Source organism: Triticum urartu, chromosome 1 (assembly GCF_003073215.2).
Source record: "Triticum urartu cultivar G1812 chromosome 1, Tu2.1, whole genome shotgun sequence".
In the NCBI taxonomy this organism is placed as follows: Eukaryota; Viridiplantae; Streptophyta; class Magnoliopsida; order Poales; family Poaceae; genus Triticum; species Triticum urartu.
In genome coordinates this window covers 361,456,117-361,600,295 of record NC_053022.1, presented here as the reverse complement: position 1 = coordinate 361,600,295, position 144,179 = coordinate 361,456,117, and the positions used below count along the sequence as shown (strand labels likewise).

At 43.4% G+C, this 144,179-nt stretch overlaps 1 protein-coding gene across 3 annotated transcripts; it reads right to left on the bottom strand.

The window, feature by feature from the left end:
* Positions 1–103,824: 103,824 nt before the first annotated feature.
* Positions 103,825–107,835, bottom strand: LOC125512416 (E3 ubiquitin-protein ligase KEG-like). Of its 3 annotated transcripts, XR_007285387.1 has the most exons (4): positions 107,097–107,831; positions 106,922–107,013; positions 106,498–106,639; positions 103,825–105,405 (listed from the first exon to the last, which is right to left on the bottom strand). XR_007285387.1 is itself a non-coding variant. In XM_048677513.1 (3 exons), the coding sequence occupies exons 1-3, from the start codon at positions 107,220–107,222 to the stop codon at positions 106,498–106,500; spliced, it is 360 nt and encodes a 119-aa protein (XP_048533470.1). In that variant the 5' UTR covers positions 107,223–107,827; the 3' UTR covers positions 106,431–106,497. The 3 variants fall into 3 exon arrangements, 2 of the variants coding, with proteins under 2 accessions (XP_048533470.1, XP_048533475.1); XM_048677513.1 differs by lacking the exon at positions 103,825–105,405 and having other exon boundaries at positions 106,431–106,639; positions 107,097–107,827; XM_048677518.1 differs by lacking the exons at positions 103,825–105,405; positions 106,498–106,639 and adding an exon at positions 106,659–106,866 and having other exon boundaries at positions 107,097–107,835.
* Positions 107,836–144,179: the final 36,344 nt, after the last annotated feature.

Genomic DNA, 144,179 nt, shown 5'->3' with positions numbered 1-144,179 from the left:
CATATTATTGTAATAAGTTCTCTTTTGAGACATTCGATGTAATAAGTGTGTGATTGCTACTCTGTTATAAATCCTTCGAGTACTGTGTGTGTCAGCATTACCGATCCAGGGATGACACTGAACATAGAGACTTGACCATCTGAGGTTGGGCTGCTACAAGATGGTATCAGAGCACACGCTGAATGTAGGACACGATCACTAAGATGAGCCATAGGTCACTCCTCTCTACTCATTTCTGACTCCTCTCCATTTTCTACTCTTTAGGATGGCGGACTCAAGGAACAAGTTTACACAGCCAGATGAAGACACACCTTTTGGATGACACTTGAACGAAGTCACTAGGTACCTGAACATTGGAATACCAAGCTTCACAGGGACCTACACCGCCACACTACCAGAAGAGGAACGCCGGATGATTCGAGTTCATGTTCCAGGAAGGACATTCACACCAGTCACTGAGCCCATAGAATTTTCCTTTGATGCACCAACCCAGAGTCTAGGAAAGAGCATGGCAGCCCACATCGCCATGGGACGCATCGGCGAAGTTTATCACAAGGAGCTTAAATACACTATCTACCAGATATGTGGGCGACGAGATGAGCAATGGGAGATGATCAGCACCAGGAAGGACATGTCCATTGTAGCCTTCATCGAGGAGTTAAATCATCACATTTGTCGCTAGGAGAACCAGATCTGCGCAAGCATGATAGATTTGAAGAGGGTGATGACCAGGATCACAGAGCTAGAAGAGGAACTCAAGTCTACACGCGATGGATATGAGGAGGAAATGATGGTACTAGTGGAGATGAATGACGACCTGACGAGGAAGCTAGGAGTTTTTATGGGAGACCCCGCGCTAGGAGGAGAAGACGACGAACCCAAGGAGATTCGTTTTGAAGACTACATTATCATCGACGACACCAACTCCGACCCCGATGGTAGTGATCATGACTGAAGACGAAGCTAGAGCGGATATCATGTTGCAGACTTTTCAGACGAGGAGTAAGGTGCGCTAGGTCGTTTTTCGTGCACTCGGCTACGTCGTTGGAGTTGATGGACTCACTTTATCTTCCAAGCCTTCTGCTGTTATCATATTTAGATGGCCTTAAGCCATATTATTGTAATAGGTTCTCTTTTGAGACATTCGATGTAATAAGTGTGTGATTGCTACTCTGTTATAAATCCTTCGAGTACTGTGTGTGTCAGCATTACTGATCCAGGGATGACACTAAACACAGAGACTTGACCATCTGAGGTCGGGTCGCTACATTCGTACCCTACAATAATCTCTTCATTTGTTCTCCGCTATTAGTGACTTTGGAGTGACTCTTTGTTGCATGTAGAGTGATTTTTATATGATCCAATTATGTTATTATTGTTGAGAGAACTTGCACTAGTGAAAGTATGAACCCTAGGCCTTGTTTCGAAGCATTGCAATACCGTTTGTGCTCACTTTTATCATTAGTTACCTTGCTGTTTTTATATTTTCAGATTACAAACACCTATATCTACCATCCATATTGCACTTGTATCACCATCTCTTTGCTGAACTAGTGCACCTATAAAATTTACCATTGTATTGGGTGTGTTGGGGACACAAGAGACTCTTTGCTATTTGGTTGCAGGGTTGTTTGAGAGAGACCATCTTCATCCTACGCCTCCCACGGATTGATAAACCTTAGGTCATCCACTTGAGGGAATTTGCTACTGTCCTACAAACCTCTGCACTTGGAGGCCCAACAATGTCTACATGAAGAAGGTTACATAGTAGATATCAAGCTATTCTCTGGCGCCATTGCCGAGGAGGTTAGTGCTTGAAGGTATATCTTTAGATCTTGCAATCGAATCTTTTAGTTTCTTGTTTTATCACTAGTTTAGTCTATAAAAGAAAACTAAACAATGGAATTAAGGTTGCCTCATATGCTTTATCTTTTTAATGTCTTTCGGGAAAATAAGGATTCTGATAATTGTGCCAAAGTGTTAGAAGAAGAATGTATTAAAATGTTTGGCACTAAATCTTTGGATGATGAGCATGATTGCAATGTTGTTAGTATGAATTCTTTACCCATCATGCTAATGATATGCAAAGCCCCAAGCTTGGGGATGCTATGTTTGATGAAGATGATATTTTTTGCCCCCCAAGTTTTGATAAGCAAATTTATTATGATGAAAGCATCCCTCCTATCTATGATGATTATTGTGATGACACATATGCTATAAAGAATAATGATATCCATGAAACTTGCCATCGTGATTTTAACTTTCAATCGGATTATGCCTCACATGACAGTTATTTTGTTGAGTTTGCTCCGACTATTATGAATGGAAGAATTTTGCTTATGTGGAGAGTAGTAAATTTTCTATGCTTGTGTATCATGAAAAGAATGCTTTGTGTGATGGTTATGTTGTTTAATTCATTCATTATGCCATTGAAAATTATTATTAGAGAGGAAAATATGCTTTTACATATTGCAATAATATCAAGTTTCCTCTCTATGTGTTGAAAATCTTGAAGTATCCTCATTTTACCTTCCTATGCAAGTTGATTCTTGTTCCCACAAGTTGTTTGCTCACAAAATCCCTATGCATAGGAAGTGGGTTAGACTTAAATGTGCTTGTCATATTCTTCATGATGCTCTCTTTATTTTTCAATTCTTATCTTTTATGTGAGCATCATTGAAATCATCATGCCTAGCTAAAGGCATTAAAGAAAAGCGCTTGTTGGGAGACAACCCAATATTTATCCATACTGTTTTTGTGTGTCCACATGATTAAGCTACTATAGTAATCATGTTTTATAGCTTTTGTTTCAATAAAGTGCCAAGTAAGACCTTTGGGATGATCTATGGTGATAGTTGACTTGATCTTGCTGAAAAACAGAAACTTTTGCGCTCAGGAAAACAATTCTCATTTTTAACAGAAGCGTGATAAAATACTGATTCGTTTTGCAGAAGATTAATGAACAAATTGCTCAGGTTGTCCTAATTTTTCAGAATTTTTGGAGTTACATAAGTATTCGAGAGTTACAGATTACTACAAACTATTCTGTTTTTGATAAATTCTGTTTTTGATGCATAGTTTGCTTGTTTTCTAGTTTCTATTGCTTATGTTGCTTAATATAAATTGTAGAAATGGTATGGTACAGTAGGCATCATATGAGAAAAATTATGAATCTTGTCTTGATAGTACCTAAGTGGTGATTTGCTTTCTTATACTAACGGAGCTTACGAGTTTTCTGTTAAGTTTTGTGTTGTGAAGTTTTTAAGTTTTGGGTAAAGTGTTGATGGACTATGGAATAAGGAGTGGCAAGAGCCTAAGATTGGGGATGCCCAAGTCACCCCCAAGGTAATATTCAAGGACAACCAAGAGCTTAAGCTTGGGGATGACCCGGATGACATCCCCTCTTTCGTCTTCGTCTATGGGTAACTTTACTTGAGGCTATATTTTTATTCACCACATGATATGTGTTTTGCTTGCAGCGTCATTTTATTTTATTAGTTTTTGCTTGATTCTATTTAGAGTAATGTTTTGCATCTTTTAGTTCAATAAAAAGGTCAAGTATAGCCTTTACCATGCTTATTTTTCAAGTCCATATGTTGCTGTTTTAAAAAAACAGAAAGTTTGCTGTTATGTGTTTGAATATTTTAGAATAGTCAGAACATGATAAAATCTTGAATTTTTACACAATGAGTAGCAACAAATTATCTACAGTGTGGTAATTTTTCATAATTTTTGGAGTTAAATAAGTATGGTTCTTCTTGCATTCTTTACAGACTATTCTGTTTAGATAGATTGTTGTTATGTTTGCATTGTTTGCATATGTTTGCTTGTTCAATGATTCTATTTGAGGATAGGAGTATTAAATATGCAGAGGCATTTAGTAGGCAATATCAAATAATAATTTTAGTGATTTTCTATAGTAGATAATGATAAGGTTTAGCATGGATTTATACTAACTTATCTCACGAGTTCTTGTTAAGTTTTGTGTGGATGAAGTTTTTAAGATTTAGGAAAACCGCGATATGAAAGGAATTAAGGAGACACAAAAGCTCAAGCTTGGTTATGCCCAAGGCAACCCTAATAATATTTCAAGAAGTCTCAAGCATCTAAGCTTGGGGATGCCCCGGTTGGCATCCCACCTTTCTTCCTCAACAATTATCAGTTAGTTTTGGTTGAGCCTAAGTTTTTGCTTCTTTACATGATATGTGCTATCCTTGCAATGTCATTTTATTTTGTTTTGCTTGTTGTTTGAATAAAGTAATTAAGATCTGAAATTTTATTTATGAGAAGGAGTCTTCAAATAGTTACATAATTATTCAACTACTCATTGTGCTTCGCTTATATCTTTTGGAGTAGTTTGTCGTTTGCTCTAGTGCTTCACTTATATCTTTTTAGAGAATGGCGGTAGTTTTATTTTGAAGAAATTGTTGAACTCTCATGCTTCACTTATATCATTTTGAGATTCTCTAAACAGCATGGTAGTTTGCTTTCGTTATGAATTTAGTCCTAATATGACGGGCATCCAAGAGGGATATAATAAAAACTTTCATATAAAGTGCATTGAATACTATGAGAAGTTTGATTCCTTATGATTGTTTTGAGATATGAAGATGGTGATATTAGAGTCATGCTAGTGAGTAGTTGTGAATTTGATAAATACTTGTGTTAAGGTTTGTGAGTCCCGTAGCAAGCACGTATGGTGAACCATTATGTAACGAAGTTGGAGCATGAGATATTTTTGATTGTCTTCCTTATGAGTGGCAGTCGGGGATGAGCGATGGTCTTTTCCTACCAATCTATCCCCCTAGGAGCATGCGCGTAGTACTTTGTTTCAATGACTAATAGATTTTTGCAATAAGTATGTGAGTTCTTTCTGACTAATATTGAGTCCATGGATTATACGCACTCTCACCCTTCCACCATTGCTAGCCTCTCTTGTGCCGCGCAACTTTCGGCGGTACCATACACCCACCATTACCTTCCTCAAAATAGCCACCATACCTACCTATTATGGCATTTCCATAGCCATTCCGAGACACTACAAACAAAAAACACTTCCGTGATGATATGTGTTTGTCACAGTAGGTCACGTTTTCTATCATGCATGTACATCCATGATGATTTTATGACAGAATCAAGATAGTCATACATGTGCTGTCGTAGAAGTGTTCCATGACATTACTAAAATTATCATCATGGAAGTGTCCACTTCCATGATGATAAATCGCGCGTCACAGAAGTGCTTTCGTCAAGGGTGACCGACACGTGGCATCCACCATAACAGAACGCCGTTAAGCTATCGGGTCCGGTTTTGGATTCGATAACCCGTTGACAGCCCCGACCAATGGGGATTTTCCATGTGTAAAATGATCATTGGCTGGAGGAAACACGTGTCGGCTCATCGTTGGGACAGATGTCATCCACTCATTGGACCCAAAGCGCCTATGATACGTCGACACGTGGCACGACCCAACAAAGGCCCATTCCTGTGAAAAGGCCGGCCTGTTTGACTTGGTCAAAAGGTGGCGGGCCGGCCCACGGCAAGCCTTTTAACAGCCTATTCTCATATAGCCCATTTACAGCCCGCTAACCCAGGGCCCGTTTACGGCCTATCCGAATTAGGCCCAGTAGCGCCATCTGGGCCGTCCAATATAATTCCAGCCCGTTTTAACTTTCGGCCCATGTATGGCTCATGACGTCTTTCGGCCCATATGAGGCCCTTATTACTATCGGCCCATTAATGGCCTGTGGTAAAACTGGCCCGTAATGAACAGTGTATCACTTTATACCCATTAACGACACGTGGTGAAATTGGCCCGTAATGAACATTGTATCACTTTATACCCATTAACGGTCCATTATTCCGTTGGGCCGTTTCCAGCCCATGTTATCTTTCGGCCTTCTTAGGGCCCATTTATTCTTGGGCTCATTTCCAGCATTCGTTTACTTATGGCCCATTACTGTAATTTTCTGCTTGTGGGCCAAATTCAGCCCGTGGTTACAGTCGGCCCGTTTGTGGCCCGTTAGTACATTGGGCCGTTTTCATAGCGTCATCAAATATAGCCGATTAACGATGGCCCGTTATGGTCAGCCCATGAACGGACGATTTCAACTCTAGCCCATTTACAGCCATAATGTGGTCCGTTATTGGCCCATGTTTGGCCAACCGATCATACGGCCTGTAGAAGGCCCATTGATGATACGGCCCGTAGAAGGCCCATTGATGATACGGCCCGTAGAAGGCCCATTGTGTCTACGGCCCATATAAGGCCCATTGTTTCTACCCCACGTAGAAGGCCCATTGTTTCTACGGCCCTTTGAAGGCCCATTGTTTCTACGGCCCGTAGGAGGCCCATGTTAACTACAACCGGTGGGCATCAAAGTTCGCCACCAGTGAAAATATAGGGAACACCCTACACTATACAAAAATGTCTTGTTGTTTTCTTTAGCCGGTGGCTGCACATTAAGAACAAATTTTGTATCGCACCAAAACAAATTACACCTATAAAACAAAAGGAAGGTTGGCATAAAAGTTAATAGTCTAGCAAATAAATGCACCACCAGAAGTTCAGAAGCTCAGTTCATTTGACCTGACTGTTATGTTTTCATGCTGTATTGTCCGATGGAGCACCATAACCTTCGCCTTCAGTTCTCCTAGGCTCCTGAACAACATAGCAAATGTCTGATGTTCTGGTTTCAAAACCATGCATATCTTGACAACATCGAACAATGTCTCTCCTTGTTTCACAAAGGGTCTCTATTAGGGAATGGACTTGTGTCTGGAGCGCAGACACAACATTGTTTTGAGCTTGCATATCTTGATCATGAGGCAGTTTGGACGAGTTTGCCTTAACAACCAACCCAGTATTATGCAGGAACGTGCTTTTGGCACTGTTAGTGGACAGGTACTGACCCACTGCAACAAGAGATGACATTGCGGTTGTAGTTGCCTCGCCACCTTCAGAAGGTGGCGGTTCCACCATTTTTTCCATAGCTCGCTGAAAAGTTAAGGTTTTAGATTAGTAGTACCAGAACATAAGATATTAAGGAGGCAGCAAAAACAAACAAAATAGCTTTGGTCTATATACAAAACTTATTCTGGTGAACCCATGTAAAATATTAGTTGTATTTTATTGCAAAGTACATAATAAAACCAGGTTCCAAACATATGACCATGTACCATCGCTAATGTATTTTCTATTTCTTCACATTGTATTGAGGGCTAAGGATAAAGAGATGAAGTTTATAATACGGTAAGCATAGTATGACATCATTCATATCACAAAACAACAGAGAACAGACAAACAGGCAATTGTAACATTATGTGGGCAAGTCCAGCACGGAACTAGATTACACGTCAAGATCAAAGGAACATCACTCCTCTCTTTTAAACCTTGTAAGGTGCAATGATACGCTAAGACAATTGTGTATAAAATTGAAAAGATAATAGACATTGGCTGCAAACCATGCAGTTCAAGGCACAAGTCAGAGTAAGTAGTAGTTAAAAGGCATGAGGATTAAGGACTTACAACTGCGGCTTTGACTGGTGTAGTCATGCCCTTCTTCTTGCTAGTGTGACAGTCCTTGAAGATTTCCATAGCATTTGGTTCAGGTACTTTTTGGTCCTTGCGGGCTTTCCTCTGCATTTGGAACAAGTCAATATAGATCTGATAATATGGTACAGCGAAAAGAGTGAAACAACAACTAATTACAAGAGCCTCGCAGTGTGCAATATAGCTACGAGATCCTGTCATCTGTTGGAATTTCATTTTCGTATGGTTGGCCTTGTTCTTTGAACAATTCACCAACAAGAAGATAGATTTGTGTGGCACATGCGTAAATAGGACTTCCACATGTGATCTGATCACATATATATAATGTACCTGATACTTCGGATTAGACCAATGTTTAACGAGGCCCCACCAGTCTTCATCCGATATATTTTCCACTAGAGATGTTTGGGAAAGTTCACTGTTAGCCTTGCCTTCAAAGTGAGTTTTCCTCAAGTTATACCGATACTGTCGCAGAGCAGACTTCAAAACATGGGTGCAAGCTTGTCTGGTTGCATCATCTTGGCTATCCAACTTGAACCTCATCTGTTGAAAATTATGGGAGTCTCATTATCAGCAACCTAGAAAGTATGGGACAGAGCAAGACGATATTACTAGTTTCCATACATGACCATACTTATAGATAAATGGTCAAGGAAGGTGTTGAACTGGGTTTCGTCTTTGTCATTCCTGTACTGAATCCATGTTGGGAGGATACGTACATGACACCTAACGGCAACCGCTACCTCTGATACTAACTTGACTGACTCTGTAGCATCATGTGGCCTTTTTAAACCTGCCTCAAAACGGATCTCCATTCTTCCTCCTCTAGATTTAGTTAACCTATCGAGCATTATCCCTGATGTTTGTTTCCTCTTGCGCCTAGGTGCTAGTCCAACAACGAACATGGGAAGTGTTAGTGTACATCAAACTGTGAGACTACATATAAAGAAGGATGCAACTGTAACTTGACTCCGGCAACTACCTTCTTACTGTTGAAGCTCACAAGGTTCATCTGATCTTGCCAACTCGTCTTGTGTCAAGAGTGCTTGGGAAGTAGTGTCAGGTGGAAAGGGAGCTTGGGAACGTGGTGCTAGCTCAGTTGACGCACGAGTAACTCGTGCAGTTGGTAGTACTTTGGAAGGTGTTGCAAGAACTAGGGCTGTCTTTGCTTGTTTGGTGGTAGCTATTTGTTTCTGTTTGGATTTTTCTGTAGCTCGTGTAGCATGGGATACCCTGTTTGTACAATTTTCCGTTGGACTTTGACCTTCTATTGCACCATCAGTACCGGTAGAATCTGTAAGATTCTTCCGGTTCCCGTTCCCTGCCATTCTGTGTTTCTTCCTCTTTCTCTGTGCCATGTTAAGTCAAGCCGACAATAAAAATGAATAACAATTTAGTTCTTCAAAATAAATTGATGCATGATACAGATGAACTAAACTTTGATGTTAGACAACCACATGATAGGAGGATGTAATATGTACGAAAAATAGGATGGAAGAGATAACCAGAACTATGATGTGTAAACTAAGCAGAAGGCATTTCATTAAATTAGAAGCAATGCAATGGAAGGTAGACACCATATGAAAGATGCTACAAATATCGCTCTGCCAAGTTAACAGTGTCTCATCATAAATGGCATTTAAACAAATGTGAAGGAGTAAAATAAATCATATGCAAGATGCAAACAACATCACACTACCAAGTTAGAGGTCTCTCGTCATTAGTGCCATTGCATATTCACAACTTATGATGTGTAAACTAAGGAGAAGGCATTTCAACAAATTAGAAGTAATGAAAGCTAGACACCATATGAAAGATGCAACGAATATCACTCTACCAAGTTAAAACTGTCTTGTCATAAGTGCCATTTCAACAAATTAGTAGTACAAGCTAGAAAAGAATGCGAGATGTAACCTGTATCACACTCTAAAGTCAAACGTGCCTTATGATAAGTGATTGTTGCAGGTTACACAACAGTAGTAATTTGATGTAAGAACATGATGTGATAAACATATATTGTATGTTCAAGAAACAGGAACACGTGTCATATTCAAGTATAATGTGTAAAGTAAGCAGATGTTGTTCAACAAAATTAGAAGCAATACAAGCTAGATATCACACATAACATGCAACCACATATAACAGTGCCAAGTTAGAGGGAGCACCGGTGATGGTGCACTAGGGGAGACATGCTCATCATAAAAACAGCTACGTTGAGTGTCTATGCATGTGTTGTCTTGGAAATCATCTTGGGGGGATGGCGGAGTAGAAACTGTAGAGGCCCTCCGTTTGGAAGGAGCACCTTTATCCGCTGCCTTGCTAACTTCCATCCGCCTTATTGATTTTGAATTTTCAAGTAAAACCAACAAGAAAAAGCAATAAAATTCTCTCTTCAGAACTCATTCATGCATGATACTAACAATCACTCTTTGATGTAAGGCAAACACATGATACCAGGATGGAATATGTACGAAAAATAGGATGGCATGGCATGTTCACAATTGTTTGTGTAAACTAAGCAGAAACCATTCCAACAAATAAGAAGCAATGCAAGCTAGACACCACATGAAAGATGCAACCAATATGACTCTGCCAAGTTAAAAGTGTCCCATAATAAATGGGATTTCAACAAATTAGAAGCAGGGCATGCTATAAATCATATGAAAGATGCAACTAATATCGCACTGCATATACTAAAGGTGTCTCGTCATATTGATTGATGCGGGATACAAAAAAACAATAGTTTTATGTAAGGACATGCTTAATAGACAGATGTACTATGTACTAAATACAGGAAGGCATGTCACATTAACAGGTATAATGTATAAGCTAAGAAGAATAGAACATGCAGTTTAACCAGATTGGAAGAATTACAATCTAGATACCATATGCAACATGCAACCACATATCACGCTGCCAAGTTAGAGCAAGCACCTGCGATGCTAGTTAGGGGAAATGCGGTAATCAACTACAGATCTACATTCACTATCTTCATCTAGCCTTGCTGTTTCTTGAGAATCATGTCAGGAGGCTGATGCTGCATTCTTTAAATGAGTAGTCCACTTGCCTGACTACCTCATCATAAGTGATTGATGAGGGATACACAATAACATTAGTTTGATGTAAGAACATGGTTAATACAAAGATGTACTAGTATGTACCAAAAACAGAAAGGCATGTCATATTCAAAGGTATAATGTGTAAGCTAAGCAGATGCAATTTAACCAAATTGGAAGCAATACAAGCTAGACATCCGGCTGGAGTGGTGAGCATGATCATCTAGGACCTGAGAGCCTGGTGGGAGGCGGGCTGCTTCGCCACCATCGCGGCTTTTTAGTTGGCTTCCAGGTGATGCCTGTCTTTGCTGGGCTTGTCACTGGCTCGGCCAGTGCCCTGACTAGCTGTTTGTCTTCTGGTGCTCACGGGATGGTGATTCATGTAATAAAGACCGACTACGGCCTTTCGAATACAAGCTAGACACCATATGGAACATGCAACCACATATGACAACACGAAGTTAAAGCAAGCACCTGGGATGGTGGTTCATTGTGAGCAAGGTCATCAACTCCAGAGCTACGTTTACCATCTCCATCTGCTGACACTGCACCCTTTATAGCACTGTAATGTGCCGTGCTTACCCGCGTAGAAAGCTGGAGCAACTTCTCTCTTTTCTTTTCTGCTTCTCTCGAGGCAGACTCTGAAATACCCTTGCATAAAAACACAATAGTGAGAGTATGGGTGAAGTGTGTGCAGAACTAGTGCACTGTAAAAGTAGCAGATAGCAGGTGGCTGAAAAATAAATGACAGGAGACATATGATAGCTCTACAACATTGCATGGCAAACAAAATTAGATTCTACTCCGTATGATTTTGTAATATATGAGCACACGAAATGCAGGTACTCCTCCAGCACACCACCACATGTGGTCATATCAAGATAACAGTCGACTGAAAATAAATAGGTTAGTCGATTTTTTTAATGAACCGTCCAATCTATAAGGAACAGGCAGATGGCCTTCGTCTACCTCCCGCCAGCCACGGTTGACGATCTTTCTCGAACCGCCAGCGACCACCAGCCCAAACCCCTGCCACCGCCGCCCCGCCCTCCCCTCGACATCACACCACCGTTGTGCTTGGAAGCGCCCCCAGGCCATCCCTTTAATCCCGACCGACCTCCAGATCGGGCGCAAGTAGATCTATGCCCCACACGCCCCTAAGATAAACACCGAGGCGTTGCTTCCCCGGCGTAATAGGCGGACTAGCGCCTGTTACACTGGGGAATGCTTCCGTTAATTGGGAATCAACTGACCAGGAATTGAAATTCAGGGAGGTGACGGACCTCTAGCTAAGGTGAAATAGTATATGAGGAGAAACCTTGTGCATCGCGAGTTACTAGGAACATCTAGTATCAAGAAGAAGCAGTCAACTAGTGTCTTCTGTGGGATGAATACCGTGCAAGCAGACACGTAAGATTTGCACGAATAAGGGAAGAGGAGTACCCTTATCGGTTGCCAGTGTGGTCTCCTCCATATGTCGCGGCGATCTTCCTTTTTCTCCTGGGGGAACCGATGTTTTGGAGAATCGCCGATCCTTGGACAAAACCCATGGCCAAATTGTTGACTGTGTTGCCATGGCCGTATATCAACGGAGGGGAAGCAGATCCGAGGCAGCGAAGGACGGCGTAGCAGGAACAACTCCGGTGCGGTGGAGGGTTGCGAAGTTGGAGCGGCAGCGGTGAGGCACAAGACGGCGTGGTTGAACTGGCTTGGGTACAGACGGCTCGGCCTCGGCTTCAACTACTAGCCGTGCAGAGCGTTGCGGTTGAGGTTGCGGTGGAAGACGACGTCGGGGTATCGGCTCCGGCGTGATGGAGGAGGGCGGCGGTTGATGGGTGGGATGGGGTGGCGGACGGAGGACGCCAGGGTTTCGCGGCTGGTGGAGAGGTAGTTTTTGCGCCCACGGAGTACGAATGGGGAATCGGACAGGTGGGCGGGGGGGGAGGGGGGAGAACCATGTTTCGGTCTGGGACGCGCTTGTTTTTGGCTTTTTTGAACAGAAGATGGGCCGCGCTTGTTTGAAATTTGGGGAAAGTACAAACTTTGACCCCCTCTTAAATTTTGGACCAACTGCGGGTCGGGGCAGGATGGTAATCCCAGGTGTCCCAAATAGTGGGCTGGAGCGATTTCGGCCGCGCGCATGTGTGCTTAGGCGGCCATTGTGTATGAATGTTTTTTGGAGGCGATTGCGTGGCGTCTAGATGAAGCTACAAACCTACCCCGGTTTAGACCTTTGGACGTCGGGCCGGTAGGTTTCACGGGTCGGAGTTATTAGAAAAGTAATTTCCTTGTACTACCAAACATTGGTCTCACGCGGTTTCGGGCGAGTAGAGGCTCTTTTGGCGGTTCGTTCGAAATTTTGAAACATAAGCATTCACGTTTAGAGTAGTCTTGAACTTTGAGGATTGACCTAAATAGACAACGTTAAACTTGACCTTGTATGTTTGAAAACCTCATTACATTATCCACTTCTTTTTGAAATTTTGACACTTGAAAATCCTATAACTACAATTATTTTGGAATGGAGGAGCTAAATTTGAATCTACTTTATACACAACTACATATGCTATTATGTACAAAATCAGAGCAAAGATTGGTGCCCCCATAATTTAGGTATGATTTACAAATGACATGATATCAAATTCAAATAATTGAATGGACTTCATGTTGAATTCAATTTTTTAAACCACCTTAAGTTGAATTCAAATGTATGCTAGTTCATAGGTAGCTATTTATAATGTTCATTGTGTACCTTTCGTATGTATAATGTGCTTTACACACACAACATGAACTATACTCACGTTTATATTCGATTGCTAAAGCGATGCATCAACTACAGGAGAATACGCCGTGACATCATATTTGTCTCTCTCTCTAGACCATTATCATTTCTCGTGCTATCTCGCCCACGCCCCCCGCCGGCCCCTCTATACATGCCTCTCTCGAATACGTAATACACACACATACCTCTCTAGGCCCTGCCAAATGCATCAACTACACATTCACACATGTTACATCACGTACCCCATTGATCTAAAAAGCCCTCTCTTCACGTTTACTTCGCATACAACATTCCTTTTGAATAAAGTGTGGCCAAAAAATTATTTTAGAATTTCTACATATATACAACATTACGAAGTTATATGGAGGAGTATGAACGCTAATTTGCATTGCATGGTGCCCACAATGATATTTATTCCGTACTATGAATTTGTATATTTTTATACTATATATAAAGTTAGTCATAATAAAGAGAAACGAAGAGCATCTCTCTCTCCATCGCATACCCCCCCCTCTACGCCCCTTTCACGTATGCACACAAACTATATCCAGATCCTCTAAAAGTAAGCCCCCGGCCCATTCACGCATGTTTCATCTTTCTCTCACGATATATACAGTGACAATCATTGTATTTGAAGCGAAAGCATGATACGTACATTGGACTTCAGAATCCACTCATTACGGTCACCATTTACGTTTTGTGGTTATTATACGGTCACGGGCTCATCGTACAACTCTGTATTTGCTCTAGACACGACTAGTTGACTAGTTAAATGCTCCATGTGGAACCTCTAGTGTTGCATCACATTATCTCCCTACCATCGGGCCCACCTGTCGGCTTGTATCTACTCTACATCTACACTCTTATAAAATACACTCTTATAAAAAACAGAGTTGGTGATGATGGTGTGCCTGCCATCCTGCAATATAGGCGGCCCGATTTATATCTGACGGATAGGAAAGAAACTATGGCAATTTTGCAAAAAGGTACCCACACACCTCTCCACATTTGCAAATAAGGCCTTCCCTCGTTCATCCCTTTCTCTCACAAGATAAACTAGTCATACAAATGCATCCTGATATTACGTGCAATGCACGGGCATCTTGCTAGTAAGAATGAAAACAAACGACAAAAAAATATTGGACAGTGGTTCGAAGTCATGACCGCGGGCACAACAAACAAGGTGGCCTTGTATTGGTATGCTGAGCCGTCTATTTTAACACACAGGAGCTGGTGTGGTGATTATACACACACGCACGCATGCACACGAACTGCATGCACGCAACACTCACACGAACACATGCACCCACCCACGCACGCAAAACTCACACGTACACACGCAGCCACGCACGCACGCAACACTCACATGCACACACGCACGCATGCATGCACACACCAGTACACCACACGACCAACACACACTCTCACGCTCAAGTGCTCAACCTAGACGTGCATGCGCACACATCAGGCCCTGACAGACACATACACAACCTGGTGATTCCCGCGCACGGGTTGGAGTCTTGTCGCGCCTGCATAAATTTGTGTTTATCTGACCTTTTCCCTATGTAAACTTACAGGTGGGACCCACAAGGAACGTGGTCAATTTAACTAGTCAACATGGTGCCACGCAGATTATATGGCCGGTCAACAGAGTGCAATCCGATGCTGAGCCGTGAGCAAGTGACCGTATAATCACCGCAAAATGTATATAGTGACCGTAATCAGCTTATTCTGAAGTTTGGTGAACGTATTACGTTTTTCTCCCTGTAGGCCCTCCAAAACTACATCTCTACACGTTCTCGCATGTTACATCTAACAACTATGCAATACAGTACTACTACTACACTCTAACACAATAAATCATATGTGTTTTTAGTTTTAATAGATATCATATTGTTACTTAATTATTCAGTTTGCATACATTAAAATTGCCTTTGAAATGTATGGCCAGTATCATATACCGCGTTGGAAAAATCCCGCCCTTTCCTATTTAATCGGGTTTGTATCGATGGATCGTGTGAAACGGCAAAACTATAGTACTATACAGTACAAGTGACAGTTCATTGGGCTGTCGTGTCGTGTACTCCTCCGTCATAGGAGTGGAGCACTCGCTTTCATAAATCTTCTAGTCCCTTTCGCCGACATGTGGGACATCACGCTACCGGGTCTACGTGCCATACCGGAATACAGTGCAGAGCAGCTGGGGTGAAGCACCCAGTCATGGCGCCGGCGTAGTAATGAGCAATGAGGCGTCAAATCACAAAGTTGCACCTTTCCCGCAGTTAAGTTGGAGGGACGAAGTAATAATTCTAAAAAAATAAGTTGGAGGGAAGAAGCAACCATCATTACACTCGTTGCTTAATCCGCTTCTCCCTCATCTTCTTCAAATTAACCGCGTGTTGCTTCTACCATTGTTCTGCCTCATGTGGGACGCGGATCGGCTTGGTAAAGCACTGACACATGGGACCGCATGTTAGAAAACCGCCAGGACAACGTCCTCTAAAAATAAGAAACCTCCACCGCCATCCGCGCGGCAAAATCACCTCCTTTTTACTAATCTTGATTCTATAATTTTTTAGATCAATATAATTGAGATCTGTATAGATAACACACAGGAGCAAAACCAAGTGGTACCGTTAAGGGCATCCACAATGTGTAGCCAAATGTGAAAATAGCTTTTGGCATTGTGGGAACCATTATGGACAGTGTTGCCAAAGCCAAAAGGATGGAACCAAAGCACCCTGATTGATTGATTGAAGGAATAGAAAAATGCAATGTCTCTCCTCTTTCTCCCACGCTTGGATGCATGTACATTATAGAGCACAGAGTCTACTCCCCTATCCCTTCTATCGCAAATCACAAAGCAGTGAGGCGTCATATCACAAAGCATGAACGAAGCAAGCATCATTTCACTCTTCGCTGACTCCGCTTCTCCATCGTCTTCTTCGAGAAACCATCTCACCGCACTAAGCTGGACGGACGACGCTATTGTGTACTAGTAGTACTAGTACATTTACGCGTCCTTTGGTTCAAAGGACTTCCTGGATGCAAATAAGGTGGTTGTCTCGGCTTGCAGGCGGCACTTGCGAACGACTTACCGTGGTCTCCCTCAATGGTGTTCTCCGTCGAATGCACTTCGCCAAACCACAACGTTCAAGATATCGTCGACGTCACCGCAATGGGGAAGGAAGTCAAATATAATAGTTACAACCTCCATTTTTGTACACAAGGCCAGTATATGAAAATTACAATTTGCAAAAGGCCACTAACACTAATCGAGACAAAATTGATGGTTTTTTTACCCTTGCTTTATAGCTGTGCATGCAGCCCGGGAGTGATGACAGACCAAATGCATGCATGCAGAATGCATATAAGAGGCAGGGGAAGCACGCTTGCGGAGAATCCGAGAAGACTCAAGCAGGAATCAAGGAAAAGGAGCCAATGACTCCATGCGTATTAAGAGCCATACATTTCTCTAGGTCCTTGCATGCAGGGGTAAAATTGTCCAAAATAATGCACGGGGTGGTCTGCTTGGTATGCGTGCGCCGAGTTATACGCAAACTAAAAAAGAATGGAGGGAGTATACTAGCAACCAAGGACATTAATATCCCCTGCATGCATGCGGAAGTGAGAAGGTTGGTTTGCATGGCGCTGCATTAATCAAGCGATGAGGAGTGAGATGGTTAGCTCTTTGGGCTTTGCATAAAAAAATACGCATTAATTGACACATGAAACGAGGATTTGTATCGATTAATCCCGCGAAGGAAAACCCCGCCTTTCTTTTTTAACACTAGTACTCCTAGTACGTACTTATCCTGTTTGGGTCTAGGCCTTGCATTGCCATACTTCGCCACACATTTTTGCCAAGCTTGCCAAAAGTTTTCAAAATGAAAAGGAGGTACACTTGCGCATGGTTGTCGCGGTCGCACCGCACCCTCACATGGTCGCTCCTGCACGCCGCGGTCGCACTGCACCCTCACACAGTCGCTCCTACATGCCGAAAACCCAACCAAGGGAACGCACCCTCACTGACATGTGTTGTCGCATGTGAACACCAAACTCAGCCATCCTACCGCTAACACATAATTTTCGTTCATAGAGTATGTTTATCCAACCGCATGTTGGGGAGTATCCGTACGGCCCATGCGGTGGTCTGTTGGGGAAGAAGAAGAGGTGAGGAAGAAGGGTTAGGAGACGTAGGATATTCATCCAACCGCCTGAAATGGTAGACTAACCCAAATGATGAAAGTCAGGTGACTTGCATAACAATATATGTTTTTACACAACAAAATATGTCTAAAAACAACAACATAAAGAAAAACTATCACTGCTCGCGGAACGAGACGGCCTCATCATTTTTGGCTGCCGGTGCGAACCGGCCGTAGCTGCCGACGTGTCTCTGCACCGTCGTTATCCTCAGCCTCCAGCTACTCGTTCACACGGAGCATGCGGGCGCTCTGCATGGACGAGAGCACTGCCCGGTTCAAGTCAAGGACGTCTAGTTCCGCCTGCAGGAGGGCCTCGATGGCAGCGGCATCCGCGCGCTTTGCATCGAGTTGAGCCTCCACCGCCCGGTTCTAGTCCAGGACGTCTGGTTCCGCCTGCAGGAGGGCCTCGATGGCAGCGGCATCCGCGCGCTCCGTGTTGAGTTGAGCCTCCACCGCCCGGTTCAAGTCCAGGACGTCCGGTTTCGCCTGCAGGAGGGCCTCGATGGTAGCGGCATCCGTGCGCTCCGCGTCGAGTTGAGCCTCCGCTGTCCGGTTCACATCCACGACATCCGGTTCCGCTTGCAGGAGAGCCTCGATGGCGGTGGTTCAAGTCGAGGACGTCCGGTTCCGCCTGCAGGAGGGCCTCGATGGCAGCGGCATCTGCGCGCTCCGCGTCGAGTCGAGCCTTCGCCTCCCGGTTCAAGCCCAGGACGTCCAGTTCCGCCTGCAGGAGGGCCTCGATGAGAGCGGCATCCGCGCGCTCCGCGTTGAGTTGAGCCTCTGCCGCCTGGTTCAAGTCCAGGACGTCCGGTTCTGCCTGCAGGAGGGCCTCGATGGCAGCGGCATCCGTGCGCTCCGCCTCAATTTGAGCCTCCGCCGCCAGGTTCACATCCATGACATCTAGTTCCGCCTGCAGGAGAGCCTCGATGGCAGCGACTTGCGTGCGCTCCGTGTCGAGTTGAGCCTCTGCCTTCCGGTCCTCCTTTAGTATCGCCAGGTTGAACCGCTGGTCCGCCTGCACCATGGGGGACTCGGACGCCGGCACGAAGTCGACGTCCATCGTCTCATACCCATCGGGGGCCTTCCACGCCGCGACCTCCGCCATGGACATTGGATCGGCTTCCTCCTCCTCGTAGCTTGGCTCCATAGAACTCGGGGATTGGCCCGCCGCAAAGCGAGCTTGGGAACGGAGATCTATGGCGCGGACCGCCGCCGCGATTTCTGCGGGCGCTCCGGCGTCAACAACTTGTAGTACGTGATCTTGCGGCGCACCATGGCTTTCCGGTGAACTAGGGGACGCTTGATGCGGGCTAGGGGATCGAAAGGTGGGGGAAGGGGCTGGAGATTTAGGGCAGTGTCCGGCGTAGGCCGAGTAGCGAAGGTTCTGGTGTGAATAGTGGTTCCGGTGATGATCGGTCAATCGGTTTTGACGGTACATCGCTCTTGTCGCGTTCGCGTTGCAGCCCGGCAAGATGGACCCTCCACGTCGCTCACCGAATGGAACGCGCTTCGTCTTGCGTTTTCGCTCGCTTGTGGGATCGTAGTTGAGAGCAAACCGACGTCCCTCCCCCTCCCCGCCCGCGTCATTTTACTACCACTCCCTCTGTTTTATGCAGAGTAAATAAAAATAGAGGGAGTATACTATGGATGAGGATACCCTGACATGGCCGAACCCATTGAGTAACTGACATGCGGGGCCTAGCAAGCATGGGGTCCTCCTGTAAGTGATCGAAAGGGAGGGTAAGGCAGGGATACCTACATCAGAGGATCCACTTCCACTACTACTCCCTCCTTCCATTTACTATACAGGGCCTAATGCGTTTTTCGAGGCTAACTTTGACCAAATGTTAGAGTAATAATATATGACATGCAACTTACACAAAGCATACTCCCCTTACTTTTTCACATCTCTCTCCTCCACATAGGCCCTATATAAATGGAAGGAGGGAGTACTACTATGAGAACTGCATACTCTAGTATAGATGTTGTCAGTACTCCACTAGTACTCTTGGACAGGGAGCTTAAAAAAAGTTACTATTGGACTGGCTATACGTGGCGAAATCCTAGTAGGAAGAGCATGCGCGAGAACAAGCACATTCACGTGGTTGAAAACAAATTGGAAACCATTTCAAGTACAAATCTAGGAGTACTTACGAATCTAACGATATTGATTGGGCATTGTTGAATGTTGATACTTTTTTGATCAAAGTAGAGATACTTTGACTACACATAAAACTTATATGTAAACTAGAAAGGATAGGGGGGAGTATATTGTACATTCAAAAACGAAATGAACATTGAATACCCTTCATATATGATTTGCGGATGCTATGACCACCGGTTCAAAAGTTTGAATCCGCCTTAGGTATCACACATGCCCCCACTCGTTCTCTCTCGATTTCATCTCGGGGTCCGGAGATCGATTGAAAGATGACTAGGGTGGGTAAAGTACGTTCATTTCGCTTATGAACATACAATATACTCCCTCTGATCCCCAGAGACCCCCCCCCGTGGGTCATTTCTATCCTAGAAATAGACCAAACCTTTATCTCCTTGCATGACACGCAATTGATCTCTGAACATCAATCGATCTCATCAACACGTGTCGTGGCATGAACCGAATGGGATGTCAAAACTAAGACGCGAAGCGTCACGTGGTGGAGGCAAGGTGAAGCTTTAAACGAACCATTTGTTTGTATGCATGTCGAACAAATTACAAAACATTGGAAATACAAGCATGGTCTAGGCCCACATGCGAATGATACTCGGCAGAATGTTCAAATGAGGCATCCGGGAGGATGGACTCGACCGGAGGGCAACATGATCGATGGAGAAGAGGGTTGGAGAGGAATGAGAAATAAGCAAACGCCACATGATTATACTTGAACGGCTCAAATAAACAATAAGTTGTCTCGCTTGGCCTACATAGTGAAAGGCCTAATACGCAACGCGGAGCACTGACGCTCGAATATGGACGGGAAAACAGGGAAACCGACATGTGGGGCACACCTGTTGGGACGACGTAGCATAGACTAGTCCAATGGAGGAGCTGGCCCACTGCCTCCTCGCCACCGGCAACCATTCATGTGGGTCGTGGGGGCCAACAACGTGGCGCAGCTCCAGCACCGCCTCTGGACACGGGCGACCGCGGTGAGCGACACACTCATCGTTGCTAGACACGGTCGGTTTCAGTGTGCCGAGGGTGGTGTTAGTGCGGTGCCACGACCAACAATATGTTTGGTTTGTGCCCAAGGTTGCCCCATCAAAGCATTAGGTAGCCAAAATTTTGGTTGAGGTTTTGGTTGCCCATGATTTGGCTGACATTGGCAAGAAAAATGAACTAGAGTTGGCTAGAGTTCATTGGCATGGCAAAAAATGGCAACCATCCAAACAAAGACCAATCTTTGGGTCATGACCAAAATTTTGGTAAAGTGCACTTTGGCCATAATCCAAACACACCCCAACACCCGGCTCGTCGAGGATGCACGGGGTGCCGGGACGCGTCCGCGAGTGGTGTAGCATGGCCAACTGTATCCTCAGGACCTGAGACCATGCCGGGTCATCTTGCTTTTTTAATGACATGCGGGGATAGCATGTGAGCAAAGGGCATCTCCAACGTTGCCACGACCACAGCTGACTACCCTCGCACACCAAAAACCCTCCTCCCTCACGCTGTCGCGCGGTGCGTTCCCAGCCGACGCCAGTTGCCCGCATTCATGTCGTCCGTCCGTATGCCGTCGTTAAGAGGCTTGGTGCCCGAGGAACCAACTCCGGTGACTTAATGACGCACCATGACGCTTGGCCTCACCGGAATGCGCTACTTAAAGCGGCAACGCCCAGCTAACCTCCACACCATAGCGCATCGTCCTCCTACCTGGCACCACATCCGCCATGACCGCAAGCGTGAACGCTCTGCAGGAGAGCTTGTCTTCAGGGATGAAGCTCGAGGTCACCGCCCTCGCCCAAGTCACCTCTCACAACGCAATAGCGGTGTAGCCGGACGCAGACGCGACCGCACAAGCGGTGGCCATGCTGGCAGCCGACGACGGGAGCACCGTCAGCCACGCGTCCTACTTGCCGCTGTCCAACGTCCGGCACCGCCGAGGTCGGGGACTCCTCCGAGGATGATTAGGGCATGGGAGGCGGCATGGCATGCATGGTGTGCCAACTGGCCGGTCCGTATCCCGTGTTCTACTCTTCCTCGCCGGAGACCGCACCTTCACTTCACGGGTCTTGAACCCCACCCCGTACATACAGATCACAGATGGAGGACGTCGGTCGCCACTGTAGAATAGGTTTAGGGTTGGGTTTCTTTTATTTTTCTATCCTATAAAAGTTCGGAATGTAATGAAAATCTATCGTGTTTGCATTAATATCGGCCAGTGTATATGAACTTTCACAATAATATAGTATATTGTAGGAGTACTAGCAAGATGCCCATGCGTTGCACGGAAGATCAAGATCTTGTGGGAGAAAAGGATGAACGAGGGAAGGCCTTATCTGCAAATGTGGAGAGGAGTGCGGGTAAATTGTCATAGTTTCCTTGCTATCCATTAGATACAGATCGAACGGCCTATATTGCAGGATGACAGGCACACCATCATTACCAACTCTGCTTTTTATTGAACTCAGACAAAGCTAACATGTGAAGTAAAATAAGCATATAGGGTCTATACATGCACAATTTATCTTAGGCACTCCAATAGTACGTCCACTACACATTCACACATTTCACATCTTTCTACATCTACGGGAACCTACGGAAGGGTTAATGTAAATTGCCCCTCTCTCTCCTCCCCTGATTTTCATGGTGGTGGGCCCCTCCCTCCCCCCAATCTACAATCAACAGCTCACACGTTTCACATTACGTTAATTACGTAACTGGGATTACATAGGTGTAGCATTACTCGTCCTAAAAAACACAACTAAGCCAACCTCCCAGCATATCGCGCGGGAAAAGACCCGGCCGCGCCGTTTTAGTCGGGATTATCAGACTAATAGTGGTAGTATCGATGGATCGCGCGAAGCAACAAGTTTTTTTAGGGGGCGAAGCACCTAGTTTAAAAGGAAAAAAGCGGTACACTCACAGCACCCCTCTCGTGGTCGCATTGCACCCCACACACGTTCGGTCCTGCACACGGCTCACGCAAACGGAACGCGCTTCGGCTTGCCTCTTCACTGACACGTGGGACTGCACTTGGAGAAACCGACCATGCGCCAAACTCCCCCTGCCCACCGCGCAAAAATCCTCCCCCCACCCAAAAATTCCCCCCAAATCCTAGATCCAACCGCCCTTCAGCCAACTAGCCAATAATATTCCCCAACCCCCCCCCCGCCCCCCCCCCCCCCATTCGCTCCCCCAAAGCCCCCCCCCCCCCCGCGCCCATACATCGGCGTCGCGGTTCGTCGAGGGGATGCACCGCGATCCTCTCGCTCCAACAGTACGCTCTCGTAGACTGCCGTCCTCTAGCCGCGCCGCCACCGCTAGCGACGTTCTTGTGGAGGCGCACGGCGGTCAGTGCCGCCACCGCTGGCGACGTTCGTGTGGAGACGCAGGGCGGTCAGCTTCTCCCACGGTATGCGCATTCTAGACTGAGGCCCCGTGCATGTCGGTGTAGCACTGAATGTTAGCTGATAGATGCTGTTAATCTCACTGTTTGTCGAAGTAGTTTACAGTCAATATGCTACCGCTAGCGACGTTCTTGTGGAGGCGCACGGCGGTCAGTGCCGCCACCGCTGGCAACGTTCTTGTGGAGGCGCACGGCGGTCAGTGCCGCCACCGCTGGCGACATTCGTGTGGAGACGCACAGCGGTCAGCTTCTCCCACGGTATGCGCATTCTAGACCGAGGCCCCATGCATGTCGGTGTAGCACTGAATGTTAGCTGATAGATGCTGTTAATCTCACTGTTTGTCGAAGTAGTTTACAGTCAATATGCTCTGCTTAAGAAGCTTCCTTGCCCTGTTCTGCACTCAATCTGCTTAGCTGAGATGGCATGCCAAGGCCGATTAGTTGCTAAAATATCCTGCCATATAGTTATTGTGACGTAGATTGCCATGGTCTAGTACCCAATCTGTTAGGTGAAATAGCTCTACACCGTTTTATACTCGATCTTTGTTGCTGCGATGGCCTTCGATAGTTCGATGGATGTGTGCTCGGCCTCTTTGACTGCTGAAACAGTCTGCCATAATTTAGCACTCAAATCTGTTTGCTGAATTAGTTTTACATATATTTCGTTACTTAGATCTGTTCGTCCAAATATCTTGCCATAGCTTTAGACATCGACCTAGGTATTTTTTTCTGGACTTCATAAAAAGCATATATGTTTTGCCTGTAATATCTAGTAGAAGAACTAATTTGTATGTCTAATAGATGGACATGACTTGGATAACTTCTGCTCGAGGAATACTCCGCTGCATATGTCGAGGGGGTTGAAAACTTCATGAACTTTATCAGAGCAGAGTATGGTGGTCCAAAATCAGATGTGCTCTGCCCGTGTAGCAGTTGTATGAATTCAGTTACAAGACCCCGTTCAACTGTGCAAAATCATCTACACTTGTATGGGATGTCGGTCACATATACTAGGTGGGTTCATCATGGTGAAGCTATGAACGTCAATGTTATTGACTACGCGGAAGCAGCAGATCACCATCTTGATCTGCCTGATACTCAGGTGGAAGAGGAGGAGGAGGAGGAGGTGGCGGCGGAGCCAGTGAGTTTGACCAACATTGAAACAATGCTACGAAATGCTCGCGCATTCTGTGAACTTTCACCTGCAGAAGAAAAATGGTGGGCCCGCATGTTGGAACAATGCAACATGGCTGTCACCCCAGGAAATAAGCTATCAGTATTCTCAGCTATGGTCACCTTTCTTCAGGTGAAGACATCTGAGCGGGTGACCAACAAATAATTCGATGAGATGTTGGCTGCTTTCCGCAAAGCTTTCACAGATGCGTCTGAGCTGCCACACACCTACAGTAAAATGAAGAATTTCCTTCGTGCAGTTGGAATTGGATATGATATGATCCATGTTTGTAAGAATAATTTTGTTCTATTCTGGGAGGATTATGCCAACTTAAGTGAATGCCCGAAATGCAAATCATCAAGATGGAAAGATGGCGATGCTGTGAAGAGGATTCCTCATAATGTTCTGAGACATTTTCCAATTACACCAAGATTGCAGAGGTTGTTTCATGATGCTAAAACAAGAGAGGATGTACTGTGGCTTTATAGGAACGAGGAGTACAGAGATTAGAATGTAATGAGCCATCCATCACATGGTAGTGAGTGGAAAAGTTTCAATTAGAAACACGAAAAGTTTGCTGCTGACCCAAGAAACATTAGACTTGGCTTAGCTTCAGATGGATTTAACCCATTTGGCCACCAGAGCGCCACATATAGCATGTGGCTGGTGCTTGTTATCCCTTACAACATGCCTCCAAATGTCTGCACCAAAGAATCAAACTACATGATGGCCTTGCTCATCCCAGGTCCAAAAAGTCCTGGAAAGGATTTTGATTTGGTCATGGAGCCTCTTGTGGAGGAACTTCAACAGCTATGGAGGGGTGTTCTCACTCGAGACCTATATAGCAGCCCACCAGCTAATTTCTTTCTGAGTGCTATTACAATTTGGTCCATCCATGATTATCCGGCATTGGGCACTATGTCAGGGCGAACGACACATGGTTACAATGCATGTGTTCGCTATGACAGGAATCCGCTGTCATACGCAATACTTAGCAAGATCTGTTACATTGGACACTGTTGTTTCCTTGCCAAGGACAAGACGCATCCTAGAAAATACCGAAGACATGTGTTCAATGAAAATCGTGAAAACCGTGATGCGCCAAAGAGGCTCACCGCCGATGAGTTGCAAGTGGAATTAGAGAAGGTCAGGCATATTACACCAGGAAACCATCCTAGTAATGGTAGTGGGAAAAGAAAGCATGGCAGGGCAGAAGAGAGATTATTGTTTACCCGCAGGTCCACTTTGTGGGACTTGGAGTATTAGAAAGATTTGGATCTGTGGCATAATCTTGATGTGATGCACATCGAGAAAAATATATGTGATAGCATTATCGGCACACTTCTTAATATTGAAGGCAAGACGAAAGATACCTTAAAATCTATGATTGATTTGACACACCTGGGTATCAGACAGGATTTATAGGTGCAAGATGAAGGTAAACCACGGGATATGGCACCAGCTATGTATGTCTTGGACAAGGTAAAAAGAAAAGAATTTTGCGAGGTCCTGTCACGTGTGAGATTCCCACATGGATTTGCTTCCAACCCTGAAAGGAGAGTCAGTGCAGATGGAAACAAGGTACAATGGTTGAAAACTCATGACTACCATGTCCTACTTTAAAGGGTTTTACCTGTTATCCTTAGAGGATTGGGCCGCCCTGACTTATACAGAGCAGTTGCAGAGTTGGGACAATTCTTCAGGGAACTCTGAAGTAGAAATATCAGGATAGATGCTTTGGAGTGTCTTAGAGACAAGATACCAACTATCCTATGCGACCTTGAGAAGATATATCCTCCAGCCTTCTTTGATGTGATGGTGCATTTGGCTGTTCATCTACCTGATGAGGCAGTACTTAGAGGTCCAGTACAGTATGGCTAGATGTACCCTATTGAAAGGCGGCTAGGCACTTTCAAGGGCTATGTTAGGAACAGAGCTAGACCCGAGGGTTCCATTGCAGAGGCCTACATTGCTATAGAAGCATTGGCATTCTGCTCAAAAAACATTGAAACAGCTGATCAACTTAGCAAAGAGGTGGGTGAAGACAATCCCAGGCTCAATGTTTTTGATTATTCTGTTCGAGTTACAGGGAAGAGTCGATAAGAGGACAAACCTAAAGATTTGGACAAAATTGTTTGGTATTTGTTGAATAACTGTCCTAAGATACTACCTTATATCAAGTAAGTGCTAAGTACTGCAGCTTATACATCGTAATCTACTAAACTTGCAGCACATTCTTATATATTTAGATGTTTGACACGATCACTATGTTGTGCAGCATCTACAAAAAGGAGTTACTGCCGCAAAATCCAAGAAACATTGACAAACTGGTTATGGCAGGATTTGCGAAATGGTTCAAGAGCCATGTAAGCTTTGGAATTGCACTGTCATTTTTTTAATATATTGAGTACATAAGATGATCTGCTTGTCCATTTTCTAACCATAGGTTAAGAAGATGCGGGAGGATGGGCAGGCAGTTGACGATGCCCTTTACTCACTAGCAATGGGTCCTGATACTCGGGTAAGACATTATGAATCTTGCGTTGTTCGAGATGTGCGCTACAACACCCTTGCACGAGACGAAGGCAGCAAGACACAAAACAGTGCCATCATGAGCATGGATACGTATGACAAAGAGATAACTGAAATGAATGCTAACATAACATACATTTTCCAGTTGCAGTATATCTCCAGTTTCGAGGATCATCGGTGTGTGGTTCTGTTGTGATGTCGTTGGTATAACCTGTTTTCCAGGATCACAAAACCCAGAGCTGATGATTATTTCAAATTCATCAATGTCAAGGCGGCGTACCAGACTAAAGAGCCTTTTATTTTGGAAAATCAAGCAACATAGATATTTTTCTTGGAAGACACATTTGCACGTAGCGATGACTGGAGAGTATTGCAAAGGTTTGAGCCGAGGAATTCATTTAACAAAGTTGCACAACAAGATGATGCTTACATTGCTCCTGATGTACAAGATAACATAGATGTTCCTAATATCTTTGAGAACCATCACGTCCATGCCGTCGGCGAAAAGATTGCCTGTCGTGCTGTGGACATACAAGAGTTGATCAAGAAGAAGCCAACGTTCGAGGACATTGAGGACGAAGAAGAAGATAACACCGCGGGGAATTATGATTCAGACTGATACACATGGCGAAGATGTTGACGCTGCTCCTGCGGATGATGATTACATTGCTTTTGTCGTATTTTCCTGTCAGAAGACGTTTTTTATCTACTATGTGAAATTGTGTTTGCTATGACAACTGAAACCTGATGAACATGTTGTTTAGTATTTTCCTGTGAGAACATCACTTGTTATGTATGCTGATTTGTGTTTGGTGATTGTATGACGACTAAAACATGATACATTGTTGTTTAGTTGTACTCATATTCAAGATTTTTGAGTCGCCGACTAATCGTCGAGTCGTCGCGGCATGGCTGGCTCGCGCAGGCGACTTGACTCAGGGAGTGAATCACGCGACTCACTAGCTCGTCGGCAACTTGGCACGATTAGTCGGCGGCTAGTAGCCACCGGTCGCGCGGCTTGCTCCACGCGTGGGCTACCTGCCAGAATTTTTGTGGGGGGATAAATGGAGAGAGAGGACCGCACGGGTTACAAAGAGACAAAGAGAGAGGGAAAGGGAGGGAACCGTGCGGGCCACTCCAGATCGGCGACCGCCGGCCACACGCCCCTCCAGATCCGCTGGTGACGCGCGTCCCCACCAGCCTCCTCCGTCGGTGACGCGCGCCCCCACCAGCCTCCTCCGCCTCGGCCTCCATCTTCTCCTGTTCCAGCAAACCCTAGCAGGTATGGCCGTATGGCTCGTTGCCCCCTCTGCCTCTCTTTGCTCTGCTGTCGTGTGCTCTGCTGCTGCTGCTGTGGGGACTGGGGAAGGAGAAGGACCGAAGGAAAGAGAGGCAGAGAGCACGGGGTGGGCTCTATATGTGGTCTGTTGTTAGATGTATATCAGTATAGGCTGTTGTTGTGTGCTCTGGTGCTCTATATTAGTATATGTCGACTTGGGGTGACTATTCAAGCCGAGTCACTGAGTCAAGCCAGCAAGCCACTAGTCGCAACCTCGGTGACTTGACTTGACTTGGTGACTCAAAAACCTTGCTCATATTTGGCTGTGAAACTTGAATTTGATGACATAGTTTACTGTTGGACTGCAATTTGCTCGACGTCTTCGAATGAGAACAAAGCTGACCCGACAGGGCCTTTGCTAATTTATTTATTTATTACCAAAAGGGCCTCTGCTATTTATTTATTTATGAGCAAAAGGGGATACCCCCTGATTTCCATTAATAGACATCATTAGATGTTCACAACACTATGCCCAGCCTGCTACACAGGTTTCATTCATTACTAGTTTCAGCAAAGTGCTCATGTCATAGCCACTGAATACATCACGAGTGCTACATACACTGCAAATAAAGAGACAATCATCCTACAGAGCACATCAATTTTCCCCATTATCTTCACAAGCTCTTTGATCTCCTCATTGATGTCAAGGCCGTCCAGCAGTTGTTGCTTAGCCATGATCAGAGGAACTGCATCTTTAACCTTCTGCTCTGCACCTTCCTCTTTTGCCGTTCCTTTAGTTACTTGTCCAACACCCCAACTTGCTGGTATTGGGATTCCTCAGCTAACCAAATAATCAGTGTAGTTGCACTCCCCCACATCAGCAACTTCCCAAAAATACAAATCACACGAATCTTCCCTTTTTTGCACGAATCAAATTGGAAGATCATCAACCAAACTATTAAAAAATCAGCAACTGAAAGCAGCAGAACAACACTTAAACATATTATTACCCAATGATTCAGGCATTTGTAGAAGACTCGGCCAGGGTTGAGAATTGTGGTTGAGAAGTGACGGATGACTCTGCGTGATTTGCAGCAGTGGCACCACACCAACGACAGTGGGTTGCGATGAGCAACCGGCTGCGGTGCGCGTGTCGGCGAGGGTGTGATGGGACCCACAGGCGATGGTACGGGTGGCGACTTGGTGCATATCTGGTTGTTGCCTGCTGAAGAGCAGGTGGACGAGCAGCCAGCGGGCATGGTTGCTGCGGCCAGAGCTTCTAATGCTAGGAAGAGTAAGTAGAGAAGAGGAGAAGCGAATGTTGGATATGTCAGTTTCATTACTTGCAGAGTAGCATAGCACCATATATAGTCATAGTCTAGGTTTGGATTCGAACCAGCTACAGGAGCACGTCTCTCTTTTTTCTAAAACTCAGCAACGTCTCTTTACTGGTACACTAGCTTGTTCGGTACGCCTTCTCAAGTCTTTGATTCCTCCAGCTGACATCTGGGACCCACCGAAAGGGCCTCTGTATTTCACGAAAAACATGTGCCACCCGCTAACAGGTCTAACCCACCAGCTATCTTCGCACGCAAGGAAGTGCCTCCTTATTACGCACAAAAAAATGAATACCCCCTTGCCAGCTGGAACCCAGCATAGTGGGAGGCTGACTTGTGGTCCTACCAAGTTGACGGGGACGGAGGGCTTTGTCAACTTAGTCAATATGAACGATTCTAGCTCCAGTTACCGTACGATATTCATCCAACGGCCGTAGTGCTTCTTCAACCTCTAGTCTTCTTGCCCCAGCCGCCCAAACCAGCGCCGGTCGTGCCTCGTGCTCCTGCCTCCCGTGGCCAGCTGTGATACCGCGGAGGCCTCCCCGCCCCCTACTACTCCCACTGTTGGCCAGTCCATCCCTCTACTCATCCACACCTCCTGTTATTTTGCGGCGATGGCAGCCTCACACCGTAGCTGAACCAGTGAACCCTCGTACTCCTCTCCGTGTGGGCATCCACTGCCGCGTCTTCCCTGGCTCCGCGTCATCCCCTTCCTAGGCCTCGTCGTCGTCCATCGCCTTGGTGCTCTCGGCGCGGCGTGGTCAATGTGGTCAACGAACGACTTCCATTGGAAGAGTACTGTACGTGGAGAGGCTAACAGCTGGGTCCACGGCCACAACTCAGTTTTTTTGTGATTTTCCAAGTAAGTCGTTTTGTTAGGCCTGTTGGGCTGCAAATATTTCAAGACAAGGAGAGCTTCATTCGGCTGGCCGAGAAAATGGCCTATCAGTAATGAGAAATGGGTTGTACATTTTTAAAACACATCAAACCGACAATTAGTTTCAATTTTCTTTTTTTTTCATTTCGAGATTTTAAATTGCATTGATTTTTATGCGTGGACAATTTGTTGGATTTTATATTGATATAAATTTATTTTTTAAATCAGTTTGAATGTGACTCAAAATTTCGGGATTAAAAACTGTTCGGACCGCACCGAAATATGCAAAATTTCGTATAATTTTTTAACCGTGGCCACAACATGGGCTGTAATGCTAACAAAAAGAATATGGGCTAAAAAACCTTAAGAATTAGCAAATGGGCTGTAAATTATTAGAAATAATGGCAGATGGGTTGTATGTTGTTTTCCACAGATTTGAGGCTTTCCAAAAAAAGGTTGACGCTCAAGCAGTGACTATTGGATGTCCATCCAACGGCCGTCGTGCTTCTTCAATCTCTGCTCTTCCTGCTCCAGCCGCTCAAACAAGCGCCGGTGGGACTGCCTGCTCCCTCCTCCCCGCGACCGGCTGTGCAGCCTGTGCTGCCGCGCAGGCCTCACCGCCCCACCATACTCCCATCACTGGCCTAGCCATCCCTCTACTCACCCACACCTGCTGTTATTCTCTGGCAACGGCAGGCAAACCAGTAAACCCTCGTATAGTCGTACTCCCCTCCCTGTGGGAAACAACTGCCGAGTCTTCTCTGGCTCCATGTCGTTCCCTTCCTAGGCCTCGCCGTCGTCCACTGCCCTGGTGCTCTCGACGCGGCCTGGTCAATGTGGTCAACGACTGACATGCATCTGAAGTGGACTATACGTGGAGAGGCTGACAGCTAGGTCCACGGCCGCACGCAAGGAAATGCCTCCTAATTACGCGCAAAATAATGATTCCTCCACCTGACATCTGGGACCCACCGAAAGGGCCTCTGTATTTCACGAAAAAAATGTTACCGCCGCTGACAGCTCGGACCCACCAGCTATACCTTCGCACGCAAGGAAGTGCCTCCTTATTACGCACAAAAAATGAATACTCCCCCTGCTAGCTGGGGCCTAGTATAGTGGGAGGCTGACTTGTCAGCCTACTAAGTTGACAGGGACGGAGGGCTTTGTCAACTTAGTCAAGATGCACGATTCTAGCTCCAGTGACCGTACGATGTCCATCCAACGGCCCTAGTGCTTCTTCAACCTATGGTCTTCTTGCTCCAGCCGCCCAAACCAGCACCGGTCGTGCCTCGTGCTCCTGCCTCCTGTGGCTGGCTGCGATGCCGCGTAGGCCTCACCGCCCCCTATTACTCCCACCGCTGGCCAGACCATCCCTCTACTCACCCACACCCCTTGTTATTCTGTGGCGACGGCAGCCTCACACCACAGTGAACCCTCATACTCCTCTACGCGTGGGCATCCACTTTCGCGTCTTCCCCGGCTCCGCGTCATCCCCTTCCTAGGCCCCGCCGTCGTCCACCGCCCTGGTACTCTCGGTGCAGCATGGTCAACGTGGTCAAGGAACGACTTCCATCGGAAGAGTACTGTACGTGGAGAGGCTGACAGCTGGGTCCACAGCGGCCGCAAGGAAGTTTTTCCTTATTACACGTAAAATAATTATTCCTCCACCTGACTGCTGGGACCCACCAGCTACATCTTCGCACGCAAGGAAGTGCCTCCTTATTATGCACAAAAAAATGAATACTCCCCCTGCTAGCTGGGACCCAGTATAGTGGCAGACTGACTTGTGGGCCTACTAAGTTGACAGGGATAGAGGGCTTTGTCAACTTAGTCAATATGCACGATTCTAGCTCTAGTGACCGTACGATGTCCATCCAACGGCCATAGTGCTTCTTCAACCTATGGTCTTCTTGCTCCAGACGCCCAAACCAGCGTCGGTCGTGCCTCGTGCTCCTGCCTCCCGTGGTCGGCTGCGATGCGGCGGAGGCCTCATCACCCCCTACTACTCCCACCGTTGGCCAGGCCATCCCTCTACTCATCCACACCCCCTGTTATTCTACGGCGACGGCAGCCTCACACCGCAGCGAACCAGTGAACCCTCATACTCCTCTACGCGTGGGCATCCACTGCCGCGTCTTCCCCAGCTCTGCGTCGTCCCCTTCCTAGGCCTCGTCGTCGTCCACCGCCCTGGTGCTCTCGGCACGGCGTGGTCAACATGGTCAAGGAATGGCTTTCATCGGACGTGGACTGTACATGGAGAGGCTGACAACTGGGTCCATGGCCGCAGCAAGGAAGTGCCTCCTTATTACGCGGAAAATAACGATTCCTCCACCTAACAGCAGGGACCCACCGGACGGGCAACCGTATTTCTGGAAAAAATCGTTTCCTCCTGACTGCTGGGACCTACCAGCGACATCTTCGCACGCAAGGAAGTGTGTCCGGGCAAAAAAACCGATTCGCCCCCCTGACTGTTGGGACCCACCAGCTACATCTTTGCATGCTAGGAAGTGCCTGATAGTCGGGACCCACCTGGTCGAAGCGTATGTAGCGTTGTTATTCTAGTCGCGAACGTCTACGTACATACTGGTCCATGTAGAGGCGCACACGTACCATGTACACGTACGTACAGTGGCCAGTGTGCAAGAAAGAAAATATGACCACATATGTACATACAGGCAGGGTCTCGAACGACTACTCGCGCATATGTACGGCCAGGGATCGTGTACATGGCTGGGTCGGAAGGGCAAAACAACATCGTCTTCGTGTTCATGGGGAGCCAACCGGCTGGGTCGGAACGGAATGCGTCGCCGTGTTCATCGGGAGGGCTTGGATGGAACAGCCGATGGAAACGAGGCCTGGCTTACCGCAGAACGAAGGAAATGGCCTTGTGTTCGACCGGCCACGGTCGAAACGGGATCCTGTTCATCGGGAGGGGTCTGGCGTACCGCAAAACGGAGGAAACGGACCTCCTACAGTCGAAATGGGGGTCCTGTTCATCGAGAGGGGTGTGGCATACCGCAAAACGGAGGAAACGGACTTGTGCTGGAGCACTACGGTCAAAACGGGGGTCCTGTTCATCGGGAGGGGTGTGGCGTACCGCAAAACGGGACTCCACGAGATACTGTTCATCTCCACCATCGACCCCCTTCAGCCTCCACTGGCTACTGTTCATCCACCGTCGACCTCCTCCGGCCTCCACATGCGACTGTTCATCCACGGGCTCCTGTTCATCCAGCCTCCATCACGCGCTACTCCACCGGCTACTATTCAACCAGCCCTCTCCACAGGCTCATGTTCAACCACCCCTCCATGGGCTACTGTTCATCCAGCCCTCCACGGGCTACTATTCATCCAGCCCTCCACCGTCTACTGTTCATCCAGCCCTCCACGGGGTGGTCATGTTCATCTAGCCCTCCACGGAGTCCTGTTCATCCAGCCCCAATTGGCTCGATCGATCGGGGTCCTGTTCATCTAGAGGCAACACCACGGGGTCATGTTCATCCACCCCCACCGGGAACTATTCATCCAAACCCCCCAGCAACGCTCACTGTTCATCCAGAGGCAACATTGATCGACTTCAGCTAGCAGCAGTAGCGAAGGAATCACTCGGGTTCAGTAACGTAGCTAGTGCAATCGCTCGGGTTCAGTTAGAGCCCAATGCCTCGCTCGGGTTCAGTTAGAGCCCAACGCCTCGCACACACGCGCGTACGTGTACGAGAGAAACGCGCATCGCTCGGCCCCCGACCACCCACCGTAACCGGGAACTCCCCAAAATTTTCCTCGCCCTCGCTTCTACCACGGTTTTTTCCGTCATGGACGGCCCAAAGAATGTCATGCAGCTGCGTCTCCGGCCCGCCCAGGAAGAAAATCCCATTTTCTGTCATGATTTTTTGTCATAGAAGTAGGAGCCCACCACATCTATGATGATACCAGGTTTTGTCACAATTATCTTCATAGAAGTGTCATAAGCATGACAGATTTTTTTTCATTCGACCCAAAATGTCACGGATGTGTCTCTTTTTGTAGTGAGATATATTGCCATGCAACTTTCCATCATTCCGTTTATTATGACACGCTCCATCATTGTCATATTGCTTTGCATGATCATGTAGTTGACATCGTATTTGTGGAAAAGCCACCATTCATAATTCTTTCATACATGTCACTCTTGATTCATTGCACATCCCGATACACCACCGGAGGTGTTCACATAGAGTCATATTTTGTTCTATGTATCGAGTTGTAATTCTTGGGTTGTAAGTTGATAACCCACAAGTATAGGGATCGCAACAGTTTTCGAGGGTAGAGTATTCAACCCAAATTTATTGATTCGACACAAGGGGAGCCAAAGAATATTCTCAAGTATTAGCAGCTGAGTTGCCAATTCAACCACACCTGGAAACTTAATATCTGCAACAAGGTATTTAGTAGCAAAGTAATATGATAATAGTGGTAACGGTAGCAAAAGTAATAATTTTGGGTTTTATAGTGATTGCAAGAGTAGCAACGGAAAAGTAAATAAGCGAAGAACAATATATGAAAAGCTCGTAGGCATTGGAACGGTGATGGAGAATTATGTCGGATGCGATCAATCATGCAACAGTTATAACATAGGGTGACAAAGAACTAGCTCCATTTCATCAATGTAATGTAGGCATGTATTCCGAATATAGTCATACGTGCTTATGGAAAATAACTTGCATGACATCTTTTGTCCTACCCTCCCGTGGCAGCGGGGTCCTATTGGAAACTAAGGGATATTAAGGCCTCCTTTCAATAGAGTACCGGACCAAAGCATTAACACATAGTGAATACATGAACTCCTCAAACTACGGTCGTCACCGGTAAGTATCCTGATTATTGTCACTTCGGGGTTAATGGATCATAACACATAATAGGTGACTATAGACTTGCAAGATAGGATCAAGAACTCACATATATTCATGAAAACATAATAGGTTCAGATCTGAAATCATGGCACTCGGGTCCTAGTGACAAGCATTAAGCATAGCAAAGTCATGGCAACATCAATCTCAGAACATAGTGGATACTAGGGATCAAACCCTAATGAAACTAACTCGATTACATGATAAATCTCATCCAACCCATCACCGTCCAGCAAGCCTACGATGGAATTACTCACGCACGGCGGTGAGCATCATGAAATTGGTGATGGAGGAAGGTTCATGATGACGATGGCGACAGATTCCCCTCTCCGGAGCCCCGAACGGACTCTAGATCAGCCCTCCCGAGAGAGTTTAGGGCTTGGCGGCGGCTCCATATCGTAAAACGTAATGAATCCTTCTCTCTTATTTTTTTCTCCTCGAAAGTGAATATATGGAATTGGAGTCGAGGTCGGTGGAGCGTCAGGGGGCCCACGAGGCAGGGGGGCGCCCAGGGGGTAGGCGCCCCACCCTCGTGGACAGGGTGTGGGCCCCCTGACGTGGATTCTTCTTCCAGTATTTTTAATATATTCCAAAAATAATCTCCGTTGATTTTCAGGTCATTCCGAGAACTTTTATTTCTGCACAAAAATAACACCATGGCAATTCTGCTGAAAACAGTGTCAGTCCGGGTTAGTTCCATTCAAATCATGCAAGTTAGATTCCAAAACAAGGGAAAAAGTGTTTGGAAAAGTAGATATGACGGAGACATATCAACTCCCCCAAGCTTAAACCTTTGCTTGTCCTCAAGCAATTCAGTGGATAAACTGAAAGTGATAAAGAAAAACTTTTACAAACTCTGTTTGCTCTTGTTCTTGCAAATATGTAAAGCCAGCATTCAAGTTTTCAGCAAATATTATGAACTAAACATATTCACAATAATATTTAGGTCTCATGTTTACTCATATCAATGGAATAATCAACTAGCGAGCAGTAATAATAAATCTTGGATGACAACACTTTCTCAAAACAATCATAATATGATATAACAAGATGGTATCTCGCTAGCCCTTTCTGAGACCGCAAAACATAAATGCAGAGCACCTTTAAAGATCAAGGACTGACTAGGCATTGTGGTTCATGGTAAAAGAGATCCAGTCAAGTCATACTCAATGTAAACTAACAATAATACATCCTAATGACAGCAGTGCTCTCCAACTGGTGCTTTTTAATAAGAGGATGATGACTCAACATAAAAGTAAATAGATAGGCCCTTCATAGATGGAAGCAGGGATTTGTAGAGGTGCCAGAGCTCAATTTTGAAACAGAGATGAATAATATTTTGAGCGGTATACTCTCATTGTCAACATAGCAACCGAGAGATCTCGATATCTTCCATGCTACACACATTATAGGCGGTTCCCAAGCAGAATGGTAAATTTTATACTCCCCCACCACCAACAAGCATCAATCCATGGCTTGCCCGAAACAACGTGTGCCTCCAACTAACAACAATCCTGGGGGAGTTTTGTTTGCAATTATTTTTATTTGATTTGAGCATGGGACTGGGCATCCCGGCGACCAGCCATTTTCTCGTGAGTGAGGAGCGGAGTCCACTCCTCTTGAGAATAATCCGCCTAGCATGGAAGATACAAACAGCCCTAGTTGATACATGAGCTATTCGAGCATACAAAACAGAATGTTTATTTGAAGGTTTAGAGTTTGGCACATACAAATTTACTTGGAACGGTAGGTAGATACCGTATATAGGAAGGTATGGTGGACTCATATGGAATAACTTTGGGGTTTATGGAATTGGATGCACAAGCAGTATTCCCGCTTAGTACAAGTGAAGGTTAGAAAGAGACTGGGAAGCGACCAGCTAGAGAGCGACAACAGTCATGAACATGCATTAAAATTAATCAACACTGAATGCAAGCATGAGTAGGATATAATTCACCATGAACATAAATATTGTAGAGGCTATGTCGATTTTGTTTCAACTACATGCGTGAACATGTGCCAAGTCAAGCCACTCGAATCGTTCAAAGGAGGATACCACCCTATCATACCACATCACAACCATTTTAATAGCATGTTGGCACACAAGGTAAACCATTATAAACTCCTAGCAAATTAAGTATGGCATAAGCAACTATAATCTCTTTGTCATTGCAAACATGTTTCATTCATAATAGGCTGAATAAGGAACGGTGAACTAATCATATTTACAAAAACAAGAGAGGTCGAATTCATACCAGCTTTTCTCATCTCAATCAGTTCACCATATATTGTCATTATTGCCTTTCACTTGCACGACCGAACGGTGTGGATAATAATAAGGGTGCACGTGCATTGGACTAAGCTGGAATCTGCAAGCATTCAATATATGGGAGAAGACAAGGTAATATGGCTCTTTGTTACATCAACAATAATGCATAAGAGAGCCACTCAACATTTTCATTATGGTCTTCTCCTCTCGACCCCCAAAGAAAAGAAGTAAAACTATTTACACGGGAAAGCTCCCAACAAGAAAAACAAGAACGAGAAATCTTTTTGGGTTTTCTTTTTAATTACAACTACTACAGGCATGGAAAGTAAATTAGCTAAAAGCTGCAACTATTTTTTTTTCTTAAGGTTTTTCAAACACACAAGAAGAAAGCTTAAAAAGAAAATAAACTAGCATGGATGATACAATGAAAAAGTATGAGCACCGACAACTGGCATGAGTGTGTGAACATGAATGTAATGTCGGTGAGAGATATGTTCTCCCCCAAGCATAGGCTTTTGGCCTAAGTTGGTCTATACCCAAGGATCAAAGCTGCTCTCTCCGGTGTACTGAGGAGGATCCTCAGGCTAACACTGGTTGGTGATCTCCTCCGGATTCCATTAATAAACAAACTGACAGTGAGGATCAGATGGTGGCTCTGGCTCTGTAGCTGACATCTAGCTCCGGTAGGCATGAATGTCCTCCGATAGAACAAGGTACATGCCTGAAAATATGTTGAACAAAGAGGGCGCTGGAAAGGTAATAAACTCACAATAATTTTTATTAAATATCAATTTATATTTGAGTGTCTTCTTCTTATCCCTAACAATAAACTCATGTGCTACCATACTCTTATAACCTACAACAATAGGAGGCAGCAACTTTTCCTCTTTCTCATAATGTCTGATAGGTATATTAAAGTATGCAGCAAGGCGCGAGGCAAAGATGCCTCCGAGGATGGGGCCCTTAGTACTATTCAGATTTAACCGTTTAGCAACAGTAGCGCCTAAACTGAAAGTAGTATCCTGAAACAAGGCATGGTGCAAAATAACAATATCAGGGGCACTAAGGTTTCCACAGTTCCCGCGACCAATTAAGCATCTACTAGCAATTATTGCGAAGTAACGTAGAACAGGAAAATGTATGCTAGTGATTCTCGCATCGGAAACTTTCCTCATTTCCCCTACAACAATCATATCAATAAATCCCTCCACATCATTACGATGTGGTTTCTCTATGCTGCCCTCAAAGGTCAGCCTGTGCAAAACCGAACCGAAAACCAAAAACCGAACCAAAAAAAGCAAACCGAACCAAATTTCAGTTTTTTCAGGTTTCGGTTTCAGTTTCAGTTTTCAATTTCGAAAACCATATAACCTTTGGTTTTTTCGGTAAGAAACCGACGGTTTTCGATTAAACCGAATTAAACCAAAACTCTTCGTTGTGTGTTAATTAAACAACCAAAGCCTTGAGTTGATCCCTCCCGTCGCCCCTCCTTTTATAGCCATCCACCCATCTCAATCCTGGTCGCTCCGCGAGGTGGTACTGAATTGCGTGGCGCGGCTGGCACCCGAGTTGGTGGCTAGCGCCTGGCGCTTGGGCCTGGCCGCCTGGGCCCTTGGCTGACCAACGCACGCGTTGGGCTGGCGTTGCGCTTGGACCAGGAGCCTGGAGGCTACAGGCTAGCGCTATGGTATTTCATGGCATTTTTTCACGTACAAAAACCTGGAGGCTAGCGTAGCGCACGCGGTGCTCTTTCCCTATCTTATCCTCAAATTTTCCTAGTACATGCATACATCTCTGTCAACGGCTCAACGCCTCATCATTCATATGCCTCAATCTGGTGCACGTCGTACATACATGATACATATATGCCCCACCAAATCATGTATGACATCTAATGATTTAATTTATGTACATAGTTCTCAAAAGAAAAAAACTAACCTACATACACAAATTGAATCATGTGATAAAAAAATTATGCATTGTTCAAAAACTCATGTCAAGTTTTGTTATTTTGGTTATTACCAAAACCGAACCGAAATTAAATGGTCATTACCGAAACCGAACCGTATCTATGTATAAAACCGTATAAATGGAAGTATAAAAACTGTATAAACCAAAAACCGTATAAACCGAATCAAACCGAAAAAACTGAACGCACACCCTGACTCAAAGGGTATCAAACAGACCCGGCAAAAATCATAAAGTGACATCTCCTTATGCTCATCATATAAATAAAATTCCACCAAAGGTGGTGATCTCCTAACGTGGAATTGAAAATTTTGCACAAAGATATTGGTGAGTAAGAGACACTGTTCACGCTGGTCGTGGAGGAAGGCGGTGAGGCCTGCATTCTCAGCTAAATGATAAAAATCTTCATGAATCCCAGCTTCTCTCAAGAACTCATCACGAGGCCATTCACATGGGCGAACCTCCGCAATACAAGGGAGATTATACTTGCGCTTCTTGTTCTCTTCACTTTGCTTATCCTTCGAGCTTCGGCTCGATGAGCCCCTCAAAAAATCTTTTCATCTTTTTCTGAAAATTTCTGGGATTTTTAGTAACTTAAAATAAAAGTGAACCAAACTCAACAAGATTGATAGCAACTACTCCTACAAGTGCCTAGAGGCTATATCATGCATTAAAACTACTTTTGACCACATAAAGTTGACATGCAAGCTCAAGAACAGGGTCACCTAAGCAGCAAAAATTTGCAACAAATAAAGCACTAGAACAAAAACTAATTGGACCATTGGAGGAGTCACATACCAAAGAACAATACCCCAAAGCAGTTTTGTGAGAGGAGCTTTGAGCAAGGAGATCGAAAATGGGAGCAAGATGAGCTAGAACTCGGGTTTGAGTTGGCTAGTGATTTTTTCTGTAGCAAGACGAAGTGTGTGGGTGCAAGGATAAGTGGAGGGGACCCACATGGGGTCCACGAGGCAGGGGGCGTGCCCTCCACCCTCGTGGGCACGTGGCTGCTCCCCCTGTTGTGTTCTCAGTGCCAGATATTCTCAAATATTCTAGAAAAAATCATATTTCATTTTCAGGGCATTTGGAGAACTTTTATTTTTGGGGTATTTTTTATTGCATGGATAATTCAGAAAATAGACCGAAAATACTATTTTTACTTTATTTAATATAAATAACACAAAGTAAAAAGAGGGTATAGAAGGTTGTGTTTTCTAACTTCATCCATCTCATGCTCATCAAAAGGAATCTACTAACAAGGTTGATCAAGTCTTGTTAACAAACTCATTCCGAATCGCATGAAATTGGAGAAATTTTGAATAACACTAGGTTACCGCAACCGGGATATGCACACATCCCCAACAATAAGAATATCATATTTCTTCTTAACAATAGGAAGAGGAAATTCAAAACCTCCAATAGTAATTGTTGAAATTTTTCCAATAGAATTGATACTGTGGACTTGAGGTTGTTTCCTCGGAAAGTGTATCGTATGCTCATTACCATTAACATGAAAAGTGACATTGCCTTTGTTGCAATCAATAACAGCCCTTGCAGTATTCAAAAAGGGTCTACCAAGGATAATCGACATACTATGTTCCTCGGGAACATCAAGAACAACAAAGTCCGTTAAAATAGTAACGTTTGCAACCACAACAGGCACATCCTCACAAATACCGACAGGTATAGCAGTTCATTTATCAGCCATTTGCAAAGATATTTCAGTAGGTGTCAACTTATTCAAATCAAGTCTATGATATAAAGAGAGAGGCATAACACTAACACCGGCTCCAAGATCACATAAAGCAGTTTTAACATAGTTTCTTTTAATGGAGCATGGTATAGCCGGTACTCCTGGATCTCCTAGTTTCTTTGGTATTCCACCCTTAAAAGTGTAATTAGCAAGCATGGTGGAAATTTCAGCTTCCGGTATCTTTCTTTTATTAGTAACAATATCTTTCATATACTTAGCATAAGGATTCATTTTAAGCATATCAGTCAAACGCATACGCAAAAAGATAGGTCTAATCATTTCAGCAAAGCGCTCAAAATCCTCATCATCCTTTTTCTTGGATGGTTTAGGAGGAAAAGGCATGGGTTTCTGAACCCATGGTTCTCTTTCTTTACTGTGTTTCCTAGCAACGAAGTCTCTCTTATCATAACGTTGATTCTTTGATTGTGGGTTATCAAGATCAACATCAGGTTCAATTTCTACATCATTATTATTGCTAGGCTAAGCATCAACATGAACATCATCATTAACATTATCAGTAGGTTCATGTTCATTACCAGATTGTGTTTAAGCATCAGGAATAGAAATATCATTGTGATTCTCAGGTGTGTCAACAACAGGTTCACTAGAAGCATGCAAAGTCCTATCATTTTTCTTTTTCTTCCTCTTAGAAGGACTAGGTGTATCAACATTAGTTCTCTGAGAATCTTGCTCAATTCTCTTAGGGTGGCCCTCAGGATACAAGGGTTCCTGAGTCATTTTACCTCCTCTAGTCATAACTCTAACAGCATTATCATTTTTCTTATTATTTAATTCATTGAGCAAATCATTCTGAGCTTTAAGTACTTGTTCTACTTGAGTGGTAACCATAGAAGCATGTTTACTAATAAGTTTAAGTTCACCTTTAACTCTAGACATATAATCACTCAAGTGTTCAAGCATATCAGCATTGTGTTTCAATTGTCTACCAACATAAGCATTGAAGTTTTCTTGTTTAACCATAAAGTCATCAAACTCATCCAAGCATTGGCTAGCAAACTTAGTATATGGGATTTCACATTTATCAAATCTATAGAGAGAATTTACCTTTACTACATGTGTCGGGTTATCAAGACCATGTATTTCTTCAATAGGTGGTAAATTCTTAACATCTTCAGCTTTAATACATTTTTCTTTCATATATTTCTTTGCCTCTTGCATATCTTCAGGACTGAGTAATAGAATACCCCTTTTCTTTGGAGCTGGCTTAGGAGTTGGTTCAAGAAGTGTCCAATTATTTTCATTAGTCAACATATTATTCAATAGCAATTCATCTTGATCAACAGTTATTTCCCTGAAAACACAACCAACACAACTATCCAGGTAGTTGATGTCTACTACACAACCTTCTTCTTGTAGACGTTGTTGGGCCTCCAAGTGCAGAGGTTTGTAGGACAGTAGCAAATTTCCCTCAAGTGGATGACCTAAGGTTTATCAATCCGTAGGAGGCATAGGATGAAGATGGTCTCTCTCAAGAAACCCTGCAACCAAATAACAAAGAGTCTCTTGTGTCCCAAACACACCCAATACAATGGTAAATTGTATAGGTGCACTAGTTCGGCGAAGAGATGGTGATACAAGTGGTATATGGATGGTAGATAATAGTTCTTGTAATCTGAAAATATAAAACAGCAAGGTAACTAATGATAAAAGTGAGCACAAACGGTATTGCAATGCGTTGAAACAATGCCTAGGGTTCATACTTTCGCTAGTGCAAGTTCCCTCAACAATAATAACATAATTGGATCACATAACTATCCCGCAACATGCAACAAAGAGTCACTCCAAAGTCACTAATAGTGGAGAACAAACGAAGATATTATGGTAGGGTACGAAACCACCTCAAAGTTATTCTTTCCAATCAATCCGTTGGGCTATTCCTATAAGTGTCACAAACAGCCCTAGAGTTCGTACTAGAATAACACCTTAAGACACAAATCAACCAAAACCCTAATGTCACCTAGATACTCCAATGTCACCTCAAGTATTTGTGGGCATGATTATACGATATGCATCACACAATCTCAGATTCATCTATTCAACCAACACATAGAACCTCAAAGAGTGCCCCAAAGTTTCTACCGGAGAATCACGACGAAAACATGTGCCAACCCCTATGCATAGGTTCATGGGAGGAACCCGCAAGTTGATCACCAAAACATACATCAAGTGAATCACGCGGTATCCCATTTTCACCATAGATACGCACGGCAAGACATACATCAAGTGTTCTCGAATCTTTAAAGACTCAATCCGATAAGATAACTTCAAATGGGAAACTCAATCCATTACAAGAGAGTAGAGGGGGGAAGAAACATCATAGGATCCAAATATAATAGCAAAGCTCGCGATACATCAAGATCGTACCACCTCAAGAACATGAAAGAGAGAGAGAGAGAGAGAGAGAGAGAGATCAAACACATAGCTACTGGTACATACCCTCAGCCCCGAGGGAGAACTACTCCCTCCTCGTCATGGAGAGCACCGGGATGATGAAGATGGCCACCGGAGAGGGATTGCCCCCTCCGGCAGGGTGCCGGGACGGGTCTAGATTGGTTTTTGGTGGCTACGGAGGCTTCTCGCGGTGGAACTCCCGATCTATTACGCTCCCCGATGTTTTTAGGGTATATGGAGATATATAGGCGGAAGAAGTACGTCAGGGGAGCCACGAGGGGCCCACGAGGGTGGAGGGCGCGCCGAGGGGGTGGGCGCGCCCCCTACCTCGTGGCCTCCTCTAAGCTTCCCTTACGTCGACTCCAAGTCTTCTGGGCTTCTTCTGATCCAAAAATAAGTTCTGTGAAGTTTCAGGTCAATTGGACTCTGTTTGATTTTCCTTTTCTGCGATATTCTAAAACAAGGAAAAAACAGAAACTAGCACTGGGCTCTGGGTTAATAGGTTAGTCCCAAAAATCATGTAAAATAGCATATAAATGCATATAAAACATCCAAGGTTGATAATATAATAGCATGGAACAATCAAAAATTATAGATACGTTGAAGACGTATCAGCATCCCCAAGCTTAATTCCTGCTCGTCCTCGAGTAGGTAAATGATAAAACAGAATTTTTGATGTGGAATGCTACCTAACATATTTCTCTAAGTAATTCTTATTTATTGTGGCAAGAATATTTCAGATCCATAAGATTCAAGACAAAAGTTTAATATTGACATAAAATAATAATACTTCAAGCATACTAACAAAGAAATCATGTCTTCACAAAATAACATGGCCAAAGAAAGCTATCCCTACAAAATCATATAGTCTGGCTATGCTCCATCTTCACCACACAAAATATTTAAATCATGCACAACCCCGATGACAAGCCAAGCAATTGTTTCATACTTTTGATGTTCTCAAACTTTTTCAATCTTCACGCAATACATGAGCATGGGCCATGGATATAGCACTATAGGTGGAATAGAATGGTGGTTGTGGAGAAGACAAAAAGGAGAAGATAGTCTCACATCAACTAGGTGTATCGACGGGCTATGGAGATGCCCATCAATAGATATCAATGTGAGTGAGTAGGGATTGCCATGCAACGGATGCACTAGAGCTATAAATGTATGAAAGCTCAACAAAAGAAACTAGTGGGTGTGCATCCAACTCGCTTGCTCACGAAGACCTAGGGCATTTTGAGGAAGCCCATCATTGGAATATACAAGCCAAGTTCTATAATGAAAGATTCCCACTAGTATATGAAAGTGACAACATAGGAGACTCTCTATCATCAAGATCATGGTGCTACTTTGAAGCACAAGTGTGGTAAAAGGATAGTAGCATTGCCCCTTCTCTCTTTTTCTCTTTTTTTATTTTTTTTATTTGGGCCTTCTCTTTTTTATGGCCTCTTTTCTCTTTTTTTATTTGGGCTTCTTTGGCCTCTCTTTTTTTATTATTTATTTTCATCTGGAGTCTCATCCCGACTTGTGGGGGAATCATAGTCTCCATCATCCTTTCCTCACTGGGACAATGCTCTAATAATGACGATCATCACACTTTTATTTACTTACAACTCAAGAATTACAACTCGATACTTAGAACAATATATGACTCTATATGAATGCCTCCGGCAGTACACCGGGATGTGCAATGACTCATGAGTGATATGTATGAAAGAATTATGAATGGTGGCTTTGCCACAAATACAATGTCAACTGCATGATCATGCAAAGCAATATGACAATGATGAAGCGTGTCATAATAACGGAACGGTGGAAAGTTGCATGACAATATATCTCGGAATGGCTATGGAAATGCCATAATAGGTAGGTATGGTGGCTGTTTTGAGGAAGGTATATGGTGGGTTTATGATACCGACGAAAGTTGCGCGGTATTAGAGAGGCTAGCAATGGTGGAAAGGTGAGAGTGCATATAATCCATGGACTCAACATTAGTCATAAAGAACTCACATACTTATTGCAAAAATCTATTAGTTATCGAAGCAAAGTACTGCGTGCATACTCCTAGGGGGATAGATTGGTAGGAAAAGACCATCGCTCGTCCCCGACGGCCACTCATAAGGAGGGCAATCAATAAATAAATCATGCTCCGACTTCATCAAATAACGGTTCACCATACGTGCATGCTACGGGAATCACAAACTTTAGCACAAGTATCTCTCAAATTCACAAGTAATCACTAGCATGACTCTAATATCACCATCCTCATATCTCAAAACAATCATCAAGTATCAAACTTCTCATAGTACTCAATGCACTCTATAGGAAAGTTTTTATTATATCCCTCTTGGATGCCCATCATATTAGGACTAAATTCATAACCAAAGCAAATTACCATGCTGTTTAGGACTCTCAAAATAATATAAGTGAAGCATGAGAGTTCATCTATCTCTATAAAATAAAACCACTACCGAGCTCTAAAAAGATATAAGTGGAGCACTAGAGCAACGACAAACTACTCCGAAAGATATAAGTGAAGCTCAATGAGTAGTCGAATAATTATGCAACTATATGAAGACTCTCTAACATTTAATAATTTCAGTTCTTGGTACTTTATTCAAACAACAAGCAAAACAAAATAAAATAAAATTACACTCCAAGCAAAACACATATCATGTGGTAAATAAAAATATAGCTCCAAGTAAAGTTACCGATGAACGAAGACGAAAGAGGGGGTGCCTTCCGGGGCATCCCCAAGCTTAGACCTTTGGTTGTCCTTGAATATTACCTTGGGGTGCCTTGGGCATCCCCAAGCTTAGGCTCTTGCCACTCCTTATTCCATAGTCCATCGAATCTTTACCCAAAACTTGAAAACTTCACAACACAAATCTTAACAGAAAACTCGTAAGCTCCGTTAGCGAAAGAAAATAAAACACCACTTCAAGGTACTGTGATGAACTCATTATTTATTTATATTTGTGTTAAACCTAATGTATTCCAACTTATCTATGGTTTATAAACTCTTTTACTAGCCATATATTCATCAAAATAAGCAAACACACGAAAAACAGAATCTATCAAAAACAGAACAGTCTGAAGTAATCTGTAACTAACGCAGACTTCTGGAACCCCAAAAATTCTAAAATAAATTGCTGGACATGAGGAATTTATATATTAATGATCTTCAAAATTAATTAACTAAATAGCACTCTCCAATAAAAAATAACAGCAATTCTTGTGAGCGCTAAAGTTTCTGTTTTTGACAGCATGATCAACAAGACTTTCCCCAAGTCTTCCCAACGGTTCTACTTAGCACAAACACTAATTAAACACATAAAACCACATATAAACAGAGGCTAGATGAATTATTTATTACTAAACAGGAACAAAAAGCAAGGAACAAAAATAAAGTTGGGTTGCCTCCCAACAAGCGCTATCGTTTAACGCCCCTAGCTAGGCATGATGATTTCAATGATGCTCACATAAAGGATAAGAATTGAAACATAAAGAGAGCATTATGAAGAATATGACTAGCACATTTAAGTATAACCCACTTCCTATGCATAGGTATTTTGTGAGCAAACAACTTACGGGAACAATAATCAACTAGCATAGGTGGGCAAAACAAGCATAACTTCAAAACTTTAAGCACATAGAGAGGAAACTTGATATTATTGCAATTCCTACAAGCATATATTACTCCCTCATAATAATTTTCATTAGCATCATGAATGAATTCAACAATATAACCATCACCTAAAGCATTCTTTTCATGATCTACAAGCATATAATTTTGATTACTCTCCACATAAGCAAAATTCTTCTCATTCGGAATAGTGGGAGTATCATAAGAAACTCGAATACTATAAATTGTTTCCATATTAAAAGAGTAATGTTCAGAAAAAGGGGAATCATAATCATGACAAGTTTTATAAATATAATCATCACTACTTTTTATAGCATAAGTATCATCACAATAATCATCATAAGTAGGAGGCATGGTATCATCATTATAAATTTGCATATCAAAACTTGGGAGACTAAAAATATCATCTTCATTAAACGTAGCATCCCCAAGCTTGGGACAAACATTAATTGCAGCAAATATATTCTCAAAAAACATCATCTTCATCAAACATAGCATCCCCAAGCTTGGGCCTTTTCATATCATAAGCATAATCACTCTCATCATTAATAGTATGGATAGCACCAATAGTATAGCAATTATCATATTCTTCCAAGCAAGTGCCAAAAAGATTTTCAAGATCATAAGGAGTATCATTATCTTCCACAATTATATTTTCATGAGGCACAATAGTAATAGGAGCAGCACTATTTGGGAGAGATACCTTTTTACCTCTCTTCCTTTTTCTTTTCTTCTTCTTCACCACATCATGTGTGGGTTCAATCCTCTTTTTGGAGCTCCTTATTAACAAGATTCATTGAATAGTACCTGATTCATCATAAGAAATAATAGGAGGATATTGGGAAGTCTCTTCCCTTTCATTAGTATTCTCTTCATCTTCTATTTGTTTTCTTTTCTTTATGTAGTTGGCAATATAAGGATTTTCAATACAATTCATCGCACAATACATATAAATTTCCTATAGATCAAAATGAAGAACTTTATCAAGGGCAAATTTTGAAATATGCTTAGTTATACGTTTCATTTCTTCATAACCCAAGAGCAAACTAAGTTCATTATAATGTGCAAGGGAAATCAAGTCATCACAATTTTTGGACATAATTAGATCATGAAACAATTTGCATCGGATAGTTAAATGACCACGTTGATTACAAAGCTCACAAGTATGGCCAAGAAAATTTAAATCTTCAACACAAACATCTAGCCTTTCTTGCAACAATTTAGTTTCTAAGTACTTATGCCTCTTGCAATATCTATCTTCCCTATTTGTTGTGTACTTGCAAACCCAATGCACTCCACAAAAATTGACATGTTTATAGGAGACATTTTCATCATAAATAGTGAAATCGTCATTAGTATCATAGATATTCAAAGAATTCGTACTAACAACATTGCAATCATGCTCATCATTCACATATTTTATGCAAAGCATTCTATGTAATTCTTCTTCTAGCATTTGAGCACAATTTTCCTTTCCATCATACCCACGAAAGATATTAAAAAGATGAAGCGTATGAGGTAGACTCAATTACATTTTTTATGTAGTTTTCTTTTATAGACTAAACTAGTGATAAAACAAGAAACTAAAAGACTCGATAGCAAGATCTAAAGATATACCTTCAAGCACTCACCTCCCCAGCAACGGCGCCAGAAAAGAGCTTGATGTCTACTACACAACCTTCTTCTTGTAGACGTTGTTGGGCCTCCAAGTGCAGAGGTTTGTAGGACAGTAGCAAATTTCCCTCAAGTGGATGACCTAAGGTTTATCAATCCGTAGGAGGCGTAGGATGAAGATGGTCTCTCTCAAGCAACCCTGCAACCAAATAACAAAGAGTCTCTTGTGTCCCCAACACACCCAATACAATGGTAAATTGTATAGGTGCACTAGTTCGGCGAAGAGATGGTGATACAAGTGGTATATGGATGGTAGATAATAGTTTTTCTAATCTGAAAATATAAAAACAGCAAGGTAACTAATGATAAAAGTGAACACAAACTGTATTGCAATGCGTTGAAACAAGGCCTAGGGTTCATACTTTCGCTAGTGCAAGTTCCCTCAACAATAATAACATAATTGGATCACATAACTATCCCTCAACATGCAACAAAGAGTCATTCAAAAGTCACTAATAGCGGAGAACAAACGAAGAGATTATGGTAGGGTACGAAACCACCTCAAAGTTATTCTTTCCAATCAATCCGTTGGGCTATTCCTATAAGTGTCACAAACAGCCCTAGAGTTCGTACTAGAATAACACCTTAAGACACAAATCAACCAAAACCCTAATGTCACATAGATACTCCAATGTCACCTCAAGTATCCGTGGGTATGATTATACGATATGCATCACACAATCTCAGATTCATCTATTCAACCAACACATAGAACCTCAAAGAGTGCCCCCAAAGTTTCTACCGGAGAATCACGATGAAAACATGTGCCAACCCCTATGCATAGGTTCATGGGAGGAACCCGCAAGTTGATCACCAAAACATACATCAAGTGAATCACGTGGTATCCCATTGTCACCATAGATACGCACGGCAAGACATACATCAAGTGTTCTCAAATCTTTAAATACTCAATCCGATAAGATAACTTCAAAGGGGAAACTCAATCCATTACAAGAGAGTAGAGGGGGGAAGAAACATCATAGGATCCAAATATAATAGCAAAGCTCGCGATACATCAATATCGTACCACCTCAAGAACACGAGAGAGAGATCAAACACATAGCTACTGGTACATACCCTTAGCCCCGAGGGAGAACTACTCCCTCCTCGTCATGTAGAGCACCGGGATGATGAAGATGGCCACCGGAGAGGGATTGCCCCCTCCGGCAGGGTGCCAGAACAGGTCTAGATTGGTTTTCGTTGGCTACGGAGGCTTCTGACGGTGGAACTCCCGATCTATTGTGATCCCCGATGTTTTAGGGTATATGGAGATATATAGGCAGAAGAAGTATGTCAGGGGAGCCACGAGGGGCCCACGAGGGTGGAGGGCGCGCCGAGGGGGCGGGTGCGCCCCCTACCTCGTGGCCTCCTTGAAGCTTCCCTTACGTGGACTCCATGTCTTCTGGGCTTCTTCTAATCCAAAAATAAGTTCCGTGAAGTTTCAGGTCAATTGGACTCCGTTTGATTTTCCTTTTCTGTGATATTCTAAAACAAGGAAAAAACAGAAACTGGCACTGGGCTTTGGGTTAATAGGTTAGTCCCAAAAATCATATAAAATAGCATATAAATGCATACAAAACATTGAAGGTTGATAATATAATAGCATGGAACAATCAAAAATTCTAGATACGTTGGAGACGTATCAGTAGTCTTTGGAAGCATCGGTTAGTCCATTATAAAAGATATCAAGTATTTCATTTTTCTTAAGAGGATGATCAGGCAAAGTATTAAGTAACCGGAGAAGCCTCCCCCAAGTTTGTGGGAGACTCTCTTCTTAAATTTGCACAAAATTATATATTTCCCTTAAAGCAGCTTGTTTCTTATGAGTGGGGAAATATTTAGCAAAGAAGTAATAAATCATATCTTGGGGACTACGCACACAACCAGGATCAAGAGAATTAAACTATGTTTTAGCATCACCCTTTAATGAGAACGGAATTAACTTTAGGATAAAGTAATAGCGAGTTTTCTCATCATGAGTAAACAGGGAGGTTATATCATTTAATTTAGTAAGATGTGCCACAATAGTTTCAGATTCATAGCCATAGAAAGGATCAGATTCAACCAAGGTAATTAACTCAGGATCGAGAGAGAAATCATAATCCTTATCATTAATGAAGATAGGTGAAGTAGCAAAAGCAGGGTCATATTTCATTCTAGCATTCAAAGACATTTCTTTAAGCTTAACTAATAATTTCTTAAGATCAGATCTATGATTGCAAGCTAAGAAGTCTCTAGCAGTTTCTTTATCCATAACATAACCCTCAGGAACAACAGGAAATTCATATATAGGGGGAGAATCTTCATCATCACTTTCAACAATATTGTCAGTTTCAATAATTTCATTCTCTCTAGCCCTAGCAAGTTGTTCATCAAGAAATTCACCTAGTGGCACAGTAGTATCAAGCATAGAAGTAGTTTCATCATAAGCATCATGCAAAGCAGAAGTGGCATCATCAATAACGTGCGACATATTAGAATGAATAGCAGGTGTAGGTGTCGCAAGTTTACTCAAAACAGAAGGTGAATCAAGTGCAAAGCTAGATGGCAGTTCCTTACCTCCCCTCGTAGTTGAGGAAAAATCTTGGTTCTTTGATCTTTTAAGTTCTTCATAATGATAAACAGATATAAATCCCAAGTGACTCAAAGAATAGAGCTATGCTCCCCGGCAACGGCGCCAGAAAATAGTCTTGATAACCCACAAGTATAGGGGATCACAACAGTTTTCGAGGGTAGAGTATTCAACCCAAATTTATTGATTCGACACAAAGGGAGCCAAAGAATATTCTCAAGTATTAGCAGCTAAGTTGTCAATTCAACCACACCTGGAAACTTAATATCTGCAACAAGGTATTTAGTAGCAAAGTAATATGATAATAGTGGTAACAGTAGCAAAAGTAATAATTTTGGGTTTTATAGTGATTGTAACAGTAGCAACAGAAAAGTAAATAAGCGAAGAACAATATATGAAAAGCTCGTAAGCATTGGATCGGTGATGGAGAATTATGTCGGATGCGATCAATCATGCAACAGTTATAACATAGGGTGACACAAAACTAGCTCCAATTCCTCAATGTAATGTAGGCATGTATTCTGAATATAGTCATACATGCTTATGGAAAAGAACTTGCATGACATCTTTTGTCCTACCCTCCCGTGGCAGCGGGGTCCTATTGGAAACTAAGGGATATTAAGGCCTCCTTTTAATAGAGTACCAGACCAAAGCATTAACACATAGTGAATACATGAACGCCTCAAACTACGGTCATCACCGGTAAGTATCCCGATTATTGTCACTTCGGGGTTAATGAATCATAACACATAATAGGTGACTATAGACTTGAAAGATAGGATCAAGAACTCACATATATACATGAAAACATAATAGGTTAAGATCTGAACTCATGGAACTCAGGCCCTAGTGACAAGCATTAAGCATAGCAAAGTCATAGCAACATCAATCTCAGAACATAGTGGATACTGGGGATCAAACCCTAACAAAACTAACTTGATTACATGATAAATCTCATCCAACCCATCACCGTCTAGCAAGCCTACGATGGAATCACTCACGCACGGCGGTGAGCATCATGAAATTGGTGATGGAGGAAGGTTGATGATGACAATGGCGACGGATTCCCCTCTCCAGAGCCCCGAACGGACTCCAGATCAGCCCTCCCGAGAGAGTTTAGGGCTTGGCGGTGGCTCCGTATCGTAAAACGTGATGAATCCTTCTCTCTTATTTTTTTCTCCCCGAAAGTGAATATATGGAATTGGAGTCGAGGTCGGTGGAGTGTCAGGGGGCCCACGAGGCAGGGGGCGCGCCCAGGCGGTAGGCGCGCCCCCCACCCTCGTGGACAGGGTGTGGGCCCCCTGACATGGATTCTTCTTCCAGTATTTTTTATATATTCCAAAAATAATCTCCGTTGATTTTCAGGTCATTCTGAGAACTTTTATTTCTGCACAAAAATAACACCATGGCAATTCTGCTGAAAACAGCGTCAGTCCAGGTTAGTTCCATTCAAATCATGCAAGTTAGATTCCAAAATAAGGGCAAAAGTGTTTGGAAAAGTAGATACGACGGAGATGTGTCATAAGTAAATAAAAGTGTGGTGATCTTCATTATTAGAGCATTGTCCCAGTGACGAAAGGATGATGGAGACTGTGATTAACCCACAAGTCGGGATGAGACTCCGGACGAAAAAAAGAAGAAAAAAGAGGCCATAAAAAAGAGAAAAGGCCCAAATAAAAAAATAAAAAAATGAGAGAAAAAGAGAGAAGGGACAATGTTACTATCCTTTTTCCACACTTGTGCTTCAAAGTAGCACAATGATCTTCATGATAGAGAGTCTCCTCTTTTGTCACTTTCATATACTAGTGGGAATTTTCATTATAGAACTTTGCTTGTATATTCCAATGATGAGCTTCCTCAAAATCTCCTAGGCCTTCGTGAGCAAGCAAGTTGGATGCACACCCACTTAGTTTCTTTTGTTGAGCTTTCATACACTTATAGCTCTGGTGCATCCGTTGCATGGCAATCCCTACTCACTCACATTGATATCTATTGATGGGCATCTCCATATCCCGTTGATACGCCTAGTTGATGTGAGACTATCTTCTCCTTTTTGTCTTCTCCACAACCACCATTCTATTCCACCTATAGTGCTATGTCCATGGCTCACGCTCATGTATTGCGTGAAGATTGAAAAAGTTTGAGAACATCAATAGTATGAAACAATTGCTTGGCTTGTCATCGGGGTTGTGCATGATTTGAATATTTTGTGTGATGAAGATGGATCATAGCCAGACTATATGATTTTGTAGGGATAAGCTTTCTTTGGCCATGTTATTTTGAGAAGACATAATGGCGTTGTTAGTCTGCTTGAAGTATTATTATTTTTATGTCAATATTAAACTTTTGTTTTGAATCTTATGGATCTGAATATTCTTTCCACGGTAAAGAAGATTACATTGATAAATATGTTAGGTAGCATTCCACATCAAAAATTCTTTTTTTATCATTTACCTACTCGAGGACGAGCAGGAATTAAGCTTGGGGATGCTGATACGTCTCCAACGTATCTATAATTTTTTATTGTTCCATGCTATTATATTATCGGTCTTGGATGTTTTATATGCATTTATATGCTATTTTATATGATTTTTGGGACTAACCTATTAACCTAGAGCCCAGTGCCAGTTTCCGTTTTTTCCTTGTTTTTGAGTTTTACAGAAAAGGAATACCAAACGAAGTCCAATTGATGTGCCAATTTTTGATGATTTTTTATGGACCAAAAGAAGCCCCCGGAGTTAAAGAGTTGGGCCAGAAGAGTTCCGAGCCATCCACGAGGGTGGAGGGCGCGCCCTACCCCCCTGGGCGCGTCCCCCTATCTCGTAGACAACTCGGAGACCCCCCCTGATGTGAGACCGATGCCAAAAATTCCTATAAATACAGAAACCCCCGAAAAGAAATCTAGATCGGGAGTTCCGCCGCTGCAATCCTCTGTAGCCACCACAAAACAATCGGGACCCTGTCGGAGGGGGATCCATCACCCGTGGCCATCTCCATCATCCCGGTGCTCTCCATGACGAGGAGGGAGTAGTTTACCCTCAGGGCTGAGGGTATGTACAAGTAGCTATGTGTTTGATATCTCTCTCTCTCTCTCTGTCTCTCTCATGTTCTTGATATGGCACGATCTTGATGTACCGCGAGCTTTGCTATTATAGTTGGATCTTACGATGTTTCTCCCCCTCTATCTCCTTGTGATGAATTGAGTTTTCCCTTTGAAGTTATCTTATCAGATTGAGTCTTTAAGGATTTGAGAACACTTGATGTATGTCTTGCATGTTCTTATCTGTGGTGACAATGGGATATTCACGTGATCCACTTGATGTATGTTTTGGTGATCAACTTGCGAGTTCTGTGACCTTGTGAACTTATGCATAGGGGTTGGCACATGTTTTTTGTCTTGACTCTCCGGTAGAAACTTTGGGGCACTCTTTGAAGTTCTTTGTGTTGGTTGAATAGATGAATCTGAGATTGTGTGATGCATATCGTATAATCATACCCGCAGATACTTGAGGTGACATTGGAGTATCTCGGTGACATTAGGGTTTTGGTTGATTTGTGTCTTAAGGTGTTATTTTACTATGAACTCTAGGGCTATTTGTGACACTTATAGGAATAGCCCAACGGATTGATCGGAAAGTATAACTTTGAGGTGGTTTCGTAGACTACAATAATCTCTTCGTTTGTTCTCCGCTATTACTGACTTTGGAGTGACTCTTTGTTGCATGTTGAGGGATTGTTATATGATCCAATTATGTTATTATTGTTGAGAGAACTTGCACTAGTGAAAGTATGAACCCTAGGCCTTCTTCCGAAGCATTGCAATACCGTTTTGCTCACTTTTATCATAAGTTACCTTGCTGTTTTTATATTTTCAGATTACAAAAACCTATATCTACCATCCATTGCACTTGTATCACCATCTCTTCGCCGAACTAGTGCACCTATACAATTTACCATTGTATTGGGTGTGTTGGGGACACAAGAGACTCTTAGCTATTTGGTTGCGGGGTTGTTTGAGAGAGACCATCTTCATCCTACGCCTCCCACGGATTGATAAACCTTAGGTCATCCACTTGAGGGAAATTTTCTACTTTACTACAAACCTCTGCACTTGGATGCCCAACAACGTCTACAAGAAGAAGGTTGCGTAGTAGACATCGGGGCCCTTTGTGGTCCGCTAAAATCTAAACAACGGGTCACACTACCTTATCGATGTTCGAGACCACAAGGACTCATGCATGTCGGAGGAGGAGACCCATCGGCCATGGAATATTGCTCATCTTCGGCCTTATTACACCTGAGCCACCTGCTCTTGTGATATTTTGTCAATGTATATATTATGATGAATATAATAAAGTCGACATCCCTGATAATTCAGGGCCTCTGTCATTTCATTTCTGAGAATATGAGTCTTTATTGTCACTTCATACGATCACTTGGGGGCTTCCTGCTTATTGAGCATATCTATGACTACCCTGTTGATCCGGCTTGTACGCCATGATTACAAAATACTTGGGGGCTTCCTGCTCATTGAGCATAGCTATGACTACCCTATTAATCCGCTAATACGCCTAGAATGAAATATTGCTTGGGGCTCCTTATTAATGAACAGAGCTTTGTTGTCCCTTGTGATAGGCTTGGACGCTCGGTGTATTCAAAAATCCGGTTATCCTGCCTCAGTTTGCCTGCCACTCCAACTAGGTAATCCTGGGATGACTCGTCGTACTCTTGACAATCAATCTTATAAAGACCTTGAATTTGTCAAAGTTAAAACAACGATTGGTCATGTGAGGTACGGCTTACGGGTTTGAATTAAGGTTTAACTCAGCAGTTGTGCGGCCCTTGAATAGCACTTGACATTGAGGCTTGGCAGCCTATGAATGCCTTGTTTTTCTGATTTATTTTGATCTAAATATTTTTTGAGATTCATTTTTTGTTGCCATATTGCTATATGGTTGAAACCTGATTAGGGCCACATTGCCTTATGGTTCATATATGAATCTATCCAGAGTTTTGTTAACCCGGCCTGGCTTTGGACTTTAAGTCGCCAGTGTATGATGGTTATGTTCTTGGAGTTCTGTGCTCTAAGCTTTGGGATGTTACCCCTTGCTGCATATGGCATTGTAAGCTGGTGGTATGAATAACTTGAATAGGGCGTTGTGCTCAATCATTGGGCTGTTACCCTTACTGCACGACGCATGATAAGCTGGCAATGTGAACAAATGTCACAGGTATGATGTTTGTTTTATTGTGATTATATGAGGTTTTGATAAGCCGACCCTGGTTATGGACTATTTAGTCACCAGTGATTTTTTCTATGGGGTATTATGACCTACCCTGGGGTAAACTGCCAGGGCACCTGTACTTTGTTTGCGTGCAGGAAAAAATGATAAGTATGGTCTGCATAACCAATGGTATTATAAGCATAAGTTGCATATCTTCGAAGAATGGATCGGCAGTGTTATGCAAATAAAACATGTACGATGGCACGGCAGATCATTGTTTGAACTAGCCTATTACAAGGCACCTGACGGCCCAATAGTATACGTGTTTTGAGACATAGCATCCAAATGCTATGGCTGGTAAACCGGCTCATGAATTCAGACTTCTAGTCTTGGCGGGTCGAAGCCTCCGGGTCATCCTGCGCTTCTTCTTCTTCATCTCCTTGATTATCCATTGGCTGGAAGTCAGGCATAGCCCAGTTGATACTGGTCAAATCTCTAAACACAGCCTCGTCGTCTATAAGACTTGATGGATCAATATCATAAGCGAAGGTATGCTTACGAGTCGGCGGGATGAGATCCACTTCTTGATGAACCGGCGCCTACACCTTCTTGTTCTTAGCATAATAAGCCGCCTAGTATTGGGATAGATCTGTTTCTTCAGCCAACTTGCTTGCTACTGGATGCATTTCCCTTACTATTTGTGCAAAGTCATCAGCGCTGAAGGGAGACCCGTCTTCTTTCACACTGGGGCAGCCATTGGCTAAATCCTCTGGATCAAGATCTACTTGCCATGCCTTTGCCTGGCTTAGAGCAGTCATGGCGCCAGCTCTAGCGGTTAATCGTTTTAACTCTTCAATCCATTGGGGCAGCACCAATTGCTTCTCTAGTGTTTCTTTGATAAGGGTGGGCAGATGTTTCTTATGAATAGCAGCAGCAATTGTTCGTTGAGCGTCAGTGTATAGCTACTCTACCAAAGTATAGACAACTTTAAGCTTGATGTGCATGTCTGAACCCAACTTGGCGCTTCGGGAGCCTACATCAGTAAAATTATTGGTAAACCAGCAGATGATTATGATATGCTATTGGTGCAAAGGATAATATTCTTCTTGCTAACCGAAGATGGTCGATGTCATGTTGTTTATTTGATGCTTTAAACCGGACAACTAGTCAGTTACCGGTTTAAGGGCTGCTTCGGCATCTTCTGCTCTTTTCAATAGAGCTGCTTCCTCAGTTTCCCAGCCAGATTTGTCAGTATTGAAGCTTTGTTTCAACTGCTCAATATATTCCAATGCAGTCTTTAGCTCTGACTTGGCTTTTGAAGTCTCAGATTGTTGGATTTCAATGTTGGCCTTCAAATCATTGACTTGGGCTTCCTTCATGCTTAATTCAGCCTGCAACATGAATAAAATAGGAAGCATTATGATCATATTATTTGAAGTCCCAAGCACAATACAATTATTTTACTTGGCACTTGGGGGCTAATGCATATTGCTCTTTTTTTAATACAATTTTATGATAACCCAGCTATACTGCTCTGACTATAGTCGACTCATGGGGGCTACGTAGCTGGTTTTTATTTATAGCAATGGTGATAAGTCTCGGCTTATTTATGATGATTAAACCGGCCCTTGGGGGCTACAGGCGCAAAGTTGATCACTGTTAATTGAAGTCCCAGCTTAACTTGATAGTTTAAGCCGGCCCATGGGGGTTACTAGTTTTGATCTTCATTCATTTGTGGCTATCTAAAATTCTACAATATACTCAATTCTGTCATATTCTATAGACTTGGCGGCTGATAGAGGTATATTTATGAGGAGGATTATGCTGATTACCTCAAAGCGCTCCTTCATCAAGTTGACCAAGCCGGCTTCGAAGTCACGGCTGGTGTGAAGGCGGTTCAAGTAACCAGAGTGAATCTCTTGAGCACTAAATTGAGAGTAGTCTTCCAAATCAACTTTCTATTTTCCATTGTTAACAGTAGAGAACTCCTCTTTGGCGTTGTGTTTGGATAGGGTAATGGGGTTGCCTGGGGCCTGATAAGACGTCCCAGTAATCATTACATCATCAGTTTTCTGAGCCGGCTGAGCAGGATTGGGCGGTTTATCATTTTCTGGATCAATGTCCAAGCCATCTTGGATAACGGGGTGTTCCTCTAGAGGGGGGTCATCCATAACAACTTCTGACACTTGATGCAAAGTCTCAGTTGTGGCATGTTGTTTCGGATCAACAATTTTGGGCTCTTCAGCCGGTTTGTCAATTTTCTGCTTCTTGTTGGGCTTTGCCATAGCGCTGAAAAGGAAGTACAAGACATAGTTAATATGACAAGTAAATTCATGATTCAAAATGGACAATCTTAACATTCTTACCCAGGCATGGTCTTGAAGGCCGGGATTTGAGTCCCAGTTGAGTCACCGGAGGAGGAATGAGATGATCCTTGATAATTTGAATCAGACGGGTTAAGAGGTTGTCGAAAAATACCTGCCTTGGGATAAGCTAAGTTGAAAATATTTGAAACCTCTAGTCGACGCTTGCGAGGTGCTGGTGTGTTTGGTAAGCTGGAGGAAAGTATTCCGCCGCCACTGTTCCGGGTCGTGCGACGAGCTTCATGTTGCTGCTTCTTCAAAAGAAAGTTGGGATCCAAATAAGCTAAAGGATGGGAAAACCTTACTTTCTGGCTTGCTTGACGAACTTTCTGTCTTGGCAAAGGTTTAGAGTCAGAGGAAAGGATAGTTACCTCTTCAGCATTGGCTTGGCTTCCTTCCGCATCATCCTGATAGCAATCATTATCAATAAGGTGTACAAAAAATGAGCCAAGGGAGTCAAGTGTTACCTCCGACTCATCATCATCATCATCATCATCATCCAAGTTGTATAACCTGGCGGAATTGGTTTTCTTCTTGACAGGCTTTTTGATAGCTTTGCTCTTTGTCCGGGTCTTCTTGACCGGATTATCTAATTTCTTCTTCCAGAAAGAGGAATCGGCCCGCGCAAGTAAAATGGGTTATGAGAAAATAGTCTGAATGAAAGACAGTGCTTAAACCGGAAATAACTTAAAGGCTTACAGTTGGCGGTTGATTGAGAGCGTAGAAAGGATTCAATCCAACTTTTCTGCAATATTCTAGACTTTCGTTCAGGAGAGTTTTGGTCATATTATTGATGTCCTCCTCAGTCATCTTTGTCTGCCAGTGGCAAAGTGGATCTTTCAAGTCACTAGTGTATTCACACATTAAGCCGGGGTGGCAGCTTAGGGCAATATCCTCCATGAAACCCAGCACCGGACAAGGTCGATGCCGGTTAAACCATTAGCCATGAAGGCTCTGATTTTTGAAAAAATGGGCGCATATTTGCCCCATTCCTTTATGCTGATACGGTCTGGCAGAGGATGCCTATTGCTAAGCCAGCTGGTGCGATAACCCGGCAGAGGATTTTTCCCTTCTGGAGAGGTGTCTTTACAGTAAAACCAGGTTTGGTTCCAGTCTTTGGGATGACTGGGCAGAGTGGCGGCTGGAAAAGTGGCTTCTTTTCATCGTTGTATAGAGATGCCACCTAGCTCTAGGTTGGTCCCATCGGTGAACTGGTTCTGTCGGTTTAAATAGTGAAATCCCTGAACAGTTCGACAGTGGGCTCTTGTTGAAGGTACACCTCGCAGAATACTTGAAAGTTGCAGATGTTGGAAACAGATTTGGTCTGATGTCTTGTGGATGGAGCTTGAAAAAATGCAGCACATCGCGGAAGAATTTTGAGCCGGGGGGGTGAAGCCCCGGAGCATATGATCAGTAAAAACAACTATTTCACCGTCCTTGGGCTCAGGAGGGGTTTTTGTGCCTGGGACCCTCCAATGAATAACGTATTTTTTGGCCAGGACGTCGGTCTGGACGTACTCGTTCAATTCTTCCTCGGTAACCCGGGAAACAACCCAGTTGCAGTCTTGCCCATTTTTTGAGGATGAAGGCCTAAGGAAAAGAAATATTGGAAGTTTCAGATTATACTGTTAGGCCAGACAATTGATTAAAAAGTAAAGTGATATAAATGGTCAATGTGTTAAGCCGAAAGATGAGCACTGAAGTACGTGGATATTCATATTGGCGGCTTAAAAGGGGACTAATGGTACCTACCGGGTTAAGGATTCTGCTGCTAAGCCGGCCAGAGTTTAAAAGTCAAGTGTATTGTGCAGAACCAAATTATGAGGATGAATGAGCAAGCATGGTTAAACAGGAGAATATTGTCAGGTTATGCAGGCTATGATGCATATGATGGCGGCTTAAGCATGGCCTAATGTTATATGGTGGATTGCAGTTTACGGTATAAGCCGCCATAGCAGTTATGGTACTTCAAATATATTGATGAAAATTTTGCTAAGTGATGGACAAACAGATTTCACGGGCTGGAGCTATAATTTTGGATCTACAACAGTTCAGAAAAGCAATAAATTTTAAACCTAAGGTGGCGGCAGCAGAAAAGTTTGTGTGCTCTGATGAGATCTTTTATGGAGAAGAGGTATTCTGATGTTAAAAACAAATGCTAAACTGCTACCGCACAAGTTTCATACCATGTTCAGATCAAAAGCTACTCGAGCTAAAGGAGAAACCGAAGAACGGTGAAGAACACCGATCAACAAGGCTAACCCTAATGCAGATCTGAGGTTTAAGGAGATGAATACTTAAGGTTGCCGATGAACTGCGGTGGAGCATTGACATTCTCTGGACCCGTCAGGTTGATGCGGCGGCCTGAGTTGGTGCGGCGGACGGAGGACGGCGGTGGCGAAGCTCGGGGCTGCAGAGGAGTCGCGAGAGGAAGACAAAGACGAGAAGGCAAGGGAGGAAAATGGAAAGGACCCCCGTCCCTATTTATAAGGGGATGGATACAGGGCATGCGCGGGGATCGAGGAGGCCGAAATCATCATGTGGCTATATGGACGCCTCGATTTTCGGGATGATCATTAAGATAAAGATCGGTTAAAGATGCTCTGGGCCTCGTGCGAATTTAATGAAAAATGATGTCATGGCGGGTTAAGGAGGTTCTGTGAGGTGACGTCATGGCGGGTTACAGCAAAAATTTTAAAAGGGTGATGCAAGATTTTGACAAGTCGGGTACTGAAGATTGATGTGAACAAGTTCAAATCAACCTGGGGCCTAATGTTGGGGATATAACTACTGGGTATGAACTACCCAGGAGGGGTCGGGTTATACCACTGGCGACTTATCAATAAAGATGACAGGTCATAGCAAGCCTATTGACGGCCCAAGACCCAGAGGCGACTTGAGGCCCAAGGGGATGAACCGCCACATGTATAACTAGTATTGTAAGGAAATCTTAGTTAGTCACCGAGCCAGACACGTTGTGTATGAGCTGGCCGGGACTCTGTGAGCCGCCGGGCATCAACCTGTGTATATAAAGGGGTGACCCGGCGTCGGGTTGAGGACACATAACAAACAATCGAGAGCTAGGTCAAGCGTATTCGCTCCCTGGTAATCGAAACCCTAGCAATACAACACAAAGCAGGAGTAGGCTTTTACCTCGTTGAGAGGGGCCAAACCTAGGTAAACTCTTTGTGTACTTTGTCTTGTTTAACTCCTTTAAGCTAACCTAGTTGCGATGGCTCCATGACTAAGTCCTCTCGCTAGGGCATCTGCCATGTCAAGTCCACGACAGCACCCGAACCTGATGGGTTCACGGCGGAGTTCCTGCACTCCTGCTCGCCTATCATCAAGGCCGATTGCGCCGTGTTTGGCAAATTCTAGGCCATGAATGGAAGGGCTTTTCACAAGCTTAACAAAGCGCTACTCATCCTCCTCCCCAAGAAACCAGACGGGTCCGCACTCACGGACTACTGGCTGATCGGTTTGATCATCTCCTGGATAAACTATTTGTGAAAGTTCTTTCCCCGCGGTTGGAGCCGTGGATGGGGCACATTGTATCCGTCGATTAGAGCGCTTTCATCGCCGGACAAAGCATGTATGGCAACTTCCTTCTGGTCCAACAAAAGGCATGCTTGCTACACAACCTAAAGGCCTCGAGAATCCTCCTCAAGTTGGACATCATGAAGGCCTTCGACACAGTCTCCTGGCCCTTCCTTCTGCAAGCTCTACGACACCTTGGCTTTGGGTACCACTGGTGCGAATGGGCGTGCATCCTCATCTTGATACGTACCCCTCGTATCTATAATTTTTTATTGTTCCATGTCAATATTATACAACTTTTATATACTTTTGGCAACATTTTATATTATTTTTGGGACTAACATATTGATCCAGTGCTTAGTGCCAGTTCATGTTTGTTGTTTCACAGAATATCCATATCAAACAAACCCCAAACATGATAAAACTTTACGGAGATTTATTTTGGAATATATGTGAATTTTCGGAAGAAGAAGAATCAATGCAAGACGGTGCTCGAGGGGCCCACTAGGCACCAGTGCGCTCTAGGGGGTTCTCGGCGTGCCCTGATGGGTAGTGGGCACCTCGTAAGGCGGTTGCTGCCCTTCTTTCGCCGCAAGAAAGAAAATTTATGGAAAAAATCGTGTCAAAAGCCCAATTGGAGTTACGGATCTTCGGAAATTTAAGAAATGGTGAAGGGCCAGGAAACAGGAACATGAGACATAAGAGAACAGAGAGAGAGATCCAATCTCGGAGGGGCTCTCGCTCCTCCGCCGCCATGGAGGCCATGGACCAAAGGGGAAACCCTCCTCCCATCTAGGGGGAGTCCAAGGAATAAGAAGAAGGAGGGGGCTCTCTCCCCCACTCTCCCAGTGGCGCCGTAGTGTCGCATGGGCAAGGATCATGACGACGATCTACATCAACAACCTTGCTACCGTCAACACCAACTTTCTTGCCCTCTATGCAGCGGTGTAACCTCTCTATTCTCGCTGTAATTCTCTACTTAAACATGGTGCTCAACACCATATCTTATTATCCAATGATATGTGGTTATCCTATGATGTTTGAGTAGATCTGTTTTTTCCTATGGGTTAATTGATGATTATGATTGGTTTGAGTTGTATATTTTATTTTGGTGTTGTCCTATGGTTCCCTCCATGTCGTGCAAATGTGAGGGATCCCCGTTGTAGGGTGTTGCAATACGTTCATGATTCTCTTATAGTGGGTCGCGAGAGTGACAGAAACTTATACCCGAGTAAAGGGGTTGTTGCGCATGGGAATAAAGATGACTTGATACTTAATGCTATGGTTGGGTTTTACCTTAATGATCTTTGGTAGTTGCGGATGCTTGCTGGAGTTCCAATCATAAGTACATATGATCCACGTACGGAAAGTATGTTAGTTCAATCCTCTCCCTCATATAAAATTGCAATGATGATTACCGGTTTAGTTATCGATTGCCTAGGGACAAATAACCTTCTTGTGTGACAAAAAAACTATTTACTAAACAACTAACTTTTATTATCTTGCATTTTATTCGTAGTTTTATTCTTGCAAAGTAGTTCTAGCATCACACCTACAAAATAGTTTCATACTTGTTCTAGGTAAAACAAACGTTAAAGTGTGCATAGAGCTGTATCGGTGGTCAATAGAACTTAAGGGAATGTTTGTTCTACCTTTAGCTCCTCATTGGGTTCGACACTCTTATTTATCGAAAAAGGCTACAAACTATCCCGTGGGTTATCACATCTCCACGGCGTCCACGCACATCCTCATCAACGGCAACCCCGCCCCACTGGTGGACCACGCGTGCGGGATCCCCCAGGGTGACCCCATCTCCCCCTCCTCTTCGCCATTGTGATCGACATGCTCAACTTGCTGCTACAACATACAGTCTGCGCCGGTATGCTTCAACAGCTCACCACCTCGCATGGCGCGTCTACCATTTCCCCGTTCACCAACAACGTGGTCCTCTTCTGCCACCCGACCACCACTGAGCTAGCCACCATCCGCGAGCTACTCTGGGTCTTCAGCGACGCCTCGGGCCTCCTTACCAACTTCCTAAAAGGATAAAATGCTCCGCTACCCCATCTGTTGTGGTGATGAGGTGACCACGACCATCAGCTCCCGCTCACGTGCGCGGGCACCACATTCCCCATGTGTGCATGGGCCTCCCCCTGTCCATGTGCAAGATCCCCTCTTCGGTTCTGCTACCGCCATGCCCATGCACATCCTTACGGCAATCGCCATCAATCAAACGATCCTGAAGAAGATCATGCGTGTCAGCTTTGGCACTGCCGACGAGACACCAAATTGGGCAGCTGTCTTTTCGGTTGGCCGCGCGTCTATCGTCCTTTGGAGTTTGGTGGCCGTGGCATGTACGACCTATAACTCACCGGCATCTCGCTACGATGCCATTGGATATGGCTCAAAGCCACGGACCATTCTCGCCCATGGCACCACCTGCAGCCCCCCCGAAGACGTGACTAGTCGTTTCTTACGCGCCTCCACATCTTGGCGATGGGAGAACTTGCCATTTCTAGAGTGACCAATGGCTCGACAGTGATACATCTCCATTATATCTACTTTTTAAACACTTTTGCTCTTATTTTGGACTCTAATTTGCATGATTTGAATGAAACTAACCCGTACTAACGCTATTTTCAACACAACCACCATGGTGTTGTTTTTGTGCAGAAATAAAAGTTATCAGAATTAGATGAAACTTTGTGGAGATCTTTAATTGAATAAATAAAAATACTGAAACGAAGATCCACGAGAGGGGGCCACCTGTTGTCCACTAGACAACAGGGCGCCTCTACCCCCCAATGCGCACCTTGATGTCTTGTGGGGCCCACAGGCAGCCGTCTGACCTAATTCCAAGCCTATAAATTCCATCTTCTCGAGAAAAATATAGGAGAAGAATTTCCATCACGTTTTACAATGCGGATCCGCCGCCACCTCCTATTCTTCATCGGGAGGGCTGACCTGGAGTCCGTTTGGGGCTCTGGAGAGGGGGATCCATCGTCGTCGTCATCATCAACCCTTCTTCATCAACAATTTCATGATGCTCACCGCCAGGAGTGAGTAATTCATTCGTAGGCTTGCAGGACGGTGATGGATATGGATGAGATTTGTCATGTAATAGAGTCAATTTGTTAGGGCTTGATCCCTAGTATCCACTATGTTCTGAGATTAATGTGGCTATGCCTTTGTTATTCTTAATGCTTATCACTAGGGACCGAGTGACATGATTTCAGATCTAGACATTCTATGTTTTCATGAATATATTTGAGTTCTTGATCCTATCTGTCAGTTGTATGCACTTGTTATTGTTCTGAGCCATAGACCCCAAGGTGAGAATAATTGGGATACTCTCCAGGGATGACTGTAATTCGAGAAGTTCATGTATTCACTACTTGTTAATGCTTTGTTCTGATTCTCTACTAAAAGGTGTCCTTAATTACCCTTAAATTTCCTTATGGACCCTACTGCAACGGGAGGTAGGACAGAAGATGTTATACAAGTTCTTAATATAAGCATGTATGACTATATACGGAATACATGCCTACATTGAATTGATGAATTGGAGCTATTATGTATCGCTCTAGGTTGTGACTGTTACATGATGAATGTCATCCATACAAATATCCATCGTTGATCCAATGCCTACGCTTTTCTCATATTGTCTTTGCTAAGTTACTACTGTTGTTGTTGTTACAATCACAAGAAAATTGTTATTGTTACTGTTACCCTTACTATTGCCACTATCAAACTATCATACTACTATGCTACTAAATACTTTGGTGTAGAGAAATTATTTTGTAGGTGTGGTTGAATTGAAAACTCAACTGCTAAGACTCATAAATATCATTTGGCTCCCCTTGTGTCGAATCAATAAATTTGGGTGAAATACTACTCTCGAATACTATTGTGATCCCCTGTACTTGTGGGTCATCAAGACTATTTTCTGACGTCGTTGCCGGGGAGTATAGCTCTATTTATTGAGTTCACTTGGGAATTTACATATCTGTTGATCGCTATGAATAACCTGAAAGATTCTAAGACTAAGATTGTACCCTGTCAGACGAAGGGAGGTAAGGAACTGCCATCTAGCTCTGCACTTGAGTAACCTTCTATTTTAAGTAGACCTGCGACACCACCACCCGTTATTCAATCTGATATGTTGCAAGTAGTTGAGGATACTGCTTCTGTTATAAATGATATTCATGACGATCCTAGTACTTTGTGCTACTTGTGAGCTGCGTTGGGATTTTACCCGAAGAGGAAGGGCGAAGCAGTACAATAGAGATAAGTATTTCCCTCAGTGAGAACCAAGGTTATCGAACCAATAGAAGAATCACACAAACCCAGTGAACAGCACCTGCACACACAAAAGCAAATACTTGCACCCAACGCGAGTAAGGCCCTGTTTGTTTGGGCTTTTGCTTCTGCTTTTGTAGCTTTTTCACTCTGAACAAAAAGCCATAAAAGCTCCTAAATAGGTGCTTTTGGAGCTTTTATGGCTTTTGATGAATCAATATAAAAATATTTGGCTCCAAAATCCATAAAAGCTCCAAAAGCACATATTTAGGAGCTTTTATGGCTTTTTGGCAAAAGTGAAAAAGCTGCAAAAGCAGAAGCAAAAGCCCAAACAAACAGGGCCTAAGAGGGTTGCCAATCGCCTTGAACTCGTTACTTGCAAGGATTAAATCTTGCATATGTAGATAGGTAAACTGCAAAACAAAAGAAAAGTAAATAAATTGTAGTATGGTATTTTTGGTTTTTATAATATGATTAAGTAGACCAGGGGCATAGTTTGGGAGGAATTATTGCATACCGCTTGCACACAAATAGGACTAGGGGTAGTATTCACGGCGGTATCTATGCTACTCACCTTGCGAGATGTTGTTATCTGCCTCGATGATCGCTTGCTACCTATATTTTAATTAGACCATCAATCCATGATAGATCACCACTTTATTGATAACCCCGAACCTCCTCATCATAGTCGCTATAATTTGGTATTTAGTGAGGATTCTCGTGAGATTACTTCTTTGCCTGCTCCTTATTTGTTTGACTCTAATCCCAGGCACGGATATGTCATCATGCCCAATGATATCATTTCTTAAAAGAATGAGCTAGTTGCGGCAGAGAACGAGGCCCAACCTTGGGACCCTCGAGTGTCGCTGCCCCGTCATTTTCCTACTGGACCTAGTGGATCCTACGGGTGGTGATTACTAAGTTAGGCCAAAAGCCTAAGCTTGAGGGAGGATGTATTCTCACCGGCATTTCATTTCATTTTCACACATTCATTTGAGTTGTCGGTGTTCATCATTTTCATTGTATATCCATGTTTCACTTTATTTTGCTTTCCTTTTGTGTGTTTGAAAAACTTCAAAAACCCAAAAATATTTATCGCTTCTTTTCGATTTTTCTTTCTCGTTTTTTTAGCTCATAGTATTAAAATAAAATCCAAACAAATTTCTCATTTCTTCTTTTTTTTGTTGGCAGTTCTTCGGTGTAAATAGTTTTTTTGCTTTTCGTTTTTCTTCTTTAGTTCACTTTCTTCAGAAAAACTAAAAACTCCAAAAATATTTCATTGTGCTTCTCTGAATTCCTTTTCTTTTCTTTGAGTCGTCGTATGGACAAGACTTCATAAGAATTGTTGAGTGGCTCTCATATGCTTTGTTGTTGATCTAATGAAGAGCCAATATTTCCTTGTCTTCTGCCTTGAATAAATTGTTTGCAGATTTCAGCTTAGTCCATGACACACTTGCACTATCATTATTTTCACATCATTCGGTCGTGCAAGTGGAAGGCAATAATGACAATGATTTGATGAAGCGACTATGGCAAAGAAAAGCTGGTATGAACTTGTCTTGTTTTTGTTTTTGTAAATATGTTTAACTCAGTAGCCCTGGTATCCTGCTCTGAAGAATTCAAGTGGCTTGACTTGGCACATGTTCACACATGTAGTGATTCAAAACCAATGCAACCTTTATGATATTTTATATTCAGAGTCTTTATATCCTATTCATACTCATGTTCAATGTTAAATATTCAGAGTGATTCAAGACCAATGCAGCCACGAGGGAGTGACAAGCCCGCTAGGCACGTCCCCTAGGCTTGTGGGCCCCTCATGGCAGCTCTTGACCTAATTCCGCCTCTATAAATTCTCAAATATTCCCAATATACCAGAGAGCCACCCGAAACATTTTTTTCGCCACCGCAAGCTTCTGTTCTTCCGTGATCCCATCTGGAGGCCTTTTCCGGCACTCTGCCGGAGGGGGAATCGATCACGAAGGGATTCCACACCATCCTTGTCCTACAAATGATGCGTCAGTAGTAACCACGGACCTATGGGTCCATAGCTAGTAGCTAGATGGTTTACTCTCTCTCTTGGATCTTCAATACCATGTTCTCCTCGTTCTTCTTAGAGTTCTATCTGATGTAATTATTTTTGCGGTGTGTTTGTTGGGATCCGATAAATTGTGGGTTTATGATTAGATTATTCATGAGATATACTTGAGTCTTCTCTGAACTCTTTTATGCATGATTGTTATAGTTTTGTATTTCTCTCCGATTTATCCATTTGGTTTGGCCAACTAGATTGATTTATCTTACAATGGGAGAAGTGCTTTGTGATGGGTTCAATCTTGCGGTGCTCCATCCTAGTGACAGAAAGGGAAGGGACGCATATTTGTATTGTTACCATTAAGGATAAAACGACGGGGTTTATTCATATTGATTGATTTTACCTTGTCTACATCTTGTCATCTTGCTTAAGGAGATATTCTGTTTTTATAGCTTAATACCCTAGATGCAAGCTGGATAATGGTCGATGGATGGGGTAATAGTAGTAGATGCATGTAGGAGTCGGTCACTTATCTCAGACGTGATGCCTATATACATGATCATTGCCTTGAATATCGTCCTAACTATGCGCTTTTCTATCAATTGCCCAACAATAATTTGTTTACCTATTGTATGTTATGTGCTCGAGAGAGAAGTCTCTAGTGAAAACTATGGCCCCCCGAGTCTACTTTTATCATATATGAAATCCAAAAATACCTGATATGGCCGCAACTGATGTTAGCGTTGATGATCGCAAAATAGTACCGCATGTCAGTGGGTTAGAGGAATTATTTTCTGTTAAAATAAAACAGGACATTGTTTTGTTTGATCTTTGCGCCAACGAGAAGGAAGAGAAGTCTCTGGACGTGCATGTATTAAAGGAGAGTAATTACATGCAAGGTGAAGAGGTAAATCAAGACGTGACATCTGCATGCAACATTGATCAAGCAAGGTCTGGCAAGGAAACAGAAACACTCTCCAAATTTTGGAAAGGTAATGGAGCCTACGTACATACATGGGAGTATAGGATCTGTGATCTATTTGACCCGGCCAATAAAATCAAAGAAAGGAATTTGTTTTTATTCTTGCCACTTCCACGTAAAAAGAAGGTCCCTCAATCTGGCAAGACTTGGAGGTTGCTAGTACGTGATTTGCTTTCATTAAAGGATACGGGCTGGGGTCCACCTCAGATTATCGTATATGCCGAGATGTAAAAGGCAGTTTAATTAGAGATAAGAGTTTGACTTGTTTACGTACACTAGTTTTATTGTTTGTCGGTCAAGTTAAAAGGGTCGGCTATACTAGTATAAATAGGCATAGTACGGTCAATGTAAAGGAGGTTATTTTTATATGAAATAGACACGATATGTTTTTCAGGGTAGACACCCGTATCAAGTTTTGGAGGGATCTTTAAAAAACTTCTGTGTTGCGATTTCTCTTCGTGGAAATTGTTTTGAGCGTGAGTACCTTCGTTGAGATTGGTTTTCTCGTGCTGGGCCGCAAGGTTCAAACCCTCTACTTCGTGTACATCGCGTGCGCGGGCGAGAGGTTGCTACTACTGGTGGTGGAGTGTCGTGAAAGATCGGGCCGCAACAACATATCGAATCTCGCTATCGAGGTTCGGTTTATATCAATACCTTGCAGCACTTTTTCTATTTTATTTTATTTTGCAATTTATTTTATATATCTACCACTACAAGATTTCATCCTTGCAAATAACCGCCAAGGGGATTGACAACCTTCTTGTTTGCGTTGGGTGCAAGTATTTGCTTTTGTGTGTGCAGGTACTGCTAACGAGGTTCTGAGTGGTTCTCCTACTGGATCGATAATCTTGGTTCTTAAATGAGGGAAATACTTATCTCTACTGTACCACATCATTCTCTCCTCTTCAAGGAAATCCCAACGCAGCTCACAAGTAACAGGAATGACGTGAATCATTGAAGGAAGAACTCGTCTGTCAAGCCGACGACCCCAAGACCGAAGTCACTCTGCCGAATAATAGTATTGTCCTCGGCGTCGTAGACCAGTTCAGGGGCTACTGATGGTGTCCTGGACTAGGGGATACCAACCTAGTTGGCCCACAATCCTCGGGCCAAGCTTACGGGCCATCATTCTTAAAAGGGAGGACTCTAGAATCCTTGCACCTCGACATGATCAAGGTAGCATCTGCCAAAGACTTGACGTGTACTCCAAGGGCATCTTTAGTCACCACCATGTGCATCTTCAGATCTATGACCGACCATGTAACCCTAGGTACCCCTTGGCGTGTATATAAGGCAAGGTGTTTAGCCTGTAGAAGGGATCTGATCATAATCACATTCACCTAGCCCTAGGTTTAGAACACTACTTGCGATCTCAAGGTAGATCAAGCTTGTACTCGATACACAGCCATCAATACAATCAAAGCAGGACATAGGGTATTACCTCTTCGATAGGGTCTGAACCTGGGTAAATAATGTCCCCTTCGCCCCATGTTACCTATTGATCCGAAATCCACAGCTCGGGACCCCCTACCCCGAGATCTGCCGGTTTTAGTACTGACACCAAGGCCAAACAGTGAAGATCCCCCCTATGTCTAGTAGAATGTCTAGGCAGAATGCTTAGTATTATGAACTGCAATGTGGAATGCAATATTATGCCCTTATGTTGTCTACTATGTCCTTGAAATAGGTATATGAACTGCTATGTATGTGCTATGTTGTATGTCGTATGTATGATTTACGTGCTTGAATTCGTCTAGATTTGAGGATGGCCAAATGGAGAAGATAAAGAACGTCATTGCACGGACACACAAATGGGAATCGCCCCTGCTATCAGCGGGCATGTCCGAATATGTCCACGGACATATACATGGCTAAATTAGTCCAATCCAATTAGAGATGCTCTAACAATATAAAGGAGACGCACTGCCGAACTTGTTTAACAGCCACCACATAAGACTACATTATTACGTTGTGTTGCTTTCATAAGCACAATAGCATCACCTTTTTGTTTTCTTTGCTCGTTGAAGCTTCCAATCCATGGCGTAGTCCGGGGCCCGAGTATCACAGTACCACGTCAGTCAGTACTAACTTTTTCTAACACACGTCACTACGCAGTAGTAACAACTTATTAAACCGGCCGATCGATGGAATAACACGTCAGTACGTGCGGAAGAAGCTTTAACAAGTGAAACGACAAGCTTGGCCGCCGCGGTGAAGCCATAGTGTTGGCACCCGGTACATATCTCAGCCGGCCGCCGGCGAGGGGTCGACTGCTGGCTCACGCACGCTAGTCGATCATGCGATGCTGACGACGGTGACACGGCACGGCGTGGACGTATGGGCGCATGGACGCGCACAGGTGTCAGCACGTGGCCTCCGGTCTCACCGCTGAGTCATCACCGGCCGGCCTGCGGCGGCGGCGGGGGGTAGTTTCACGTGCCCGCACGCGTCGACCGCGGAGTGGCTCGACGAGGCGCCCATGCTTCCTGGCTGAGGTCTTTTCGGCGCTGGAAGATGCCAAATTGTCTCCACCCTGGGGCACGGAGACGTCTGGTCCATCCGGAGCCGATCCCGAAATCGAATGGAGTACGTGCAAACGGAGCGCGAATTGCTCTCTTCTTTCGTAAACGTCGTGTTTTTCCGCAGCAGTCTTGGGGTCGAAATTAATGCTCGGTTGCCTGGAGGTTTTGCCGCGCGCACGGATGGTCCACCGTGCTGAGGTTCACGTTGATGATCGGTGGGAAGACATGATTTGGATCAAGCTTTTGTCCTCGATGAGTTAGTGGCCATGGTGATAGCGCCATGTGACGAGCAATTAAGAGTAGTTATCTTAATGATATCTTCCAAGCTTTTGTTGACGAGACTTCCGTAATGCCCGGTACTATACATGAGTAGGTACCGCAGAGCGGGCCCGCATTCAGTGTGCAGTCTCAGACTCCGACCTGGCAGTCCGTACTTCGTTCAATGCACGCAAATGTGGACACCGCGCCTACCGGCCGTGAACTTGGTTGCAACGGAGAAGGGAATGTCGACGATGATCCCGGTGCGTGTGTGTGTGCAGTTAGGCCAAGCGTCACTTTCAGACCGGGACGCGTGTTTTTTGTTGGCTTCTCGTAGCGAGACACGACAGCAGCGTGTCTGCTTCAGCCTTCAGGAGGAGGAATGCTTTCGGGTACTGCTAGAACTGTCCAAGCAGAGCGACCTTGCTCGGAGAGCCGGTCCGAAAATGCCAACATAGTTGCTCGAACAAAGAGCAAGTCTATGTGCTCTGTTTGATCTCATAACAAGACCTAATCATGTCAAAACCAGCGCTCCGAGCTTCTTCTTTTTTTTGCGTTTGGAGCTATTATTTCATGTACTATCAAAGCAAAATTCCCACTCGTGCCCTTAGGGATAGAAGAGATTCCATCTCAAACAAAAGGGGTAGAAGAAATCACTCCTTGGCAATACATAGCAATCCTGCGAAATTCTCTCTCTTTTTTGAACAATAGCATCTCTCTTTTTATTATTCAAAATTAAATGTTGTCGGGGATTCCAACGCCTGATGGCCAAATTCTGGTGCTCTAGACGGGACAAGTTGTTCAATATTTTGTGTTGAGCGGGTTCAATATTTCTTCTGACATGCTCTGGTCGTCATTGGGCCGTGTAACAGCTTGGTCCATTTCCAAACAAGGTAGAGCAACATGCCTTGTTGATGGCAAATTCGTACCACGAGGCAGAGGATGATATAATTAATTTGCAGATGTTCTCCAAAATTGCCTAAAAAAGAGATGTTCTAAAAAAATGCAGCTTTTTGTAGGCAAACAAATTTTGCAGTTGGGTTTCCAGGACAAGTGCGAATAGGGGTGGAATGGAAACGGATCGGATAATGCTCTTACTACTTTCATTTTCATATTTTCAAAACAAATACGAATGCGAATACAGATATTATCAGATACAAAAGCGGCTCGGATGTTATTTGAATACACATACATATCGGATGTTTACTCGATTCGGAACGGATACGAATAATAGCGTCATATTGCTTAAATAAATTAGTTAACAACAACGTGACATAAAATAATCAACTTGTGACATACAGTAAGTCAATGATAAATATGTTTATGAATAAATACTATTGTAATGCATAATAATTTCTAAGTTTACTCACACAAAGAGTAAAATTGACCACTTATTTGGCTTTTATGTTGGATAACTGTAATACTGGAGATAGAATTTTTGAAAATTACCTCCCATAATCTTATACGGATACGGATATATCCACTTCCATATCTATATTTGTGTCAAATTCTCATATCATATTAAATTTTTTATTTCTCAAACAAATTCAGATACGGACAATATCCATTTCCATTTTGGGTAAGCTTCGGATGTTTTGGATATGAATAGGCATTTTTTGGGAATAAGAATATCTGATATTTTGGATTATCCACTACTACCTCCATTAGCGGAGCTATGTGTATTACTGCAGGGGCCATGGCCCCCCTAGCTCTTGGATTTTTTGTGAAGAAATTCTGAATTTGGGTGTCACAAATTGAGAGAAATATAGTTTGTGAAGAAACCAGCCCTCCAAACACGCCACGGCCCCCTCATTCATTTGTGGTTAGCTCCGCCATTGCTACTCCGTCCTGGTTTATTGGTCCCTTTTCTAATTTGTGTCAAATTTTGATCAAAAATTTAACCAACAAAATGTTAATGCATGTCAAAAAATTATATTATTGAATTCGTATTTAAACAGTTTTTGATGATTTTTTTTGTGATGGTGCGTGAACATTTTGTTAGTTAAATTCATGATCAAAATTTGACGACGGAGGTAGTACCACTTTCCAGCACACATGAGATCACTACTCTTTGGGCCTGGGGTCCAATGGGAGGTGCAACAGGAGGGGCGTCCGTCTTGGCATCACTGCGCTTGCTGCGAGACGGAAGCTAGCGTCGCCTGAAGGAACGACTCTAGTAGCAAGTTTGGGCATTTCTTTCTCCGTTCCGTTTTTTCTCTCGTTATTTTTCTTCTTTAATTTTTAACCTTTTTATATTTTTTCAAAAAAATTACTACAATGCATATGTTCCACGCACAGTTACTTAATTTTGAAGACAAAAATGTGCAGTATTAAAACTATGTTTGTGCAACTTTAAAATAATTGATAGCGTTTGGAAATTATTTTTCAACGAATATTCAGAAACAAATTAAAAAATGTATTTGAATAATAATATTAAACATGTACTTAAATAGTAAATAAAGTTACAGATGTATACGGAAAATGTACAGTCTGTATGAAAAAAGAAGACGTCAAAACAAATATTTGTAAAAAAAAGTTCATCGTAGTAATTGAATTTCTTTAAAATGTTTTTATAAAAATCCCTTATGTATATAACAAAGGTAAAATGTACCTGAAAAAAAGTAGACATCAAAATGAAAAAGCTAAAAAATAAAAAAAAGAACAAAAAACCCAATAAAAATAAAGAAAAGTGTAAGAAAAACATTGATAATAAAATAAATTAAGAACCCATAAAAGTTGGACCAGTCCAAACAGTTATAGACAACTAAAGAAGGAAAAAAAAGGAACCAATCAAGGACCGGAGCAGCGACCAAGCGGCGAATGACCTGAGCAACGAGCGACCCAAGCAACGACTGATTTCTAGGTCGGCCCAAACGCACTTACGCCAAAGACGAAATTTAATAGGAAGCAGCCGGCACCTCGGGGAATCCTATTCAACGCTTCAGGCGTCGGTTACGGTGCAAACTGCGAAGAGGTTATTGCTACTAGGTCTTGGTACCTTTGGTGGCTGCCGCGCCAGCATACTCACCATGATTCCTGTCCTCCCTCTTTCCGATCGCATGGTTCAGTGCTTGCTATTATTGCAAATTATCAGGATCAATTAGGAAAGCAGCGAGTGGAGGTCACAAGTGGGCAAGACCAGAACTGAATTTTCATTAAGCTGAATGTTGATGTCTCATTCCATGCCGAAGAAGATTCAAGCGCAATAGGGCTTGTGTTCAGAGATGAGAAGGGACGATTTTTAGCAGCACAAATGCAAATTTATTCAGAACGCAGGTGATGTGATGACAGTAGAAGCAGTGGCCATGCGTGACGGTCTAGCTTTGGCAAATGTGACGGGTGTTAGTAGGATTGAAGCGGAGTCTGATTCTCTCACTATGGTGAATTATTGCCAAGGACAGAACCAATGGTGGGATGTATGGCGATCTTTGCGAAATGCGTAGATTTGGCAACATTAGTAGGAAAGGTCACCTTCAAGCATTGTTTTCATGATGCAAATTCTGTAGCACATGAGCTAACTTTAGTTTTTGTAATAAGCGTGATGATAGTTGGACTGATGAGCCTCGCAGGTTCTTAATTAGCCAACTAGTAAATGATTTAATTATTTCTTATGTTTTTAAAGGTAATTAGTTGTTAATTTAATGAAATTAGCTATAATGGCCTTTCCCTCAAAAAAACTGCAAACCAGTGCACACCCCGCCTCCGCTTTGGGCCGGCCCATTTTACCTTCCCTTCTTTTGTTTTTACATTCCAAGGACAGAACCAATGATGGGATATAGCAGTAGCGATCTCTACGGAATGGATAGATTTGGCAACGTTAGTAGGAAAGGTCATCTTCAAGCATTGTTTTCGTAATGCAAATTCTGTAGCACATGAACTAGCTAAGTTCAGTTCGTGTAATAAGCGTGATGATAGTTGGACTAATGAGCCTTCCGTGTTCTTAATTAGCCAACTATTAGATGATGTAATTATTTGTTAAGTTCTTTAAGGGATAATTATTTGTTAAGTTAATAAAGTTAGGCATGATGGACTTTCCCTAAAAAAAACTGCAAACCGGCACACATCCAACCTTCGCTTCGGGCCGGCCCATTTTACCTTTCTTCTTTTGTTTTTACATTCCAAGGACAGAACCAATGATGGGATATAGCAGTAGCGATCTCTACGGAATGGATAGATTTGGCAACGTTAGTAGGAAAGGTCATCTTCAAGCATTGTTTTCGTAATGCAAATTCTGTAGCACATGAACTAGCTAAGTTCAGTTCGTGTAATAAGCGTGATGATAGTTGGACTAATGAGCCTTCCGTGTTCTTAATTAGCCAACTATTAGATGATGTAATTATTTGTTAAGTTCTTTAAGGGATAATTATTTGTTAAGTTAATAAAGTTAGGCATGATGGACTTTCCCTAAAAAAAAACTGCAAACCGGCACACATGCAACCTTCGCTTCGGGCCGGCCCATTTTACCTTTCTTCTTTTGTTTTTACATTCCAAGAAAAACACACGGGTTAGGATTTGAACCGCAGACCTCACATCCAGTAGCAAACAACACTAACCAAGTCGTACTCGCTACGTGTTGTGCCATGTTAGCTTTTTTATTCTTCTCTAACGATAAAAAACTGTAACGGTTTCCTGTCTCTTGCTTTCTTTTTTGCCAGTTTTGTTTTGGACGATTTTCTTCTGTTTTTTTCTTTTACTTTTCCTTCTTTATTTTTTCATTTTCTTTTCCTTATTTTGTAAATTCTTGAACTCTACTTAAATTTGTGGACTTTTTTCGAATCGCATGATTTTTTTTCCAAATTCATGATTTTTTTAAAAGTTGTGAACTTTTCTCAAAATTGATGATTTTTTTCAAAATCGATGAACGTTTTCAAACCTGATGTACTTTTTTTCAAAATTGATTATATTTTTGTAAATTTTGAACTTTCTTTTTAAACCGATGAACTTTTTAAGTTTGTTGAACTTTTAAAAAAATGGTGAAGGGTTTTTCAAATTCGATGAACTTTTTTAAAAAATTGATGAGCTTTTTTCAAATTCATGATATTTTTTTGAAAATTGTGAACTTTGTTTAAAAATCAGTGAACATATTTGAATTCAAGTTTTTTTCATTTTATGTATTTTTAAAATAATTTATAGTAGATATACAATATATGTTAATATTGTACTATAAGAAGGATCAGATAGCCGACAAGTTTAGCATGGTCTACTGGATAGTGCGCGTGGCTGTTGTCTTTTCGAGGGTAGTTCGAGTACCAGTTCTCTAATATAACGAATTTAAATAATATTTATCTACCTATTTGTTGCAAGCAGGGGTGTTTTCCCTTTTTCGTAAATCCATTTATTCAAAACGTTTTATTTCTGATGATCATACTGGGCCATGGCCCAAACATTCGCTCACTCGCACTGCTGTCAGGATCGGTCGCTCACCCCTCATCTCTACTTTCTACTCTTATAAAAGACCGAGTTGATGATGAGGGTGTGCCTGCCATCGTGTAATATAGACCGTCCGATCTATATCTGACGGTTAGAAAGCAAACTATAACAATTTTGCAAAAAGATACCCGCACCTCTTTCCACACTTGCAGATAAGGACTTCTCCCGTTCATCCTTTTCTCTCACAAGATAAACTACTCATACAAATGTATCTTGATGTTCCGTGCAACGCACGGGCATCTTGCTAATCAATCGATAAGAAAGAGAGATCTTTCACTCATGCACGCTGTACGCGACTCAAAAAAGCTACACTGCAGATTCTAAAAAAAGCCACACTTCAAGCAAAAAAAAGGCGTCCTATATGCTAGCTGTTGCTGACAAAAATCGTCAAGCAGTTGGTCGTTGACATTTGACCATTGTAAACAAACTTCATGCAAATTGAAAAATGTTCACAGATTTGGAAAAGTATTGCAAATAGAAAAGGAGTTTAAGGATTTGGAAAAGGATCGCAAATTGAAAAAATTCACAATTTTTTGAAAAAAATATTGAATTTGGAAAAAAATTCAACTGTTTTGAAAACAAAATCATTGAAGTTGAACTAGTTCATTAATTTGAAAGAAAAAAAAATCATAATTTGACAAAAAGTTCACCGATTTTTTTAAATAATCAATTTTGAAAAATCATCGATTTTGAAAAAAAATCAAATTTGTAACAAGTTCATCAAGTTTGAAAAAAGTTTATCAAGTTTTCACAAAAACCGTCAAGAAGTTACTCGTTGACAATTGACCATTGTAAAATAAGCTTCATGCAAATTGAAATATGTTCATAGATTTAGAAAAATATTGCAAATCGAAAAAATAGTTCAAGGATTTGGAAAAATATCGCAAATTGACAAAAAGTTCATTTAAAAAAATCATCAATTTTGAAAAATAAAGCTTTGATTTTAAAAAAAGTTCATTGAATTTCAAAAAAAGTTCATGAAGTTTGAAAAAAGGTTCATAAATTGAAAAAAGTTCATTGATTTTTTTAAAAAAAATTCACATATTTTAAGAAAAAACCAGCGAAAAGCAAAAGGCATAAAAAACAAATAGATTCACATTGGTTATTTGAAGAAGAAATAAAGAAGGTAACTAGCACAACGTAAAAGTTGTCCGGTTAGCTTTTTTTTGTGAACTTAAGTTGTCCGGTTAGTTACCACCGTTGTACATAGCAGAAGTGCGGTGTTTGAATCTCCACAGGCGTTCATTTTTGGAGGTTTTACAAAAAAGAAAAAAAAGTGTAAGATGGGCCCTTCGGGAAATGCCTAACAGGCACGTCCGTATCACCACGACGCTACGCTATTTTGGGCCTGCTCCTTAGTTGCTATGCCTGTTAATTTGTTTGTTCCCCTCAAAAAATGTGAATTCGTTTGTTCGTTTTGTTTCTGATTCTTTTGTATTTCGAAATAAATTAAATATGCATATTTTAAAAATACTTTACATAATTTTTTGAAAGTGTCCATATGACATTTAAAAATATATTAATACATTGTAAAAATAATGTTCATGAACTTTTTTCTTTTTGAGCATTAGAAAAATGTTTTTGACATTTTAAAAAATCCATGATTTTTAAAAAGATTGAGTCGCCTGCCCCCGTCAATGTCTCGGTTGCCTTGTAGCGCCATCACCTTTTGTCGTTCCAATTCGGATCGTGCCTTTGATAGCTCGACGCGTAGTGTAGCTAACGCCTCCTTGGCCGCTGTTTAAAACACGGACGTTCACATTACTTAATTGTGTTGCTCGACAGTTAGTAAAATCCTTTAGCCCACCCTCTAACAAATTCTTGTAGTTCTTGAGCAAATGCAGATATCTCGTGAAGGAAGGGGCGTCCCAAACACATCAGGTTAGGTTATCTCTGCGCAAAATAACAGCATGGCATGAGAATAACACGCACGTTGCATTAATCAAGAACCATAGCTCGATACACGCCCCTCTGGGCCCATACTGGCTTCATTTTCTGATGTAGGGGAAGAAAGGAAAAAACCAAACAAAGCAGCGTTTCAACAATCTGCAAGGGCAGGCCCTTGGTGACGCCCAAGCCTAGCCAGACCCCTCCTCACGCTTCACGGAGGCGCGGCGACGAGATGACCTGCTGCCCCCTTCGAACCGAGCGTGGCGGCTGATTGTAGCCACTGCTGCTGGAGCTGTCGCAGGAGGGAGAGCCGCCGTAGCTGGAGGAGATGCGGTCGCCGCTGAGGGCAGGCTCGCCCTCACACTCGTCACGACCGTCGCCAAGGCCGAGCACCTCCTCGCCGTCGTTCGTCTCGGGGCAGCATCCGGCGCGGCGGCCATCTTCCCCGAACACCCTCATGAAAAGGGTCGACCCGCCGTCATACTTGAAGTGGAGCGTGCACCGCCTGCCCAGGCCGCGTGCGCGGGCGACGTCTGCCAGCCGCGGGCTAGAGCTATGTTGCCCGCGGCAGAAGTCTTGACCGCGACCCACGAGGCCTTGCTGCAGCAACCATCCGCCTGCAACCAGAGCCCCCCTGGACCAGGGGCCGGCAACTCAGCGACAAAGAAGCGCGGAAGCTGGAGCCAGTTGTCGGCCGGGTTTTCTGACCAAACAACGAACTCTGGCGACGCCTCCTCCTCTGAATGGAAACACGGGCGGGGAGGTCTCGCCACCATCGCGCACCTCCCCCCATCGACTGGAACGCCACGGTTGGGACGCCCCCACCCCCCCCCTCCGCGTGCCGTGGCACCGCCTCGACGGTGAGCCACGGCGGGGGTCGCAGCGTGCTTGCGCGGGCGGCCGCGACCGCACTTGGGCACCGGGGAACCAGGGTGTAACACCCTCGATGCGACTATAGCTCCCACGTGTCGAGGCACGACTTAGAGACATAATCGCATTGAAGGCACATGTCGCAAGTTAGGCAATCTTCACAACATCCCATGTAATATATAGATAATAAAAGGGGAGATAACATAGTTGGCTTACACTCGCCACGTCAATCAAGTACATAAATAACATTACATCATTCAAACACTCATGGCCCGACTACGGTGCCAAAATAAAAGATAACCCAACATGCGACACGGTCCCGATCACCCCCAACTGGGCACCACTACTGATCATCAGGAAAGGAAACATAGTATCGTTGAGAGTCCTCGTCGAACTCCCACTTGAGCTCGAGCGCGTCACCTGGAGCGGAATCGTCAGGCCCTGCATCTAGTGTAATAGTAATTTGTGAGCCACAGGGACTCAGCAATCTCGCACCCTCGCGATCAAGACTATTTAAGCTTAATAGGTATGGCAAGGTAAATATATGTGGAGCTGCAGCAAGCGACTAGCATATGTGGTGGCTATCCTGTTCGCAAAAGAGAGCGAGAAGAGGAGGCAAAGCGCGAGCGAGAAACTAGAGAGCAACATACGCAAGCATTACTCCAACACCGTGTTCACTTCCCGGACTCCGCCGAGAAGAGACCATCACGGTAACTCACACTGTCGATTCATTTTAATTAAGTTAAGGTTCAAGTTATCTACAACCGGACATTAACAAATTCCCATCTGCCCATAACCGCGGGCACGGCTTTCGAAAGTTCAAATCCCTGCAGGGGAGTCCCAACTTAGCCCATGACAAGCTCTCACGATCAACGAAGGAATAGACCTCCCCCCGAGACGTTCCGATCAGACTCGGTATCTCGGTTCTTCAAGACACTTCGACAGGTTAAAACAAATCCAGCAACACCGCCCGAATGTGCCGACAAATCCCGATAGGAGCTGCACATATCTCGTTCTCAGGGCACACTCAGATAGGTCAAGCTACGAGTAAAACCAACCCTCGAGTTTCCCCGAGGTGGCCCTGCAGGCTGCCTGGTTCGAACCAACACTCAGAGGAGCACTGGCCCGGGGGGGGGATTAAAATAAGATGACCCTCGGGCTCCGGAAACCCAAGGGAAAAAGAGGCTAGGTGGCAAATGGTAAAACCAAGGTTAGGCATTGCTGGAAAAGCTTTAATCAAGGCGAACTATCAAGGGGTTCCCATTATAACCCAACCGCGTAAGGAACGCAAAATCTGGGAACATAACACCGATATGACGGAAACTAGGGCGGCAAGAGTGGAACAAAACACTAGGCGAGAGGCCGAGCCTTCCACCCTTTACCAAGTATATAGATGCATTAAGATAGCATGGAAATATAATGATATCCCAACAAGAAAATAATGTTCCAATAAGGAACGGTCTCCAATCTTCACCTGCAACTAGCAACGCTATAAGAGGGGCTGAGCAAAGCGGTAACATATCCAATCAACGATTTGCTAGGACATGGTGGGTTATAGGTTTGGCATGGCAATTTGGGAGGCTTGAAAGCAAGTGGTAGGCATCGCAGCATTGGCATAGCAAAAGAGCGAGCATCTAGCAAAGCAAAGATAGTAGTGATTTCGAGGGTATGATCATCTTGCCTGCAAAGTTGTCAGAGTTGACTGGATCCTCGAAAGCAAACTCAACGGGCTCCTAGTTAGCGAACTCGTCTCCCGGCTCTATCCAAACAAGACAAACAAGCAACAAGGACACAATCAATCACGTGCAAGGATCAAACAATATGATGCAAGGATGGTATGCTATGCGAGATGCGATGCGGGATGCATATGCAAGATTTGACAAGGGATGCATGAACCTGGACTCAACTTGGAAATCTAAGTGTGCCACTGGAAAGATGAGATGAAATCGCTTGAAAACGATATAAAGAACGCCGGAATCGGAGTTACGGTTTGGAAATGGCAAGCGATTCAAATGACACCGGTCTGCGATTTACAGCAAGTAGCCATCTAAATGCAATGATATGAACAAGCTACAGCACCCAAACATGGCAACAAAATACATGGCAGGGATGCATTCATGATGCTTAACAAAAGTCTAGCACTGAGCTACGGCCAATTCATCCATTAACAGGTTCAAACAAGCATGGCAAAAATGCATATGGTAAACAGATCTCAGACTTAGTGAAATTAACACTTGTCTGGAATTTTAGATCAGATAGCACTCTTCGGAGCAACAACACTACATGCTACAGGATGTGAACATGGCAAAGTAAAGCATGGCATGGAGCTACTCAAAGAGCTTAACAAAAGTCCCTTGGTGACCTTGATCCAAAAGGGATCAGAAAATACAATTGCAAGCATGTGGACATGGCAAAAACATAATCAGTTCTCAGACTTAGTGAAAAACTGGAGCATGCTGAAACAGATATCAAGTAGGCATGTTTACGAGCTTGATGCACTCACTACAGAGCAAGTCATGACAAGCTAAGCATACACCCATCAAGAATACACAAAATGCAAACTAGACATGGCAAGAACAATAGCATAGCATGCACGGATCAACTACAACATCCTCGGCAAAATTGCTAACAAGTAGACAATCTGCCCAGATTCACGAAGTAGCAAAAGTAGAGCTCGATTGACTCAAGCTAGGGTGCTCCATAATTGCAACCAAAGACATGGATGGATAAAGCACTACAAGATTAACAAAACATCCTTACTGATCATCCTCAAAAGAGGCACAGATCACTAGGAAACAACATGAACATATCGCCATATGAGATAAACAGGTCAAGGACTTAGTGGAAATGCTAAGTCCCTGAAATCAGCATTACCAAGTGCCTCGCTTTGCAAGCTTGTGCTAGTCACCACACACATCACAAAAATACATGTGTTGCACCTCTGGAAAGATGGCAAAACTCTTAACAAAACATATGTAGAGCTCCAGGTCATACCATGCACACAATAATCATGGCAAAAACGACAAATATCTAAATGGAGCAGCAGATCTGACAAATATCTCAAGTAGCACTCTTCTAACAACATTTCGGGCATCAAGATAAACTCAAATGAAAATGATGCAATGGAATGAAATGATGTACTCTCTGAGACGAACATTTTGATATGCTATATGCCAAAAACGGAGCTACGGATGCGGAGATATAGCATGATGAAAAAGGCCAATTATTAGGGTTTGGGACGAAAAAGTCAACCCCGATTCTCAGATCTGGATCCGGCGCGAGGATCGAGGAAATCGCCGGATCCGAGTTCCTGTTCGCCGAAGACGTCGGGGTTCGCCGGAGTAAAGCCGTCCGGAGCTTGTGGTGGCGAGAAGAAGGCGGCGCCGGCGCGGCGGCGCCCACCGGCAATGAGGCGGCGCGGGGCGGACCCGGGGCGGGGCGGCAGAGACTGCTGGGGTCGTCGACGGCGGCGAGGGGCGCGGTGGCCGGCGTGGTGACCTGCGGCGGGGAAGAGAGGCGTGGGGCGGCGCGGCTCTCCCAGGCGGCGGGGCGGCGAGAAGCCTGGTCGGGCGGCGGGGAGGGCCGGCCGCGGGCTTCCGCGGGCCGCGGCGGCGGAGATCGGCGGGATGCCACGTGGCAGGTGGCGACTGGTCGGCGGTGGTGGGCGGACGTGTCCGACCCGATTCGGACACGTCCGGCGGCGAGGAGAGCTGATTCTAGGGTTTCGGGGGAGAAGGAGATCCGAATTTCGGAGGTGGTCTTTATATAGGCATAGGAGAAGCTAGGAGAGTCCAAATGAGGTGCGGTTTTCGGCCACGCGATCGTGATCGAACGCTCTAGATGATGGAGTGGGTTTTGGTGGGTTTTGGGCCAAAGTGGAGGGGTGTTGGGCTGCAACACACACGAGGCCTTTTCGGTCCCTCGGTTAACCGTTGGAGCATCAAACGAAGTCCAAATGGTACGAAACTTGATAGGCGGTCTACCGGTAGTAAACCAAGGCCGCTTGGCAAGTCTCGGTCCAATCCGGAAATGTTTAATCCCCACACACGAAATAAAGGTAGAAATAACCACTGGAGGAGAACGAAGCGCCGGAATGCAAAACGGACAACGGGGAAAATGCTCGAATGCATGAGATGAACACGTATGCAAATGCAATGCACATGATGACATGATATGAGATGCATGACAACGATAACAACACATGAAGACAAAGACCCGAACCCGAGAAAATAAAATAATTTAACGCCGGAAACGGCAAGAGTTGGAATACATATTGAGTAAGTTACATCCGGGGTGTTACAACACTCCACCACTACGAAAGGATCTCGTCCCGAGATCTAGGACTGAAAGAACGCCGGGTATTCAGAACGGAGGTGATCCTCGCGTTCCCAGGTAGCTTCACGGTCGGAATGGTGTGACCACTTGACTTTGAGGAATTTGATTGACTTGTTGCGAGTCTTGCGTTCAGACTCTTCAAGAATAGCAATGGGGTGCTCACGATAGGAGAGATCTTCTTGGAGCTCAATGTCCTCGAAGTTGACGGTGCGGTCAGGAGTCTTGAAGCACTTTCAGAGCTGAGAGACATGGAACACATCATGAACATTTACAAAGTTTGAAGGAAGCTCGAGTTGATAGGCGAGATCGCCTCTCTTGCTGACCATCTTGAAAGGTCCCACGTATCTGGGGGCAAGCTTCCCTTTGATACCGAAGCGACGAGTACCTTTCATTGGAGAGACGCGGAAGTAAACATGATCTCCGATCTCGAAAGCCAAATCACGGCGCTTACTATCATAGTAGCTCTTCTGGCGGGATTGGGCTGCTTTGAGGTTATCTCGAATGACTTTGCACATTTCCTCTGCCTCTGTGATTAAGTCATTACCCAAAAGCTGACGCTCACCGGTTTCGGACCAGTTGAGAGGGGTACAGCACTTCCTGCCATACAGAATTTCAAATGGGGCCTTGCCCAAACTTGCTTGAAAACTGTTATTGTAGGAGAATTCAGCATAAGGAAGACAATCCTCCCACTTCATGCCGAAGGAGATCACACAAGCCCTGAGCATATCTTCAAGAATCTGGTTGACACGCTCGACTTGACCGCTAGTTTGAGGATGGAAAGCTGTGCTGAAGCGGATGTTGGTGCCCATGGCCTTCTGAAAAGAATCCCAAAACTTGGAGGTAAAGATGCTGCCACGGTCTGAAGAGATCACTTGTGGAATACCGTGCAGAGAGACAATTCGAGAGGTATAGAGCTCCGCCAATTGAGCTGCAGTGATTGACTCTTTGATAGACAGAAAATGAGCCACGTTAGTGAGTTTGTCGATGACAACGAATATAGCATCATTGCCATGCTTGGACTTTGGAAATCCAGTCACGAAGTCCATTTCAATGTGGTCAAACTTCCATTCTGGAATGGCAAGAGGTTGGAGGAGACCAGCTGGCCTTTGGTGTTCCGCCTTCACTCTTCTGTAGACATAACACTCATTCACGAATTGAGCAATCTCGCACTTCATTCGAGTCCACCAATAAGCCTGCTTGAGGTCCTGATACATCTTCGTGCTTCCAGGGTGGATGGAGAGGAGAGAATTGTGAGCCTCGTTCATGATCACTTTACGGAGGTCACCTTTGGGTACAACAATACGATCCTCGAAGAAGAGAGTGTCCTTGTCGTCAAGGCGGTAGCACTTGTACTTGGGTTGACTCTTGGCAATCCCAATCTTCACCTTTTTCACCATAGCATCAAGAAGCTGAGCTTGGCGAATCTGGTCTTCCAAGGTAGGAGAGACTTGAAGGTTGGCGAGGAAACCTTGAGGAACAACTTGCAGATTAAGTTTGCAGAAAGCTTCACAAAGCTCGGGTTGATAAGGCTTGAGAATCAGACTGTTGCAATAAGCCTTTCTGCTCAATGCGTCAGCAATCACATTGGCCTTGCCTGGAATATACTCGATACTCGAATTATACTCTTGAATCATTTCTACCCATCGAGTTTGCCTGAGGTTGAGATTAGGCTGAGTGAAGATGTACTTGAGACTCTTGTGGTCAGTGAAGATGTCCACTTTTCTTCCCAATAAGAGATGTCTCCAAGTCAAAAGAGCATGCACAACTCCTGCCAACTCGAGATCATGAGTGGGGTAGTTCTTCTCATTAGGCTTCAACTGGCGAGAGGTATAAACAACAACTTTCTTCTCTTGCATCAATACTGCGCCAAGACTTTGGAGAGAGGCATCACAAAAGGCCTCGTACGGCTTGGATTCATCAGGCGGAGTCAGAACTGGAGCAGTGATCAATTTCTCTTTCAAAGTGTTGAAAGCAATGTCACACTCCGAAGACCAAACGTACTTGACATGCTTCTGGAGAAGATTAGAGAGAGGCTTCGCGATCTTAGAAAAGTTTTCAATGAATCTTCGACAGTAGCTTGCGAGACCGAGGAAGCTACGAAGTTGCTTCACGTTCTGAGGAGGTTCCCAATTCACAATTGCAGACACCTTCTCAGGATTCACCACAATGCCCTTGGCAGAGATGATATGACCAAGATAAAGAACCTCATAGAGCCAAAATTCGCACTTGGAGAACTTGGCGTAGAACTGGTGTTCCCTCAGCTTATCGAGTACCAAACGCAAGTGCTTGGCATGATCTTCCTTGTTCTTCGAGAAAACCAGAATGTCGTCGAGATAGACCAAAACGAAGTCATTGGTGTAGGCGTTGAAGATGAAGTTCATCATGCGAGAGAACGTCGGAGGAGCGTTGACGAGGCCAAAAGACATGACAGTGTATTCGTATGAACCATAGCTTGTCCTGAAAGCCGTCTTGGGAATATCTTGCTCACGGATTAGCTTGGAGAATACTTGGGCACCTTTGAGTTGTTCGAACAGCTCATTGATGTTAGGAAGTGGGTATTTGTTCTTGATGGTCTTCTTGTTCAATGGACGGTAATCAACACAAAGCCGGTCCGTTCCATCCTTCTTCTTCACAAAAAGAACACCACAACAACCACGGAGAAGAACTAGGCCGGATGAGACCCATTCTCTCTTGAATATCGAGTTGCTTCTTCAGCTCCTTCAACTCTTCAGGTCCGAGCTTGTAAGGACGCTTGCACACTGGTTCCGTGCCAGGCTCAAGATCAATGACGAATTCAACTGGCCGGTGCGGAGGCATTCCTGGAAGCTCTTCTGGAAAGACGTCTTGATATTCGCAAACGACTGGAATTTGCGAGATAGCATCCAGTTCACCCTTCCCATTGAGAGAAAACAGACGGATGGTATCATCACGAGCGGCAAAGACAATTACATCCTCAGACGAATGAGTCAATTGAATCTGCCTGGCTGCACAGTCAAGATGTGCCTTGTGCTTAGAAAGCCAATCCATTCCGAGAAAAAGATCAATATCCAAGTTGCCAAGAACCATTGGGGAAGAAAGAAACTTGTAGTCGCCCAAGGTGATAGTAACATCTGGCACCTCCAGACTTGCACTCAAATGTTTGCCAGGAGAAACGATATCCATTTGTTTACCCAAATGAGACGAAACGAACTCATGCTTGGTAAAAAATGGCTTTGACATGAAACAATGCGATGCACCAGTGTCAAAAAGAACTCTTGCGGGAATATCGTTAACAGGAAGGTTACCCATAGTGACATCTGACGAATCCTCTGCCTGAGCTGCGTTCATCAAGTTGACCTTGGCGTGCTTGGGGTTATGCTTGACCACAGCTGTACTTGCCGATCTGACAGGAGGAGGAGGAAGACGCCTCTGGTTGAGACACTTGTTGGCATAGTGACCCTTCTGTTGGCACTTGTTGCACGTGACCTCTGAAAGCGGACGGTGGTACGGAGCACTCGATCTTGGAGCTTGAGACGAAGTCTTGTTCTAAAAGCCAGGGTTGGGTGGGTGGGAAGATCCACTGGCACCTTTGCTCTTCTGCTGATACGGCTGACGGAACGGAGGGGGAGGAAGCCAATACTTCTGCTGCTTGGCCACTTGAGTAGAGGAAGAAGGAGTAACATCTCTGACTCGCTTCTTGGAAGCATCACATCTCAATTGAGCAGCCTCTTGCTTCAACGCCATGTTGTAGAACTCATCGTACCTCAAGGGCTCAAAGAGAACAAGAGCTAGCTGAATTTCTTCTCTGAGACCACCCCTGAACTGGTATATCATGCTCTTCTCATCAGGGACGTCCTGCTTAGCAAAGCGGGCGAGCTTCTGAAACAACTTGTTGTAGTCATAGACAGACAAAGAGCCTTGCTTCAGGTTGCGGAATTCCTCACGCTTGCTTTCAACCACGCTCTGAGGGATATGGTGAGCTCTGAAATCTTGACGGAATTCATCCCAGGTAATTACACGTCCACCTCTGGAATCCTTGTACTGCTGGAACCATTCTGCAGCTTGATCTTTGAGTTGGAAGGAAGAGAACTTGATGAAGTCCTCAGGCCTGACGTTACTGCACTCGAAATGCTTGCACAGATCCACAAGCCAATCGTCAGCATCGGTTGCCTCAACACAATTGCTGAAAGTCTTTCGCCCGTTAGCAAGAAACTGGTTGAGTGTAGCAAAGTGATTCTGATTGTTGCCTTGGTTCCCTTGGTTGCCTTGATTGCGCTCTTGGAGAATTTGCATGATCAACTGTGTGTTTGCATTGGTCGCGGCCATCACAGCTTGCCATGCCTCCGGAGGAGGTGGAGGTGGTGGCGGATCTTGATTCTGATTCTGATTGGTGCTCTTAGCGGGAGCCATCCTGAAGAGGTTGACCACCGTTAGTACATAGACAGATAAAATGAAGCTAAATCCAATGGAATAAAAATTGCAACATATAGTCTTCACATCCGAACAAAATGAATGAATGCATTCCTCTTGAAATGGTCACATATCCATAAATTGAAAAGCCACTTAGAATTAAGGTAGAGAAATAAATCAACAAGGTACGGATCAAGAACGAATACTCGGTAAGAAATCCCAATCTCAAACCAAATATCCGTGAAAGAAGAACTAGAGCTACAAGAATTCCCACCTATGAAACTCCCGAACCTTTTCGGTTATGCAATCAGGTGTTGGGGATGCAGGGGAAGCATAATATCTCACCCAAATCTAACAAATCCTACATCCAGCTGTATCCATCCTTCAACACATAACCGAGAAAAATTTCGGAAACCATCTACCTCAACCTTCGAAAAGCATCCGTTATACAAGTTATGGCGATACTCCCGAACTCCCGCCCCAGTACTAGGTGGCGTCGAGGTTATCTCACCAACGAACTGCATAAAAGAGATTTTCGATGTCGGCGTACTAGACTCAGGTATTCCAGAACTGCAACGATAAAATTATGACGACAACACCTCAGAGCTCAACTCCCCGGGACACTTCCATAAAACCCCTGACAGGAGGCACCAAGACAATGTTCTCGTCATAAAACCATCGGAACGATTCCAAGATACCCGCGTGATCCTAAAATTTTTTTTAGTGAAATTTGAGAAGAGAAGAGTCAAAACTCTACGTCAGGATGCCTTACCAGAGCAATGAGGAGACTGGGAAGTAAAAAGAATTCCTAAACTCTCTGATATATAATTCCTAAATGACTCAAAAACATTTTTCTAGACACAACTCGGCTGCTAAAAACAATCAAACATTGGGGCTCCTAAGGTCGGGGAAGGCTCTGATTACCAACTTGTAACACCCTCGATGCGACTATAGCTCCCACGTGTCGAGGCATGACTTAGAGACATAATCGCATTGAAGGCATATGTCGCAAGTTAGGCAATCTTCACAACATCCCATGTAATATATAGGTAATAAAAGGGGAGATAACATAGTTTGCTTACACTCGCCACGTCAATCAAGTACATAAATAACATTACATCATTTAAACACTCATGGCCCGACTACGGCGCCAAAATAAAAGATAACCCAACATGTGACACGGTCCCGATCACCCCCAACTGGGCACCACTACTGATCATCAGGAAAGGAAACATAGTATCATTGAGAGTCCTCGTTGAACTCCCACTTGAGCTCGAGCGCGTCACCTAGAGCGGAATCGTCAGGCCCTGCATCTGGTGTAATAGTAATCTATGAGCCACAGGGACTCAGCAATCTCGCACCCTCACGATCAAGACTATTTAAGCTTAATAGGTATGGCAAGGTAAATATATGTGGAGCTGCAGCAAGCGACTAGCATATGTGGTGGCTATCCTGTTCGCAAAAGAGAGCGAGAAGAGGAGGCAAAGCGCGAGCGAGAAACTAGAGAGCAACTTGCGCAAGCATTACTCCAACACCGTGTTCACTTCCCGGACTCCGCCGAGAAGAGACCATCACGGTAACTCACACTGTTGATTCATTTTAATTAAGTTAAGGTTCAAGTTATCTACAACCGGACATTAACAAATTCCCATCTGCCCATAACCGCGGGCACGGCTTTCGAAAGTTCAAATCCCTGCAGGGGAGTCCCAACTTAGCCCATGACAAGCTCTCACGGTCAACGAAGGAATAGACCTCCCCCCGAGACGTTCCGATCAAACTCGGTATCTCGGTTCTTCAAGACACTTCGACAGGTTAAAACAAATCCAGCAACACCACCCGAATGTGCCGACAAATCCCGATAGGAGCTGCACATATCTCGTTCTCAGGGCACACTCAGATAGGTCAAGCTACGAGTAAAACCAACCCTCAAGTTTCCCCGAGGTGGCCCCGCAGGCTGCCTGGTTCGAACCAACACTCAGAGGAGCACTGGCCCGGGGGGGTTTAAAGTAAGATGACCCTCGAGCTCCGGAAACCCAAGGAAAAAAGAGGCTAGGTGGCAAATGGTAAAACCAAGGTTGGGCATTGCTGGAAAAGCTTTAATCAAGGCGAACTATCAAGGGGTTCCCATTATAACCCAACCGCGTAAGGAACGCAAAATCCGGGAACATAACACCGATATGACGGAAACTAGGGCGGCAAGAGTGGAACAAAACACTAGGCGAGAGGCCGAGCCTTTCACCCTTTACCAAGTATATAGATGCATTAAGATAACATGGCAATATAATGATATCCCAACAAGAAAATAATGTTCCAACAAGGAACGGTCTCCAATCTTCACCTGCAACTAGCAACGCTATAAGAGGGGCTGAGCAAAGCAGTAACATAGCCAATCAACGATTTGCTAGGACATGGTGGGTTAGAGGTTTGGCATGGCAATTTGGGAGGCTTGAAAGCAAGTGGTAGGCATCGTAGCATTGGCATATCAAAAGAGCGAGCATCTAGTAAAGCAAAGATAGTAGTGATTTCGAGGGTATGATCATCTTGCCTGCAAAGTTGTCAGAGTTGACTGGATCCTCGAAAGAAAACTCAACGGGCTCCTCGTTAGCGAACTCGTCTCCCGGCTCTACCCAAACAAGACAAACAAGCAACAAGGACACAATCAACCACGTGCAAGGATCAAACAATATGATGCAAGGATGGTATGCTATGCGGGATGCGATGCGGGATGCATATGCAAGATTTGACAAGGGATGCATGAATCTGGCCTCAACTTGGAAATCCAAGTGTGCCACTGGAAAGATGAGATTAAATCGCTTGAAAACGATATAAAGAACGCCGGAATCGGAGTTACGGTTTGGAAATGGCAAGCGATTCAAATATGACACCGGTCTGCGATTTACAACAAGTAGCCATCTAAATGCAATGATATGAACAAGCTAAAGCACCCAAACATGGCAACAAAATACATGGCAGGGATGCATTCATGAAGCTTAACAAAAATCTAGCACTAAGCTACAGCCAATTCATCCATTAACAGGTTCAAACAAGCATGGCAAAATGCGTATGGTAAACAGATCTCAGACTTAGTGAAATTAACACTTGTCTGGAATTTCAGATCAGATAGCACTCTTCGGAGCAACAACACTACATGCTACAGGACCTGAACATGGCAAAGTAAAGCATGACATGGAGCTACTCAAAGAGCTTAACAAAAGTCCCATAGTGACCTTGAGCCAAAAGGAATCAGAAAATACAATTGCAAGCATGTGAACATGGCAAAAACATAATCAGTTCTCAGACTTAGTGAAAAACTGGAGCATGCTGAAACAGATATCAAGTAGGCATGTTTACGAGATCGATGCACTCACTACAGAGCAAGTCATGACAAGCTAAGTATACACCCATCAAGAATACACAAAATGCAAGATATACATGGCAAGAACAATAGCATAGCATGCACGGATCAACTACAACATCCTCGGCAAAATTGCTAACAAGTAGATAATCTGCCCAGATTCACGAAGTAGCAAAAGTAAAGCTCGATTGACTCAAGCTAGGGTGCTCCATAACTGCAACCAAAGACATGGATGGATAGAGCACTACAACATTAACAAAACATCCTTACTGATCATCCTCAAAAGAGGCACAGATCACTAGGAAACAACATGAACATATCGCCATATGAGATAAACAGGTCAAGGACTTAGTGGAAATGCTAGGTCCCTGAAATCAGCATTACCAAGTGCCTCACTTTGCAAGCTTGTGCTAGTCACCACACACATCACAAAAATACATGGGTTGCACCTCTGGAAAGATGGAAAAACCCTTAACAAAACATATGTAGAGCTCCAGGTCATATCATGCACACAATAATCATGGCAAAAATGACAAATATCTAAATGGAGCAGCAGATCTGACAAATATCTCAAGTAGCACTCTTCTAACAGTATTTCGGGCATCAAGATGAACTCAAATGAAAATGATGCAATGGAATGAAATGATGTACTCTTTGAGGCGAACATTTTGATATGCTATATACCAAAAACGGAGCTACGGATGTGGAGATATAACATGATGAAAAACGCCAATTGTTAGGGTTTGGGACGAAAAAGTCAACCCCGATTCTCAGATCTGGATCCGGCGCGAGGATCGAGGAGATCGCCAGATCCGAGCTCCTGTTCGCCGGAGAAGTCGGGGTTCGCCGGAGTAAAGCCGTCCGGAGCTTGTGGCGGCGAGAAGAAGGCGGCGCCGGCGCGGTGGCGCCCACCGGCGATGAGGCGGCGCGGGGCGGACCCGGGGCGGGGCGGCGGAGACTGCCGGGGTCGTCTACGGCCGCGAGGGGCGCGGTGGCCGGTGCGGTGACCTGCGGCGGGGAAGAGAGGCGCGGGGCGGCGCGGCTCTCCCAGGCGGCGGGGCGGCGAGAAGCCCGGTCGGGCGGCGGGGAGGGCCGGCCGCGGGCTTCCACGGGCCGCGGCGGCGGAGATCGGTGGGATGCCACGTGGCAGGTGGCGAATGGTCGGCGGCGGTGGGCGGACGTGTCCGGCCCGATTCGGACACGTCCGGCGGCGAGGAGAGCTGATTCTAGGGTTTCGGGGGAGAAGGAGATCCGGATTTCGGAGGTGGTCTTTATATAGGCATAGGAGGAGCTAGGAGAGTCCAAATGAGGTGCGGTTTTCGGCCACGCGATCGTAATCGAACGCTCTAGATGATGGAGAGGGGTTTGGTGGGTTTTGGGCCAAAGTGGAGGGGTGTTGGGCTGCAACACACCCGAGGCCTTTTCGGTCCCTCGGTTAACCGTTGGAGCATCAAACGAAGTCCAAATGGTACGAAACTTGACAGGCAGTCTATCGGTAGTAAACCAAGGCCGCTTGGCAAGTCTCGGTCCAATCCGGAAATGTTTAATCCCCACACACGAAAGAAAGGTAGAAATGACCAACGGAGGAGAACGAAGCGCCTGAATGCAAAACGGACAACGGGGAAAATGCTTGAATGCATGAGATGAATACGTATGCAAATGCAATGCACATGATGACATGATATGAGATGCATGACAACGATAACAACACACGGAGACAAAGACCCGAACCCGAGAAAATAAAATAACTTAACGCTGGAAACGGCAAGAGTTGGAATACATATTGGGTAAGTTACATCCGGGGTGTTACACAGGGCCCTCGCGAGGAGCCTGCAAGGGCCGAGTAATTATGTAATAATGAGCAGGGACTTTGTAGATGTAGACTTGATCAGCAACATGTAGCCCCCAAGTGCTGGCTCAGTAAGAAATTGTTGAGCTGGGACTTTATATATATTTTCTTGAAAAGAATATCATATGTTGTAAATCCTCTCCATGGGGCTCGAACCCACGTCCATAAGGTTTAGAGCTTTGTACTCTTTCAACTGAGTAGTGGACCTTTCAATATAATGGATTTAAGACTTGTGTACATTGATTTTTTGACAGGAGCAACTGGTAGCCCCCGAGGGCCGGCTCATTATAATGTGATGAGTCGAGTCTTCAATAAGTTGATCAAAAAATGACTTTACATTAGCCCCCAAGTGCCATGGTGCATGCTGGCAGTGACATGGGACTTGCATATTTGATGTAATCTCAATTTGAATAATGTAGCCCCCAAGTGCCAGGTCGTAAGCCTGCAGCGACTCGGGACTATTCCCTCCATTGTAAAAATAAATCATGTCCATTAATAAAATAATAACCATTGCGCTGAAGCGACTTTGAAGACATCCATCATAATATTGGTTATTGATAACCATAATAAAAATCCAGCCATGTTGGCTATTAAAGATTTGAATAATATAATCCGGTTTGGAAAATCGGTTCCTGTGATATTGAATCGTACTGCCGGTTTAGGATACCTGTGCAGTAAGGGTGATAACCCAATCTTTAGAAACCAAAAACTTCCAAATGTTTATGATTGTCATATATGGCGACTTATCATCCAAAGTCAAACGGGTTAACCGAAACCACATATATGCTTCAGATATGAACAAAAAGTCTCAAGACAAATCCAAAAGACTGCTTTCAAAATACTTAAGCAAAATAGAAAAAAGAATTTGAGGCTTCTGATTCGAATATGATCAGTAAACCGAACCAAAGGGGTTAAGATAGGATTCGAATACGATCATGTAGCCCCCAGTGGTTTTGGCGTTGCGCCGATCAAGAGGGTACCGACAGCTATGTTCTCTTTGGTTCGAATATGACCTATGTTTGAACAGGAAGCCCCCAAATGACCTTGAAAGGTTTTTAACGACCCTGATTCGAATACGATCCAAGTCGGACCCAAGAGGGGTTAAGCTATGATTCGAATATGATCAAGAAGCCCCCTAGTGAGTTTGGCATTGCGTTGATCAAGAGGGTACTGACAGCTATGTTCTCTTTGGTTCGAATACGACCTATGTTTGAACAGGAAGCCCCCAAATGACCTATAAATGTGGCTATGAGCCGGATCAAAGGGTAATCATAGCTTAGCTCAATAAGCCGGAAGCCCCAAGTGATATATTTCTGAGTTGTGCTCGCCGGGTGCCTATGTTTAAGTTGTGTTGTGCAACAAACTCTCTTTGGTCCTTGTAATTTTTTCTGAAAACTCGAACTTGCGAGAGATGAATTCTTTTTAAACCGGAATTTCAAACCAGATATTGAGAGCTTCAAAGCTTTGTGGGAGACAGGTTTACCTTGAGCCGGATTGTAAACCGAAACATCATTGTGAGCCGGAAATTTTCTGACGGCCTTTAATTTTTTACCAATATGGCGGTAGCCTCCAAGGAGAGGTTATTTTACCCTCCAACGACCCGGAGTTCTTGAATTTTGCTGAAACTGGCAACATTTGCTGGGTCCTGTCATCATAGCCCCCGAGTCTCAAGGCGACTCAAGGAGTTGGCTTGAGATTCTTGAAAGTGCGTTATATCGACTAGAGGGGGGGGTGAATTGGCGATTTTTATGAAAGTCTTCAAAACGTGGAAGTTATGAAGACAAACGATAGAAATAAACCTATTACCCTGCAGCGGAAGGTAGACTACACTAGGCAAGCCATAGTCAAGTATTCAATAGAGTGAAAGCACAATGACTAATAGCAGCAATGTAGTAAGGATCAGGTAGGAAGATATTGTGAAGCCACACAGAACACGCAGTCACTCAGTGAAGACAAAAAATAGTGCGAACATACAATGACTTCACAAGGAGTAACAGTAAGTAAAGGGAAGGGAAGATGAAACCAGTGACTTGCTGAAGACAATGATTTGTTGGACCAGTTCCAGTTGCTGTGACAACTGTACGTCTGGTTAGGGCGGCTAGGTATTTAAACCTTAGGACACACAGTCCCGGACACCCAGTCCTGAACACGCAGCTCAGGACACCCAGTCCTCACCGTATTCCCCTTGAGCTAAGGTCACACAGACCTCGCCCAATCACTCTGGTAAGTCTTCAAGGTAGACTCCCAAACCTTCACAGACTTCGTTCACTGGCAATCCACAATGTCTCTTGGATGCTCAGAACGCGACGCCTAACCGGCTGGAGGATGCACAGTCCTCAAGTGTAATAAGTCTTCAGATCACACAGACAAGAAGACTTAAGTGATGCCTAATTCTCTTTGGCTCTGGGTGGTTAGGGCTTTATCCTCGCAAGGAATTCTCTCTCAAAGGCTTCGAGGTGGGTTGCTCTCAAACGACAAAAGCCGTACTCTGAATCTGAGCAGCCAACCGTTTATGGTTGTAGGGGGTGGGCTATTTATAGCCACTTGGCAACCCGACCTGATTTGTACGAAATGACCCTGGGTCACTAAGGAACTGACACGTGTTCCAACGGTTAGATTTCAAACTCACACGGCAACTTTACTTGGGCTTCAAGCAAAGCTGACTTGTCCGACTCTGGACAAGATTCGCTCTCAAAGTCTTCACTCGAAGACATAGGTTTTGTTTAAGCATCACTTCAGTCATTCTGACTGGTTCTCTTGGACCCCACTTAACAGTACGGTGGTTCCTATGACTCAACACAGAAGAAAGAGAACTATGAAAGATCTAAGTCTTCGAGCTCCATAGGCTTCATGTGGTGTCTTCTCTTGTCATAGTCTTCAATGTGAATATCTTCATATACCACCTTTGACTTCAATGTCTTCATACATTTTTAGGGGTCATCTCTGGTAGGAAAACCGAATCAATGAGGGACTTCTACCTGTGTTATCCTGCAATTCTCACAAACACATTAGTCCCTCAACTAGGTTTGTCGTCAATACTCCAAAACCAACTAGGGGTGGCACTAGATGCACTTACAATTCTCCATAATTGACCGTGATATAAACCGGTATGAGTCTTTCAACAGCTCGGTGATATAACAGTCCTTTTTGCAGTAAACATCTTGTCCTGCATTAAAGAACTTGCAAGCCAGAGTAATTGCTCTTTTTAAAGAACACAATATGTAATATAAAAATATACTGGATGGATTTCACCTGATATGTTAGACCAGAAATTATCCACCACGGAGTTGAGGGTCACAACGGTGAAGCTGAAATCAACCATTGCCGAGTAGGCCGTGGGAGTAGACAGATAATCCGCCCACAGTGTTGTAAGCCAGTGCGATGAGAGAGTCGGCCGCGGTATTGTAAGCCGGTGCGGTTGCGAGAGACGGCCACGACGTTGTAAGCCGGTGCAGGAGCCCGTTGAGTAACGTGACACGGACGACCACCTGTGCCGAATGATGTTGGCGTGCCCCCATCTCCACGGTATAATGCCATTTTGTAATGAATAACGGTTTCGCTATTTCACAGTCGAGTGTTTTACAATTGGGCATCATTCAATTTTGTGGCCGTTCAATCTTGCACGGAGATTCACACTGGGAGGTGTCTTTTTTAGGGCGTTTCCCTTTTCTGTTCCTTACTGGTGGCGTAATAGTTTCCGGGCCAACCCGTTACTGCCCAAGTGCCCATCCCCTAGGCCCTAGCCCTCTGTCTCCTTTTTTTCCATTTCTGTCCTTTCGATTCCTTGGCGATTTCCTTGTCCACCATGGTGATTCCCAGCTCCTTCTCTACTGCAGCTTGATTTCCGATCCAGTTTCTTGTGGTTTTGGTTGGTTGTTCTCGTCTGCTCTCTTTCCCCCACTGGATTTCTTCTAGATCTACTGGTTTGATTCGATTCCCCCGGTGTTTGATATAGATGTACGTGTATGTGTACTCATAGCGGTGTATTTTCTCTGGCGATTCTTGTTGTTCTTGTAGTGGTAGGTGCATGGATGTAGCGGTGAATTCGTTTCCCCTGTCGATTTTCTATGTGGTGGCCTAGGCGTCTGATCTACTGGATCTAGTGGTATTGGTAGTTTTATTCCTGATCGTTCATGTTATGTAGATGTAGGTCCTTAGTTCCTTGCTCTTCCCCTGTTGATTTGATATCTGCTAGCCTGGGAGTCTGATTCAGAGGGTGTTTTGGGGGGGTTAGATGTAGGTTCCTTGGTTGCTTGTTTCTGTATGTTCGTGTGATGTAGATGCAGGTGCTTATTTCAGTCCTTGCTCTAAATTTCCTTTGCCCTGGTCGGTTGATTTTGCTCGTCTGTGTGATGTAGAAGTCGGCGGTAATGGTTAATCCTTGCTCCTTGCTCTGAATTTGGTTCACCAGTCATTTTTTATTCTGATGGCCCTTGTGATGTGGATGCATGTCCTAATTGTCAATCCTTGATCTGAATTTAGGTTCAAGTGATGTATAGATGTAGTAGTAATTTAGGCAAACCTCCCTCGTCTGAAGTCAGGTCCTTAGTCATGTGAATGTTCTTATTCATTCTGTTTTGGTTCTGTATGTATTTGGTGGTTTGTGTTGTATCTTCAGCTATTTTTTGTTCATGAATTTCTCTGCCCTAGTACTTCTATAATGATGTGTTGGTACTTTAGATGCTATCTCCTTATTAGGTTGTGTAATTTTCAGTTTTGGTGTTGTGCAATTTCAGTTTTTCACTCATTCTGTAGTATGGTTTGGTACAGTCATGTCAGTGTTGTTGTATCCTCATATATTTGATGCTTAGGGTTTTGTGTGTGTTATATTTCAGGATCATGATGAGAATGAACTTCTCTTTCATGTAATGGTTTAGATGAGTCACGGTCCTGTTCGCTGCCAGTCTTTTTCCCTTCCCGACTAGATGAATAAAATATTAATTCCATTCGGGCAGGTGAGGAAGGGCGGCGTCGGCTTGACCATGTCTTCTGTCTTAGTCGTTTCGGAGACTAAGTTTCTCATTCAATGGTGAGGTGTTTATAGAAAGCAAGGCCTCGCTCGACGAGTCATGTAGTCATAGGTTTGAGTTCCCTAATCAGTAGTGTAAGTTCCACAAGTAAGTAGTGTAACTTCCATTTGAATTCCATTAGTTTGCAACGTTTTTGAATTTGTATCACACTGGTGAGTTTCCTAGTTTTTTAGTACTGCAAGTTCCATAGGCAAGTACTAGAAGCTTCCTAGTTTTGCAATGCCCACTTGCACTTTTAGAACCGAACATTTTGGGTTTCTCTTTGTTGGATTTGTATTGAATCCAGTTTACCATTTGAAAGTCTAAATGGATATTACTGAAACTAAAGTGTAATCACAATGTTCTAATCTCTTAAATGCATGTGTTTTTATTAGAAATCTGGTATAATTTTACTGAAATTTGTACTGTGAGCACAATGTATGTTTCAGTGAAATTTTAGTGGAATTATTATGTGCATTTTCAGTGGAATTATAGTGCTTTTGAATTATAATTACAGTGGGGATTTCAGTGTAATTACAGTGAGTATTTTAGAGTAATCACATTATCTTTTTAGTTAATTTACCCCTCAGGATGTTTGGGTTTTATCATTGTTGGTGCATTCACTTTAGAACAATTTATTTTCTTTTGTTAGGGTTATTGGTATACTCGTACTTTATTTCTGCCCATTTGTGTAAGCAACCTTAGTTGTGCACATGATTTTCTAGTATATGTAATTTCAGCAATTTGGTAACTGTATTTTCAGTGTTTTTAGGCTTATAGCTACTATAATTTACTACTTTGGAAATGCTCTTTTTTTTGCACTGTACATGCTAAATATTGTGGTTATTCTATGTCCCCAGTGTTTTTATGCAAACTGACCAGTTTAGTGTCATGGAATAGATAGATTATGTGATCTCTGCAAATTTTCTGGTGATTTTGCAGGTGCTTAGGGTTTAGGGTTTCCATACTCCAATAGCCTCTCTGATTTGGTGTTGTTCCCTTGTTATTTCTTTCCACCGGCTCTCCATGTACTAACAGTTCCAGAGCTCCTGAACTGTTAGATATTGTTGTACTGTTCTTCTTCATATAATAAAGATCGGCCAATGGCCCTTCGAGATTTTTTCTTCATATAATAAAGATCGGCCAATGGCCCTTCGAGATTTTGCAGGTGCTTGCACATCAAAGATGTGCAATTAACTAGGAGTTGAAAGTGAAGCTACTGTTGACATGTCAAGTGCTCAAATAATGTGTATTTTTTCTAGTGTATTTCCATTGTGTTCTTTGCAGTCAATGTGTAATTACAGTGCATTTCAGTAGAGTTACAGTGCTTTTTATTTGTAACTAGAATGGAATTTCAGTGCAATTACAGTGGGGATTTTAGTGGATTTTCTAGAGTAATCGCAGTTTACGTCACGATGTAATTACGGTGAATTTTTAGTCTCACCACAGTGGGCATTTAAGAGGATTATGAGAGATATTATACTGCATTCCGTTGTATTTTTCGCGGTCAAATTGAACTGCAATTACATTGTCTTTTACAGTGTAAGTACAATGTTTTTTCAGTGTAATTACAATGTATATTCAGAGTAATTACAGTGTATGTAATTTTTCGGTGGATATTCAGAGTAACACACTGTATGTAATTACTGTGAATTTTCAATGTAATTACAATGGGCATTTAAGTGGAATTTCAGAGTTATTAAACTGTATTTCCAGTGTATCTTTGTAGTTAAATTGAACTGTGATTACACTGTTTTTTATAGAGTAAGTGTTGTGCTTTTTGACTGGGATTTTCAATGTAATTACTCAGTGTGTATGTTCATTAGGATATTCTGTTTGGGATGTGAGCATGTGGGCACACATGCTACTAAACTATCTGGTTATCCCTTGCCTGATTCATGTGGGTTTCGTATACAGTGTGTGCTTTTTTCTTCCACTATCTAGTTTGCTCTGGCTTTATTAGTGCTTTGTTAATAAACTGTCCGGTTCATGTTTCCTCTATTGATTTATGCATTACATCTGCTGTTTTCACATGACCTGGCAAAAATTCTCTCTAGATCTTCAGAGTTTAGAAAATTCACTAGGCATCAAAGTAGGGATTGGAATTGGAGAATCTTCAGAACTGAGAAAATTGAGACCCCTCCCCTGGCTTTTTTACTGTCCAGGCGTAATTGTGGTCTACTTTTAAGAAACCGGGTCTAGGGCATCAAACCCGTTATGGTCCAGATGGGATTTTAGGTTGGGTCGTTTCAGTCCTGATACATAAATGCGCTGATTTTGTTGTTCGTTGACATACATACAGCCAAAGGTGGAAATAAAGGGCATACACGTGTCAGCTGCCTATTTGGTGCAAAATTTGATTGTAATTCAATTGGATTTCAGTCAAGTGTCAAATAGACAGTCCCATGAATAATTCTCCTACGCACAAAAATATTGTAGGACGGAATAATTGTTTCCAAAAGGATTTAATATGTGTTAACAAAATAGACTGAACGGATATCACCTGATTTATAACCCGGATGAAGTGGTTGCACAGTAATTTGACCAAATGATGGCCTTCACGTCCAAACAGATGTCCATGTATCCAGCCAGTTTTTTTTAAACAAGTCATGCCCCTCGAGCAGCGCATAGAAATTTGGCGTCCTTCTCAACTTGGCCTTTACGCAAACAGTGCTCAAGGAATACCACTCCGTGACTAGAATTGCTTCGCTCAATTAGTACCAGATGACCACTTGATAATTGATGTCTGTTCGTTCGCATATTTGAAGCGAGTTGATCCTCATCGACTTGCAACACTGCACATACGTCGGTAACCCGGCGCTGTACAGAGCGGGCGGCGCTCAAGGCAGGGGTGACGCCAGCGGAAGCAGCGACGGGAGGCACTCATCAGTGCGTGTCGGAAGCTGCGGCTTGAGGCTGGAGCGGTGATCCGGTGCTGCAGCAGGAGCGGTTCAACGAGCAGAGGCGTGGCGACTCGACAGGGGCGCTCTGGCAGCAAGGCAGTACCGGGGGTGAGGCCCCCCAGCAAGTCGATGGTCCGGCGCAGCGGCCATGGAGGCGAGGGCCGCGGCAGGGGCGGCAAGCCAGCACGACAGCTCAGCCACACGGCGGTGAAGCCGGCAGAGGCGAAGTGAGGCCATGGCGGCTTGATGAATTTTTTGATCAACCTGGTTCTTCTTGTGCACATATTGATAAAATCTTCATGGAGTCCCAAGCGTTAGGCCAGCTCTCAAGCGACAGCTCAGAAAACGGGTCCATGGCGAGACCAGCCGCGGGGAGGTGACAGGCGGCGGCTCAGTGGAGATGGAGCCCTTTTAAGCACAAGGCAAGGCAATTTAGTGCGGAAGCGAGGATCGTAGCGCGGAGGGATGCCGAGGCCCGACGACGACTCAGAGAGAGGCCAAAGAGGCGGCGACTCAGCAACCTGAGGCCAGGACGGAGGAGGCGAGTCTGAGTGGGAGGCGGCTTGACGGCAACTCGGCGCGGTGGGAGGCGACACGCAGGTCACCAAAGGAGCGCGCCGGCTGGACGGAGATCAGTCACCGAGGTCGGCTTGACGGCGGAGACCAAGTCTCCTGTTCCCATCCACTTACGGGTCGTGGGCTGTTTCCCTTTTTTTTTCAGACCAACTTGTACGTCCGAGGTCGACATGGAATCTGGGAGCGGATTGTTTTTTTAGCGCTACAAGGCAATATCTGCACCTCGGACCTGCTGTTCTTTGTCTGATTCGAACTTCATGGCAGGTTTCGCAGAAAACGGCAAGCATCACGGATACACGCACATATTCTTGGCCATGTGATGTTTCCTGTTCCTTTAATTAACTAGTAAGCGAAACAACCTATACAATTCATGTGAGTATTGAATATCCAAATTCTTATAAAAAATAATTATTTTTCATGTAATGGAAGCTCTCTTGGGTGAAATGAAGCTCAAGCACACTAAAATGTGTCTATCTACATCCGATTCATATAAAAGGTAGAACATCTTATATTTGTGAATGGAGGGAATACTAAGCGTGTACTTGTGTCATCTACTCATCTTGATCAAAGCAGCCTATGAAATTCATGTGAGTATTGAATTCTAAATTTAGATTCCAGAAATTTGATGTGTGTGTGTTGGGGGGTACAAATATATGTAGTGCCTGATGATCCCCACATCTCTCACGGTCAAGCTTAATATAAACCCAATCACTTATCTTTTGATTATGTCATGTGAAGTTCAAGAGGACAAGGAAATCCTAATCCAAAAAATCATAGTCGTATAGTCAAGAATGCAGAATGTCTAATTTCTCGTGTGAACTTGGAAGGGCTTATAATAAGTATAGTCATTGTCCATGTGAACATGACAGAGATGCAACTTTGAATAAAAATATTAAAAAAAGTTTTAATCCGTTCCTCTTCGGTTAAACCTACATGTTATCTTCAGAACTGAATTGTTGGACTCAACTATAACGCTGCCCGTGGGAGTGATGGTGAGACGATAGATGAGTCCGCCGGTGGTCAAGACCGTTTTGCCCCCATCCTGAGTCTCTCATCACCTGTGGTGCGACATCCGTGAACAAAAATGATGGGAATTTAACATTTTTGTATGACATGTATGGGAAGCAAAATTAGTTCTGCAAAGATTAAACACAAATTAAACTTGTCATATCAACATCTCAGCTGTGGAGAAAGATCTAGTGTTCTAGAATGGCAAACTATACAATAAGGTAAATAGGCATGAGTAGATCACACGCTCAAATAATCATTGTTTCGCAAAGCTAAACCAGGAAAGGAAAAAACCCACACAATATTTAGGAAGACCAAGCCACACAAATGACGTTCTAATGAGATGAATATACCCGCAAGAAAACAAATTTAATTAGCAAATTAACTACTCATTTATACTCAAAATAAATAAAGGTGCACTAATGATGTGCATATCCTTCCTGGATTAACAGGTTTAAATTGTTGTCAATGATAGGACCAAATGCACGGGCAAATTCATGCCAACAACAGTGAATAAAAAAGAAAAAGAAAAATAGAATAACCTAATTGAGCAACACGCGACCAAGAATACACTGCAAAGGCGGTGTCATGTAGGGGGCAAGAGTACATCACTCGAGCCAGTATGAAAATACATTAAGACAAGCATACAAACAAGGCTTTGTCATGAGTTCTTCCCAGCATACTGCATACATAATTTGAAGGGGCTTATTTAAAAAATGGTGGCATGTTATACTTTGCCACTCATGAGTAGCAAGCACGTTGTTGAAGTTGTATAGCCACAATCAGCATCCTTCAACGGGCTATCACTTTGTCTAGATTTTTTGGCCTGAATCGTGGGCGCTCTCAGTACACGCACCTCTGAAAAACAGAGAGCACCCATATAAGCCTAAATTCCTTGGCTGAGGTTGGCTTAAAAAAAGGGACTTCTTCCTTGGTTGTTGTAGAACTACATGGCCTGAGCTGCAGTTATTTTGTATCTGCTATTTTGGATTGCTAGAGTTCATGTTCACCTCCAACTTGCATCAGCAAAATATGTAGGCCTCGTTAGTATACTGGACAACTACAGAGCTAATGGAACTGCATAATTTCAATACACCTACATCAGGCTTGCCGATCAACTACTCAGGTAAGAGTTGAAACCGAGCTCAACCAGTAATTAAAAAAAAACAATTAAGGAAAAACGTCTCACCCTTATCGACAGTATGCAATAATCATGCCTAAACACTATGTGCACACATGGTGAGAGATGCCACTACATGTCACGGTAAACAGCTAGCCACTCCTATTGTACAGATTTGCAAGTCTTAGGATGTGGTAAAATTCTAGGTAAGCAGGTTAGCATTGCCATACTTGTCATTTGGATCAATACGGCTGTTATACATCTCTGACCTCATCAGTCCATCAGTAAAAGAGCAAATCATGTAAGGCTTGATTCAAATCTCGCATAACTGAACTTAATGAACTGATGATTGTAGATTGAATGCAGAACCAGGATGTCACTACTTACAAAATATTTACCCTAAAAAATCATGGATGGTGAGCTTGTTCTTGACTTCTGTTAACTCTTAACACTCGACTTCTCCATGGAAATATAAGAAACAAGAGGATGAAAAGGCCAAAGATGGTGTCCTTTTTGCCAACACAACCTGCGCCTGATCAGATCTTGGGACCTAGGCATCTCTTGGTTGCTGTCAGTAAAAATATTCCAAACTTTGATGCTCAGTTTCAGCTTGTCTAAAGGCTAAAAAAAAGGGAAGTTAAATCACAAATGTGATCATTGTAAAGGTTCTTAACAAGTTCATCTGTACTGGTCATCAAAGAATGAAGGTTAGGATATAAGACATAGAGAAACATGCATAGCATCTTTCTGGATATATCGCAGACTGCCGCTAACTCGTAACAAAGAATATTATTTGCTAAAATTGGTTCTACATTAACAGAAAAATTCACCAATTTAAGGGATGTGCTTTAAAAAGATCAAAACAGATTGTATCGGGAGGTTGCTATATCTATATAGTGGGGCGAAAGCCTATTTCGTAAAGATCAAAACAGATGCAGTAGATAAAAAAACAACAATTTCCATAGACAAATCACCAAGCTAAACATACTTATGTACTGATATATGGGATAAAACGAAACCATGCTTCCTGGTCATTGTCATCAAGGAGAAAATTACAAGACTGGAGATTCTGAACAAATATTCCCATGTAGTGTAGTTCTAGCACACCAAGCGGCAAATCGGCGCCATATCTGCAAGTTACAGGAAACCATAAAAATATGTAGTACTACTCAAGAAAACATCTTCTAAACAGAGCATCATAAGCATTCTCAAAAGTCAACAGGATAATGTGTCTGCAGTAAGGTGAGAAAGGATACATGCCAGTTAATATCAAACAACACGTTCAACACATAACTGGTACAAAGTTGCAAACTGCATGCTTAGGTGACTCTTCATCTAAAAATGGGTATATTTGCCTCTGCAGAAAAATGCGTTCTTATGATAATACAAAAATGTGGAGCCTTCCACCATACCTTAAAACATCTGACAAAGGGAGCCTTCCACCTTTAAGTCGAGCCATCCTATCCCCAATGGATCCTTCGGAAAACCTCATCGCTACACAAAGCTGAAATAGACAAAACAAAACTCCATCTTAATTGATTCATTCACAGGCAACCCAACAGCAAGTGTCCACCAGAAAATATATACCCTCCCATTATGCGTTGAGATGCCATGTAGGAAGCAGATATTGCCCGGGCACTGGCATTTGCGGAAGACCTCGTTGAACCTCGCCGAGAACACCTGCAGCTGGTCGTCCCTGACCGGGTGCAGCATCTTCACGTCGAACTCGTGGTAGAGGTCATAATACTCTGCCTTTGGTATCTAGGCATACACGAAGGGGCATCTCCCTATCTGGTGCTTCAGATCCAGCACCGCTGGGTCGATCCACGGGCTTATATGGCTCGAACCAAGATGAACCAATACGAAACTTGGAAGAAGCGGATGCCGGCGTCGAGGAGCTGCTGGGACCAGGAGGAGGAATCCTGCAGGTCGAGGGAGCAGACCTCCAGGGCGCCGCGGTGGATCAGCTCCAGACATTGGGCGGCGCCAAGGAAGCCCTGCCCGCCAGTCACCGCGAACCGCACGCCTCGATCCCCTCCGCCTCGCTCGGGCATCTTTGCTGCAGCTTAGGGTGTGGGGCGGGCTGCGGGGCAGGGCGGGGAGGCGGCTCACAGCGACTGCAACGGGGCTCGGCCGGCGACGCGGCGTGGCCGTGGAGAAGAGAGGGAAATAGGGGAGATATGGCGCCCGTCGCGCGAGGCGGCGGCGGAGGCGTGGATGGCGTCCGTGGGGAGAAGGGAAGCACGGTAGAGGGGAGGAAGCGGGGGCGCAATCACGGCAGGGGATGATTTTGTTAGGCGCGTGATGTGCGGCGGCCTCTTTGCCTGACGAGGTGGATCGTGAGAGGGACAGGACGTGGGCGTCTGCCTGGCGGAACAATTAATGTGGAGCGTTAGTTTGTGTCACAAACTCTAGATGTAATATAGACTGTTAGATGCGATTTACTTTGACTAATCTAACGTTTTTGGTTCTTCCGTATACATTTTGCTGTGTGGTTTCAGGGGAATTTAAGTTTGCTCTTTTAATAGTAGTATAGATCCGTTGTTGTGACGTACGCGCGCCGTCTGCTGCTGCTTTCTGGATGGTCCTCGTGGCATTTGGTAGATCCGTTTGGGATTTGTAGCAAAACGCGAAGGCGTGGAGCCATAGCTGCAACTCGGCGGTCAGACGACTACAGTCTTATGATTTGCACGTATCTCGAAAATCCTCTCAGCCTTGGCGACTTGAAAGCAATCAAACCAATCGCAAGACAGTGGCTGATCAAAACTGCAACCCTAATTTTTTTCTCCATGTTAAATCTCTCGGATTGTAAATCTGGTCGGATGAACTTGAAGTTGATGCAGATCCTTGTGAGCCAAGTATTTCTTCATCTGAAAACTTGCGAACTTCTTGATCTCTAGGAAAGATCCCTCCAAGAACTCATCACCACCGTGCGCAGCCCGACGGTGGGCGCCAACTGTCGTGGAATTGTCACGGCAGATGTCCTTAGTGTGAGGACTTAGTCGCAAGGCCAACGCATCTATGTGGTAGCTTGAGAGGGGTTGAGCGGAATCGAGAGACGCAACACAACACAAGGGTCTAGACAGCTTCGGGCCCCGGGAAACATCATCCGGTAATAACCCTACATGATGTTTGTGGCTAGGTCTCATTATGATCATGAGGGAGTCGCCGATAAACCGGCTCTTTGTGTCTAGCCCTAGAGATTATTTTCTGTCCCTCTTTGGGGAGCCCTGCCCTTCCTTATATATGTTGAAGGGGCGGGTTACATGTGGAGTCCTAGTAGGACTAGGACTAGTCTATCCTTTCTCACAAATTGAATACAAGTCCGGGTCTTGCTTCCTCGTAAAGGAAATATTGGTCATCCCTTTCCTCTTAAGCCGACCCACCAGAGTATAAGCCGGCCCGCTGGGCCTTGGGCCTTGTCGTCCGTCTGATCTGCCCGCCGGGTCTCCAGTGAGTCACAATGTCCGGGCAGGTTACATGTAAGCCGCCATGTCCGGGCGGATCGCCAGTGAGTCGCCAAGCTCCAGCCAGGTATTTGGTGAGTCGCCAAGCCCGGTCGGGTCATGATTCCGGTCGGGTCATACCGCGGGGTATATCCCCGACAGGCAGAGAACTTCCTTTGAGGCGCCATCGGAGGCACTGCGAGCAATGGAGCAAGAAGGAGGAAGCAAGCGAGGAAGAGATGGGCAACGGGGGCTCCGCCCCCTCCCCATTTATAGTAAGAGAAGGCCAACCGGCGTCCCCCACGATCGCAGGTAATGATGGTTTCCCTTACATGTCGCAGGGACTTGTCAAGTCGTGCAGTTGCCGAAGCAGCGTGGGGAATCGGAGACGCCCACGTTCAATCAACCGCCACGCGTCAATCGAGGCCGCAAGCTTTTGGGGCCCGCGGCGCTTTGAGTTTGACCCTTGGCTTTGCCGCGAAGCCAAGCCCGAGCGTACCTTGGGCCCGGGGGCTACTGTCGGCGTTCTGGGAACGGGGGTCCCCAGACTTGCCTGCCTAGGGCCCGCGGCGTGGCTGAGCCAGCAGGCCGTACGACCCATCTCCACCAACAAAGCGCCCAAGACCCTCACGAGGGGTCAAGCCTCGCGAGGCGGATGACGCAAGACCTCCTCTGGAGTGGCCTAGCTAGGCAGGCTCACGTGGAGCGGAGATATCAAGGCGAGGCGAACCTCACGAGGTTCTCGTGACGTGAGTCGTGACGATCGACACCAGGCGGGCGCCAGCGCGCACAGCGTCCTTGTTTCCTCTTTGGTGCAAAGGGGAAAAGCGCAGCCGCAGAGTACCAAGGCCTCAGGCAAAGGTTGTCATTTCGATGCAACAAGACCAAGACCAAGGACTGCAAGACGGAGGTCACCGTGGAGCCCAAAATAGCGTCACCACCAGAACTTTGTGCAGATGAATACTACTTTTGTCAGGATAGCTTGTACTAGTTGTCCCCCTTCAAATTAGCCTGTCATTGTTGGCTCCCTTCCCGCTCGATATTTGGGAAGAGGACCAGAACCTCTATAAATAGGACTAGCCACCACATTGGGAGGACAGGATCGGAGTAGAGAGAAGGGGGGAGACACACAAGTTCATACACACAAGAACACCTCAACCTCAGGAGGTCGTTCTGCCCTTATATTGTTCATCATCAGCCCAAGAGGCAATCCACCACCACTACACTGGAGTAGGGTATTACACCACAATGGTGGCCCGAACCAGTATAAACCCTGTGTTCTTCTGTGCTGTGAGTTCGTCGAGTTCGTCCACAAGACCCTAGCAAGCTAGAGCGTAGATCGGTTGGAGGGAAAGACTTCACGCGCACCCCAGTATTCGAACCTTAAGGGTTTGCCGGGACCCCAAACCCCGACATGGGAGAATAAAATGGCAAATAATTTAATGCAAAAGATGAGAGTTTATGATGGGTACTTTGGTAGGCTTGATGTAGATCTTCCTAGCAACGACGCCATAAATTCTTCCTGCTACTTCTTGAGCTTGCTTTGGTTTTTCCCTTGAAGAGGAAAGGGTGATGCAACAAAGTAGAGATAAGTATTTACCTCAGTTAAGAACCAAGGTATCAATCCAGTAGGAGATACAAGCAAGTGTCCAATATATGCACCTACACAAACAATCAAACACTTGCGCCCAACGCGATAAAGGGGTTGTCAATCCCTTCACGGTCACTTGCAAAGGTGAGATCTGATAGAGATAAATATAAAAGATTACTAAACGTAACACAAAATAAAATTAAATAAATTGCAACAAGATATTTTTGGTATTTGATTTATAGATCTGAAAATATATGATGGAAAATAGACCCGGGGGCCATAGGTTTCACTAGAGGCTTCTCTCTTGAAGGCAAATAATACGGTGGGTGAACAAATTGCTATCGAGAAATTGATAGAAAAGTGCAAAGTTATGACGATATCCAAGGCAATGATTATGCATATAGTTATCATATCCATGTCAAGTAGACCAAAATGATTCTGCATCTACTACTATTACTCCACACATCGACCACTATCCAACATGCATCTAGAGTATTAAGTTCACAAGAACGGAGTAACGCCTTAAGTAGGATGACATGATGTAGAGGGATAAACTCAAGCAATATGATGAAAACTCCATCTTTTTACCCTTGATGGCAACAATACAAATACGTGCCTCGCTACCCCTACTTTGTCACTGGGTGAGGACACCGCAAGATTGAACCCAAAAAAGCACCTCTCCCATTGCAAGAAGAACCAATCTAGTTGGCCAAACCAAACCTATAATTAGAAGAGAAATACAAACATATCAAATCATGCATATAAGAATTCAGAGAAGATTCAAATAATATTCATAGATAAACTGATCATAAATCCACAATTCATCGGACCTCGGCAAACACACCGTAAAATAAGATTACATTGGGCAGGTCTCCAAGAACATCAAGGAGAACATGGTATTGAGGATCAAAGAGAGAGAAGCCATCTAGCTACTTGTTGTGGACCCGTAGGTCTGTGGCTATTCACGCTTCATCAGAAGGGGAATAGAGTTGATGTAGAAGCCCTCCGTGATCGAATCCCCTCCGACAGGGTGCCGGAAAAGGTCCCAAGATGGGATCCCACGGGTACAGAAGGTTACGGCGGTGGAAAATTATTTTGGTGGACTCTTCTGGTCGTTTGGGAATATTTGGGAATTTATAGGCCAAAGATTAGGGTTAGAGGAGTCCTGTGGGGCCCACAAGCCAGGGGCGCCCCCCTAGGGCGCGCCCTGAGGGCTTGTGGAGCCCTCGGGACTCTTATGCCTTCCTCTCCAAGTCCTACATGTGTCTTCTGGTCCAAGAAAAATCGTCGTAAAGTTTTATTTCTTTTGGACTCTGTTTGATATTCCTTTTCTGTAAAACTCAAAAACAAGGAAAAAACAGAAACTGGCACTAGGCTCTGGGTTATTAAGTTAGTCCCAAAAATAATATAAAATAGCATATTAATGCATATAAAACATCCAAAACAAATAATATAATAGCATGGAACAATCAAAAATTATAGATACGTTGGAGACGTATCACCATCACACTTGCGCACAATGTCCTCAGCATTAGCGTGAGTCATCAACCAGAAAAAATCATGCCTGAAAGCTTTAGCTATTAGAGACCTTGAGCCGACATGATGACCACAATCCCCAGAATGAATCTCATGAAGAATCTCACAGCCTTCATCAGGAGAAACACAACGTTGAATCACGCCCGTGACGGTACACCTGTGTAACTCGCCATTGATGACTGTCATGGACATAGAACGTCTGATGATCTGTCTCGCCAAGAGCTCATCTTCTGGTAACTCGCCTTTGGTTAAGTATGCCAAATAAGGCAGATTCCAATCTAGAATAGCATGTAGAGCCGCCGCCAACTTCCCCTCCGGGCTAGGAATAACAAGATCCTCCTCCGAAGGCAATTTGACAAAAGGATTGTGTGACACATCAAGGAACACATTGGGGGGAACCGGCTTACACTGTGATCCAAGCCGAGACAGTGCGTCAACCACCTCATTTTTGCACCGGTCTATGTGATCCACTTGGTACCCCTTAAAGTGTCCAGCAATGTTATCCGCTGCCTGACGCTAAGCCGCCATAAGCGGGTCTTTAGAATCCCACTTTCCTGATACTTGTTATGCCACCAAGTCTGAGTCGCCCAGACACCTAACCCGGCTCAAGTTCATTTCCTTGGCCATTCGGAGTCCTTGGAGCAAAGCTTTATACTCAGCTGCATTGTTAGTACAAGGGAACATGAGCCTTAAGACATAACAAAATTTATCACCTCTTGGGGATTCCAAAATAACTCCAGCCCCCAAGCCTTCCAACTGTTTGGGCCCATCAAAGTGTATAGTTCAACATGTGTTATCCGGCTTCTCCTCGGGTGCTTGCAGTTCTTTCCAATCATTAATGGAATCCACCAAATCCTGTGACTTGATGGCCGTTCGAGGCCCATTTAGCAACCCGACTAGTAGCCTCTCTGTTTTGTATGATGTCTCCCAAAGGGGTTGAACTGACCACTGTGATTGGGTGCCCAAGGAAATAATGCTTCAACTTGCGACTCGCCATGAACGCTCCAAATACAAGCTTCTGCCAATGTGGATATCTCTTCTTAGATTCTGTTAAGACTTCACTGACATCATAAACCAACCGATGTACTGGGTATTCTTTCCCTCCTTCCTTGCGCTCCACAACAACTACCACGCTGATGGCTTTATTATTAGCTGCCACGTACAAGAGCATAGGCGCTTTGTCAATCGGAGCAGCCAGGATGGGTGGCTCAGCTAACTGCTTTTAAGTGCTTTGAATGCCTCGTTAGCGGCATCACTCCAGACAAAATGATCCGTTTTTTTCATCATCTGATACAAAGGAATCACCTTCTCACCTAGACGGCTTATGAACCGGCTCAGGGCTGCAATACGACCCGCCAGGCGCTGAACGCCATTGACACAGGCCGGCTTAGACAGAGAGGTGATAGCCTTGAGTTTCTCCGGGTTAGCCTCAATGCGCCGTTCTGAAACCAGAAACCCTAGCAATTTGCCTGCATGTACACCAAAAACACACTTGGTTAGGTTAAGCATCATCTTGTAGACCCGGAGATTGCGAAAGGTTTCTTTCAAGTCAGCAAGCAAGGTCTCTTTCTTCCTTGATTTAATCACAATATCATCAACATAAGCATGAACATTGCGGATGATCTGACCACGAAAACAATTCTGAACGCAACGTTGATAAGTCACCCGGGCACTCTTGAGCCCAAAAGGCATAAAAACATAGCAGAAAGCCCCAATAGGTGTGATGAAAGTTGTCTTCTCTTGGTCTTTGACTGCCATCTTAATCTGATGATAACCAGAATAAGCATCCAGGAAACATAAACTCTCACAACCCACTGTTGCATCAATGATCTGATCAATACGGGGAAGAGAAAATGGGTCAGCTGGACAAGCTTTGTTGAGGTCCGTGTAATCAACACACATGCACCATGTGCCGTTTTTCTTAAGTACTAGGACAGGGTTAGCCAACCACTCCGGGTGAAAAACTTCAATGATAAACCCAGCTGCCAAGAGCCGGGCTACCTCTTCTCCAATAGCTTTACGTCTCTCCTCATTGAAACGACAGAGGAACTGTTTGACCGATGATACGTCTCCAACATATCTATAATTTTTTATTGTTCCATGCTATTATATTATCTATTTTGGATGTTTTATGTGCATTAATATGCTATTTTATATTATTTTTGGGACTAACTTATTAACCCAGAGCCCAGTGCCAGTTTCAGTTTTTTGAATTTTACAGAAAAGGAATATCAAACGGAGTCCATAAGGAATAAAACTTTCGTGATGATTTTTCTTGGACTAGAAGACATATGTAGGACATGGATATGAAGTCAGAGGAGTCCCGAGGCAGACACAATCCTCAGGGGCGCGCCCTGAGGGCTTGTGGGCCCCTCGAAGCTCCTCCAACCCTAATTCTTGGCCTATAAATTCCCAAATATTCCCAAACGATAAAAGGCGTCTACACAAATACATTTTCGCCGCTGTAACCTTTTGTACCCATGAGATCACATCTTAGGGCTTTTCTAGCATCCTGCTGGAGGGGGATTTGATCACGGAGGGCATCTACATCAATTCCTTTGCCCTTCCGACGAAGCGTGGGTAGTTTACCATAGACCTACGGGTCCATAGCTAGTAGCTAGATGGCTTCTTCTCTCTCTTTGATCCTCAATACCATGTTCTCCTCGATGTTCTTGGAGATCTATCTGATGTAATATTCTTTTGCGGTGTGTTTGTCGAGATCTGATAAATTGTGGATTTATGATCAGTTTATCTATGAATATTATTTGAATCTTCTCTGAATTCTTATATGCATGATTTGATATCTTTGTATTTCTCCTCGCACTATCGGTTTGGTTTGGCCAACTAGATTGGTTCTTCTTGCAATGGGAGATGTGCTTAGTTTTGGGTTCAATCTTGCGGTGTCCTCACTCAGTGACAAAGTAGGGGTGGCGAGGCACGTATTGTATTGTATTGTTGCCATCAAGGGTAAAAAGATGGGGGTTTCATCATATTTCTTGAGTTTATCCCTCTACATCATGTCAACTTACTTAAGGCGTTACTCCATTCTTATGAACTTAATACTCTAGATGCATGTTGGATAGTGGTCGATGTGTGGAGTAATAGTAGTAGATGCAGGCATGAGTCGGTCTACTTGACACGGACGTGATGCCTATTTTCATAATCATTGCCTTGGATATCGTCATAACTTTGTGCTTTTCTATCAATTGCTCGACAGTAATTTGTTCACCCGCCATATTATTTTCCCTCAAGAGAGAAGCCTCTGGTGAAACCTATGGCCCCGGGGTCTTTTTTCCATGATATATTTTCAGATCTATAAACCAAAAACCCAAAAATACCTCGCTGCAATTTAATAGTTTTTACTTTGTTTTAGGTTTTAGTAATCTTTTATATCTATCTCTATCAGATCTCATCCTTGCAAGTAACCGTGAAGGGATTGACAACCCCTTTATCGCGTTTGGTGCAAGGGTTTGATTGTTTGTGTATGTGCATAGACTGGAGACTTGCGTGTATCTCCTACTGGATTGATACATTGGTTCTCAAAATGGAGTGAAATACTTATCTCTACTTTGCTGCATCACCCTTTCCTCTTCTGGAGAAAAACCAACGCAAGCTCAAGAAGTAGCAGGAAGAATTTTTGGCGCCATTGCCGGGGAGATCTACATCAAGCCTACCAAGTACCCATCATAAACTCTCATCACTTGCATTACATTATTTTCCATTTGCCTCTTGTTTTCCTCTCCCCCACTTCTAAAACTTTTTTAGAAAAATAAAAAAAGATTTGCCTTTTTATTTGCCCTTCTTCCATTTGTCTTTTCGTTTGCTCGTGTGCTAGATTGCTTGCTTCGTCACGATGTCTCAAGAAAATACCAAGTTGTGTGACTTCTCCAATACTAATAATAATGATTTTATTAGTACTCCGATTGCTCCCGCCACTAGTGTGGAATCTTATGAAATTAATGCTGCTTTGCTGAATCTTGTTATGAAAGATCAATTTTCTGGACTTCCTAGTGAAGATGTCGCATCCCATCTAAATACTTTTGTTGAGTTGTGTGATATGCAAAAGAAGAAATATGTGGATAATGATATTGTTAAATTGAAGCTATTTCCGTTCTCACTACGAGATCGTGCTAAAACTTGGTTTTCATCTTTGCCTAAAATAGTATTGATTCATGGAATAAGTGTAAAGATGCTTTTATTTTCAAGTATTTTCCTCCCGCTAAGACATCTCCCTTAGGAACGATATAATGAATTATAAGCAACTTGATCATGAACATGTCGCACAATATTGTGAGAGTATGAAATTGATGATAACAAATTGCCCTACTCATTGTTTAAGTTTATGGATGATCATATAATTTTTTTATGCTGGATTGAATTTCGCTTCTAGAAATCTTTTAGATTCGGCCGCGGGAGGTAATTTTATGGAAATCACATTAGGAGAAGCTACTAAAATCCTAGATAATATTATGGCTAATTACTCTCAATGGCATACCGAAAGATCTTTTACTAGTAAAAAAGTGCATGTGATTGAAGAAATTAATACTTTGAGTGGAAAGATGGATGAACTTATGAAATTGTTTGCTAGTAATAGTGCTCCTATTGATTCGGAGTTTATAGATCTTAATGCAAAAATTGATAAAAGTGGGATAGGAGAGGTCAGAACTTTAAGTAGCAATGAACCCACTCTCTTGGATTTCAAGGATTTTAATTATGATAATTTTTCTTTGATAGATTGTGTTTCCTTGTTGCAATCCATGTTGAATTCTCCTCATGCTTATAGTCAAAATAAATCTTTTACTAAACATATCATTGATGGTATGATGAAATCTTTTGAAGAAAATGTTTAGTTGGAAGTTCCTATTCCTAGAAAGCTTTATGATGAATGGGAACCTACAATTAAGATTAAATTTAAGGATTATGAATGCCATGCTTTGTGTAATTTGGGTGCTGGCGTTTCCATGATTCCGAAAACTTTATGTGATGTGTTAGGTTTTCGTGAATTTGATGATTGTTCTTTAAATTTGCATCTTGCGGATTCCACTGTTAAAAAACCTATGGGAAGGATTAATGACATTCTTATTTTTGCAAATAGGAATTATGCGCCCGTAGATTTTATTGTGCTTGATATAGATTGCAATCCTACATGTCCTATTATTCTTGGTAGACCTTTCCTTAGAACGATTGGTGCAACTATTGATATAAAAGAAGAAAACATTAGATTTCAATTTTTGTTAAGGAAGGGCATGGAACACTTTCCAAGAAAGAAAATTAATTTCCCATGTGAATCTATTATGAGAGCTACATATGGATTGCATACCAAAGATGACAATACCTAGATCTATGTTTTATGCCTAGCTAGGGGCATTAAACAATAGCGCTTGTTGGGAGGCAACCCAATTTTATTTTTATGTTTTTGGTTCTATTTTTCAATAAATACACATTATTACCTCTGAAGTAATTGTGTTTTGGTGTTTTAATTAGTGTTTGAGCCAAGTAAGACCTTTGGGAGGCTTATGGTGATAGTTGATTTGATCTTGTTGAAAAACAGAAACTTTTGTGCCCAATAAAACAATTTTAAAATATCACAAAAGCGTATTTTGATCTGATTTTTTTACACAAGATTGATATACAAAATTTCCAAGTTGTCCTAATTTTTCAGATTTTTTGGAGTTATAGAAGTATTCAAAGTTTTCAGATTGCTACGGATTGTTCTGTTTTTGACATATTCTGTTTTTTAGGTGTTGTTTGCTTATTTTAATGAATCTTATCGGGGTATGAACCATGGAGAAGTTGGAATACAATAGATACTGCAACAATATAAATAAATAATGTGTTCACAATAGTACCAAAAAGTGGTGACTTATTTTCTTATACTAATGGATCTCATGAGTTTTCTGTTGAGTTTTGTGTTGTCAAGTTTTCAAGTTTTGGGTAAAGATTTGATAGACTATGGAATAAAGAGTGGCAAGAGCCTAAGATTGGGGATGCCCAAGGCACCCCAAGGTATTATTCAAGGACAACCAAGCATCTAAGCTTGGGGATACCCCGAATGGCATCCCCTCTTTCGTCTTCGTCTATCGGTAAATTTACCGAGGCTATATTTTTATTCACCACATGATATGTGTTTTTCTTCGAGCGCCTTGTATGATATGAGTCTTTGCTTTTTAGTTTGCCACAGTCATCCTTTTTGTACACACCTTTTGATGGGGATATGCATGAATCGTGAATTTATTAGAATACTCTATGTGCTTCACTTATAGCTTTTGAGCTAGGCAATTTGCTCTAGTGCTTCACTTATATCTTTTTAGAGCATGCCGGTGGCTCTATTTTATAGAAATTGTTGAACTCTCATGATTCACTTATATTATTTTGAGAGTCTCTCTAAACAGCATGGTAATTTTCTTAGGTTATGCATTTAGTCCTAATATGATGGGCATCCAAGAGGGATATAATAAAAACTTTCATATAAAGAGCATTGAATACTATGAGAAGTTTGATTCCTTATGATTGTTTTGAGATATAAAGATGGTGATATTAGAGTCATGCTAGTGAGTAACTTTGGATTGGTATAAATACTTGTGTTAAATTTTGTGATTCCTATAGCATGCACATATGGTGAACCGTTATGTGATGAAGTCGGAGCATGATTTTTTTATTGCCATCCTTTGTGTGGAGGTCGGAAGCGCGAGATGGTTAACTCCTACCAACCTCTCCCCTAGGAGAATGCGTCTAATACTTTGTTTTGATGACTAGTAGATTTTTGCAATAAGTATGTGAGTTCTTTATGACTAATGTTGAGCCCATGGATTATACGCACTCTCACTCTTCCACCATTGCTATCCTCTCTAGTACAGCGCAACCTTCGCCGGTGCATTAAACCCACCATATACCCTTCCACAAAACAGCCACCATACCTACCTATTATGGCATTTTCATAGCCATTCCGAGATATATTGCCATGCAACTTCCACCGTTCCGTTTTTCTAGTATCGAGTTTTAATTCTTGAGTTGTAAGTAAATAAAAGTGCGATGATCATCATTGCCAGAGCATTGTCCCATGTGAGGAAAGGATGATGGAAGCTATGATTCCCTCACAAGTTGGGATGAGTCTCCAGACTTTACAAAAATAAAAGAGGTCAAAGAAACCCACCAAAAAAGAGAAAAATAAATAAAAATGCAAGAGAAGAGAGAAGGGGCAATGCTACTATGCTTTTCCACACTTGTGCTTTAAAGTAGCATAATGATCTTCATGATAAAGAGTCTCCTATGTTGTCACTTGCATATACTAGTGGGAATTTTTCATTACAGAACTTGGCTTGTATATTCCAATGATGGGCTTCCTCAAATTGGCCTAGGTCTTCGTGAGCAAGCGAGTTGGATGCACACCACTTAGTTTCTTTTTAAGCTTTCATAAACTCATAGCTCTAGTGCATCCGTTGCATGGCAATCCCTACGCACTCACATTGAAATCTATTGATGGGCATCTCCATAGCCCGTTAATATGCCTAGTTATTGTGAGACTGAAGGAAATATGCCCTAGAGGCAATAACAAAGTTGTTATTTTATATTTCCTTATTCATGATAAAGGTTTATTATTCATGCTAGAATTGTATTGATCGGAAACTGAAATACATGTGTGAATACATAAACAAATACCCTGTCCCTAGTAAGCCTCTACTAGACTAGCTCGTTGATCAAAGATGGTTAAGGGTTCCTAACCATACGTGACGACCCGAGACCAACGCTCCAGATGCCCTCCATGTATTCCGAGTTTCGTCGTGCGATTTGTCTTGTTTGTTGCATTCATTATTGCATCTTTTGCATTGCATCATGCCATCATGTCATTTAGTTTTTAAAACTCAACTAAATAAATTGTATGGATCTTTGATCCATTTAAATCAAGGGATATTCACAATGGTGATTTCTATTTACAACATATACAAAGTCTCCCAATATTATTAAGGAACTATAATAAAATATTCCTTTAATTTGGAGTTCACCATAACACACATGCAATTTAATTCCAGCCTTTTCTATCTCAATGCTTGACCTCATAGTTTGCTTTCAAATCTTTCACCACCTTCCTGAGCTCCACCTTAATTCTTAACATTTTGGACACTCCTAAATCCTAGACTCCATTCAAACTCCTTTGGTGCAAGTTAAATAATTTTGGATTTAACTTCCCCTATTTTGTTGGAACCACTTTTGTTGGGTTGGAAATATTCCATAAATCCTTACAAAAATAATCCACCATTTTATTCTTCTCCATGGCCTCTTCTCTTGATTCTATTTGGTGTCTCTCTATTTTCTGAAAAGAGAATATAAAGAGAGAAGGGAGAGAGTACAACCCAGTAGGCCATCTAGGCCCATCCGCAGCCCAACTCCTCCATGGCCTAAGGCCCAGTTAGCCTCTCCTTAACCTAACCCTCCCCCGATCCCATCCTCTCGATCCCCCACCTTGCGCCGCCACAAGCACGCATCACGCGTGGGAGAGGAGCCCCTCTCACTCGATCCCCTCGCCCTTTCCTGATCTCCTCCTTCTCCTCCCGAGCTTCGATCTGAGCCGCCCACCGGCGACCATCATCCTACCGCACCACCGCCGAAAATCCCGTGCTCTCTCTTCCCTCCGCAGGCTCCATCCCATGGAGGCCACCATGGAGGCTTCACCTCGCGCGACCCGCACAACTGCCGACCATGGAGGCCACCATGCTGGCCCGCAGCTTCACCGTTGCACCCTGCAACCCGCCGCACGTCCAGCATTCTCCACGGGCCGACCACCACAAGGCTCCGTCTCCGCGCCTCCGCCCTCCATCTTCCTCAGGCTCCTTCAACCCCGCCCCTTCTGCATCTTCGAGGCCATCGGCCCTTCAGCCGCGACGCCCGACTCCCTCACCTAGATCCACCCACGTATCTCGCCGGCGCTCCCTGCCGCCGTCGTCTTCATCGGTTCCCGACAAGGAGGGCACTCCTCCTGTTCGTCTCGAGTGCCCAGTGCCTGCCCAGCCTCGCGTTACCTCCTTGCTTTGCAGCATCGCAGCCTCTTCTGCTTCGGGGCATGCGCAGCACTGCGTTGACTTCCCCGGCATCTTCCGCCGCTGTTCGCGCACCGCCCTACCTTGCTGCTGCCCACCAGAGGCCCTTTTGTCTCGCTTCGTTTTGGATCGGCAAGAACGAGAGACCAAGACCCGTACCCAGACTGTCAAGCATACCCCGATGATGTGTGTACCACTACCGTCGACCCTCGAACACCCCGTGGACGTCAAGTTCCTTATTACGACCCCGAACATCTATGGAATGTGCATGACTACGAAACGTGTACCACTACTTTCACTACCGTTGACGTGTATCACTACTTTCACTACTACCGTCCTGAGAACGTCTACTTCCTCTACAGCGCAACGTACTCGAACCACCTCGAATGCATGTTTCAAAGGTATAACCGTCAAGACGATGATCCATGGACGAATCCACTTGTTTTCACCGTGCCCATTTGTATCGTGCACATTCCTATTTTTCATGCCACCAACAAGTGGGAACGCGGTAACCAGGATCGCCCCCACCATCTTTGCATGACACGCTCACGTCACACTTTCTTTTGTAGTGGTATCTCCATGAGCTACCGGAACCGATATGTTGCCGTGGCATCATTTTTGTATTCGTCGCTGTGGCACCCTCTCTTTCCACGATGGTGACAAATGCTTCATAACATGCTCATGTCAACATTTTCTTAAAATTTCATAAAACTTGTATATGTCATCCGCATCATGGTAACAACATTTAAAACTTCTAAAATTGTTGTTTGCACTAAAAATTGCTAAATGACATGTGGGGATTTACCGGAATTGTTGTTTGTTATTTCTGGCCTCATTGAAACTTGCCTAGCTAGGTAGGTTAATTATGCTTCATCTCTTGCCATATTAATCAACATTTAATATTGTTGACTAGCTTAAATGGGAGAGAACTAAATAATTATTATGAAGTTTTGTCAATATGCAACTCATTGCATATTGAGCTCCATTTAACTTGTAGTATTGTTTGTTGCACTTTGCCATTCCATGCATCTTTAAACCAGACATTCATCATATTTGATTGTGCATCATGCCATGTTTATGGTTGTTTGTTTACCGTGTTGTTTGCTTCTTTTCGATTGTGCTTCTTGATAGATCCGGTAACATTGCGATTGTGAGGATTCGTTCGACTACGCCTGTTTGTCTACTTCATAGATTCAGACTTCTTCCTAGCAGGATTTCAGCCAAGATGACCGTCACCTTGGATCTCACTACTATCTTTACTTTGCTAGTTGTCTCGATGTTATCTCTATGTCACGCTGCCTACCACTTGTTTGTCAAGCCTCCAAAAATTGCCATGATAATCCTAACTTTTTCCACCATCCCAACAAAACGTTGTTTGGCTATGTTACCGGTTTGCTCAACCCCTCTTATAGCGTTGCTAGTTGCAGGTGCAAGTTCAGGTTGTTCCATGTTGAGACATGGATATCATGGGATATCACAATATCTCTTATTTAATTAATGCACATATATACTTGGTAATGGGTGGAAGGCTTGGCCTTTTGCCAGGTGTTTTGCTCCACTCACGTCGCCCTAGTTTTCGTCATACCGGTGTTATGTTCCTTGATTTTGCGTTCTTAACACTGTCGGGGTTTATGGGCCCCCCTTGACAGTTCGCTTTGAATAAAACTCCTCCAACAAGACCCAACATTGGTTTTACCATTTCCCAACATAATAACTAAACATGATAATAAACTTGACGCATAGGAAGTTAGCGCTACCCGAGGTTTGTTCTTTAACATAATACAGGGGGGCAGTGCTGATGGCGTTGGTCCAAACTAAAGTCGTGTGCGGCTTCCCGCGAGGCAACTTGGGTCTCAGTTGTTGTACGGTGCGCTCATCCCACTGTGGCTTGAGATGAGATACACGTGGCTACTATCAGGGTGTCGACACGTCGGGAGGTCTTGCTGGACTTGTTTCACCATTGTCGAAATGTCTTGGGAACCGGGATTCCGAGCTTGACCGGGTTGTTCCGGGAGGAGGATTTTCCTCCGTTGATTGTGACAGTTTGTGATGGACTAAGTTGGGACACCCCTGCAGGTTTTATACTTTCGAGAGTCGTGCCCGCGGTTATGTGGCAGATGGGAATTTTTAATATCCGGTTGTAGAGAACTTGACACCAGATCTGAATTAAAATACACCAACCGTGTGTGTAACTGTGACCGTCTCTTTTCAAGGAGTTCGAGAAGAGAACACTGTGGGGTTATGATTGAATCATAAGTAGTTCAGGATCACTTATTGATCATTATTAGTTTGCGACCGTTATGCGTAGTTAATCTTCTAACTCTTGTACTCGGAAGTTAGCCACCATACCATGCTTAGTGCTTGTTGCAAGCTCACACTTATCCATTCCATACCCATTAAGCTTTGCTAGTCTTGATACGCATGGTAATGGGATTGCTGAGTCCTCGTGTCTCACAAATTAGTACAACAACAGTTACAGGTACAGGTAATGCGATGATATGACATGAGAGTGATGCTTGCTTGATTTGGAGTTCTTCTTCTTCTTCTTCAATCAAGGGATAGGTTCCGTGTCGGGAGCCTGGGATTAGCAGGGTGGATGTCGTTCTTGTTTTTCGTTTGTTTTCATCCGTAGTCGGATCCTGCTCTTTTGTATGATGATTGCTATGTATTGATGTATTCATGTTGTAGCTTGTGGCGAGTGTGAGTCTCTATCTTGTATTCTCATCTATTCAGTACATGGTATGTTGTAATGATATCCACCTTGCTATGCGCTTGAAATGCGATTGTGCTCCGATCATGAATTCATCATGTGATTGGGATATAATCGCATCTTGGGCGCTACAAGTTGGTACCAGAGCCTTACCGACCTCAGGAGCCCCTTGATTGATCGAACCGATGTCGTTGTTGAGTCTAGAATAAAACTATTTGAGTGTAGTGATATATCAGAGAGTATGAATTCCTTTTACTCCTCATCCCCATCATCACTCTGGCGAGGACTCGTGTCGTAGATGTTTTGACTTCACTCTCCTCTTTTTCACTCAATTTTTTTTAGGATCACGCAGATATCTTGGGATCGTTCCGATATCATTGTGACGGGAATTCTGTCTTGGTGCCTCCTGACATTTAGGGGTTGTCGCAGTGTCCCGGGGAGTTGAGCTCCAAGGTGTTTTTGTCACAGTGCTTATCATTTCAGTTCCGGAATGCCTGAGGACGTCGACATCGAGAATGCTTCTATACTCTTTGTGGTGAGAGTAGTTTGGCGCCACCCAATACCGAGGAGAGCGATCAGATGTATTGCCATAGCTAGTATATCGGATGTTTTCGAAGGTCTGAGGTACACGATTTCTGAGGTTTTCTTGGTGATGTGTTGACGGATGGATACAGTTGGAGTGTAGGATTTTTAGTTGCATGAGATATTTGGACCTCCCTATATCCCCAACACCAGATTGCATAACCAGAAAGTTTTGGGAGTTCATAGGTGGGAATTCAAGTAGTTACCTAGGATATCTATCCGATAGATGCATGATATAAGATTGGGGTTCGACGTCTAGTGGTCCGCATGCCCACGATCATTTTACAGTGGTCTTGTTGTGTCTTAAAGAGTACTTGGCTATGCTGACTCGGGGATGCTTCTTATGTCATGTGCACTGCCTTGTACATGATGGTACTGTACGATCGAGCCCATGTGGGCCCCATCACGAAAATTTCGGACGAAATATCTATCATATGTTTGTTCCGGCTTATTTTGCAAGCCAGTCCTTTGTTTTGTTTTGAGTTGTGGTATTCGAGTTGCTTCAATGTCAAGTGTTGATTACATACCTTTTACAAGTGGTGTTCTCATGATTCTATGGGAGTGCTAATCCTTCTTGATCATCGAGATGGTTATGTCAATCTTGTTTCAATCGGTGTGCTTCTCTTCAAGTTAATCCCATCCTTTCAATATTTGCTAGATCAATTCTTAGTTCTTCACAGCGGTGTTTGTCTTATCCGTCCCAAGTTGCCTTTCTTTTCCCACCATCCAACCTCTTTTTCTTCAAGGATTCAGATTTCTTAATCAAGTATCCATTTTATTCATGTGAAATCTCTTCATTCTTTTCCTTCAATGTTCTTATCGGTGATTCTCGTGAAGATCCTTAGGAGCTCAAATTCATCATTCTTCGTTCTCGTTTTTTATCTCTCTCTGGTGGATTCAATGCAAGCTTTCCGTGCTAATCATATCTCTTTCCTTATTTCAAATGCTTTATCATGCCGGCACACCTCTTATCATTCACCTCTCTCTATTTTCTTCGGAGTGTAAAAGATGTGTCGGAAGACTTGTGTTTTCATTCAGGATCCATTCGTTTTATTTTGTGGTTGTTACCTCATTCAAGCATTTAAATCAACCGGCGCAATTTCTCTTTAAAATCGTTCAATGGCATTTTCTTTTGAGTGGGCCCTAACCCACAGGTCTTTCCCAAGATCATACATGACTCTCCTAATTCTTTTGGAGTTATTCTCAATTTCTTTTCAAAAAAATTAATGTAAGAATGAATTATCATCATTCAGATGCCTTCTCCAAGATCGCTTTCAAAAACATTTTCATCGTTGGTTCAACATTTCTATTCTTCATTGTTCCAGAGTGCCTCAACAATTCGTGGTGGTGTTTCTCATCGTCATTCTCAACATTTGAAGATCGAAGAAGAGTTTTTCTCTTAAATCTTGGTCCTTTCTCTTGAAGATTCATGGTTCTAGCTTCATACCATCCTCATAATTGTTTTCGATTCTGAGAATTCTTTTCATACCCATCCGAAGCATTTCAGGACTTGTTCTCGTTTCTATATCATCCGAAGGCCATCATTTCAGAAGATTTCTTCGTTCTAAGTTTTCAGCTTCGTTCTCCAATTATTCTAAATTGATGCCTCTTCGTTCATCTCCATATTCTTCCGGTGCATCGTTCAAGTATTCGTTAGTCAGCTCGTGATCTCTTCATTCTCTTGTATCAAATTCCCTCAAGTATTTTCATTCGTTTTCTAATTCTTCTCGGCGATTCATGTTATTTTCTTCATTTATTTCAATCCTATCGGTGATTCATTGAAGATTTCCCAAGTTTGCGCTATATCTCTATCTTTAATCCTTTTCAATCAGAACGAGTACTATGCAAAATTTGTTGCTTGTCATCAATTCGAAGGATACAAATAACATAATTCTTATTCTTGTTTCCTCGAGGTGATTAATTCCTTCTCCCAAAGTTTGTTCATGATGAATAAATTCTAAATCCCAAGTGCTTCGTACTTTTTACGGAGTTCCAAGCTCTCTCAATTATCTCGTCAGGAAGCTCCATCTAAATCATGGCAAGGCTTCACCTTGTTCTTTCAACTTTTCTTTCTTTCCATCATCCTTTTATGACCGGAGTTCTTCACGAAGGCTCAACATGATGGTTCGTCAAGGATCCCTTTCATTCTTCAATTGTTCTTCAAGATTTCTCTCGAAGTTAAGATCCACCAAGCTATACTCTAAAATAAACATGGTGCTCAACACATGTTTTGTTTTGAGGAGTTGAAGCATTCTTCATCTTGCATCTGAAGTGCGGTTCTTTCTATATCATCTTCTTGATGATTTCCCTTCGAGTTTCATGATTCACCAGTTTTTAAGAGTGACATATTCTAAACCCATCACTTTCAATTCGTTCACGCGATCCTTTCAATCCCTTAATTTCTTCGTTGGTGTTATCTTGGTATAGATATCACTTAAATCCTTCCCTAAGGAACGTTGCTATGTGTGGTGTCTATAGATAATCCAACTTTCCTCCTATTCTCGTGATGAAAGATGTTTTTTTCATCTCTTTGTTGTTCTCAATCAATCATTGTTTTCGTTGGTGGCAGAATTTCACCTTAGTTTTGAGATGTTTTCCATAAGCCCACAACAAGCTTATTCTTTCGTTATTGAGTTGTTAACAACTCCGTTCAACCTTTCATTGTAAGCTTGCCCTTTTAAAGTCGTCAGCGGTAGAAGTTGTCGTTCTCTTCTCCGTTCTTTTCACGCCATTCTTTTGTTACGAAGGCATTGCGATGTTGCTCTCTTCGACCCATCATCTCGTCTTGTCAAGATCATGTTCTTTTCCTTGCTTATCCATCTAACCGTAGTGGTGCGTCCTCTTTTCAAGTCTTTTCATCTCATCAAGTTTCCTTCTCTTTTCCACTAGGAGTATTGTCCAAATTCTTTCGTTCTTATACTTTGTCTATCTCGATTTAACCGGAGTGGTTCCAAAGCCTATATTATCCCTTTAGCCTCTTTGTTCTCGTCGTATTCCTTGTTCCTCTTGTCTATCAGAGTGTTTTCAATTTCATTATCTCCTCATGTCATTTCTTCAAGTTACAACCTTTAAGGTTCGTGGTTTCACTCGTTGTCAAAGAAGCAACTTTGTTTTACCTCTTCCTCTTTCGCTTCTCTCCGGTGCCATCCTTAGATCTCGGGGTGAGATCTCTTGCAAGTGGAGGAGAGTTGTGACGACCCGAGACCAACGCTCCAGATGCCCTCCATGTATTCTGAGTTTCGTCGTGTGATTTGTCTTGTTTGTTGCATTCATCATTGCATCTTTTGCATTGCATCATGCCATCATGCCATTTAGTTTTTAAAACTCAACTAAATAAATCATATGGATCTTCGACCCATTTAAATCGAGGGATATTCACAATGGTGATTTCTGTTTACAACATATACAAAGTCTCCCAATATTATTAAGGAACTATAATAAAATATTCCTTTAATTTGGAGTTCACCATAACACACATGCAATTTAATTCCAGCCTTTTCTATCTCAATGCTTGACCTCATAGTTTGCTTTCAAATCTTTCACCACCTTCCTGAGCTCCACCTTAATTCTTAACATTTCGGACACTCCTAAATCCTAGACTCCATTCAAACTCCTTTGGTGCAAGTTAAATAATTTTGGATTTAACTTCCCCTATTTTGTTGGAACCACTTTTGTTGGGTTGGAAATATCCCATAAAGCCTTACAAAAATAATCCACCATTTTATTCTTCTCCATGGCCTCTTCTCTTGATTCTACTTGGTCTCTCTCTATTTTCTGAAAAGAGAATACAAAGAGAGAAGGGAGAGAGTAAAACCCAGTACGCCATCTAGGCCCATCCGCAGCCCAACTCTTCCATGGCCTAAGGCCCAGTCAACCTCTCCTTAACCTAACCCTCCCCCGACCCCATCCTCTCGACCCCCCACCTCGCGCCACCACACGCACGCCTCACGCCAGGGAGAGGAGCCCCTCTCGCTTGATCCCCTTGCCCTTTCCTCGATCTCCTCCTTCTCCTCCCGAGCTTCGATATGGGCCGCCCGCCGGCGACCATCATCATACTGCGCCGCCGCCGCAAATCCCGTGCTCTTCCTTCCCTCCGCAGGCTCCATCCCACGGCACTACTTCACCTCGTGCGACCCGCACGACTGCCGGCCATGGAGGCCACCATGCTGGCCCGCAGCTTCGCCACCGCGCACCCAGCCTTCGCCACGGGCCGACCACCGCAAGGCTCCGTCTCCGCACCTCCGCCCTCCATCTTCCTCAGGCTCCTTCGACCCCGCCCCTTCTGCATCTTCGAGGCCATCGGCCCTTCAGTCGCGGAGCCCGACAACCTCACCTGGATCCACCCCCGCATCTCGCCGGAGCTCCCTGCAGCCGTCGTCTTCATTAGTTCCTGACAAGGAGGGCGCTCCTCCTGTTCGTCTCGAACGCCCAGTGCCTGCCCGGCCTCGTGTTACCTCCTCACCTTGCAGTGTCGCGGCCTCTTCTGCTTCGGGGCATGCGCAGCCCCGCGTTGACTTCCCCGGCATCTTCTGCCGCTGCTCGCGCACTGCCCTACCTTGCTGCTGTCCACCAAAGGCCCTTTTGTCTCGCTTCGTTTTGGATTGACAAGAACGAGGCGCCAGGACCCGTACCGTCAAGCATCGTCCCTGATATTTTTCGCAAGTACCTCTCGGACCGACAAGTACGCTGATGACGTGTGTACCACTACCGTCGACCCTCGAAGACCCTGTAAATATCAAGTTCCTTACTATGTCCCAAACATCTACGAAATGTGTACGACTACGAAACGTGTACCACTACTTTCACTCTCATTGCCGTGTATCACTACTTCCACTACGACCATCCCGAGAACGTCTACTTCCTCTACACCGCAACATACTCGAACCGTCTCGAATGCACGCTTCAAAGGTATAACCGCCAAGACGATGACCCATGGACGAATGCATCGTGTGTAAGAGATGTACCACTTGTTTGCATTGTGCCCGTTTGTTTCGTGCATATTCCTCTTTTGCCATGCCACCAACATGTGGGAACACGGTAACCGGGATCACCCCCACCATCTTTGCGTGACACGCTCACGCCACACTTCCTTTTGCAGTGGTATCTTCATGAGCTAGCGGAACCGATATGTTGTCGTGACATCATTTTCGGATTCGTCACCGTGGCATCCTTTCTTTTCACCACGGAGACAAATGCTTCATAACATGCTCATGTCAACATTTTCTTAAAATTGCATAAACTTGTATATGTCACCCGCATCATGATAACAACATTTAAAATGTTTAAAATTGTTGTTTGCATTAAGAATTCCTAAATGACATGTGGGGATTTACCAGAATTGTTGATTGTTATTTCCAGCCTCATTTAAACTTGCCTAGCTAGGTAGATTAATTATGCTTCATCTCTTGCCATATTAATGAACATTTAATATTGTTGAGTAGCTTAAATGGGAGAGACCAAAATAATTGTTGTGAAGTTCCGTTAATATACAACTCGTTGCATATTGAGCTCCACTTAATTTGTAGTATTGTTTATTGCACATTACCATGCCATGCATCTTTAAACCGGACATGCATCATACTTCATTGTGCGCCATGCCATGTTTATGGTTGTTTGTTTACCATATTGTTTGCTTCTTTCCGGTTGTGCTTCTTCTTGATAGATCCGGTAACGTTGCGATTGTGAGGATTCGTTCGACTACGCCCGTTTGTCTACTTCATGGATTCGGAATTCTTCCTAGCAGGATTTCAGGCAAGATAACCGTCACCTTGGATCTCACTACTATCTTTGCTTTGCTAGTTGTCTTGATGCTATCGCTATGTCGCGCTACCTATCACTTGTTTGTCAAGCCTCAAAAAATTGCCATGGTAAGCCTCTAACCTTTTCCACCATCCCAGCAAGCCATTGTTTGGCTATGTTACTGCTTTACTCAACCCCTCTTATAATGTTGCTAGTTGCATGTGCAAGTTCAGGTTGTTCCATGTTGGGACATGGATATCATGGGATATCACAATATCTCTTATTTAATTAATGCAGATATATACTTGGTAATGGGTGGAAGGCTCAGCCTTTTGCCTGGTGTTTTGTTCCACTCATGCCGCCCTAGTTTGTGTCATACCGGTATTATGTTCCTTGATTTTGTATTCCTAACGCGGTTGGGGTTTATGGGCCCCCTTGACAGTTCGTTTGAATAAAACTCCTCCGGAAAGACCCAACATTGGTTTTACCATTTGCCCAACATAATAACTGAACATGATAATAAACTTGACGCATATGGAGTTAGCGCTACCCGAGGTTCCTTATTCAACATAATACAGGGGGCTAGTGCTGATGGCATTGGTCCAAACTAGAGTCGTGTGCGGCTTCCCCTGAGGCAACTCAGGTCTCAGTTGTTGTACACTGCACTTATCCGACCGTGGCCTGAGATGAGATATGCGCGGATACTATCAAGGTGTCGGCACGTCGGGAGGTGTTGCTGGACTTGTTTTACCATTGTCGAAATGTCTTGTGAACCGGGATTCCGAGCTTGATCAGGTTGTTCCGGGAGGAGGATTTTCCTCCGTTGATTGTGACAGTTTGTGATGGACTAAATTGGGACACCCCTGCAGGGTTTATACTTTCGAGAGCCATGCCCGCGGTTATGTGGCAGATGGGAATTTGTAATATCCAATTATAGAGAACTTGACAATAGATCCGAATTAAAATACACCAACCGTGTGTGTAACCGTGACCGTCTCTTTTCGAGGAGTTCGAAAAGAGAACACGGTGGGGTTATGATTGAATTGTAAGTAGTTCAGGATCAGTTATTGATCATTATTAGTTTGCAGCTGTTATGCGTAGTTACTCTTCCTACTCTTGTACTCGTAAGTTAGCCACCATACAATGCTTAGTGCTTGCTGCAACCTTACACTTATCCATTCCATGCCCATTAAGCTTTGCTAGTCTTGATACCCATGGTAATGCGATTGTTGAGTCCTCGTGTCTCACAGATTAGTACAACAACAGTTGCAGGTACAGGTAATGCGATGATATGACGTGAGAGTGATGCTTGCTTGATTTGGAGTTCTTCTTCTTCTTCTTCGATCAAGGGATAGGTTCCGTGTCGGGATCCTGGGATTAGCAGGGTGGATGTCGTTCTTGTTTTTTGTTTGTTTTCACCCGTAGTCGGATCCTGCTCTTCTGTATGATGATTGCTATGTATTGATGTATTCATGTTGTAGCATGTGGCGAGCATAAGCCTTTATCTTTTATTCTCATCTATTCAGTACATGGTATGTTGTAATGATATCCACCTTGCTATGCGCTCAAAATGCGATTGTGTCCCGGTCATGAATTCATCATGTGATTGGGATAGAATCGCATCTTGGGTGCTACACTACAGGCATGTGTTGTCATTTGATAATGGGATCACATCATTAGGATAATGATGTGATGGACAAGACCCACCCGCTAGCTTAGCATATTGATCGTTTAATTTATTGCTATTGCTTTCTTAATGCTAAATACATATTCCTTCGACTATGAGATTATGCAACTCCTTGATACTGGAGGAATACCTTGTGTGCTACCAAACGTCACAACGTAACTGGGTGATCATAAAGATGCTCTACAGGTATCTTCGAAGGTGTTTGTTGAGTTGGCATAGATCGAGATTAGGATTTCTCACTCCGAGTATCGGAGAGGTATCTCTGGGCCCTCTCGGTAATACACATCATAAGAAGCCTTGCAAGCAAAGTGACTAAGTAGTTAGTTACGATATGATGTATTACAAAATGAGTAAAGAGACTTGCCGGTAATGAGATTGAACTAGGTATGAAGATACCGGCGATCGAATCTCGGGAAAGTAACATACCGATGGACAAAAGGAATTACGTATGTTGTCATAAGGTTCGACCAATAAAGATCTTCATATAATATGTAGGAACCAATATGGGTATCCAGGCCCCACTATTGGTTATTGACTGGAGAGGTGTCTCGGTCATGACTACATAATTCCCAAACCCACAGGGTCACACACTTAACGTTCGTTGCTGCTAGAGTAGTATTGGGATATTTGATGACTGGTAACCAAATATTTTTCGGAGTCCCGGATGAGATCTTGGATGTCATAAGGAGTCTCTAAATGGTCCAGAGGTAAAGATTTATATATGGGAAGTCATATTTTGGGTTCCGAAAAAGGTGCAGTTTTCTCGGTATTGTACCGGGAAGCTTCCAGAAGGTTCCGGAGGATTCCAGAGGGGTCCGAAAGTCCACAAGTGGGTCCACCACGACCCAACGGCTAGCATGGCCTGTGGGGAGGTGCCCTGGCCTTATTGGGCTAGGGGCACCAAGTCCTCAAAATCCCATGTGGCTAGGGAAGGCAAAAAAGGAAGGAGTCCTAGTAGGAATAGGATTGGACTTGGAGTCCAAGTCCTCTCCCCCTTAGCTGCGCCCTAGGGCTTGGAGGGTCTATTTCCCACGCCCCTCCACCTATATATAGAGGGGAGGGGCACCCCAAGAGGACACACCAAGCCCTTGGCACCCTTCTCTCTCCCGTTACTCCGTAGTTCCACCGCCTTGTCCCGACGACGCTTAGTGAAGCGCTGTCGGTGCTCCACCACCACCATCACCGCCATGCCTTAGTGTTGGTTATGATCCTATATACTTCTCCTCTCCCTCTTGCTGGATCAAGAAGGATGATATGTCATCGAGCCGCACGTGTGCTAAACTCGGAGGTGCCGTCCGTTGGACACTAGATCGGTTGGATCGTGATCGGATCACGAAGAGTACGACTATATCAACCGCGTGATAAACACTTCCGCTTAGAGATCTGCAAGGGTATGTAGATGCTATCCCCCTCTCCTAGCTATGCATCTCCATGGATAGATCTTGCGTGTGCGTAGAATTTTTTTGTTTTCCATGTAACGTTCCCCAACAGTGGCATCCGAGCCAGGTCTATGCGTAGATGATTTGCACGAATAGAACACAAAGGAGTTGTGGGCGGTGATGGTCATACTACTTACCACCAACGTCTTATTTTTGATTCGGCGAGGATGAAGCGGCCCGAACCAGCCTTACATGTCCACGCACATGAGACCGGTTCCACCGACTTACATGCAACTTGTTTTGCATAAAGGTGGCTGGCGGGTGTCTGTTTCTCCTACTTTTGTTGAATCAAATTTGACTACGGCCGGTCCTTGAAGAAGGTTAAAACAACAAACTTGATAATCATCATTGTGGTTTTTGCGTAGTTAAGAACGGTTCTTGCTAGAAGCCCGTAACAGCCACATAAAACTTGCAACAACAAAGTAGAGGACATCTAACTTGTTTTTGCAGGGCATGTTGTGATGTGATATGGTCAAAACATGATGTGATATATGTTTTTTATGAGATGATCATGTTTTTTAATATCGACAACCGGTAGGAGCCTTAGGGTTGTCTCTTAATTATTGTATGAAATGCAAGTGCCATGCAATTGCTTTACTTTATTGCTATGCATTAGCAATAGTTGTAGAAGCAATAGTTGGCAAGACGACCATGACGCAATGATGGAGATCAAGGTGTCGAGCCGGTGATGATGGAGATCATGACAATGCTTTGAAGATGGAGATCAAAAGCACAAGATGATGATGGCCATATCATGTCACATATTTTGATTGCATGTGATGTCTACCCTTTATGCATCTTATTTTGCTTAGAACGACGGTAGCATTATAAGATGATCCCTTCATGAAATTTCAAGATAAAAGTGTTCTCCTTGAGTATGCACCATTGCCAAAGTTCATCATTTGGAAACACCTCGTGATGATCGGGTGTGATAGACTCTACGTTCACATAAAACGGGTGTAAGACAGTTTTGCACATGCAAAATACTTGGGTTAAACTTGACGAGCCTAGCATGTATAGACATGGTCTCAGAACACTAGAGACTAAAAGGTCGAAAATGAATCATATAGTAGATATGATCAACATAGAGATGTTCTCCATTGATGATTACCCCATCTCACGTGATGATTGGACATGGGTTAGTTGATTTGGATCATGTATCACTTAGACAACTTGAGGGATGTTGATTTAAGTGGGAGTTCATTAGTAATTTGATTAATTGAACTAAGATTTATCATGAACATAGTCAAAATGTCTTTGCAAATTATGTTGTAGTTCAATAGCTCGCGATGTAGCTTCCCCATTTGTTGATAGGTTCGTAGAGAAAACTAAGTTGAAAGTTGATGGCAGCAAGGACTGGGTCCGTGATGTGAAGATTATCCTCATTGTTGCACAGAAGAATTATATCCTTGATGCACCGCTAGGTGACAAACCTGTTGCAGGAGCTGATGCAGACGTTATGAACGTTTGGCAAAGCTTGATCTGATGACTACTTGATAGTTTAGTGCGCCATGCTTTACGGCTTAGAATTGGGGCTCCAAAGACGTTTTAAACGCCATGGAACATATAAGATGTTCTAAGAGATGAAATTGGTATTTTAGGCTCATGCCCATGTTGAGAGGTATGAGACCTCTGACAAGTACTTTGCCTACAAGATGGAGGAGAATAGCTCAACCAGTGAGCATGTGCTCAGAATGTCTGGGTACTACAATCACTTGAATCAAGTGGGAGTTAATCTTCCAGATAAGATAGTGATTGACAGAATTGTCTAGTCACTATCACCAAGCTACTAGAGCTTCATGATGAACTATAATATGCCAGGGATGACGAGAACGATTCCCGAGCTCTTCATGATGCTGGAATCAGCGGATGTAGAAATCAAGAAGGTGCATCAAGTGTTGATGGTTAACAAGACCACTAGTTTCAAGAAAAAAGGCAAGGGGAAGAAAGTGAACTTCAAGAAGAATGGCAAGCAAGTTTCCACTCCCGGGAAGAAGCCCTAAGTTGGACCCAATCTTGAAATTGAGTGCTCCTACTGCAAGGGAAATGGTCACTGGAAGCGAAACTGCCCCAAATAGTTGGCGGATAAGAAGGATGGCAAAGTAAACAATGGTATATTTGATATATATGTTATTGATGTGTACCTTACAGGTGCTCATAGTAGCCCCTGGGTATTTGATACCAATTCAGTTGCTAAGATTAGAAACTCGAAACAGGAGTTGCAAAATAAACAGAGACTAGTTAAGGGCGAGGTGACGATGTGTGTTGGAAGTGTTTCCAAGATTGATATGATCACCATCGCACACTCCACATACCTCCGAGATTAGTGTTGAGCCTGAATAAATATTATTTGGTGTTTGCGTTGAGCATGAACAAGATTAGATCGTGTTTATTGCAATACAGTTATTCATTTAAGTCAAAGAATAATTCTTGTTCTGTTTACATGAATAAAACCTTCTATGGTCATTGATACGTCTCCGTCCTTTCTACTTTTCCAAACACTTTTGCCCTTGTTTTGGACTCTAACTTGCATGATTTGAATGGAACTAACCCGGACTGACGCTGTTTTCAGCAAAATTGCCATGGTGTTATTTTTGTGCAGAAATAAAAGTTCTCGGAATGACCTGAAAATCAACAGAGATTATTTTTGGAATATATAAAAAAACTGGAAGAAGAATCCACGTCAGGGGGCCCACACCCTGTCCACGAGGGTGGGGCGCGCCTATCCCCTGGGCGCGCGCCCCTGCCTCGTGGGCCCCCTAACGCTCCACTGACCTCAACTCCAACTCCATATATTCACTTTCGGGGAGAAAAAAATCAAAGAGAAGGATTCATCGCGTTTTACGATAAGGAGCTGCCGCCAAGCCCTAAACTCTCTCGGGAGGGCTAATCTGGAGTCCGTTCGAGGCTTCGGAGAGGGGAATCCATCGCCATCGTCATCATCAACCTTCCTCCATCACCAATTTCATGATGCTCACCGTTGTGCGTGAGTAATTCCATCGTAGGCTTGCTGGACGGTGATGGGTTGGATGAGATTTATCATGTAATCGAGTTAGTTTTGTTAGGGTTTGATCCCTAGTATCCACTATGTTCTGAGATTGATGTTGCTATGACTTTGCTATGCTTAATGATTGTCACTAGGGCCCGAGTGCCATGATTTCAGATTTGAACCTATTATGTTTTCATGAATATATGTGAGTTCTTGATCCTGTCTTGCAAGTCTATAGTCACCTATTATGTGTTATGATCCGTTAACTCCGAAGTGACAATAATCGGGATACTTACCGGTGATGACCGTAGTTTAACGAGTTCATGTATTCACTATGTGTTAATGCTTTGGTCCGGTACTCTATTGAAAGGAGGCCTTAATATCCCTTAGTTTCCAATAGGACCCCGCTGCCACGGAAGGGTAGGACAAAAGATGTCATGCAAGTTATTTTCCATAAGCACGTATGACTATATTCGGAATACATGCCTACATTACATTGATGAACTGGAGCTAGTTTTGTGTCACCCTATGTTATAACTGTTGCATGATCGATCGCATCCGACATAATTATCTATCACCGATCCAATGCCTACGAGCTTTTCATATATTGTTCTTCACTTATTTACTTTTCTGTTGCTACTGTTACAATCACTATAAAACCCAAAAATATTACTTTTGCTACCGTTACCATTATTATCATATCACTTTGCTACTAAATACCTTGCTGCAGATGCTAAGTTTCCAGGTGTGGTTGAATTCACAACTCAGCTGCTAATACTTGAGAATATACTTTGGCTCCCCTTGTGTCGAATCAATAAATTTGGGTTGAATACTCTATCCTCGAAAACTGTTGCGATCCCCTATACTTGTGGATTATCAAGACTATTTTCTGGCGCCGTTGCCGGGGAGCATAGCTCTATTCTTTGAGTCACTTGGGATTTTATATCTGCTTATCACTATGAAGAACTTGAAAAATCAAAGAACCAAGATTTTTCCCTCAACTATGTGGGGAGGTAAGGAACTGCCATCTAGCTCTGCACTTGATTCACGTTTTGTTTTGAGTAAACTTGCGACACCTACACCTTCTATTCATTCTGATATATCACATGTTATTGATGATGCCACTTCTACTTTGCATGATACTTATGATGAAACTACTTCTATGCATGATACTACTGTGCCACTAGGTGAATTTCTTGATGAACAACTTGCTAGGGCTAGAGAGAATGAAATTATTGAAACTAATAATATTGATGAAAGTGATGATGAAGATTCTCCCCTAGATATGAATTGCCTGTTGTTCCCGAGGGTTATGTTATGGATGAAGAAACTGCTAGAGACTTATTAGCTTGCAATAATAGATATGATCTTAAGAAATTATTAGCTAAGCTTAAAGAAAAATCTTTGAATGCTAGAATGAAATATGACCCTGCTTTTGCTACTTCACCTATCTTTATTACTGATAAGGATTATGATTTCTCTGTCGATCCTGAGTTAATTACTTTGGTTGAATCTGATCCTTTTTATGGCTATGAATCTGAAACTGTTGTGGCACATCTTACTAAATTAAATGATATAGCCACCCCGTTTACTCATGATGAGAAAACTCGCTATTACTTTATCCTTAAGTTGTTTCCATTCTCATTAAAGGGTGATGCTAAAACATGGTTTAATTCTCTTGATCCTGGTTGTGTGCGTAATCCCCAGGATATGATTTATTACTTCTCTGCTAAATATTTCCCCGCTCATAAGAAACAAGCTGCTTTAAGGGAAATATATAATATTGTGCAAATTGAAGAAGAGAGTCTCCCACAAGCTTGGGGGAGGCTTCTCCGATTACTTAATGCTTTGCCCGATCATCCTCTCAAGAAGAATGAAATACTTGATATCTTTTATAATGGACTAACCGATGCTTCCAGACATTTCCTGGATAGTTGTGCTGGTTGTGTTTTCAGGGAAAGAACTGTTGATCAAGCTGAATTGTTATAGAATAATATGTTGACTAATGAAAATAATTGGACACTTCCTAAACCAACTCCTAAGCCAACTCCGAAGAAAAGAGGTATTCTATTTCTCAGTGCTGAAGATATGCAAGAGGCAAAGAAATCTATGAAAGAAAAAGGTATTAAAGCTGAAGATGTTAAGAATTTACCACCTATTGAAGAAATACATGGTCTTGATAACCCGACTGTAGGATCAAAAGTATTTCTAGAGGGGGGTGATTAGACTACTTGACCAAATAATAATCTAGCCTTTTCCCAATTTTAATTCTTGGCAGATTTTAGCAACTTAGCACAAGTCAAGCAAACAACCTACACATGCAATTCTAAGAGTATAGCAGTGGAATGTAAAACAATTGCATATGAAGGTAAAGGAAGGAGTTTGGAGGGAGCAAACGCAATGTAGACGTGGAGATTTTTGGCGTGGTTCCGATAGGTGGTGCTATCATACATCCACGTTGATGGAGACTTCAACCCACGAAGGATAACGGTTGCGTGAGTCCACGGAGGGCTCCACCCATGAAGGGTCCACGAAGAAGCAACCTTGTCTATCCCACCATGGCCATCACCCACGAAGGACTTTCCTCACTAGGGTAGATCTTCATGAAGTAGGCGATCTCCTTGCCTGTACAAACTCCTTGGTTCAACTCCACAATCTTGACGGAGGCTCCCATGTGACACCTAACCAATCTAGGATACACCACTCTCCAAGAGGTAACAAATGGTGTGTTGATGATGAACTCCTTGCTCTTGTGCTTCAAATGATAGTCTCCCCAACACTCAACTCTCTCTCATAGGATTGGATTTGGTGGAAAGATAATTTGAGTGGAAAGCAACTTGGGGAAGGCTAGAGATCAAGATTTATGTGGTTGGAATGAAGTATCTTGACCTCAACACAAGTGTAGGTGGTTCTCTCTCAGAAAATGTATGTTGGAAGTGTAGGCATGTTCTGATGGCTCTCTCTACGAATGAAGAGTGGGTGGAGGGTATATATAGCCTCCACACAAAATCTAACCGTTACACACAAATCACCAAACTCGGTGGGACCAAATCATACAACTCGGTCAGACCGATTTAGTTCATAATGTGACCGTTAGGGTTTTCGGTGGGACCGATATCATTAGGGTTAGGGCATAACGTAATCTCGGTGAGACTGATTACACAAACTCGGTGAGATCGATTTTGGTAATAGACTAACCAGAGAGTTGGTCAGGCAATCTCGGTGGGACCGATTCGCTCTCTCGGTAGAATCGAAACGTTGCAAAAGGGAAACAGAGAGTTTGCATTGCAATCTCGGTGGGACCGATCCCTCATCTCGGTTGGACCGAAACGCTATGAAGGAAAATAGAGAGATTACAATCCCATCTCGGTGAGACTGAGATCCCTATCAGTGGGACCGAAAAGACTAGGGGTTGTGGCAGTGGCTATGTCAAGTGAACTCGGTGGCACCGGATAGATCAAAACGGTGGGGCCGAGTTTGACTTCTGGTTTGGGATATATTTGGATATGAGAAAGTGGTTGAGGGTTGTGGAGCATATCACTAAGCACTTTGAGCAAGAACCTCATTAAGCAACACCTCATCCCCTCTTAATAGTATTGGCTTTTCCTATGGACTCAATGTGACCTTGGATCACTAAAAATGAAAAAGTAGAGTCTTGTGCTTTGAGCTTGAGCCAACTCTTTTGTCCTTAGCATTTTGTGGGGTCCACTTTATAATCCATGCCATGCCAATCATTGAGCTTTTCTTGAAATATTTATCTTCAAGTAGCATTAGCTCAATAAGCTATATGTTGTTAGGAATTACCAAAACCACCCGGGGATAGTTGCACTTTCACCAACACAGGTAGTAAAGGTAAATTCTCTCTATAGATTTGATGAAGGTGATATTCCTCGTAATAAGTCTGCTAGCCAATGCTTAGATGAGTTTGATAATTTTCTTATAAATTTCAGTGCTTATGTTGGTAGACAATTGAAACACAATGCTGAGATGCTTGAACACTTGAGTGATTATATGGCTAGTGTTAAAGGTGAACTTAAACTTATTAGTAAACATGCGTCTATGGTTACCACTCAAGTAGAACAAGTACTTAAAGCTCAGAATGATTTGCTCAATGAATTAAATAATAAGAAGAATGATAATGCTGTTAGAGTTATGACTAGAGGTGATAAAATGATTCAGGAACCTTTGTATCCTGAGGGCCATCCTAAGATAATTGAGCAAGGTTCTCAGAGAACTAATGTTGATGCACCTAGTCCTTCTAAGAGGAAGAAAAATAAAAATGATAGGACTTTGCATGCTTCTAGTGAACCCGTTGTTGACACACATTGAATCCAAATGATATTTCTATTTCTGATGCTGAAACACAATCTGGTAATGAACATGAACCTAGTGATAATTTTAATGATGATGTTCACGTTGATGCTCAACCCAGCAATGATAATGATGTAGAGATTGAACCTGTTGTTGATCTTGATAACCCACAATCAAAGAATCAACGTTATGATAAGAGAGACTTCGTTGCTAGGAAACACGGTAAAGAAAGAGAACCATGGGTTCAGAAACCCATGCCTTTTCCTCCTAAACCATCCAAGAAAAAGGATGATGAGGATTTTGAGCACTTCATTGAAATGATTAGACCTATATTTTTGCGTATGCGTTTGACTGATATGCTTAAAATGAATCCTTATGCTAAATATATGAAAGATATAGTTACTAATACAAGAAAGATACCGAAAGCTGAAATTTCCACCATGCTTGCTAATTACACTTTTAAGGGTGGAATACCAAAGAAACTTGGAGATCGAGGAGTACCAACTATACCATGCTCCATTAAAAGAAACTATGTTAAAACGGCTTTATGTGATTTTGGAGCCGGTGTTAGTGTTATGCCTCTCTCTTTATATCATAGAATTGATTTGAATAAGTTGACACCTACTGAAATATCTTTACAAATGGATGATAAATCAACTGCTATACCCGTCGGTATTTGTGAGGATGTGCCTGTTGTGGTTGCAAACGTTACTATTTTAACGGACTTTGTTATTCTTGATATTCCCGAGGACGATAGTATGTATATTATTCTTGGAAGACCCTTTTTGAATACTGCAGGGGCTGTTATTGATTGCAACAAAGGCAATGTCACTTTTCATGTTAATGTTAATGAGCATACGGTACACTTTCCAAGGAAACAACCTCAAGTCCACAATATCAATTCTATTGGAAAAATTTCAACAATTACTATTGAAGCTTTTGAATTTCCTCTTCCTACTGTCAAGAAGAAATATGATATTTTTATTGTTGAGGATGTGCATATCCCCGTTGAGGTAACCTAATGTTATTCGAAAATTCTTCGGTTTCATGTTATTCGAAATGAGTTTGTTAACAAGACCTGATCAACCTTGTTAGTGGATTCCTTTTGATGAGCATGAGATGGATGAAGTTAGAAAGCACAACTCTGTGTACCCTCTTTTTACTTTCTGTTATTTATATTAAATAAAGCAAAAATAATATTTTTCTGACTGTTTTCTGAATTATCCATGCAATAAAAAAATACCTCAAAAATAAAAGTTCTCCAAATGCCCTGAAAATTAAATATGATTTTTTCTAGAATATTTGAGAATATGTGGCACGAAGAACACATCAGGGGGAGCCAGCACCTGGCCACGAGGGTCCAGGGCGCGCCCCTGCCTCGTGGACCCCACGTGGGTTCCCTCCACTTATTCCAGCCACCACACACTCCTTCTTCCAAAAAAATCACTAGCCAGCTCAAACCCGAGTTCTAGATCAACTTGCTGCCATTTTTGATCTCCTTGCTCAAAGCTCCATTCATAAAACTGATTTGGGGGATTGTTTTTTGGTATGTGACTCCTCCAATGGTCCAATTAGTTTTTGTTCTAGTGCTTTATTTATTGCAAAATTTTTCTGCTTAGGTGACCCTGTTCTTGAGCTTGCATGTCAAATTTAGGTGGTCAAAAGTAGTTTTAATGCATGATATGGCATCTAGGCACTTGTAGGAGTAGTTACTATCAATTTTGTTGAGTATGGTTCACTTTTATTTTAAGTTACTAAAATTTTTAGAAATTTTCAGAAAAGATGAAGATATTTTTTAGGGGCTCATCGAGCCGAAGCTTGAAGGATAAGCAAAGTGAAGAGAACAAAAAGCCCAAATATAATCTCCCTCGTACTGCGGAGGTTCGGCCATGTGAATGGCCTTGTGATGAGTTCTTGAGAGAAACTGGGATTCATGAAGAATTTTATCATTTGGCTGAGAATGCAGGCCTCACCGCCTTCCTCCACAACCAGCGTGAACAGTACCTCTTACTCACCAATATCTTTGTGCAAAATTTTCATTTCCATGCTAGCAGATCACCACCTTAGGTGGAATTTTATTTATATGATGAGCATAAGGAGATGTCACTTTATGATTTTTGCCGGATCTGTTTGATACCCTTTGAGGGCAGCATAGAGGAACCACATCGTATTGATGTGGAGGGATTTATTGATATGATTGTTGTAGGGGAAACGAGGAAAGTTTCCGATGCGAGAATCACTAGCATACATTTTCCTGTTCTACGTTACTTCGCCATATTTGCTAGTAGATGCTTAATTGGTCGCGGGAACCGTGGAAACCTTAGTGCCCCTGATATTGTTATTTTGCGCCATGCCTTGTTTCAGGATAGTACTTTTAGTTTAGGCGCTATTGTTGCTAAACGGTTAAATCTGAACCGTACTAAGGGCCCCATCCTCGGAGGTATCTTTGCCTCGCGCCTTGCTGCACACTTTAACATACCTATCAGGCATTATGAGAAAGAGGAAAAGTTGCTGCCTCCTATTGCTCTAGGTTATAAGAGTATGGTAGCACATGAGTTTATTGTTAAGGATAATAACAAGACACTCAAATATAAATTGATATTTAACAAAAAATATTGTGAGTTTATTACCTTGCCTATGCCCTCTTTGTTCAACATATTTTCAGGCATATACCTTATTCTGCCGGAGGACATTCATGCCTACCGTAGCCAGATGTCAGCTGTAGAGCCGGAGCCACCATCTGACCCTCATCGTCAGTCCATTTACCAGTGGAATCCGGAGGAGATCGCCAGCCAGTGGCAATCTGAGGACCCTTCTCGGTACGACCCCAACTACAGTTTTGATCCATGGGCATAGAACAACTTAGGCCAAAAGCCTAAGCTTGGGGGAGTACATATTTCTCACCTAAATTACATTCATGTTCACACACTCATGCCAGCTGTAGGTGCTCATACTTTTTCATTGTATCATCCATGCTAGTTTATTTTCTTTTTTTTGCTTTCTTCTTCCGTGTTTGAAAAACCTTAAGAAAAAAAATTAGTTGTAGCTTTTAGCTAGTTTACTTTCCATGCCTGTAGTAGTAGTAATTAAAAAGAAAACCCAAAAAGATTTCTCGTTCTTCTTTTGCTTGTTGGGAGCTTTCCCGTGTAAATAGTTTTGTTTCTTTTCTTTCCTTTGGGGGTCGAGAGGAGAAGACCATGATGAAAATGTTGAGTGGCTCTCATATGCATTATTGTTGATCTAACAAAGAGCCCATATTAAATGCTTGTAGATTCCAGCTTAGTCCAATGCACGAGCACTATTATTATTATCCACACTAGTTGGTCGTGCAAGTGAAAGGCAATAATGACGATATATGATGAACTGATTGAGATGATAAAAGTTGGTATGAACTCGACCTCTCTTGTTTTTGTAAATATGATTAGTTCATCGTTCCTGATTCAGTCTATTATGAAAGAAACATGTTTGCAATGAAAATTAGAGATTGTAGTTGCTTATGCCATGCTTAATTAGCTAGGAGTTTATAATGGTTTACCTTGCGTGCCAACATGCTATTAAAATGGTTGTGATGTGGTATGATAGGGTGGTATCCTCCTTTGGACGAT

Bases quoted from the DNA above. Each gene is read 5' to 3' on its own strand.
- LOC125512416 (XM_048677513.1), bottom strand. From the start codon at position 107,222: ATGCTGCACCCGGTCAGGGACGACCAGCTGCAGGTGTTCTCGGCGAGG. The intron at 107,014-107,096 runs GTATATATTTTC...TGTCTATTTCAG, and splicing joins TCTCAACGCATAATGGGAGG to CTTTGTGTAGCGATGAGGTT. The intron at 106,640-106,921 runs GTATGGTGGAAG...TGTAACTTGCAG, and splicing joins CCTTTGTCAGATGTTTTAAG to ATATGGCGCCGATTTGCCGC.